This window comes from Vulpes lagopus, chromosome 5 (genome assembly GCF_018345385.1).
Source record: "Vulpes lagopus strain Blue_001 chromosome 5, ASM1834538v1, whole genome shotgun sequence".
NCBI classification, from domain to species: Eukaryota; Metazoa; Chordata; class Mammalia; order Carnivora; family Canidae; genus Vulpes; species Vulpes lagopus.
This window is the reverse complement of record NC_054828.1, coordinates 30,471,026-30,615,204: the sequence shown is the minus strand read 5'-3', so window position 1 is coordinate 30,615,204 and position 144,179 is coordinate 30,471,026. Positions and strand designations below refer to the sequence as shown.

The window sequence follows — 144,179 nt, the reverse complement described above, 5'->3', positions numbered from 1 at the left end:
TTCCCTTACAGCTTCTTAGCCTTTCTTATTTACTTCTAATAGCAAATCTATACCAGCCTTGCAAAAATGTCCAACCTTCAATTAAAGGCAGTAATGATTCATCCCAAAAGGAATCTCATCCTATTGAGACTAGTAAGTAAGGTTCCTGTTCACACACTCCACTACCTGGATGCCTGCAAGGGAACAGCTGGATTAGTCAAAAAATAATTAATGTATTGGCTGGCAGATATTGGGACAATTTATTACACTTCTTGAACATCTCCAGATAATCCATCACTGTCGCCACAAGGAGACTGGTGAAGTCCACGGCTGATAAACCAGCTGGATTGTGCTCACATTTATGAATTTCCAACTGAATACCCTTGAAAAGACTGTGTAGGCAAAGTGAAGCACAGAGACAGCACCAGCTTTGCCTCAAGTCAGAAGTGGAGTTGTGGGTAAGAGTGCACTCTGGGTTTGAATCCTGCTTTGTCACTCTCCAGGAGGGTAACTCACCTCCTTAAGCCTCAGCTTCCTGCTCTGTAAAATGGTCCTGCAATCTCCCAAATTAGACTTGGTGTGAGCATTAAATGAGATGACCCAGGTAAAGCACTCGGCACAAAGTAAATCAAGAAGTGTGTGAGGGCAGGTCAGGGGGAAGGCGCAGGTAGAGGTGTGTAAATGATCTTTGGTGATGGAGAAAAGAGCCCACCTCCACCAAAGAAGTTTAAAACTAACCCCTAGTTAGTAGCTGTGTCTATCACCCTTCACCACCCCCATCTTCCCAACCCCAATGAGATAAGGCTGCCCTGATTCTAGAACAGATCCCAAAGCAATTCATCTAAATTCTGGGAAACATCAAACATGTATAGTAAAAACAGCCTTAAAACTAAGGAGGCTACAGAAATATGTTTAACAAAAGGAATGCAAGACTTGTACACTGAAAATTACAAAACAACGTTGAAAGAAATGAAAGACCTAAACAAGTGGAAAGACACCCTGTGTTCCTGGAGCAGAAGACTTATTATCATTAAAGTGGCAATACTCCTCTCCAAACTGATGCCCAGATTCAATGCAATCTCTACTCAAATCTCAGGGGATCCCTAGGTGGCTCAGTGGTTTAGCTCTGCCTTTGGCCCAGGGCATGATCCTGGAGTCCCGGGATCAAGTGCCACATCAGGCTCCCTGCATGGAGCCTGCTTCTCCCTCTGCCTGTGTCTCTGCCTCTCTCTGTGTGTCTCTCATGAATAAATAAAATATTTTTTTAAAAAAGTCTCAGCAGCAGGCTTCTTTGCAGAACTTGACAAGCTGGTCCTAAATTCTTATGGAATGTATACTATCCAGTAACTCCACTCCTGGATATTTACCCAAAGAAAAGGAAAGCACTATCAAAAAGACACATGCACTCCTATGTTTACTGTAACATTATCTACAATAGCCAAGATAAGAAAGCAGCCCAAGTGCCCATCGAGAGATAAATTGATAAAGATGTGGTGCACACACACACACACACAAAGGACTATAACTCAACCATAAAAAAATTATGTGATCTTCTTTAAAAAAAAAAAAAAAAAAAGGAAGGTGCCTGAGTGGCTCAGTCAGTTAAGTGTCACCCTTCAGCTCTGGTCACGATCCCGGAATCCTAGGATGGAACCTCCCTTGAGGCTCTCTCCTCAGCAGGGAATCTGTTTCCCCCTCTCCCTTTGCCCCTCACCTGTGCTCCTGCTCTCTCTCTCTCTCTCTGTCTCAAATAAATAAACAAACAAATAAATAAATAAATAAAATCTTTAAAAAATTTTTAAAATGTGATTTGCCAATTGTATGCTTATAGATGGACCTAGAGGGTATCATGTTAAGTGAAATAGGTCAGACAGTGAAAGATAAACACCATTTGACTTCATTTATAATGTGGAATCTAAAAAGCAAAACAAACAAACAAAACAGACTTTTAAATATAGGAAATAAACTGGTGGTTACCAGAGAAGTAGGTGGGGAGATGAGCAAAATAAATCAAGGGGATGAAGGGTTACAAACTTTCAGTTACAAAACAAGTCATGGAGATGAAAAGTGCAGCACCAGGGATACAGTCAGTAATAGTCTAATAACACCTGAAGGGTGACAGATGGTGACTGCATTTATCATGGTGAGCACAGAGTTATTGTATAGAAATGTCAAATCACTATGTTGTACACTTGAAGCAAATATAACATTGTATGTCAAATATACTCCAATGAATAATAATAGCAGATCACCAAAAGAAAGAAAGAAAGAAATACAAGTACCCAAAATAGCCAAACAATCTTAAAGGAGAAGAATAAAGTCATAGGACTCACACTTCCCAATTTCAAAACTTCCTATAAAGCTACACTAATCCAGACACTGTGATATTAGCACAATAACAGACCTATAGCGCAATAGAGCAAAACTGAGTCTAGAAACAAATCCTGACATTTATGGCCAATTGATTTTTAAAAGGGTTCCAAAAAAAAAAAAATAAAATAAAATAAAATAAATAAATAAAAGGGTTCCAGGACAGTTCAATGGGGAAAGAATCTTTTTATTTTTTTAAAAAAGATTCATTCATTCATTCATTCATTCATTCATTCATTCATTTAGAGGTAGATAGAGAGGGAGGGGGGATGGAGAGGGAGGAGGAGCAGAGGGAGAGGGATAAGCAGAATCCCTGCTGAGCTCAGAGCTTGACCTCAATCCCATGACCCTGAGATCATGACCTGAGCCAAAACCAAGAGTTAACTCTCAACAGACTGCACCACCTAGGCAGCCCAAGAATAATCTTTTTAACACACACATTGCTAAGATAACTGGATAGCCACGAATTAAGTTAGACACCCCTCACACCATATATAAAGAGTAAGGGGAAAAAATGGGTCAGAAACCTAAAATATTAGAGTTACCACTATAAAATTCAGAGAAGAAAACATAGGAGTAAATCTTCATCACCTTGGGTTAGGCAATGGTTTTCAAATGATATGAGAAGCACAAACAACAAAGGAAAAAATAGATGAATTGGACAATTTAAAACTTGTGCTTCGAGGGATGCCATCAAGAAAGTAAAAAGACTGGAGCACCTGTGTAGCTCAGTTGGTTAAGCGTCTACTTTCAGCTCAGGTCATGATCCCGGGGTCCTGGCTCAGCAGAGCATTTGCTTCTTCTTCTGTGCCTCCCCCAACCCCTGCTCTCTCTCTCTCTCTCAAATAAATAAATAAAATCTTTCACTAAAAAACAAAAAATAAAAAAGCCAACCCACAGAATGGGAGAAAATTGCAAATCGTGTACCCAGAACATACAAAAAACTCACAACTGAGAATAAAAAAATAGATAACAAAATTTTAAACTGGGCAAAGGATTCAGACATTTCTCCAGCAAAGGTATAATAATAATCTATATAAGCACATGCAAAGATTCTCAACATCGCTGGCCATCAGGCAACTGCAAAAGCACAGTGAGATCCCACCCACACCGACTAGGGTGATAGTACTCAAAAATACAGACCATAGCAAGTGTTACTGAGAATATGGAGACATTGGAGCCCTCACACACTGCCAGTGGGAATAGAAAATGGTGCAACTGATTCGGAAAACAATTGGGCAGTTTCTCAAATTGTTAAATATAGATGATAAATATAGATACGTATCATTGACATATAGGTAGATATTGTATGATTTTGTTTCTAGGGAATGTCCGGAACAGATATAACCATGGAGACAGAAAGTAGATGAGCAGATGTCCGCGCGGGTGGGAAGTGGAGGGTGGGGGGGTGTGGAGGGTCATGGAGAGTGTCTGCTACTGGATATGGGGCTTCTTTTTGGGGCGAAGAAAATGTGAAATCAGGGTGGTCATTGCACAATCCTATGAAGATACTAAAACCACTGAATTATATACCTGAAAGGGGTGAATTTTAGGGTTATGTGAATTATACCTCAATAGAGATATTTTATTTTATTTTTTAATATTTTATTTATTTATTCATGAGAGACAGAGAGAGAGAGGCAGAGACACAGGCAGAGGGAGAAGCAGGCTCCCTGCAGGGAGCCCAATGCAGGACTCAATCCCAGGACCCCAGGATCACGCCTTGAGCCAAAGGCAGATGCTCGACCGCTGAGCCACCCAGGTGCCCTAGAGGTATTATTTTAAAACAAGAACAAACCTAAGGGCAGTGGGGGCCCTTAGTGACTCCGAGGTGGCAGCCTGCACCCTTGTCCTTTGGCTGGCATGGTGAGCTGTGGAAAAGGACCCAGGGCTCTCTGTTCTAGACAGGTCCCCTCCCCACTACCTACCTTAGAGCACTACCCCCGCTAACCTAAATTCCTGCCCACTGTTGCCATAGCAGCACAACCACCCAGCTAATGGTTATCATGAGTTCCGTGTAGGGTATTATTGGAACCACCACCAAACGGTGAGAGTGGACAGGAAATGTCCCATGAGGGGCCACAGAGGGATCTTCAGCAGCTCAGCATGTAGCCCCTGTGGGATTAGCCCCCACCCCACTTTTTGGATCTCAGCCTCTAACTATCCCTTCATGTCATTCTGGTGCACTGGTAGGCTTGCCAGATAAAATACAGGACACCGGCTGTATTCCTTCCTAATGAGTAACGTTTTAATAGAAGTAGGTCCCAAACGGCATACTATTCATTGTTTATCTGAAATTATTATTTTTTAAGATTTTATTTATTTACTCATGAGAGACAGAGAGAGAGGGAGAGAGAGAGAGGCAGAGACACAGGCAGAGGGAGAAGCAGGATCCATGCAGGGAGCCCGACGTGGGACTCGATCCCGGGACTCAGGATCACGCCCTGGGCTGAAGGCAGGCACTAAACTACTGAGTCACCCGGGGATCCCCTGTTTATCTGAAATTAAAATTTAATTGGTGTCTTGTATTTTTATTTGCCTTCACTGGCAACTGTACTCGCCCGCCTCCAGGCCATTCCTGAGACACATGACGCATCGCTCACCTCCAGATCTTTGCATTGGCTCTTCCTTCTGCCTGAAATTCTCTCCCCGCAAATATCCACAGGGCTCCCTTTCAAACTTCAGGTCTTTGTTCAAACAGGACCTCAACATAGGGATGTCTCCAAAAACCAACTTCTGCCTGGCACTCTGATGTCCCTTACCCTTAGGGACCACCTGACATGTATTTAGTTGTTAACTGTCTGCCTTCCCCTCAGTATACAGGAGACGCCTGGAGAGCAGGGCTTCTTTTATTCACTGCTCCATTCCCAGTGCTTAGAAGAGGACCTGGCGCAGAGCAGACAGTCAGTTAATATTTACTGAGCGACACAGAAGTGCTGTGCATGGGTTACATCCTCTAACCTTCCAAACAGCCCGTGAGACAAATAGTGCCATCGAGCATGTTTCATAGATGAGGGACCTACAGAAAAGCTAAATACCTCACCCAGGAGCCTACTGTTGGCAGCAGTGGGGCTGGGTCCAGACGCAGGTTCAGACCCTGGAGCCCACGCCCTGGCCCCCCTCTACATCAGCTCATTGTCACAGGCGGAGGGGCACCACAGAGCGAAGGTACCAGATAGCTCTGCCTCCTTCCCCTGTCGCTCATTCTGGGTGAGAGGGAGGAAGGACCCACCAATATGTCCGAGGGCCTCTATCTGTATCAGACTCCATAACCCCAGAGTTTAATTACATTACTTTGGTTTTGCCTGAACAGCTACGGTTCAACATCGAGTATATCAAGTAACCACTTAAACACCCATGCAATCGGAGAAGTCTGTGTGGGTATCCATACTCACTTTTATTTCTTTTTGAACATCAAGATTGTAGAAATTTAAGTCAGGCTGTTCTCTCAAAAACTGGTGAAAATAACACTGGTTTCGTACTTCGTCAAAGTGCCAGCTGGAGTTTCCGTACACACTTAACTAGCAAACAGAAAACAGCAAGTCAGCAAATCACTTACTTAGCATTCATACAATGGCACTGCCCACAAGGAAATGGTGATTGCCATCCCTGGCCTTGTGCAGGCTGAGTGCACAGATCCTCAGAATTTTCCTTCTAGGGAGAGCACTAGATAAGTTAATTCCTTAAAATGCTATCTGCTGGCCTAACGTCACACAAATGTGGCTGGGATATATTTGCAGAGTAGAAGCTGTTCATGACAACCACAACAGCAAACCAAGGCTCTCAAGGCCACGTTAAAGAGCGGACACTTCTAATATATTTTCTGGAACCTTCTATCCAGGCTCTGAACTCCTGCTTGTGAAGTAATGCAAATGACGGTCATTTGGGGGAGAAAGACACCTCCCATTGGTCTTGGAGTTTGAATCCACACAGAGTGAATATTTAAACTGTTATCCTCAGAAAAGTATTAGAATCATTCACTTAAACACCCTTCTAGCCCTCAGGAATAATAATAATAATAAAAATCTAACAACTTCAAGTGCTGGGATCAAGCAGCATTTGACGCAGGTACGGATTTCCTCGTTCTAGGAATGCTCACATCTGTGCAGAGCATCACCTTCCTGGTGGACTCTCCCACACCTCTCTCTCCTTCTCAGTCAACTTGCTTTCTTCATTTTTTTTTAATTTTTATTTATTTATGATAGTCATACACAAAGAGAGAGAGAGGCAGAGACACAGGCAGAGGGAGAAACAGGCTCCATGCACCGGGAGCCCGACGTGGGATTCGATCCCGGGTCTCCAGGATCACGCCCTGGGCCAAAGGCAGGTGCTAAACCGCTGCGCCACCCAGGGATCCCGGCTTGCTTTCTTCAATGTAACAGTTTTTCAGGGTTCTTGTTCATTCCATGCTAAAGAGAACATTTGGGCAACATTTAGAAACTAAGGGATTTTGCATACATCCTTTTCTTTTTAATTGGAAGACCCCCCATCATGGGGGGTTCACATCACCAGGGGAACAACTGGCAGAAGCTAAGGGGTAGCTGCTGCCTTTCAAGGAAACACACCCTTACCAGCACACCTCATGGTCCCACCTGACATGAACTGGGATATTCACAGTGTATATGACGGAGAAAAGATGGGTATCCAGAATACAAAAAGAACTCCACCAATCAATTTCAAAGGCACAAACAATCGAAAAGAAAACTGGACATAAACAGATGTTTCACAGAAATGGAAGCTCAAATGAATAAATGCATGGAGAAATGTCCAACATCATTAGTAATTAGATCAATCTTCACTAATAACTAGAGAAATGTAAACTTGAGACCTCAATGTGATACCAGTTTATGTTCACTTGGTAAAAATTACAAAGTGTGGCAGTACCAATAAATTAAGGAAAATATGTATTTTTTTACACTGCTGAAGGGGATATAAATCAGTACAATTACTTTGGTATTATCTTGCAGAGTGGAACATGCAGTATCATTCACCCAGCAATTTCACTCCTAGTTATTTACCTTCAAGAAGCTCTAATAGCTGAACCCCAAGAGAAATAGGTTAATGAGAATGTTTACCATGGCATCATTGGTAATAGTAATGAAATAAAATAAAATAAAATAAAATAAAATAAAATAAAACAAAACAAAATAAAATAAAACAAATAAACCACTGGAAACAGCCCAACTGCCCATCACTGGAAGAGTGGATAGGTAAATCATGGCACATGCACACAGCGGAATATAACAAAGAAAATGTATAAACCACATCTACCAGAAACTACATGAATACTAAAAACAGTGAAAAAGCTCTTTACAGGAGATTTACATGTAGCAGGATACATCATAGAGTCCAAAACAAGAGAAACTAAATGATAAATCTTTAGAAAATATGTAGCATATGTAGGAAAAACAAAAGCAAAAAAACCCCCCAAAAAACAAAAAACCCCAGAAAACGAAAAACACAAAAGCAAGGACTTGGAAAACCCCCAAATTCAAGGTGGTGATTACCCCTAAGAGGAGGCATAGGGAGAAGCAGGGAGGAGCACACAGGTGGTTTCAGCAGTGTTGGTAATGTTCATGTTCTTAATTTGGAGATGGGTTCATTGATGTTCACTGTTTTATTACCTCCCCTAACTTAGATATATTACACATATTTTCTAACAGTTTTATTCAGGTGAAGTTGAATACAATACACTGCACATGTGTCAAGTGTACAATTGGATAAGTTTTGACGTTCCTTTGTTTATGTTTGTGAAACTCTCATCATGATCAAATAGTGAACATATCCATCCTTTGTGGCCCCTGACCCTACTCTCCCACTCCGCCCCATCCCTAAACAACTATTCAGCTTCCTGTCACTACAGATGAATTTGCATTTTCTTTCTTTTTTTTAAGATTTTATTTATTTAATCATGAGAGGCACAGAGAGAGAGAAAGAGAGAGAGGCACAGAGACACAGGCAGAGAGAGAAGCAGGCTCCATGCAGGAAGCCCGACATGGGACTCGATCCTGGGTCTCCAGGATCATGTCCTGGGCTGAAGGTGACGCTAAACCACTGAGCCACCCAGGCTGCTCGAATGTGCATTTTCTGTAATTTCATGTAAGTGGAATAGTATGTGCTCTTCTGTCTGACTTCTTTCACTCTGCATAGTTACTTTGAGATTCGTCCAAGGCATTGCCCATTATCAATAGTTCATTCCTTTTATGGCTGAGTAGTATTCCATCGTATGGTTATACACAAGGTGTTTATACATCAATCATGTATTACACATATTTTTCGATGTATCAATTATTACACTAAAAAAGAAAAAGACCTACAATGTTGGCTACAGTGGAGAATAGATGGAAGGATGGAAAAACTGGATGCTGGGGCATGTGGGTAGCTCAGTGGTTGAGCATCTACCTTTGGCTCAGGGCGTGATCCCGGGGTCCTAGGATCAAGTCCCTCATTAGGCTCCTTTCAGGGAGTCCGATCGGCAAGAGATGATATGGTTTCAGGTATGGCTGGCAATTTTTTTTTTAAGACTTTATTTATTTATTTATTTATTTATTTGTTTGTTTGTTTGTTTACTTACTTACTTACTTATTTACTTATTTAAGAGAGAGAGAGAGAGAGAATGAGCCCAAGGAGGAGTAGAGGGAGAGAAACAAGTAGGCTCCTTGAGTGTGGAGCCCAACACAGAAATTGATCCCACGACCCTGAGGTCCCCACCCGAGCTGAAATCAAGAGTGTGACGCTCAACCAACTGAACCACCGGTGTTGTTTTTTTTTTTTTTTTAATAAGATCATTGGACTTTTTTTTTGTAAGATTTTTTTTTAATTTTTTATTTATTTATGATAGTCACACAGAGAGAGAGGCAGAGACACAGGCAGAGGGAGAAGCAGGCTCCATGCACCAGGAGCCTGACGTGGGATTCGATCCCGGGTCTCCAGGATCACGCCCTGGGCCAAAGGCAGGCGCCAAACCGCTGCGCCACCCAGGGATCCCAAGATTTATTTATTTATTCATTCATTCAGAGAGAGAGAGAGAGAGGCAGAGACACAGGCAGAGGGAAAACCAGGCTCCATGCAGGGAGCCCGACGTGGGACTCGATCCCGGGTGTCCAGGATCACACCCCGGGCTGCAGGCGGCACTAAACCACTGCACCACCAGTGATGCCCCCACCGGTGGTTTTTAAAAGCAGACTGTGCAGTTGGATTGTGTGGTGGGTCATTAGCCCTTTCATTTATGGGCTGTGTGACTGAGGGCACAGTGCTTAACCTTGCCCGCCCCCAAAACAAGAACTGAAACCTAACTCCTAGTATTGCTGGGTGGATTAAATGAATGAACAAATATAACACACTTAGCATGAACCTGGCACACAGTAAGCATTTTAGTAAACATTTGCTAGTATCATTATCATTTTAACAAGTGTGTGGACTGGGGCAAAGAAAAATTAAGGAGTTCAAACCACCAGGATTGCTAATGACCTGTTCACCAGGCTGCATACTAGTATATTCAATCAGCCTGGGGTTTAAGAGGTTGGTTGGGAGAAGATCATACAGCATTAACACGTGTCGATATTGAGTGCCCTTGGTTCATCTAAAAGTTGATGCCCAGGAGCCTGCCTCTTAAGTGTTTATGGAGAAGGTCAGGGAAGGAGGTGGAGGGCCTGGAGGGTGGAGGTCCAGAGGATCCAGGGTGAAAAAGGCTCTGCAGAAAGCAGGAGAGATAGGGACCACAGCAGGCAGAGGAACTGGCCTGCGAGGTGGGGCAGAGCGGCCAGAGAAAAACAAGACTTACAATTAAATCTGAATTTCAGGTTAACAACGCATAGATTTTTAGTATAAGTATGTCCCATGCAATACTTTATACTAAAAAATTATGCGTTGTTTATCTAAAATTCAGATTTCTTTGAGCTTCCTGGATTTTTATTTCTAAGTCTGGAAACCCCAGTCAAGACCGACTTGGCCTTTGCTGTAAGAGAAGTGAGTAGGAGGAGGGTGGGTACAGGAGAGGCAGGTTTGGGACACCTGGCTGGTGCAGTGGGTTGAGAATCTGACTCTTGGTTTCAGCTCAAGTTGTGACCTCAGGGTTGTGAGATAGAGACTGGCATTAGGCTCTACACTCGTTGCAGAGTCTGGGATTCCCTCTCCCTCTCCCTTTGGCCCTCTCCACTGTTTTCTCTCTCTCCCATTCTCTCTAAAATAAATCTTAAAAAGGAGAAAAAGTAGAGGCAGGTTTGATGACTTCTGCTCTCCCTTTGAAGTAGAGTTTGCTGCTGAGCATGATAAGATGGGGAGATGGCAGGTAGGGTGTTTGAGAATGAGGGAGGGCCCTGGATAGTAAAATCCTCAAGAAGACTGGATGGCTCCGTTCAGGTGGGGACTGTCTCCAAAGGCAGGAATACCAAAGTTCAGGCAAAGAGAAAGTGGATGGGCAGGTTTATTTACAGCTAGGGCTCTGTTGGAGGGGAGTCGCAAAATCAGAAAGGCAAAGGAATTTGGAGAATAGCAAAACGGTTACTAACCTAAAGGGACATGGAGTCGTGTGGACAGAGTGGAAAGTTGAGGGAAGGAGAGGCTAATAGAAATGATAGGTTTTGGGGCACCTGGGTGGCTTGGTCAGTTAAGCATCTGCCTTGGCTCAGGTCATGATCTTAGGGTCCTAGGATCAAGCCCCACGTTGGGCTCCCTCCCTGCTCATTGGGGAGTCTGCTTCTCCCTTTCCCTCTTCCCCTCCCCCAGCTCATGCTTTCTCTCTCTCTCTCTCAAATAAATTTTTTTTAAAGCAAATATATATTTTAATTTGCTAAAATAAGGACACCTGGGTGGCTCAGTGTTTGAATGTCTGTCTTTGGCTCAAGTCATGATCCAGGGGTCCAGGGATCGAGTCCCACATTGGACTCTGTCCCTCTGTCTGTGTCTCCCATGAATAAATAAATAAAATCTTAAAAATAATAATAATAATTTGCTAAAATATATCAGTTTGAGAATGATATAAAAAGTCCAAATCCAAATGGTTAGGAGGCTTGGGTAGCTTATTTCCATTTCTTTGGGAAACTTTCCTCCTCCTCAAAACTATATCCATTAATTTTTTCCTTAAAAGGACTTTATAAATAACCAGTTTAATCACTGAAGATCTGCCTATTTTCCCTTTGTAAATCAGACAAGTTGGTACTTACCCAGTTGTTGGGTGGTATGGTTGTGCCATTTTCATGGGTACAGTCATGCCATATGTAATAATCAGTATATTTCCCTGTCCGATTTCGACTCAGTTGAAACCAAGCATGTTTATCACTGGTGTGGTTTGGTATGAAATCGATTATTAATTTTAAACCTAATTGAGTGAAAGTATTTCAAATGTTAGGAAGAAATTACATTAGAATAATACGTGTCAGTTAAGGAAAAAATGCTTTAAGTAAGCATTTGGAGAATGCTTTTCTCAACCCCACCATCCCTCCCATCCCTCCGCCACTCAGTTTACCTTTATCGTGTATGGCTGCAAGCAGATTCTCAAAATCTTTCATTGTTCCAAAAATAGGATCAATGTCTCGGAAGTCTTCGATACCATATCGGAAATCTTTAAGGGATGATTTATAAAACGAAGTAATCCAAATGGTTTTTATATTTAAAGTTGTGATGTAGTCCAGTTTCTCTTGAATACCTAAAGAAAAAAGTCAAGGCCATGAAAAACAAAGGGTTTTTTGTTTTGTTTTGTTTTGTTTTTTTTTTTTAGTTGAAGGATTAAAAATAAAACCAATATGCCTAAAATTGAAATAGTTCTATTGAAACAGAAATATTTGGAATTTGGTTGAATTTGAGTGAAATTCAAATAGAAAGGTCTAGTTCTATAATAGCATCAAATGGTCATCTAGAAATAACCTCTAACCTTTACCATAAATGTATAACATTAAAAAAAGTCTATGGGGATGCCTGGGTGGCTCAGTGGTTGAGCGTCTGCCTTTGGCTCAGGGTGTGATCCCAGGATCCAGAATCAAGGCCCACATCAGGCTCCCTGCGGAGAGTCTGCTTTTCCCTCTGCCTATGTCTCTGCCTCTCTCTGTGTCTCTCATGAATAAATAAATAAAATCTTTTTTTTTAATCTGTGCATTTTTTATATTTTATATTTAAAACTAAGGCTGTAGGGGCACCTGGGTGGCTCAGTAGTTAACTCAAGAGTTAAGCATCAGACTCTTGACCTCAGCTCAGGTCTTGATCTTGGAGTCGTGAGTTCAAGCCCACTGCTAGGCTCCACACTCATGGAGCCTACTTTAAAAAAATAATAATAATAAAATAAAACCAAGGCCACAATATTAATTTATTCTACACATGGTTTTTGAGCACCTAATCTAGGCCAGGTGCTAGGCTAAGTGCCAAAGGACAAAGTAACACATGGTCTAAGCTGTACTATCCAGGACGACAGCCGCTTACCATCTGTGGCTGTTATTGGGCACTCGCAATGTGACCAGTGTGAATTGAGATGTACTATAAATACAAAACACTCATTGGATTCTGAAAAGTATAATGTAAAATATGCCATTCATATTTTTATGTTGATTATATGTTGAAATGATATGTTGGCTTAAACAAAATACTTAAAATGAATATGACTAAAAGAGATTTTAAATTAAAAATTTTTTTAAATTTAAGATTTTATTTATTTATTCATGAGAGACAGAGAGAGAGGCAGAGACAGAGGCAGAGACATAGGCAGAGGGAGAAGCAGGCTCCATGCAGGGAGCCTGATGTGGGATTTGATCCTAGGACTCCAGGGGGAGTCCCCTGAACTAAAGGCAGGCACTTAACTGCTGAGCCACCCAGTCATCCCAAAATTAAACATTTTTTAAAGATTTTGTTTTTAAGCAATCTCTAAACCCAACAATGGGCTTGAACTGGCAACCCCAAGATCAAGAATTGCATGCTCTACTGACTGAGCCAGCCAGACATGCTTAAAATTAAATGATTATTAAAATGAACTTCTCATCCTTTTTTTTTACTTGTTTTTTTAAAATTTATTTATTTATTCATTCATTCATGAGAGACACAGAGAGGGAGGCAGAGACACAGGCAGGGAGAGAAGCAGGCTCCATGCAAGGGAGCCCAATGCGGGACTTGATCCCAGGACTCAGGGTCATTCCCCAAGCTGAAGGCAGACTCTCAACTGCTGAGCCACCCAGGTGTCCCTCTTTTTTTTATTTGTCTTAATGTGGCTCCTAGAGAATATATAATTACCTATGTGGTTCACATTCTCTTTCCTTTGGACAATGCTGAAGCCAAGAATTTATACAGAAGAGAATTCTGGATTTGGCTGCTGTAGACACAGGAATGAAACTCTTTGTACTTGGAACCTTGTAGGATAATTTAGCAGATAGTGTGCTTTTTTGTGTGGTCTTGGTTCAGAGTCCTAAATGCAGATCAGAGACTTGAGTCTAGTATTCAATCCCCAGTAACTTTCTGGGGGACCCCCCTAAGTGGCTTCCTACAATCAGAGCCTGTCACAGGTCACACAGCAAGCTGGAGCCCACTGAGACCAAAGCACAAAGCCTCCTGACTCCCAAGACTGGGGCTCTTCCTCTGTGATAGGTCGCTTATTTTTGTCCTCTGTACCTCAGTTCCCCCATAGAGATGTGGATGGGACCTCCAGGAGTGTTCACGGCCAACAAGAGGATTTTGATTTAAATCAGAACAACAATACATCTTAAGAATAAGCTCAAAGGAACAGGATGTTAAAAACAAAGGGTCTGGACAGACACAAAGCAAACAAAGGATCCCAGGCCTCCACTCCAGGGGACAGAAAGCAATCACCCAAAACAAACTGAAACCGCAATGGTTCCTTCGAATAATAACAAGCAGATCCCCTCAACCTCAAGGACAAATATCTATTGATGACAGGAAACAGCTAGTCCCTCAAGGCAGTTACTGGAAATGGCACACAATGTAGGAGCTAATGAGATACTGCTCTGTGCATGAGAATCTGTGAATGAGAATTTGGGGTATATGGGGAAGGAGATTAGGAAGGGAGGGCTAGGGAGTGGGGAGTTTATCTTTGGGTTTAAGGGATTTAGCTCTATTCTATCAAAAACATCACTTTTGCTAAGCATTTACTACATCGAGGCAGCAGGTGCTGGGGCCACGCCGGGATGGCGGGTGTGCAAGGGAAAGTCACCCAGAGAGCTTACAAGGTTATCAGAGGGTGCCGTCAACAGTCCAAAGCCCAGCGGGAGCTCTGGGGACGGCAGGGCATGCTCTGATTGGGAGGCTGAGTAAAGATTGATGCAGAAAATGGGTTTCAATGGCACCCTGAAGGTCAGATGATCTATCAATTGGTGAAGATGCAGGAAGATACAAAAAAGGAGAAACTGATATGATCATGAAAAGGAGAAGCCTTTTTTTTTTTTTTTTTTAAGATTTTATTTATTTTAGAGAGAGAAAGAGCACACAAGCTGGGGAAGAGGAAGAGAGAGAGAGGGAGAGAGAGAATCTTAAGCAGGCTCCATGCCACACGGGGCTCGATCTCATAACCCTGGGATCACAACCTGAACCAAAATCAAGAGTCAGACACTTAACCAATTGAGCCACCCAGATGCCCTGAGAAGCCTTTTATTGGTTATTAAGGATGGTAGGAGATTTCAAATTCTATCTGTAACATTTTAAAGTTAGATTAAGCTCATCCCCAGGTCCCAAATCCTATTAAATGATTGTTTTATTTTTTTCAAACTAAGTATTATTATCAAAAATTACCTTGTTATTTTATTTCTTTTTTCTTTCATTTTATTTATTTATTCATGAGAGACACAGAGAGGCAGAGACATAGGCAGAAGCAGGATCCATGCAGTGAGCCCAAAGTGGGACTCGATCCTGGGACCCTGGGATCATGCCCTGAGCCAAAGGCAGACGTTAAACCACTGAGCCACCCAGGCGTCCCTGTTATTTTGTTTCTTATCATTACCCTCAACTATGGTGACCATATCAACCAAGTTGTCCAGGACAGTTTCAGTTTATGCTTACTGTCGTAAAATTTTACTTTTAAAAGTGTTCGGGCCTGGAGAGGTACCTGGGTCACTCAGTTGGTTAGGTGACCGACCCCTGATTTCAGCTCAGGTCATGATCTCAGGATTGTGATCAAGGTCCCTGTGGTGCGGAGCCTGCTTAAGATCCTCTCACCCCCTTTACCTCTGCCCCTCCCTGCCCTCTTTCTGTCTCACTCTAAAAATAACTGTGTCGTGGGGCTGCCTGGCTGGCTCATCAGAGGAACATGCTACTCTTGATCTCAAGGTCGTAGGTTCAAGTCCTACATTGGGTGTGGTGATTACTTAGTAAAGCCTTAAAAAAAAAAAAAATTCAAAGCGTCCTAGTTTGAGCAATAAAGTCTAAGGATATTCTACCCAGAACTCCTTTGGAAATTATTGGCATGACTTTTAAAAAGTTAATTTTTTTACTTTGTGTTTCATTTTACTTTTACTAATGGGGGTATTATGTTAAATCATCCTCAATTCAAGTAATGTCCAATGCACCCTGCTAATGCTTTTTTCCTTTCCTTCATCTCTCGAGATTTAAACTTTAAAGGCTCAGCCTCTACCTTTTAAAGATATGACTTAATATTTTTAAGTTTACTTAATACTTAATATTTTAAACATTATTTTTTTAAAGATCTTATTATTCATGAGAGACACACACAGAGAGAGAGAGAGAGAGGCAAAGACACAGGCAGAGGGAGAAGCAGGCTCCACGCAGGGAGCCCGATGTGGGACTTGATCCCAGGTCTCCAGGATCAGGCCCTGAGCCCAAGACAGACACTTAACCCCTGAGCCACCCAGGCGTCCTTATATTATCAATCCTTATAATCTTTAGCTTTAAAAGATTATATGAACTGCAACAGCCTTTTAAGTACCATAAAGGAGAGATAACTGATAACTGAAAAAATATTCATAGTATTATGGGCATGTATTTCTGAACTAATTTGGATTCAATTTATATTATTACTATTTCTAAAAGATTTTATTTATTCATGAGACCCACACAGAGAGAGGCAGAGAGAGACACAGGCAGAGGGCGACGCAGGCTCCACGCAGGGAGCCCGACGCGGGACTCGATCCCGGGGCTCCAGGGTCACGGCCTGGGCCCAAGGCGGGCGCTGAACCGCTGAGCCCCCCGGGGGTCCCTAAAACATTATTTATGCTTCTTTACTAATAAGAAGCTCCCGGCCAGGGGCGCCGGGGGCTCAGCGGCGGAACCTGAGCGCGCCCACCCCCCGCCCGCGCGCACCCACCTTTCAGGTCTCCGTTCCCGTCCGCGTCGCTGTCCCTGAAGGACCTCGGGTAGATCCGGTACACGGGCCCCGCCTGCCACCAGTCCAGGCACCTGGGCGACACGGCGATGATGGCGATGGTGGCGCCCGTGAGCGCGAGCACCGAAGCCACGGTGAGCCAGAAGAGGGCCTCCCGGGGCGCCCGGTAGCGGGCCCGGCGCGAGAACTGGAAGAGCACCTCCTTGGGCATGCCCGCGTACGGCCCCGCCGGCCCCGCCGGCCCCGGCCCCGCCGCCCCCGGCCCCCGCCCCGCCGGCCCCCGCCCCGGCCCCGCGCCCCCGCCCCCGCCCCCGCAGGGCGGCGAGCTGGCCGGGTCCCGCGCCCGCTCGGGCTCGCTGGCCGGGAGGCCCTCGTTCTGCACGAAGCCGTCGTTGGCCCGGCACGCCTGCAGCCGCAGCGCCCCCGAGCCCCTCCGCGCCGTCCCCTTGGCCATGTCGCGCAGCCTTGTGCCCTCGCGGTCCCTTCCTGCAAAAACAGCGCTGGACAGGCGGGCCGAAATGCCGGGCTTAAGGAGCTTTGGTGGTTTATAAATAAGCCTGGCTGGCCAAAGTCCAGGCGAGCGAGAAAGGGCAAAGGTAAAAGGGGTTAAAAAAAAAAAAAAAAAAAAAAACTTCTTGGGACACCTGCGCGGCTCAGAGGTTGAGCATCTGCCTTTGGCCCAGGGCGTGCCCATGGGGTCCTGGGATCCAATCCCACAGTGGGCTCCCCGCATGGAGCCTGCTTCTCCCTCCTCCTGTGTCTCTGCCTCTCTCTCTCTCTCTCTCTCTCATAAATAAATAAATCTTAAAAAAAAAAAAAAAAAACATTCTCTTTACATCAGCCCTTGAGGCTGTTGTGGCTCAAGTCCCAACACGGAGGGATTCAGACCTGGATGGGGACAGGGGCCCAGAGGGGAAGAAAGGGAAACGGGAGGCGGAGGTTCCACTGCGATTTCAGATGTGACTCGACTGGAGGACACCGGTGTTGGCAGCGGCACTATTCACAATAGTCAAAAGGTGTTAACAAGCCACGCGCCCCTCGACAGGTGAATGGACGAAATGTGATATATGCCAGCAATAGTGTTACTCAGCCGTGGAAAGGAAGGAAATCCTGTTGCAGGCCCTAACATGGATGAACCTGGAGGGCATTATGTTAAGTGAACAAAGCCGGTCACAAAGAGTGCACGATTCCACTTCTAGGGGACCCCTAGACTAGTTTATGCAGACAGAGAGTAGAAGGGTGGACAGCAGGGGTTAAGAGGAGGGGAGTAACGAGGAATCAATGTTTCCTGAGTACAGAGCTTCCAAATGGGAGGATGAAAAAGTTGCACAACAATGTAAAAGTGCTTAATGCCACTGAATTGTATACTTGAATAAAGTAGTAAATTTTATATCATGTATATTTTGCCACAGTAAAAAAAAAAAAGCTTAAAAATGTTCATTTTGGGGGCACCTGAGTGGCCCGGCCCAGTTGTTAAGCGTCGGCCTTCAGCACAGATCCTGATCCCAGGGTCCTGGGATGGAGCCCTGAGTCAGGCTCCCTGCTTCTTGCTCTTCTTCTGCCTGCTGCTTCCCCTGCTTGTGCTCTTCCTCTGTCAAATAAATAAATAAATAATCTTTTTTAAGTGTTCATTTTAGCTAGGTATGAGAAAAAGAAACTAAATTTTGCAAGGGGCAACAGGCTCTTCTTTATGTTTTGGCGTGAAGGTCTCTTCCTACAAATCCAAGAGGAAGAATGGGGACAAGGAACAACACGTTGTTATGGAAGCTAATCTCATCTCAGTTCAGGTCAACCATATAAATAACCATTTGTATACTCTGTTGGACACCAGATGCCTTCAGTCTTCTTTCCTGTTTTTTATCTTCCATTCTTGGAATCACTTTCTGAAGATGGAGGAGGAGAGGATAAAGAGAAAGGATTCCATGACTTGCATGTTCAAGTGCTTAACTATAGGTAAATATAAATGCACCTAATACCTGCACTTAAGAGTTATTTCATCAGCAGCCAACTCTTGATTTTGGCTCAGAACGTGATCTCAGGGTCGCAGTCAAGCTCCATGCAGTCTGCTTGAGAGTCTCTCTCTGCCCCTCCATTTGTGCTTACTCACTCTCTGTAAATAAAATCTTTTTTCTTTAAGGATTTTATTTATTTATTCATGAGACACACAGAGAGAGAGAGAGAGAGAGGCAGAGACACAGGCAGAGGGAGAAGCAGGCTCCACGCAGGGAGCCTGACATGGGACTCGATCCTGGGTCTCCAGGATCATGCCCTGGGCTGAAGGCGGCGCTAAACCGCTGGGCCACCCGGGCTGCCCCAAATAAATAAAATCTTAAAAAAATAAAAGAGTTATTTAATCATTGACACGTGTAAACTACAACATTTGTGACCTTGAGGAAACTGCATTAAAGTTAGGTATGCTTTCCTAAAGATTCTGCAAGCCTTCCAAGAATATAAGATGACTCATGGTTCCCATTTAATCAGTGGCATTTTAACAACCCTATGACTCATTTGATCAGATAACAAGAATTTTTCTTCTTTAAAAAAGCCATATGAGGGACTTGTGGGTAACTCAGTGGTTGAGCCTCTGCCTTTGACTCAGGGCATGATCCTGGTGTTCTGGGATCATGCCCTGATCCAGGACACCAGGATCTCATTGAGTTCTGCATTGGGCTCCCTGCGGGGAGCCTGCTTCTCCCTCTGCCTATGTCTCTGGCTCTCTCTCCGTGACCCTTAAGAATAAATAAACCTTAAAAAACAAAAAAAAGCTGTATGAATTCTTATGGGTGCTGAGTTTTTGTTCTTTTGTAGAATGATTTAGAAGCAGTGTATGGTACAGAGGAATAAACCATTTGATTTTGTCCAGGTTATTTTTTTAAATGAGTAAATCCCAATACCTAGTTCATTGAATGCATCCAATAACTGGCATCTCTCATTATTAATTATGCACCTTGTGAATGTTTTAAAAATCAAAAGAATTTAAACATTGTGTCTTAAAATTGCTTTCTCTCAAAAACATAATGGTAATTTTCACACAGGATCTAATTCTTGAAATTCAGTTACTGTTTGGGAAAAAAACAATGTGCAAAAATACTCATAGTTTTAAAATTATTCTAAATCATAAAAATAACTATAAATCCTCAAATCCTAAATGTGCAATCATATAAATGTAGAGAAAACTCTACGCCACAGCAATATGACTTCGTGACAAAAATGTTCCATTTTGGGATGCCTGGGTGGCTCAGCAGTTTAGTGTCTGCCTTCGGCTCAGAGCGTGATCCTGGAGCCCAAGGATCGAGTCCTGCATTGGGCTCCCTGCACGGAGTCTGCTTCTCCCTCTGCCTGTGTCTCTGTCTCTCATGAATAAATAAATAAAATCATAACTAAATACATAAATAAATAAATTTTTTAAAAATGTTTCATTTCAACTTTTCTACACTGACATGGGGCTCACTCTAATAACCCCAAGATCAAGAGTCACATGCTCTATGGACTTGAGCCAGTCACGTGCCCCATTCTACTTCTCTATATTTTATTTCAGATAATAACTTCCTGGGGCCCCTGGGTGGCTCAGTCGGCTGAATGTCTGCCTTCAGCTCGGGTCCTGATCATGCAGTCCTGGGATCAAGTCCTACATCGGGCTCCCTGCTCAGCGAGGATCTGCTTCTCTCTCTGCCTCTGCCTGCTGCTTCCCCCTACTTCTGCTGTGTCAAATAAGTAAAATCTTTAAAAATAAATAAAATAATAACTTCCCTACATTTAAAATAGCAATACTTTGAGTTTCCAGAATATGCAAACTAGGAGCTTTTAAAAACAATTAAATAAAGGGTGCTTGGCTGGCTCGGTTGGAAGCGCATGCAACTCTTGTTCTCAGGGTCATGAGTTTGAGCCCCACAATTATGTGTAGAGACTAATTAAAAAAATTTTTTTAATCTTTTAAAAAAATAAAGAATAAAAACAACTGAATGATTCTCTGGTCTTTAGTGAGAGGATTTTTTTTTAATTTTTTATTTATTTATGATAGTCACACAGGGAGAGAGAGAGAGGCAGAGACAGACAGAGGGAGAAGCAGGTTCCATGCACCAGGAGCCCGATGTGCGATTCGATCCTGGGTCTCCAGGATCGTGCCCCGGGCCAAAGGCAGGCGCCAAACCGCTGCGCCACCCAGGGATCCCGAGGATTTTTTTTTAAACAACAAAATCAATCAGAAAAGAAGATTGCTGGACTAGATTGAACAAAATTTTTGGATATATAATATAACAAAGTATACTGATTAAAGAGTATATATGAAGTTGAGAAATATGTTGGTAATAAATATGCCAAAGCACTTTTGTCTTTAACATCAAAGGTACATATATATTGTTAGGCTTTAATATGTATATATGAAATTTCATGATTTCAGTTAAAAAGTATAAATGCCAGTAGAAAACTTGGGAAAAATATAAAGACATTTCACACAAATCAACTCATTAATATCAGAGAAACAAATGAGCACTTTCAATCACACCGGCAAGGAATTTCTAAAAGATAATAGTGCTGACAAGTGTCTGGTGTAAATTAACACAATAATTCTAGAAAGTAATTTGGCAATGTGTATCGTGAGTTTTAACATTTTCACAGTAATAAATGAGGCCAGTTCCATTAAATTTAAAAATAAAAACTCCAGCAAAATAAGGAGTTGGTACAAAAGAAGGGATAGGTCAAATGATCAATTGAACAGATCAGAGTCATCAAAAATAGACACTTATTTAGAAGAGAATTTAGAACATGAAAAGGCAACATTTCCAATCAGAAAAAGAGATTATTTAGTAAGTAATGTTGGACACTAGCTAGCTATTTGAAAGAGAAAACAAAACTATATCGCTTTCCTTATTCCTTACATCAAAATAAGTTCTAGGGGCACCTGGTGGCTTAGTTGAGTGTCTGCCTTTGGCTCTGGTCATGATCTCAGAGTCCCAAGATCAAGCCCCACACTGGGCTTCCTGCTTGGTGGGGAATCTGCTTCGCCCTTTCCTTCTGTCCCTTCCCCTATTCTCATTCTCTCTCTTTCTCTCTCTCTCTCTCTCAAATAAATAAATAAACCTTGAAAAAAAGTAAAAATAAAAACAGAACAATCCACAAAGATAAAAGCCAAATGGTAAAGCCATATGACAAGCTGATTTCCATAATACAGAAATTGATTGTACAAATTAACACCACAATACAGAAAATGGACAAAGGATATAAGCAGTTAGCAGGAAAGAAAAATACAAGTGTTTAATAAACAAAACAAAAAGTAAATTTCACCCAAAATTCAAGATACAGGAACAAAAATTCAAAAGACATACACTATTTTTAAACTAACATTTTGGCAAAAATGAAATACTTCGGGATCCCTGGGTGGCGCAGCGGTTTGGCGCCTGCCTTTGGCCCAGGGCGCGATCCTGGAGACCCGGGATCGAATCCCACGTCAGGCTCCCGGTGCATGGAGCCTGCTTCTCCCTCTGCCTGTGTCTCTGCCTCTCTCTTTCTCTCTGTGACTATCATAAATAAATAAAAATTTAAAAATAAAAAAAAAATGAAATACTTCGATAATCTAGCATTTGAAAATATACGGGAACTGGCACTCATACATTCATGCATAAAGTAGAGCAAACTTTATGTAGAACGATTTGGGAATATATGTCAAAATTAGAAATTGCATAAACTTTGGGCACCTGGGTAGCCCAGTTGGTTAAGTGTCTGCCTTCGGCTCAAGTCATGATCTCAGGGTCTTGGAATTGAGCCCCGAGTCAGGCTCCCTGCCCAGCGGGAAGTCTGCATCTCCCTCTCCTCCTGCCCCCCACCCCCCAGATCTCTCTCCTCTCAAATAAATAAAATCTTGAAAAAAAGAACAAGAATTTGCATATAATGAGGCTTATAAATTACAGTGCTATTTATAATAGCAAACACTGGAAATAACCTAAATGTTCAGTGACGTAAGACTAGCTAAAAAATTATTATTGTATATCCATGTGATAGAATATTAGTCATTCAGCATATTTTCCAAATAGGGTGACTTCCCCTAGCAACAGCCATCCAAAATTCATAAACACCCCATACCCATATCTAAGGGAAAGAGAAAAAAAGCAAACTTTAAGAAGACAGAAAAGAACTTCAATGAACCAATACTGAAACACCAGACAGAAGAGGCAGCTGGCAGTCATCTAGACAAGATACCCATAAAGCTAAGAATTCCAAGCACAAAGGATCAGTATAACTTACTTTCAAGGATATTTTTTTTTTTTTTTTTTTTTTTTTTTTTTTTACTTTCAAGGATATTTTTAAAAGCATATATCCATTGCAGAAAGCCAAACACACTGCTGCTAAAATTTTTAAATGTGAATAAGGAACAAAATGACTAAGGAAGCTTTAAGAGGCACCAGGGATAATCAGGACAAAGAATCAGAGATAATGAAGATAAGTCTGCTCTGTAAATTCAAACCCCAAGTGACTTACACAATCATGCTAATAAAGCAAAGAAGAGAAAAATATCTAAAAAACAGGAGATAGAATATTAGGGAATACCACAAGATCCAGAAACACTCTGTGAGTAAACAAACATACCGAAGTAGTCATCAGTGGGGGAGGGGGGGGAATATATGTATATAAGGCATTTTAAAGTCATCATATCATAAAGACGTCCATTCAGCAGCAAACCACCAAAGTGTTATGCAACATATAACCTGTCAGGTTTGCGATTATTTGAGAGAGAAGAATGATTTCCCGTGTTGCATTCACCTGTTTAGCCGAGGGCAGGACCTACCGCAAAGTTATCTCTAAGTTCCCAGCCTCCTGCTCTGTGCTTGGTACATTATTAAATGAATAAAAGAATAGTCACGTAAAGGGGCACCTGCGTGCTTAGTCCGTTGAAAGTCTGCCTTTGGCTCATGTCATGATCTCAGGGTCCTGGAATCCAGTCCCACATCAGGCTCCCTGCTCAGCCCCTTTCTCCCTCTCTCTCTTTGCTCCTCCCCCTGCCTGTGCTGGTTCTCTCTGTCAAATGGATGAATAAAATCTTAAAAAAAAAAAAAAAAGAATTATCACTTAAAGACTGATAGACCAAAATTTATGCAGAAGGAAGAGGAGGACGAGGAAGAAGAGGAAAAGTAGAAAGTACATTCTGCACAAAAATGTAGATTTTTATCACCTAGCTAAATGTTCCTGCCTTGGTACAGTTTAATGAAGGAGACTTGAAGTCAGAGGAAGTGAGATGCCAGTGTGCCTCTACCATGTGCTCTCTGATCTTGGATACCCTGCCAGTTTCCCTTTTTTTTCCTTTTAAAAAATATTTTTTTTATTTATTTGGGGGAGAGAGAACATGAGTGGGGGATGGGCAGAGGCAGAGAGAGAAGCAGACTCCCTGCTGAGCAGGGAGCCTGATGCAGGGCTTGATCCCAGGACCCTGGGATCATGACCTGAGCCAAAGACAGATGTTCAACCAATTGAGCCACCCAGGGGCCCCACCTCAACCATAACATTTAACTTGGTTCTGAGCTGACTGTTTTATATATGGTCCAGAGTAAAATGTTTTTTAAAAACCAGTTCTAGGGCAGCCCCAGTGGCTCAGCGGTTTAGTGCTGCCTTCAGCCTAGGGTGTGATCCTGGAGACCCCGGGATCGAGTCCCACATCGGGCTCCCTGCATGGAGCCTGCTTGTCCCTCTGCCTGTGTCTCTGCCTCGATCTCTCTCTCTCTGTGTTTCTCTCATGAATAAATAAATAAAATCTTTAAAAAAAAACAGTTCTAATAAGAAGGAAACAAAAAATAGATTTATGCCTGTTAGAGAGGGAAGTTAAACTTACATCATCACTCAAATCTGAGGAGAATATTTAAACATGTTTCTGCTGGAAGTTAGACTACTTTAAAACATTTTTATGATCAAATATAACCCAAAAAATGGCAAAAGAAACGTGAACGGAATGAGTGTGACAAATGTCACAACAAAACCTTTCAAAAAAAAAAAACCTTACTACGTTTCATACACAAAGAATTAATGCAAAGAAATCAGTAGCTGAATTTTGTTCAGTAAGAGATTAAAAGCAATTGCAAATTATATATAAGAAATTAACATATGTAAAAGTCATTGCATAAAAGTACTTTCTTGATGGAATTAAAGAAATAAGCATAAATTAAAACATTGTTAAGGTACATGATGTATTAATTGCACTTATTGCATCCCTGTATGCATGCCTTTTGCGCCTTTTGTCTTAGACCCTTAACCCTCTGAGCCTGGACTTGGACGTGTGGCTTGCTTTGGCCAATGGGACACCACCACAAAAAGCAGTTCTAAAAATCGTTTGTGCATTCTTGCTCCTCTTTCACTTCTCCCATCACCAGGAGATCATGCCCAGGCTGGCCTGTGGAAAGACGAAGGAGGGATGTGGGAGATGTGGGAAGGAGCGTGGAATCTGCCCATGTAGGGTCTTCTTGACCAGCCGGTCCCCAGGCAGCTGCCCAATGGACCGCAGACGCTTGAGCAAGCCCAGCTGGCATCAGTGGAGGCCACCTACTCCAGGTCAACCAAACTGCCCATCAACTGTTGTGTCATGAAAATTAACAGTTGGGTTACTATTTGATTCTGACCTTTGAAAAATGGCTTTACCAAAAGAAAACTGACATATGATAAACCAAACTTATTTAAAGTGTATAATTTGAGGGACACCTGGGTGGCTCAGTGGTTGAGCGTCTGCCTTTTGCTCAGGTTATGATCCCAGGGTCCTGGGATCGAGTTCCACATTGGGCTCCCTACAGGGAGCCTGTATCTCCCTCTGTATCTCTCAGTAATATATAAATAAAATCTAAAAAAAAAAAAGTATATAATTTGGTAAGTTTTAACATGTGTATACACCCATGAAACTATCACCACAATCAAAATAATGAACATGTCCATTACCTGCATGACCGCTACACTGTCTTCCAAAGTGGCCGTACCATTTTACATTCCCACCAGCAATGAATAAGAGTAAGTCTTACTCACTTCTTTACCAACATTTAGTCTTGTTACTGTTTCAGATGTCAGCCATTTTTTTTTTAATTTTTATTTATGATAGTCAGAGAGAGAGAGAGAGAGAGAGAGAGGCAGAGACACAGGCAGAGGGAGAAGCAGGCTCCATGCACCGGGAACCCGATGTGGGACTCGATCCTGGGTCTCCAGGATCACGCCCTGGGCCAAAGGCAGGCGCCAAACCACTGCGCCACCCAGGGATCCCTTTTTTAAAGATTTTATCTATTCATGAGGATCAGGACCTGAGCCAAAGGCAGATGCTCAATCACTGAGCCACCCAGGTGCCCAGATGTCAGCCATTCTGATAGGAGGGTAGTGGTATCTCATAGTTGCTGAGTACATTCCTTCTTACTTCTGAGTAGAATTCCATTGTATGAACATATCATTATTGGGGGGGGGGGGTTCCAGTTTTTTACTATGATAAAACTGCTATGAACAATCATATCTCTGTAAGAATATGACTTTCTTTTCTTTCAGGTACATACCTAGGAGTGGAAGCCTGGATCATTTGGGAGGCATGTGTTTTGCCTTTTAAGGAACTACCAAACTGTCTTGGAAAGTGGCTGCACCATTTGGTATTACCTTTAGCAGCATAGGAGTGTCCCAGTACTTGCACATCCTTGCCACACTTGCTATGTTCACTAGATTTAAGTTTAGTGATTCTAGTAGGTACAGAGTGGTATTTTGTTGTGATTTTGATTTGTACATCCCTAATTACTAATGACATTGAGTATCTCTTCAGGGCTTACTTACCATACATCTATCTTTTTGGTGAGGGTGATTGGCCATCAGCCATGGGGTCCCAGTTCTCTCCACATGGACCTTTTTAGGTAGTCTTTCCATAGGGGCTTACTTCAGGTTTCCTCATAGCATTTTGGTCCCCCTATGTGAGTGTCCCAACCGCAGAAAGAAAACAAAGCACAATTATTTCCTTTTTGTGACCAGCCTCAGAAGGCCCCTACCCCCGTTTGAATTGTACTGTATGGACCAAGCCCAGAGTCCATGTATGAAGTTCTGGGGCAAAGGACCTGGATACAGGGAAACCATTACCTGGGATATTGATGCAATTAATCTATCACGTGCTTAACATTTTTTTCAATGGTGATGAAAAAACACATAAGATATACTGTCTTAACATTTTTTTTAAGATTTTATTTATTTATTCATGAGAGACACAGAGAGACAGAGAGGCAGAGACACAGGCAGAGGGAGAAGTAGGCTCCATGCAGGGAGCCCGATGTGGGACTTGATCCCGGGACTCCAGGATTACGCCCTGGGCCGAAGGCAGCACTAACCCGCTGAGCCACCCAGGGATCCCTGTCTTAACATTTTTAAGTGTACGGTTCACTAGTGTTAAGTATATTCACATTGTTACATTGTTGTGAAACCGATCTCTAGAAATTATTTCATCTTGCAAATCTGAAACTTTACACACTCATTGAACAACTTTCGCCCCTCCCTTCAACCCTTAGTAACCACCATCCTACTTTCAGTCTCCAGGCATTTAACATCTTTAGCTACCTTCTATAAGTGGAATCATACAGTATTTGTCTTTCCATGACTGGCCTATTCTACTTGGGATATTGTCCTTGAGGTCCGTTCATGTTGCTGTAGCTGGTGTCAGCATCTCCTTCCCTTTTTAAAACTGAATAATATTCCATTGCATATAACACCACATTTTGTTTATGTCTTCCAAGAGCCTACTTTTAGAGGTACCTGGGTGGCTCAGTCGTTTGGGCATCTGCCTTCAGCTCATGATCCTGGGGCCCTGGGATTGAGTCCGCATCAGGCTTCCTGCTCAATGGGGAGCTTGCTTCTCCCTCTTCCCCTCATCTGGCTTGTGCTGGTTCTCTCTCTCTCTCTCTCTCTCTCTCTCTCTCTCTCTCTCTCATAAATGAATGAATGAATGAATCCTTTAAAAAAAGAGCCTACTTTTAATTTCTGTGGATATGTATCCAGATGTGGGATTGTTAAATCATATGGGAATTCAGTTTTAACTTTTTTTAAAAAAAGATTTATTCATTCATGAGACACAGAGAGAGAGGCAGAGATACAGACACAGGGAGAAGCAGGCTCCATGCAGGGAGCCCAGCATGGGACTTGATCCCAGGTCCCCAGGATCACACCCTGGGCTGAAGGCGGCGCCAAACTGCTGAGCCAACCCGGGCTGCCCACAGTTTTAGCTTTATGAGGAAACTCCATAATGCTTTCCATAGCGGTTGTGCTGTTAAACAATCTCACCAATACAGCACAAGGGTTCTGGTTCCTCCATATCCTCGCTGGCACTGCCAATTTTCTGTTTTGGTTTGTTTTTATAGTAGCCATCCTGATGGATGTGGATGTGATGTTTTATTGTGGTTTTGATTTATATTTTTCTGATGATTACTGCTCATCTTTCCCATTCTTGCCAGCATTTGCATATCATCTTTGGAGAAATGTCTGTCCAAGTCCTTTGCCCCTTATCTAATTAGGTTATTCAATTTTTTGTTGTTGAGCTGCATCAATGTTTAATTTGTATTCCCAACAGCCACTTATGCACCAGGTGCAGCCTGGAGCTAGTACTTCGGCCTGATGAATGGCACACATCTCTATGTAACTCAGGCCCAAATTTGTGACAATCATAGTTGAGGGATTTCCGTGGCCATTGTCAATCCAGAGCAACTGCTATTAATAGTAACACTTCACCACTGTGCCTTCCTGGTGGCCTATCCTCCAGACATTAAAAAACAAAACAACATACACACAAACAAAAAAAGCATAATCATGTCCTTATGTGACATCATTGGCCAACCATGTAATTGGATCCACAGTGTAATGGGCTGATTTATAAAGTGTTTGAACCTGAGGGTGTCTCAATTCTTTACTGCTTAAAGACTGTTCTCAAAAAAAAAAAAAAAAGTCCAGAATCACAAAAGAAATAATGACACATAATATCTGGTCTTTAACAAAGTTCTGTTGAAAAAGGTCACCCAACAGTTAAACACCAAAGTTACCTACCCTGTGACAAATACTTCAAATTCAGACACACAGAGCTGCTCCAGAAAACTTGTAATTATCAACACTGGTAGACACTGTACTGCCACAAATGGTCTTGCTCCAAAATCAAAGAGCACGAATCAACAGCTACAGTCATCTGAGAACACTGTGTATTAGAACTTCACTAGGACACAAACGCCATTCTCTGCAATTTAAAGCTGGGGAAATGTGGTTGTTGGATATTGAGTGATCCCTCAACTCCCAGGCCAAACCCAGTATTCTGGGGATGGGTGGAGCTCTATGGGTTCCTGACCTTTAATGGACAGTCTTAGCAAGGTCTGACTTAAAGCCAGGAAACATTCAGCTGGATCAGGGTCTCTGGGAACATATATCAGGGGACAGAGTGTCAGTATAGGTAGAAAAGACACAAAATATGTCATACTTTAAGGAAATGGCTTTACCCAAAGGTAGCCATATAGATAAACCCATTGGGAATATGTCCCTATAAAGTAAAGCCCACTGACCCTAACAATCTGTCAGGTCACTGATCTTCTCAATAACACTTATATTGAGCCTCTGTAGCCTTCAGTGGCTTCTCACGATAAAGAAGACAAAGTCCACATATCTTGGCTTAGAAGTCTAAGCTTCAGTCCATGCCCACACTATGTTCTAATCTTATTTCTCCCTGAATATCTCCAAATCAGGCTCTCTGCTCAAGTCAACCAGTGATGTTTACTGTTTCACCACCGAAGTCTATGAACACCTTGTTCTGGACACTTGTTCCCACCTCTCCTGAGGCCCTGCTCCATCTGCCATCCCCCACCAATATAACTCCAGTGGACACTCAACTAGCCCTCCCAGAACTCCTTACTCATTTGTATATTCATCCTCATAATTACGGCTATTTTAATATGTGATTTTATTTGGCCTTTCCATTCTGATGGCTGAGCGCTGTACCTGTCACCACAGTGAGCAGGCCAGGGCTTTGCCAATGATCAACGTTCAGAATCTTGCTGGGATCATCTTGGGTAAGGCTGGGCAGACTTTAATCTGCATACAAATCTTCTGTAGATCTTGTTAAAATGCAGTTCTGATTTAGTGCTGCATTTCTAAGCACCTCCTAGGTGAGGCCAGTGCAGTGGTACCTGGACCACACTGCAAAAGGTTTCAAAGGCCAAAGCCTGCCAGACTGAAATGACACACATGGATGACCGGGTAACAGCAGGGTGGTGGCAGATGAGAAGGCTCCTCCCCAGACTACAGGGGGAGTGGACACTCAGCTACAGCAACAATGAAGAACTGAGATTGACAGATCTAATTTCCAAAGAAGCTGAAAATCTGCATTAATATGTAGAATCTCCCAAATTTTATATGAGGGTAATTAATTCAAATCCAGGTTTGAGAGGATCTGCACAACATATCCCTAATCTCTTTAAAGGGCCTTTTGTATGACCTAATGAATACTCCTCTAGTCTTTGCTCTGTCTGAAGTATTAGCTTTCTTTCTATAACAGGCTTTACATATAGCAGATTTTTCTTTTTTCTTTTTAAAAATATTTTATTTATTTATTCATGAGAGACACATAGAGAGAGGCAGAGACATAGACAGAGGGAGAAGCAGGCTCCCTGAAGGGAGCCCGATGGTGGGACTTGATCCCAAGACACCGAGATCACGACCTGAGCCAAAGGCAGAAGCTCAACCACTGAACCACCCAGGTGCCCCTAGACCAGAATTTTCAAACTGAAAAAAAAAGTTTTAATGAAAAAAAAATCTGTAGCCCTAATAAAATCCTAACAACAAATATTCACCCTGCTAGTTTGTGTATAATTAGAACAATGATTTCCAAACTTTGGGATTTTATGGGCAAAAAAAATCCGCCCCCCTAAGATGGGGAGAACCAAAAATACAACACCAACATTTCACTTTGTTCAATAAGGATATTAAAAAATAGTCTACTCCCAGTATCTTATTATATGAAGGACACTGTAATGCCAAAACATGTAAAAACACAAATCTTAGATGACAGGAAAATTCTTTAAGTAGGTAAATTGTAGCTTCAAGGGAGAACTATACTGTCCTTGTTTTTCTAATTTTGTGATGGACAAGTAGAAACTTGGATTCAAGTTCTGGTTTGGGGGAACCATTGATTATCAATCTCTTCTGTTTATAGGAGATGAAACAAAAATGCCCAACAACCATATGACTTGCTCACCACCACCTGCTTTAGTGGCACAGCCCAGTGCCCTTCACTGTTCTTGCTGGTGGGGTTACAATTTCATGTAATTCACCTCCATTTGGCATGGTGACATGGCAAAATCTTGGGACCAGTTTAAATTCCAGATCAGCAACTTATAAACTTCCATCCATGGTCCTGGGTCAATTATTCAACCTCCTTGGCTGGACCTCAGCTCTTTCACCTGTTACACTTACTTCAGGGTTGTCATGAAGATTAAGCAAAATACATTTAAATTTTAAAATTTATTTTAGATAAATTTAAATAAAACTCAATTAAACATTTAATTAAATAGCATATACAAGCTACCTACCAATGTTAAGAGGCTCCTCTTGTAAAGATTGGTCAGCTCCCTCCTCAATAAAGAGCCGAACATGGTGAGGCCTATGTCACTGATACAAGTTACTGTTAACGTTATAATAATTGCTAGTAAGCATGAAGTACCAGAACAATAGAGTCTACTCACTACATTTATAGAACTAAAGGGAATGGTTCAAGTTATTCTTCACAAAACAAGAATGATCTGATTGGGAATAATTTTATATCTTCAATTATTCCAAGTAAGAAATATTAATTTTTCGTTTTTTTTAAATGTAAAAAACTCATAATCCCAAGATCAAGAGTTGGGAGGAGGAGGGGGACAAGCAGACTCTCCAGGGAACAGGGAGCCCAACGTGGGGCTCTATCCTAGGACTCTGAGATCATGACCTGAGCTAAAGGCAGATGCTTGACTGACTGAGCCACCCCAGGTGCCCCTCATGAGAGGGTCCTACTTTACTTTTTTAGAATCTCTATACCCAACATGGGGCTTAACTTACCATCCCAAGATCAAGAGCTGCATACCCAACCAACTGAGCCAGGTGGGCATCTTGTCACAGAGGGGTTTTATGAGCTGCTTCAGAGGAGGGTCAGAAAGTCCTTCCTGAACATGTTATTTCTCAAATTCTTCCAGCTTGGAATATGCAATATGCCCAGCTGCCATATTTTGGAGTAGCATTTCCTAAACCTCACTGTTATCATATCAATATTAGTTTTCTTTATAGAAGTACCTGGGTTACCTGACTCTACAAACTCTTCGTCACAGCAGGTAGCAGATTTGTTTTGGGGTGTATTTATCATCTATAGCCAGGGTCAGCGAACTTTGTCCCAGATCAAATTCAGCCCAATACATGTCTGTAAATAAAATTTTATAATGAATGAAATGCTTTCATTTGTGTGTTATCTGTGGCGGCTTGCCATAGCAGAGGAGCTGAGAGACAGAGACGATGTGGCTCTCAAAGCCTAAAATATTTACTCTCTGGCCCTTTACAAAATTTGTCAACCCTAGACCTATCGAATAAAGACAAACAACTAAATAAGTTAAGAGGTCATTACAAAAAAAGTTATCACTCCAAAAGCTTCAATGAATGCTAACACCTTTGTATCTGTAAGGCAATGGTCTTTGCTTAAAAGGTAGATTTCCACTCTCCTAAGCATGAAGAGACATCAAAAATGAAAGTCGTAATTACAGTGGAGGCACTCTACTTTTTATAAGTAGTAAATGAAAGGGGTTTTGGTTTTGGCAATGAAGGGACTGCTTTAAAATGTTACAAAGCCATGGCTCTTGAAGAGAGAAAAATCAACCATGGGCATCTTCTATAGCTGGATTTCAATACAATTTTAATTACTTTTATAATATTTTATTTTATGTTATTATTTTTTAGTGCAAACCCTATGCCCAACATGGGGCTTGAACTCATGACCCAGAGATCAAGACCAAAATGTCCCACTGACTGAGCCAGCCAGGTGCCTCTATAACATTTTAAAGCTATGTTCTACAAATAAGTTTTCCTGGTTGCTGGGGGAGCCAGCAGATAGGATTATGTAACAAAATGGCCTTGACCAATTCCTATTTTTTGATATCACATAATTCAGCCCATATGAATGGATTACTTAGCAAAGCTTCCTCCTCACTCCAACCTTACCCTCATCCCCATAGCAGCTTAAGAGAACCACTAAGTAATAATCAGATAGTAAGTACATTCTTATATACATATAGCTACTATATAAATAAATAAATAGTAAGTTCCTGTTGCTACTTACCCTAAGCAGGTCACAAAGAGGGGCCCCTGTGAAAAAGAACTCAGGCCATAAAATTTGGAGTATTCTTCTCTGGTGATTTTTATCTCAAGTTCATATCTTTTGAAATATGTTAAAATGGAAATTATGAAACATAAATCAGATTTGAAAAAATTTTACAGTGAATACCCACAAACCCAAATCTACATTAACACATTTTTCTTGTAGTCAGATTAACGGGGTATTGAATACATACTTACCACTTTCAGATGTATAATTTGATGAAATCTGACAAATGTATAGCTATGTGATGACCACCACACTCATGAGAGTGAAGCATTCCATCATTCCAGAAAGCTCTCTACACCCCTCTGCTGTCAATCCCCAGACCTGGCAACAACTGATATGTTGTCACTAGAATTCTGCCTTTCTTGAACATCAGATGGATGGGATCGTATCAGATGTATCTTTTGTGTCTTCTTTCATTCCGCATAAGGCCATATTGTTGCGTGAATTAGTAGTTTATCCCTTTTTACTGTGAAACAGCATTCATTAGTATGGATATAGTTTATCTTTTACACCAGTTGAAGGAATTTGGGGGTGTTTCTAATTTTGGACTATTATAAATGAAGCTCCTACAAACATTTCTGTACAGATTTTCATGTGGACATATGTTTTCACTTTTCTTGGGTAAATATTGAGGAATTGCTGGTCATAAGGTTAGTATAGTATTAAAGCTTATAAGGGAGGTGGGTTTGTTGGAATGTTTGAACCAGGGGATCCCTGGGTGGCGCAGCGGTTTGGCGCCTGCCTTTGGCCCAGGGCGCGATCCTGGAGACCCGGGATCGAATCCCACATCAGGCTCCCGGTGCATGGAGCCTGCTTCTCCCTCCGCCTGTGTCTCTGCCTCTCTCTCTCTCTGTGTGACTATCATAAATAAAAAAAATAAAAAAAAAAAAAATTAAAAAAAAAAAAAAAAAAAAAAAAAAAAAAAAGGAATGTTTGAACCAGAACAGTCAGAGCAACTCTGATAAAGGAGGATTATACTGGAAGATTCCTACTACCTGATTGCGAGAATTACTATGAAGCTATACTAATACTAACTAAAATAATGTGCCAGGGGTGCCTGGGTGATTGAGTAGGTTACATGTCTGCCTTTGGCTCAGGTCATGATCCCGGGGGTCCTGGGATAGAGCCCCGCATTGGGCTCCCTGCTCAAAGGGGAGCTTGCTTCTCCTTCTCCCTCTGCTGCTCCCCCTGCTTGAGCTCTCTAAAAAAAAAAAAAAAAAAAAAAAAAAAATCTTAAAAAAAAAAAAGATAACATGCCAAATTGTTTTCTAAAGTGGTTGGACCTTTTTCCCTTCCCATGGGCAATGTGTGAGCATTCTCTCGGTTCCACATTATTGAGGACAATTGGCGATGCTGGTCTTTGTAACTTTATCCTAGTGAGTTGTACTGGTATTACAATGTTCATTTCCTTAGTGACTAATAACTTCGTGCATTCGTGCTTACTAGTCAGTCATTTGTTCTATCTTCCTTGGTATAATGCTCAGGTTTTCAATATCCTCCCTGTTTAAAAAATTTGTCTATTATAAACATGAGTCTTTTATCAGTTATGTTTTGCCCCAGGCTTGCCTTTTCTTAACAGTGTCTCCTGAAGAGTTTGTTTTTAAGTAAGCTCTATGCCCAATGTGGGGTTTGAACTCACAAATCCAAGATCAAGAGCCCCATGTTCCATTAACTGAGTCAGTCAGGCGCCTCTCATGGTTTTTTGATGCTATTGTAAATTTTTTTTCATTTCAATTTTTTTTGTTTTAATTTTTTTATTTCAATTTTTAATTGCTTGTTCCAGTATATAAAAACAGATATTCTAGTACATTGACCCTGTATCCTGTGACCTTGCTAAGCTTATTAGTTGTTTTATAGATTCCTTATCATTTTCTACTTACACAATCATCCCGTATTCAAATGGATAGTTTTATGTGTCTTTCTTTACAATTTTGTTTTTCAATTTCCCAATCTGTATGCTTTTAATTTCCTTTCTGTCTTGTTGCCCTGGCTTAAACCTCCAGGCACCTGGAACACCAGACATTCTTGCCTTGTTCAGCATATCAGAGGGAAAGTATCAGTCTTTTACTATTAAAGATTTTAGGTTTAGGTGTTACTTAGTTACCGTTTGTCAGATTGAGCAACTTCCCTATTTGTGCTTTGCTGAGAATTCCAACCATAAATAGGTTCTGTATTTTGTCAAACGTTTTTTCTGAATGTAATAAGATAATGGTTTTCTTTTTCATACCCCCTCCCAGTGTTGAATTACAATGGTTTTCAAATGTTTCCTAAGTTGTTGATTTCATAGGGATAAATTTTTTTCCAATATTCCTTTTTATAAAAGTCTGTAGGATCTGTGGTAAGGTGTTCTGTTCATTTCTCATACTGACAATTTGTTTTCTGATTAGAAGTTATCACTTTTATTGATATTTTCAAGAGTAGCTTTTAATTTGATTTTGCTATTTTTTGATTTCTATTTCATCACTTTCAGTTCTTACCCTACCCTTCCTTCCTTCCTCACACTTGTACTCACTGCTTAGGTTGAAAATTTAATTAGAGACCTTACATTCTTTCTCATATAAGGGATTAAAGCTATGCATTTCCCACTAAATATTGCCTTAGCTGCAGCCCCCAAATTTTGGTATGCTGTGATTTTCATTTTCGATCTGCTCAAGATATTTTCTAGTTTTTCTTATTAACTTCTTCTTTGGCACATGGATTATTTAGAAGTGTGTTGCTCTTTTGTTACTGACTTCTAGGTTGATTCCACTGTGGTCAGAGAATATGTCTTCTATGATTTCAATTCCTCAAATGTAGTGAGACTTTTAAGAAGTAGGGGAACCTTTTCCTTGCTCACTTTCCCCTTCTCATTGGATACAGATGACAACAAGGCCCTGGGGGATGATGTAGCCACAAGATGGAAACAGTCTCAGACTTCAATCACCACGTGGGAGAGAGCAGCACACTTATCTGGAACACCCACTCTGGTAAACACACAAGTAAGAAATGAACTTCTAGTGTTTGAAACATTACAGGTTTGGTTCTGTTTATTGCAGCAGTTTTGCTTACCCTGATTAAAACGCCGCTTATCTTTTTAAGGCTCCCCTTTCTCCCCACTGCCCTGAAAGTGAGTTTTTCATAAAATGTACTTTAGTTCATACTATCCAAAGCATAATCTGACCCATCTACTCAACTATTTTTGTGTTCCATTAAAAGACAAAAACTTCCTATGAATACAAATATATATAAAGTTTATTGTATCAGCCAAGGTTCCCTTTTTTTAAAAACAAATATTTTTATTGAAGTATAGTATACATACATAAATGCACACAAATACACTATCAACAGTATATATGGTAAGTATAGCTGCAGAGATTTACAAAGCTGTCTACATGTGGGTCATTCTCCTCCTTCCCATCAGTTTATTTTTGCAGCCCTGGTCATGGAGGAAGTCAAGAAAAGAGATAAAAGGCACTTGCTACAGAGTGTGCCCCAGAAGGGATCTTCCAGGAGGGCTGAACTAAAGCCTAGTGAGTCACAGCTAGTCCTTTACAATCACCTGCATGGAGCTGAGTTCCTCTGTTATACTCCAGCTGTTGTTTTGTTGTTGTTGTTGTTTTTGTTTTTTGGGGGGAAAGAGGATATAATACAGGTAGGGAAGAATGTAAAGAAGAAAGCTATGCTGTTCTCCTTTCCCAAAGCGAATGTAACATTCCAGCCAGGGCTGCTGCTGGACAGTCACTTTACTTCCACCTGTCAGATATTGGTTGCAATTTAACTGTACTAATTTTATATACTGAGAACACTTTCCTGCATCTTGTCCCCATGGCTTGAAATGTGAATTGCATCCCTTTGGACACTGCACTGTTTGGCTCCATCCCATCTTCCAGCTACATGCTGCACCTGACCTCACTCAGGCTCTCAGCCTCGTTAAGAGTTTTGTTTTTTGTTTTTTTAAAAACATATCGGGGTTATTTTTGAAAATACTTTTTAAGAATCACACACATACAGGATGAAAAGGGAGATGTACCTAAAAACAGTAAGATTACCAAATAAACAAAAACAGGAAACCAGCAGTTTTCACAGGAAGAAATGTAACAAGTCCAAAATTCCAAAAATGTGTAAGTGATGCAAGAAACACCTTAAGCAAAACCACCACCAGAAATCTGCAGGTATGTATAGGAATGGGGTCAAGGTAAAGATGTAAATTAGCCAAGTTATACACAAGGGATAAGGCCAATATGAACTTCATTTCCTCTTCTATGCTGACAGAAAATAAAATGATACTGAAAATCTAAGAATATTTCTGAGCAGCCCACTGTTTACATTTGAGACAAGTGTGGACTAGGGAGGGACCAGCCACAACATCAAAAAGAGAAAAGGTCATTCCAATTTTGAGGACAGGCACAAAATGATGGCAACTTGATACTGATATCAGGGAAGACCCCAGAATAGATCCTTCTAGCGTTTTCTAATTCTTTAGGAGAGACCATCACTCACTCTGAATCAACAGGTGTGACTCCAAACTTTTAGGGGCAGTTATTTGACTAACATTTGGGAAATGCAGGACTTCTGCAAGGAATGTAAACTCCAACAATATCCTCTGTAACCTTGGAGAGATATGGACTGCAGCAAATCACTACATCCTTACTAACGGGTGTTGATTGATCCCTCGGCCAACCTGTATCTGACTGCAAAGTTTTGGAGGCCTATGATAGATCATTATCCTCAGACTTGTTTCATTCAATGTACAAGGTTTACATATGAAATTTTGGAGTGATCAGAAAAAGATAGCAAATTGATCTTACATGAATCCAAAAACATCTAAAAAGGTTAATGAATCAAACAAAAGAAAACTTAATAAATGTAGGTCCTGCAATGTAGGCTAATAAACAAAACACCAACTACACAAGTGTGGGATGAGGGGAAATTGCTTAACAGCAGTAAAAATCATTAACCTTTGAAGACTCACACAGTATCATGTGAGTGTCAGAAAAGCTAGTCCATCATTTGGGTGCTAAATAGATGAAGAGTATTTACAACAAAGGAATGACAGCTCTGCTACTTTTAAATGTTAGCTCTGGGTTGAGCACTTTCAGAAAAGACACAGAAAACTAGAGCATTTGCACAAAAGGGTCTTGAATGGTAAAGACAACAGAAGCCATGACATATGATGAGTGAACTGGTGATAGAAAAGAGTAAAGGCTGGGAGTCATCACAGTAGCTGCTGTTAAATGTTTGGTCTTGAGCTAATACGACAAACGAAGGGAGGAAACCACCAACTGGGGACCAGGAGAGCTGCCCAAAATGAAAGTAGATTTTGGTTCCTGGAGGGTCAGATGAGAAGCTGCTAAATGTTTTTTTCCAACTTTGAAATTCCATAAATATATAAAGATCTGACCAGCTACAAAATTTATTACTCTGTTTTTCAAGAGCACACAAATGACAATTCTTCAGAGCTACTATGTTAAAACTTTTGAGGACATAAACTACAAATCATTCAGAATTTGCTTTTTTTGGCCACTTTTATCTCTCAAATGGACAAACATTCATGTGTGTTCCTCTAGTTTTACTGAGATACAACTGAAATGTGTGTGCTGTTTTTTGATGTGAAATCAGTCTAGAAAATGTAATCTATTTTGCCTCCCTCCCATTCACCCCTAGAGTTAAAGCAATTAGCATCATATAAATTTTTCATGGTCTACTTCTCTAGTCTAGCCTAGTACAGTATAATGCTGTAATGGGGAATATTCCATCTTACCTGCTATATTCATGCATGTTCCACCCTGAAAATGCAAAAATCCCTAAAAAAATCATACATACAATACAAACGTGGGTTATTAGAAGGGAATTCCTTCCTTTTCAAAGACAATTTTACATGGCCAATCTTCCAGGTACATTTAACTTACAGTTTTATTGATATAATTTAGGTTACCCCTAACGATCTGGAAATGTGTGGTATGGTATAAACCTAATTCTAACCAATTCCAATTTTGTCTTAAAGGCAGGTCTTAGTACATTACATGCAAGCTCTAGAAATACCTACTACATAGCTGAGATTGCCATAAGCCTTATTTCAATATTCACTCTCAGAGATCATGCAAAACATGAATAAATCCATGGAATACACTCAAGATATCCGTGACTCCACATACTACATCACAGAATTATCCAGAGACCAAAACATCAAACTTTTCCATGGTCTCCCTAAAAGAAATAATCTGCTGTCTTTCAAAATTTTGCTTTATTATTTCCTAGAATATTTATAGCAGTTCTTTGGAAAAGCAAGAATTAAATTTGGCAGCCTTTGTGCTCAAGGACCGAACATGGGTTATTTATCATTCTTTTTTGCAGCTTTCGGTCTGGGAGTGGACAATCTCTCAGAGAGGGAATGTACATAGTTACTGTATAGTTCCAGTCATTTACTACTGTTATATAAAAGTTAACAAATGGAATTATAAGAAAAGGCACAAGAGGGGAGTTTGCTTAGGTGATATGTCATTCAAAAGTACAGTTTTTTGGCCACTGCGAAAGTATTTTCCAGAAAATACCTGAGCTGGTGTCTTGTGTGACCAAGATATCCACTACCTTCTATATTCTTAAACACAAGTCTCTGAGGTGATTTAAACTAGTTTAAAAAGTGTCTAATCTAAGGGAGTTATTAAAATTTGTATTCATGTAGAACAAGCTGGTTACAAACTTACTTTCCTTTCTGTTGACTATAAACACTGACCCTCATTTCAGAAGAGATCTGGACATCACAAATACCAGAATCAAAGAAAGATGTTCTTACATGAACATTTAGGAACCTAGTAACTTCTCATTTAAATGGTGCTTTTAGGAGAAGGGAAACAATCATGACAGATTAAAGTCTGCCTCTAACCATGAGAATCCCTGGAATAAAATCAAAATATTTCCCCAAAGACACAGGTGTTTATCACAGGGACAGAGAATATGCAATTTTGAAAAGTGCAGTGAAAGTTTTTCTCTGCCTCTGCTAACGGACTTTAAGATTACAGGTTAATAGCAGTATAAATAACACAATTAGATAATGTTGGGTTCATTTTTCTTTCAGGTTAAAAAAAAACCAAAAACCTTCATGTCCTTGTACTTTTAGGGGCTTGGAAGGTCTGCAGCCACTGCCCTTCTTGTCACCAGAGCCCTCGGCGGCTTTACAAATGGACATGCCCGAGACTGCCATCTGGTGGAAATGATAGAAATTGAAATGATTTTGTTGTAAGTAATTAAGTCCTTCCCTACAAAGAATGTATGAATTAAAAATATATTGGGGGAGAATGGTTTATTCATAACAGCAATAAGAAATATAAAATAATAAGGACTTAACTGAAGAAATGCATCATGCATATAGAGAAAACTATAAAACTTTACTGGGGGGCATAAAAACACTCATATAAATAGTAAGATACAGCATTTTCCTGGTTTGGAGCTCTTATCTGTTAAAGATACCAATGACCCCTCCCTCCAATTAATCTAAGCATAAAACAATTCAACACTAACAAGATTTTTATTTGGCAGGGAAATCTTGGCCAAAATATTCAAAAGTTCATTTGGAGGAATAAGCATTAGATTTTTCTAAGAGTAATAAGGGAGCATTTTCCCTACCAGATAATAAAACATATAATAAAACTATGATACTAAGGATGACACAGTGATACATAATACAAAGCAATGAAATAGAATGCCCATAAAAACACAAGCGAATACTAGAACATATAGTAAAAGGGCATTTTCAAATAAATAAGAAAAGACTGGCTTATGTATTAGCTGGTATATGGGGATAATGGAAAATATACTAGATTTTCACCATGGTGTAATACCCCAAAGTAAGTTTGACTAGTATTACATATTTATAATAAAAAAACCAAAGTCATAAATAAAAATATATGTAAATATTTACTTACTCAGAATGTGAAAAGATTGTCTAAGTATACAACTGAAGGTTCAAACTGTTAAAGAAAATAATAAAAGTCTAAAACTTTTGAAGTTTACTTATTTATTTTAATCTCTACAGCCAACGTGGGGCCCAAACTCACAGCCCTGAGATCAAGAGCCACATGCTCTTCTGACTGAGCCAGCCAGGTGTCCCAAATTCTAATGCTATTGAATATAAATAACCAAGCCAACACTTCTTAAAACTCATCAAATTAAACATCTAAGGTCTTTGCAGTTTACTGTATGTAAATTTTACTTCTTCAAAAAAGTAAAATGAAAAATAAATCCCACTATATATTTCAAATGGCGTATGGAGGATAAAAGCATTATTTAATATTTTTGAACAAAGAGAGCTATCTAATACTCTTCAGAGCATTTTAGCTCTCACCTGTGCCTCTCCAATCATAGCAGAAAAACTTTATTCTTACTGTAAAAAACTGGCACCAAAACAAAGTTACTGTGTAAGAAAAAACACAAATAAAGTATCGTGGCATACGATTTTTTGGGGGGGGAAAATAAACCCATGTTATTGAGTTTGTAGTTTTTCAGGAATTAGGTCATCTCCATATTGTTAGATGTGCTTTGTTCTTAGTCCTATCCCCAATATCCTTATTTAAAAAGACAAATAAAAAATAAAATAAAATAAAAAGACAAATAATAAAATAGTAAGTCATGGTGTATTTGAAAGAATAGTTAATTTCCTGAATATATAAAGAGCTCTCACAAATCAATAAATGATAACTGTATTAGTAGATAATAAGCAACATATCAAACAGGCTTTAATAAAAGATGATTAAAAAACTAGCCAAAATAGGAGAAAAACTGTTCAATGTCATTAGGAATCAAATAATTTGAGAATTAAATAAAAAAATCATAAATTACAATATTTTACCTACCAGATTGGTAATGTACAACACTTGAGAGAAAGCAAAAGATACAGACATTTTGTATGTTAGGATTATAAATTGGTATCCCTTCCCAATGTATTTTATTTTTTAATTCAAAACTTTATAAAAAATTAAAACATATAGAAAATTACAGAAAAGAATATAAGATACCCTTACCTATCACCCAGATTTAACCCATGTTAACATTTTTGTTTTTTGAGGGTTGGAGGGTGGAAATAAATATCTCACACTTTGCAGTGTTTCTGAATAAACTGCCCTAAATTAATATTATCATTCCCATGCATGTTTTTTATAATTATTTACCTATAAATTATATATCATGTTCCCTCATCCCTCAACTCTTAAGATTCCATTATTTTTGGTACCACTTTTAATGTATACTTAAGAAAAAAATGAAACTATAAAATGATGCTTTAATATCACTCATGATATTTTATACTTATTATAATACAATTGGTTTTGTTTTTGAAGTAGGCTCTACCCCAATGTAGGGTTAAACTCAGGACCTTAAGGTCAAGAGTCATATGCTCCACTGACTGAGCCAGCCAGGTGCCCTGTAACAGGTTTTTAAGACAGACTTTTTACAAGTCCTGTCATTTCTGTTTTGCTTACACTATAACTTTGCTTCTATGTTAAATCGTATGTAATCATTTTAAAGACATTTAAAACGGCATTAGACTTAACACATGTAGCCCCAACCATATGCAAAGCTCAATCATGGAACTGAAATATGAATCACTATTACCAAGCAGGTGCAGCTGTGCCTAGCCAATGAAATTGTAGATGCCACTGACCTAAGATGCTTCTCAATTGCAAAGAAATTAAAATATGAAAAAGTACATTTTGGAATATATTTTGGAGATCAAAGCTGTTAAATGATATCCTTGCAGAACTTGCTGATTCTCTCAACATTATGTTTTTAGAGTATTAAGAGGGCTGACTGCCTAAGGAAGAAAAGCCAATAGCACCTAGCTGCTGCTGGAGCAGAGGATCCTCAGCCCAGCTTCTCCAGCGTTTTCAGTAACCACCCAAGGAAAAACTGTTTTGTGCTAAAGGGTACTAACTAGTAGGCTAAGTTATTCCTCCTTGCCAACATCTGCCTCAAATCAGGAACGTGGTCTCAAGACAGTCACTTCAACGGCCCAGAAATTCAGTTATCAGGGGAGCATAAGGTGCCATGAATGATACAATTGCCTTAGGGCCAAAAAATTCAGTAACCTAGAAAAATATACAATGCAAGATTTAAAAGAAACTAATGCGAAAACCATGAGGAACCATATCAGATTTTAAATAAAGATAGAATCACTATCACAGACTTTTTCATTTGCCTTGGAATCCAACATTAGCAGGCAGGGCTCTGTTACCGGTTCAGCCAGACTTACAGGGGAAGGCAGGGGGTTTAGAGCAATCACTTCGCGCACACTAGCTTCACATGTAAATGTGCAACAGAAACAAAGTAATTTTCACAGGTAGGGTGAAGAATTTTCAATACAAGCTGCCAAAATGAATGCAGGCTGCTAAGAAGCAGAGAGTGGGGGTTATTAATTGCATTTTTATTAAAAGGAACAAAGGTTATGAAAGATGAAGGTATTAGATGATTACCTGTCAGGTATTAGCATTTACGAGGCCACAGTTAATTAAAATGGTGGGATATTTTACAGGATTAGACAAAAGGCAATAGAAGAGTCTGGAGAAATGAGAAATGGATCACATATGTAAGGAATTGGTATGTGACAGGGCTGGCATTGCGCTGGCACAATTAGCTAGCGGAATGCAAAAAATTGGATCTCTGCCTCTATACCGTAAAAACCAGTAAACTCAAGATGGATTAAAATCCTAAATATATGTGCTTGGGAGGAAGGATGAATACTTTATTTTTTTTAAAAATATTTATTTATGAGAGAGAGAGAGAGAGACAGGCAGAGGGAGAAGCAGGATCCATGCTGGGAGCCCGACGTGGGACTCAATCCCAGGTCTCCAGGATCACGCCCTGGGCCGAAGGCAGCGCCAAACCGCTGAGCCACTGGGCTGCCCAGGATGAATACTTTGAGAGAATATATGAACTTGAGATGGCAAGGATTCCTTGAACAAGAAAGACAATAGTACAAACTGCAGAAGACTGATTTATGAATAACGAAAGACCCCATATACAAAGCATAAAAAAAGGCTAGGTTTTGCAACACATATAAACAAAGGATCAGCATCAAGACTATTTAGAAAAAAACTACAAATAAATGAAAAAGTGGCAAACCAAAAAGAAAAATGAGCAAAGGATACGAGCAATCATTTCAGAGGAAATTCAAATAGTCATAGAGAGAGAAAATGAGGTTTGCCTCATAGGTAACCAAATATGCAAATTAAGACATACTATTTCATGTTCACCTAACCAACAAGTGTAAAATCTAACAGTATCAGCATTAAGTTATGGAAAATGGACAGAGAAATAGGAATTTCTGTACATTTCTCATGGAAGTGGAGACTAAGAGACCTTTAGTATAATGCATTTGCAATATTATCTTGAAGGTATGCATACCTAATAACGTAGTAATTTTATTTCTAGGCAAAGCACTGGTACATGTACTCAAAGGACACATGCCAGGGTGCCCACCGCCATCAGTTTTTTTAAGTTGCATATCATCTAAATATCCCTCAGTGGGGAAAGGGATACATTGTGGTGCAGTCATACGAAGGATTATACCAGTTTATTTTTTAACCATTAGCTTGTTTTATAGAAGAGGGGATGTAGAGGTAATAACGTGAGCAGATAAATTCAAACCTGAGACCTGAGAATAACACCCTTTCCTTCCCATAATACCACCCCCTAACGCCCCACAAAAATCAAAACTGACCAAACATGGTGGGTGGACATGTGGGGCAAGGGGTAATGAGGTGGCTGACCCCTGGTGGTGGTTGATCCTGACCCTTGGTGCAACTCCATTCCCCTTTCCCACCTTCTAAATAGGTGAATCTTAATATTTGGGGGTAACAAACCAAAACCTGTAAACATCATTCATAGTGCAACCAACACTCTTCTGAGTTTCCTGCCTTGTAAAGGTATGTGCTGTTTAGTTTCATTCACCAAGTCGTATATATACTCTGAAGCTAGTGGTCTTTAAACTTTTTTTTTTTAATAAATTTTTATTTATTTATGGTAGTCACACACACACACACACACAGAGAGAGAGAGAGAGAGAGAGAGGCAGAGACACAGGCAGAGGGAGAAGCAGGCTCCATGCACTGGGAGCCCGAGTGGGATTCGATCCCAGGTCTTCAGGATCACGCCCTGGGCCAAAGGCAGGCGCCAAACCACTGCGCCACCCAGGGATCCCAGTCTTTAAGCTTTTCAAAATCATTAAGCCTTAAATCAAATCTTAGATGGAATCTCAAGTAACACAGAAAAAAGCAGAATTGCTCTGGAGGTTGAAAAAATGGTACCCTTGTAATTATAACACTTTAGTGAATTTGAACTACATGAAAATTCTTAAGACTATTAGTTTATTTTGGGGTCATATATAATTTTAAAATGCGAACTCTTCATAAAATGCTTTTCAGTTCCTAAAGAACCTGCAATTCCAGAATAAAATCCAGTTACTCTCAATGTAGGAGTGCACTCCAACAGCATCAAAGTTCTGTAATGATCGCCAGTCCTACCTAAGACCAATTTCAATACCAAGTATTAAATATGAGTATTTAAAAAAACAAAAAATAAATAAAAATAAATATATACGAGTATTTAAAATAAACTTTATACTATATCCATTGACTTAGAAGATGCTTACTCTTAGGCAAAATCTATGAAAATAAACTCCACGATCCTCTTGAATCATGTCACTGTGGAGTTTTGAAAAAATAAATAGCACCTCGTCTTTAAGATTTAAGGAAACAGAAACTCCTTCTCATAGTAGATGCACAAATGAAAATAAAATGACCCAGAAGAGGGCAAGAAGGTTATCAGACCCTTTTATTAGAATAATTCTTGGATTGTACTGGTCCTCTTCACTTCAAATACATGCCCAAGTATTTTCATTAGAGGTAGATATGAGGTAGTATGTAAAATATTAGATGAGAAAGAAAATGAGAAATGTAAAAATGCATTTGTTGTACAGATTAAATTACTCAAGAAATCACTCTTGCCATTATAGGCTAGGGTTATTAGTCAAGGGGGAAGAAAAATCCCAACACTTTGATTCCACCCATATTTGAAAGGTATGGGGCTTTGCTACACCAGAGTTGTGAATATGAGGATAACCTCATAATACCGAGATCGTGTACCCCTCATTCCTCAACTAGAAGAGCATAGCTACCACTTAAGTTTGAACAGGAAATGATGTATTTAAGTTAATAGAAGTGTGTGTCAGGTAGAATTAAACTAAAACAGGATAAGGGGTGGAGGAGAAGAGAACACAGCCAGGAAAACCAGCAAGAAGAGAGAACCAGAAGTAATGCAGTCGCAGCCTGAAAAGAAACTGTAGCAGTAGCTACACTGGTTTACTTCTAGACCACAAGGTTAACATATATAAACCAAAACAATGGGCAAAAATAAACACTTGCTTAGCACTTTCATTAAAGCTTACAGAAAAACTCCCAAAATTGAATAGAAAAAAAATCTTAAAGCAATGGAACATAGAAAACGCAAATCAAATCATTATAATGCCCACTAAGAATCAATTTACAAGAGCAATTGACTCTGCAAATTGCTCTGAAATAACTTAAATTCTCGTCATAATGGTTATTACGTTAGTATTTGGCTATCTTACAAATTTAATGGATTGTCTGCATTGTGCATTGTTAACGTGAAAAAAAAATCACAGTATACGATTCTTTACTACATCAGCCACCCAAAACAAAATGTATTCTAAAACCTTTTATCAAATGCTTCCCTCTATTAGTTAAACCAGATTATCTTCAGAACACAAATCAAGGCAAATTTAAAGAGGAAATGTGAATTTGAGAAGTCACTGAAAAATGGGATCTAAATTCAAGACAAGAAAGTATGATTTGGCTAGCAAAAGAAAATTCAATAGACAAGTTCCGGTTAATTTCTGTGACTGAAGCTGAATAAAAACCCAGTTTAACTCCAGCAACTCTGGTTTGATTGCCTACTTTCCCACATCCAGAAAGCATACACATTTGTTTTCTGATGACCAATTTGTTGTCTGAAAACAAAAATGCTGTTCATAACATCAAAATACTTATTTACGCATGGTCTCATTCCATCAAGTATTTCAGGTAGTTTAGTTTGGAATATAAGCCAAATGTCTAATTTCTGGCTCAAAATGTTGGGCTAACAATATAGAAACACCTCTCCCCAGCTGATACCATTTGACTGGTCATTAAAAGATATTTTGAAGCCTGACGACGTGGGGGATAGGGGGGAGACCTCAGAGAGCATGGTGGCACCATCTCTTTTCACGTAGAAGATTGATCCATTATACGCAAACCTCATCTTAGTTTTAAATTTTGCTGGTTTCAAAAACAATAAATAAATAAATTTTGCTAGTTTCTTATGAAGACCAAGTGTCTAGTAGGTGACCGGAGAGCCTGCCAAGCACTATGAAAAGATATCAAAACCCAAATGAATCCCCCACATCTGAAAACAAAATTGACGTAAGGACTTAAGAATTCAGAGCTGCAGTTGCTTTTAACACATTTAAAACAAAAAGCTCAAGTAGTAAGTGTTTTAATTACCAAGGCTTCTAATTGGGCAAGAAACATGGGACAGAAATCATGAGTTTATTTTTTTAAAAACACCTCCATGGCAACGTTACTCAAATCTCGGATGTTCAGCAAATTGAAAAATCTAACAGAAAAACCTCAGCATCAAAGCCTGATATGTTTAATGGTCATTAAAAAAAGAAAGTCCTATCTTTATCTGGCCAACGCAATGTGACATCTCAATTGTGGCAAAACGATTTTATTGGAAATGACACAAATCTAGAGTCACTGAAGACATTTTGAAAGCCTAAAGTGATCTGAATATATGCAATATGAGAACCAAACTCTCCTCTTAAGTATGACCTCAAAATAGGAATTTCCCAAGTTGAAACCTATCACAGGAGTTTCCTGCCAAAATACCAAATTAAAGATTCCACCTTATCTTGTTAAATAGCACAGTGGCCACAGTCACCATCTCCTCGGAGCCCCCCCAAAGTAATTTTTATGTGAGATTAACACGTCGTTAAGGTTCACTTACTGTGAACACTGTGATGTTTGGAATAAATGAACACATGATGCCACCGCCCCAGTGGACAGGGCAACAATTGTGAAAGTCGCAGAGTGCCAGGGAGCCTTGCAAGGAGGTCTATTAAGTCAGAACTATTAACTATTTCCTAATAATTATTCTTTTCGACATACTGACACTTACATGTGCAAAAGAAATAAGTGGTAAAACTGCAGGTACCTGGTTGTGAATCAAGACAAACTAATTAGCTGCTCCTGTAACTTCACGCCACGCTCAAAGGGGAGAAAGGCCAGTTTCAGTGAACAGTGTTCCTGATTAAGCAGTAAAAGTTTTTATTACACCTGTCCTTGAATACACATCTTTTTAATATCCTAGATGACGACACGGGCAGTACTGTTTCTACAGCATGCAGAAGTGGGATGGCTGTCACTTGTGCTAGCAAGCTGTGTGCTCAACTAGCCACTTTCATGGAGACCACTTCTACTCAAAAGAATGATTGACAGACTACAGTTATTCAGCAGACATTTTCTTGGAAATAAATGAAGTAAGCCTGTCACTCAAAGAAAACAACTGACAATATTTGTTGCCAGTGACAAAATCTCACCTTTCAAATGAAAATTAGAATTTCGAAAAATCTGTATCCATTGCTGTGAGCTTGACAGCGTCCCAACACTCAAAAAGATTTTTTTCTGATGAGACTGGATATATTAACAAAAAAATTTTAAACACTGCATAATCATGTGTCAATATTCTAAAGAACCGCATAATTCAATGAACCAGTATTTTTCCAAAGATACAATGCATGATGTTACCAAATCATACCAAAATAGGGCATCCATTCAAAACTCCAACAAGATAGATCAAATGCGTTTTAATGTGAGAGTACAAAGTTGACTGATAAAGTTTTGAATTTCACATTGCACCTAACCTTCCAGAAACTACCAGATCGAAAGTTTTAATCATGTATCAAATAGAATATCCACAATAACCCGAAGCTATTAAAATCCCCATTACCAAATAATGTATTTCTGTGAGGCCAGAATTCTTTATATACTTCCAACAAAAAGCCACACTGCAACAAAATGAATGCAAGGGTATAAAAGTTCAGTCCAACATGAGGGTTTACAAAAACAAAAATGAGTGCTACCTGTCACACTAAATTTAAATTTGGAAAATATTTTTCATAAAACAATGCTATTTATGTTAATAGACAATGGTTTCATTTTTTAATGAATTAAAATAGTATGTAAAATTTCTTGGCTTTCATTTCTAATGCGATATATAAAATAACAAAACCCATAAAAGCAAAGTTCTCGGAGATCTTTAATCTTTAGAAATATAAATGGAAAGAAGAACACAAGTAGGTCCTAAGACTAAAATTTTTGAAAAGAGCTGGACTAGAAAATTCAGATTAGTCAAGACTAGTTCAGGTTTTTCTTTTGCTAATTCACACATTATTTGTATTTCAAGGGCCACTAACCACCACCTGAAAAAGATTTTTCGGAAATGGCATAAAGAATAGTTTCAGAGCAAAGAAGCGGTTAAATTAGCAATGTCCTACACAGTTTGGTTAATTCCTCTACATGTTCTGTATGAAAAGTTTCACATAAAATATTCCAATTATGTAAAATGTTTAAAAGTAACATTCAAAACTGGACTTTTAAAAATCATACCAAATAGTAATATGTCACACTGTTTTTATCAATTCTTTATTTAGGTAACAAGTTGGTTATGTTCACTGCATTGTATGAAACATCACAATACCATACTGGAAAGGTACTATCAGTACAGGGTTGGATCAGAGTGGACAGTTTGAACAATAAACCATTTTGCATTCTTCATTCCCTATCTTTTTACAACCCCCCAAACCCAGTAAAGGGACAGATAGCTTTTAAACATCATCATGTAAAGCACTTTAACTTACAAGGCTAAAATCTAAAGAATAAATAAAATATATTGTGGCAGTAATTCCTTTTAGACCAAAAAATCAGGTGCACAATAAATCAAATGATCAGGAAAGCTGTCTGTATTCAAACGTGTGGCTCTCCAGAAACAGCTTCAGGAAAATGTTACAGAAAATATCATGAATTCCATTTCACACAGGACCAGGTGATGACTCATTTTAACTACACACAAGGGCAATTACATCCTGCTGAAACACAATTTAAACATATAGGAAAATGTTTACAGAGCATCCACAACATGTAAACCATGTACAAATGGATACATTCATTGCTTCTCCTACCCCAATAGCTTCTTTTCGATAAATATTTTACTCTTCATGTTCGGCATTAATTGGATTTACTACATGCAAAACTCAAGAGAATTCAAGGTTATTGTAAAAATAGAATTAAAATAATAATCTTCAAGTACCTTATGTGACAGCCACTCTGTACCGTGCCCAATGTTATAAAATGAAAGGTTACTGAACCCATGAAAATATCTCTGTAATATTTCCTTAGATCTAAAATAGATAATTTTAAATGTATTTATAGTCATTTCAATGTGATATTCTGAGCTTTTAAAAGAACGTAAACAATTAAAAATTATACCAAATTACACACAAAACTTTATCTTAAAAGCTGAAAAATTAAAACTATAGAAACCCACATGTAAAACAAAAATCACAATTTACATTATAAAGGCAAATCTCATCATTTAAAAAAATTTGCAGCAGTGAGATGTCAAAGCAAATTATAAATAGCCATAAATTAATCCATTTGGTTTCAAAAGATTTTCTAGTGAGAGTTGAAGGATGTAGTAGATACATGCATAAAATTTGTAAGGGTTTATAATATTATTGCCAAATACACTTTATCTTGAAAAGCAGGCAACGTTACAATTTGGACATTATTGGAAAACCCAGTTCGGTAATACAGGTAAAATTAGAAAAAAAATTAAATAACAATTAATAATAAATATATATCCTATAGTAAATTGCTCAAAGGAAATTTCAAGCCACAGAGCTGCAAAAGGCTTCCAACTTGGTGAACTGAGAAAGGAACATCCCATACAATTCTTTACTCTTACATGCTTATATGTTGTGTGTCTTGTCTAAAAAAAACAAAAAACAAAAACAAAACAAAACAAAACAAAAACGTAATGTGTCTTCAGAGTACAGCTAACTATATTCCCATGCACCTCAGACAGAGTTTGTTATTTGTGGTGAAATAACTCCGTTGGTTCCTACGGCCCAAAGTTCAATACAGATGTAACCAGTATGCCTGAGGTTGGCAAAAAATACTGTAGTACAGGCAATGCTACAAGTGGCAATTATCAGAAAACACAAATATGAACAAATGATGGGAAATGCTAATGATTTTCTGCTCATATCATAAAACGTTGGGAATCCACAAGAATATTTTTCCCTTGTATTGAAGAAAACTGTGATTAAAAGTTTTTTCCCCCAATTTTCAGAATCAAAAGCATTTTAGAAGGTTTATAAGGCTACCATGGGTCTTCTAGATCTCCAGCACCCTACAGGAAGAGAAAAGGAAGAATATTATTATTATTTACCTACACCACTTCCAGGTTGGATTGAATTTCAAAAGAAAACAAAATTAGATGAACAAATTACCTTCCTTTCTTTGTTTGAAAAGGCACTTTTACAGAGAGGTGTGTGTGGTGTATACTGTGTGTAAACACATGGATCTATCTAATACAGATAGATAACTGGTTGGGTTTTTTTTCTCCCCTCTCCACCAAATGCCTTCCTCTTTCTCAAACCACTTAAAAATATTCTGGCATTGGAAAAATAGATCAAAACATCAGCTACATCCGAAGATCCAAAGTTTCAACTTAGGGCACCGTAAGCAACTTTAGATATGTGATAAATATAAACATGAAGAAGAAAAGTTAATGTTCTACATTCACAAAATATTTGTTGTAAGAAATATTTTCCCATGTGACTACTAGCTACTTGTATCTTAAAAACCTATTTTAATTAAAACAAAATTCATATCTACCACTATTTAGAATATCCTGTAATTCTTGCATTTCTTAATATCTGATGAATACTTATAGCAAAGATGACGGGTCTTGCAATCTTTAAAGTGCTCGTTATGGAAAGTCTCTGACATGACTATGTGTGTCTATACTGGCCACAGATGAATATTTTGTATTACAAAAAGGGGATAAGAAACAATGGATTTGAGAAAGCAAGACTTCTCAAAATGTTTTCTTTTGTTAAAGACAAAAGCCAAGTCAAAAGTTTTCTACATTTTCTATCAATATAAATGAATTTCTAATGGGTATTTTTCCAATATACCAAACCTGGTTGTTTAAAATTTTTTTTAATTTCAAAATAAGTACAACATGCATAGATTATTCCACATCACATGCTTTATTTGGACTTGAACACTTATAATTTCATTCTAAACATGTGGTTGACATACATTTTGATGTATGTAGTTAGGCTATACAGAATGTACAAACCAAAGCTGTATCAATAATACATAGGTTTTTCAAAAATTAGGTTTCAATAAAGAATACAGAGAAAGGAAAATAACCACACATCCAACAACTCAGAACTTCTAAAAATAAAACTACAGAGATGTAAAGTATAAACAAGTCAAAGAACACACAAATTATCATCCTTGGAAAGAAAAAAAAAATTACAGGCCAGCATCTGCCATTCGTTGAAAAACTAAAGTTACTAAAGAAAACACAAATTTATTACAAAGCTGACTATGAGTGTACTAATATGTAAAATAATATGAAGCAGAATTCTACATTTACAAGTTTTTCCACAATATAATGTCATCTTGCTTATCAGTAATCTCTAATCTTATCTAATATGAAGTTAACTACTGATTCGAATAACTAGTAGCCTCATTTCTGGCATACAATATGAAATGACATAGAATTTTATTAAATTCAAAGTACTATAAATAGTCAATTTTAAACTATCTGATAAAGGTGTATGCAAAGGCCTTCTTAAAAAAACAAGGCTATCTGAAGGTAATAAAACTAGTTTACCAAGATTCAAATAACAAAACGGTTATATAAATGCATACATTATACTTCCTAAGTAAAAACCATCAAATCAAAGATCACAAAAATATTACCACGAAGTCAAGTCATATTTGTTTACCACTCATCTTTGTCCCTGCATCTTCATTATAGCTGTCTAATTCAGCAAGATCACTTTTTGATTCAGTATGGCTTTCCTGCATTGTCACTGGGTTTCCAGCATCACTGTTCGAAGAATTGGCTGTGGCAGCTGGTTCAGCAGGGCTTTCTTCTCCCTCTACTTTAGCTAGCCTGTAACTAGTCAGCATCTCCTCCAGAAGTTGTCGGTAGTTTCCCCTATGATTAATTCTCATTTGCCTGAGAGCTTCCACCAATTTTCCCTGTGATCCACTTTCCTCTGCTTCCTCGGAGGCCTTTTTTTGAGATTCAAGACCCCAGTGTCAGTAGACAAACTAGGATATCACATGTATTTCATAACATAGCACAGCAAAACACTCATTTCTCTATCACGAGTAATATAGTCTAAGCATGAGAACATTTCATTAAATAAGTATCAAGTCTTACTTGTGTCAATAAAAGTTTCCACTTGAAATACCAAGTTAATTTTAGCAAATTACCATTAACTAGTTTACATCTTATTTCACACTGGCATTTGAAGCTTCCTCTGAAATTTACTCCACTATTAGAATTCAACAGCAACACAAGCATTTCCTAAAACTGACTTGCTTAACAGAAAAAACAAAAAACAGTAATTGGCTAGAATGATTTAGTACAAAAGGAAATTAGTGTTTAAAGCAATAGGAAAGGACAGAAAAGCAGGCCATTAGAACATTAGTTTCTTCACCCCTGCTGCTAAATGATAGGTAAGGAGAAGAGACACAAAATGTAGAACTATATAAATTTAAACTGGATTTTTGGGAAATTTTAATGCTTTTGTGGGTAAAAATTTTATTTACTTTTTGTTCTTACATATCTTAATAAAAACATTTCTAGATCAAATTATTTAAAACATGATAATAAGACATGAACAAGAAACTACCTAATCTTTTTATATTTTGTTAAATTTTGGAAAACTTAGAGGTTTCTACAACAGCAGCTACTTAATCTTGTTAGCAGAACAAGCTCTAACATCGAAGCTGATCACAGTTAAGCTGACAGTCTAAAAGCAAGATTCTTGCCAAAAATGTTTAATTTAAATCTAATAAAGCAAATTCCCAATTTATAGGAAAATAGGGAACAGAGGATGGTATTAAAGGACACAAGAAAACAAATCCTACGATCCAGGATGTAGGACATCATATGCAAAGCTGGCTCAGACTCTTCTTTTTCAATGGCAAGGGGAAGAAAAAATGACCTGATTACAAACTTCATTAATATGCTAGATAACAGCCTGACCAGACCATCGTTCAAAATAACTACTATCACAGTCATTCTAGAGACAACTGGGAAAATCTGCACTTGGTACTAGATGATACTCTTAATTTTCATTGGCATGATAACAGTATTATATTACGGTTATGTAGAAAGATGTTCTCATTTTTTTTTTCCCAAGGAAGCTCTACGCCCAATGTGGGACTTAAACTCATGACCCCAAGATCAGGAGTTGCATGCTTTACCAACCAAGCCAGCCAGACGCCTCAAAATGTCCACATTTTTAAGAGTGGCATGCCAAAATATGCCAAAATGTCTGCAGTTTGCTATCAAAAGGTTCAGTGAAAAAAAAAAAAAAAGAGTAGCATATATATTCACACACACACATAAAGAGAGATAAAGCAAATATGGTATGGTATAATGTTAACAATTGTTGAATCTAGGCAGAAGGTGTATAGGTGCGCCCTACAATCATTTCAACTTTTCTAGATATTTGGAAGTCTTCATCATAAAATGTTGGGAAAATAACTCAAAAAAGGTTACTGATATAGATGACCTGACACAAACTCTTTAACGATTTCTGTAGACTGTTATCCTACAACTCAGCAACAAAGAAACAAAAGGAACACAAATATAACCACATTTATTCATGAGACAGACAGAGAGAGGCAAATATAGCCAGAGAGAGAAGCAGGCTCCCTATGAGGTGCCTGATGCTGGACTCAATCCCAGACCCCGGGATCACGACCTGAGCCAAAGGCAGACGCTCAACCACTGAGTCACCCAGGCAGGCGCCCCTGCTTTATTTTCTTTGAGTTCTCCAATTTTCTACCTAATGTAGATTAACTGTAACTTTTAATTTTTAAATTTAAAAAAATTTTAAATTTATTTGAGTACTCTCTACACCCAAAGTGGGGCTCGAACTCACGACCCTGAGATCAAGAGTCTATGCTATTTGGACTGAGCCAGCCAAGTGTCCCAAATAACTTTTTTTTTTTTTAGTTTGCAAAATTTATCATGTGGAGAGAACAATAAAAAGTGCTCTTCTGTTAAGATTTTTCTGACTTTTTCTCCCTTACCTTTCCTTCTGTGCTAAATAAATAAACCCACATCCCCAAATCAAGTTTCTCATTTGACTCTATTCAGGAAAGGTTAATAAGATGGAGCAATGAGGTAAAAGCTTGCTCATCATAAACCTTACTGGTCTTTAATCAGGTTTTCCACAAGGACAATTTCTACTTGATGGTATATCACAAAGAACTTTTAATAGACGGCATAAACACTCTTCCACCTCACTTCCTGCCCTCTCCAACTCAAACCAACAACTCCCCTTTTTATCAAAAAAACAAAAACAAAAACAAAAACCTTCAATGACAATGAAATAAATTCTGAAGTATTTATCAACCCTGGTTTCATACCAGGATTGCTTACGGAGCTTTTAAGATTAAATAGAAATACGTGGGGGCACCTGGGTGGCTCAGTCTGTGTGAGCGTCTGAATCTTGATTTCAGCTCAGGTCAGATCTCTGGGTGCTAAGCAGGGAATCTGCTTGTCCCTCTCTCTGTTCCTCCTCCTGCTTGCACTCTCTCTAAAATAAATAAATGAATAAAATCTTTAAAAATAATTATATAGATACTAAACTTCTATCAAATGATACTCAGATTCACTGCACTGGGATAAGTTTTTAAAGCCTATCACTTGATTCTGATAGAACCTCCAATATAGACTCGACTTACTTGAACTTACTGATTAAAGGTTGTTATATTGGTTGTATTTCAATTTTGGTGGGTTCAAAAGATAAAGCACCTCTCACTTTTCATCTGACACCTATTATTACAGTAAGTATCTATGTTTCTGTGAATTCTGTAGTAGTGGTGGTTGGGGAGGAATAGTTGCTTTTTACAAAAAACACATTAAAATCAGGCCTATAAATCAAGTTGGGATGAACTTACTATGGCTGGCATCACAGAGCTACTGAACTGAAAAGAACTTGACCTAATAACCACATTTAAAAGTCATTTTATCTCAAAGCAAATTACATTTTCCTACTGTGCTGATAAAAGATGGCTGGGTGAGTCTTCTTCCAGCCATTTCATTTGACTCTTAAAAATACTGTTAAGCTATACTTTTTTTTTAACCTGAATCCGTATATACACATCATGTTTACACATCTATTATAGCAATTAATTCTACCTTGCAACTGATCATAAGCCTTTTAAATTAGACTGTAAACTCTTTCAGGTAAATAGAATTTCACATTCCTTTCTGTTTCCTCCCTACCACCTAAGAAAGGAAAATTAATGTTTGTGCTTAGAACTTTATGCACATGACCTTATTGTTAATCCTTATAGGTAGCCTACATAATAGGTACCACAACCCTAATTTTTATAAGTAAAGAAATTTATAGACTGAGACTTAAGTTGGCAGGGTGACAACGCTAGTATAAAGGACACAAGACAGTAAGTCTACTAAGTAAGGACACTTAGTAGTAAGTGACATAGCTCAGGTTTCTATACAGGTGTAATTAACATCAATGTCCCTCCGATGTTCTTTTGAATATGTTATGGTAAGTAACATAGTAAGTTAAGTACCCCATAGTAATAGATACTTACTAAAGAAATAGTGCTTAAAACTACTGAAATGGACCACAATTTATTTCATATTCAAATCTACAATATATTTCCTTGATATAGGAAGACTAATGAAATTATAGGACAAAAAAATCCTATTAGATGGGATGGTTAATTCTGGAAAATAAACTGAAGGCAATTATGGAGATGAGAATATAGAACTTTTCCCTCTGTTTCAATTTTCAAGGTTTCACTGTTATCTATACACAGTTTAAAAGAAATCTCTCATGAAAATATGGCCTTATCCCAAATAAGATATAGGAATATAGATAAATCAGGCAGCAAACAGAAGGGGAAATAAATTAAGCACATTTTAAAAGATAAAATTTAACTAGCTGGTATTTATTTGCAGCATTTTTTTTAAAAAAGATTTTATTTATTTATTCATGAGAGACACAGAAAGGGGCAGAGACATAGGCAGAGGGAGAAGCAGGCTCCATGCAGGGAGCCCGACATGGTACTCGATCCTGGGACCCCAGGATCACGCCTTGGGCCAAAGGCAGGCACCAAACCGCTGAGCCACCCAGGCGCCCCAATTTGCAGCATTTTTTAATGCAGTTGCCACAAGCAAAATGCTTCAAATGATTAGCTGAAACAATCAATTATGGAGAAAATAGTGAAGAATGCTAATATAAATATTTACAGTGCTTTTGGTGGAGTTCTATCCTCTGCTTGTCAGCTAAGAATAATTTGTAGAGCTGAAAAATCCTCAAATATGAGTTCATGAGATAAAATTAAAGTGACTTAGGAAGAATTTATCTGTTACTTGCTAGAATCATATAAAATTTAATGAATTTGAAATAATTTTGAAGAGTTAAGTGGTTACGACCACATAGCTAAGATAAGCGGTATGTCCTACCATGCTTTTTTTTTTTTTTAATTTATTTATGATAGTCACACAGAGAGAGAGAGAGAGAGAGAGGCAGAGACACAGGCAGAGAGAGAAGCAGGCTCCATGCACCGGGAGCCCGACGTGGGACTTGATCCCGGGTCTCCAGGATCGCGCCCTGGGCCAAAGGCAGGCGCCAAACCGCTGCGCCACCCAGGGATCCCTGTCCTACCATCCTTAAAAATAGTCTAAAGTCTAGTGCTATTTTCAAACAGTATAGATCTTCTCCATAAAAATGCTTTGACAAGTAAAAAGAAACAATTTACAAAAAGTCATATTCACATAGTCCTGAAATTGTGATTATAAAAATGTAAAAGCAGCTGTGTTTATAACTGATCTATCTGAAATTATCAAAATAAAAAGACCGTATATAAAACTTAATGTGAAAACAAATTATGGAGATAGGCTATTGTCCTGTCTTTCCTCCCTTACTTACTTATTTATTTTCCTCCCTTCTTAAAAATCTGAATGCATTAAAAAGATTTTGGATTCAGATAAATAAAACTATATATTTTAATGAAAAACAACTGATAAATTGGACTTGACTTAGTTTCAAAAACTGTATGAAATATTCCTCATCAAAACCAGAATATCTTAAGACTATAAAAGAGATTTGCAAAAGAATAGTAAACTATTTTTTGTAGGTAGGAAAGAGGTGGAGTATGGATATATATGTAATCTAAGTAACTCAGGCAACACAGAAAGGTATAGAGAATAGTTTTCGAAGTTACCCTGACAAGATTCAAATTCTGGCTGTATGACTTGTTTTAGCTCTGCAACTAGGCCAGCTACTTCCTCTCACTGACTCTTAGTCGTATCTGTAAAAAGAAGGGTGTTGAGGACAACACCTATGATTTTACATATATATAATATTGTGTGTACACACACACACATACACAATAGCTAGATGACTACAAGTCCTTACCTTTGCAAAATCATCAACATATATGGCTACTTGATTAGTGGTATATTTTAAAGATCAGAGTCTAAATCAATGAAATAGCTTTTATTTTCTTTTTGTAATCTCTACATCCAACATGAGGCTTGAATTCTGAACATATTCCAAAAGATTGAACTAAAAAACAAATTTAGTTAACAACTTTAGAAGATTCCCCTAAATAGTGAGTTTTCTGAATATATCTTAAATGTTTTACTTTTTGACTTATAGGGGTACCTAGTGGCTCAGCTGGTTAAGCATCTTGATTTCAGCTCCAGTCATGATCTCAGGGTCATGGGATTCAGTCCTGTGTCGGGTCCTGTGTGTGGAACCTGCTTGGGATTCTCTCTTTCCCTCTCCCTTTGCCCCTCTCCACCCTGCATGTGCTCTCGCTCACTTACTCTCAATCTAAAATTAAAAAAACAAACAAAAAGGATTATAAAAAATAAAATTTGGCATATATTCCACTTGGCTTTTTGAAATGTTATCCAAAAGATTTTTTTAATGTAAGAAAACTAAATGAATCCCTATTTCTAAAGGTATTACCTATAGGCATTCACAGCAGGTTAAGTCTATCTCTGATATAAAGCAGACATTTTAGGAATCTAAATACATCTCAGATTAACTCTGACTAGCATTCTCTTTTTTTTTTTAATATCTGTACAAAAATTTTTATTTTAGGGATCCCTGGGTGGCACAGCGGTTTGGCGCCTGCCTTTGGCCCAGGGCGCGATCCTGGAGACCCGGGATCGAATCCCACATCAGGCTCCCGGTGCATGGAGCCTGCTTCTCCCTCTGCCTGTGTCTCTGCCTCTCTCTCTCTCACTGTGTTCCTATCATAAATTAAAATAAATAAATAAATAAATAAATAAATAAATAAATAAATAAAATTTTTTTTATTTTAAAAAACCCAACTATTGGCTCCTGCCACTGTACTTCCTGGCCACAGATGTAAGCTGAGAAGCATTTATGGAACACATCTGTGTCTAACTCACTGCTACGGTAGCTTAAGAGCTAAGAATTTAATTAAATACCTATAATCACTTCATTTTTTCCTGCTTTTTTTTTTTTTTTTCCTTTTAAGAGGACATTTCTGCTAATGTACATTTAGTATATTTCTGCTTCTGCTATGGTTCAACATTTTTCAAAGATCATGATTATTCTGAAAGGGTTAATTATTATTTCCCAAAACAGGATTCTGGGTTGCAAAAGTTAGTTTTCATAGTAAATAGGGAAGTTTCTCCAATCTATGTATCTGTCGAGTAATGAGTTTACACATTATCATCTGATCTCTGCAATTACTTCACTACTTGACTGCCAACATCTCTTTATTCTAACACTGCACATGTTTCTAACAGATTAAAATACCACCAATATTCCTATGAGTCTACCATTCTGCTGCTCCAAACATATGGTGGCTCCTCACTGTAAAGTTCAAAAGGCCTCTTCAGTCTCTCCAAAAATACTTCTGGCATCCTAAATTCTTATTTTTCACCAGCAGTTCTCTGCTCTAGTCAAAATGAGGTCCTTTCAAGACAGCTCAAAATTTGCTATTGCCTCTCCCATCCACTTGAACTATCATCCTCCTCATTTCATTTCTGTCATTCTAATCATTCTTCTTATCTCCTCTTTTCTCTGCAAAAATCTGACTTTTCCAGCAATCAAGTGTACAACTGACAGGGCAATTAATCACATTCTATATTTCATCATTTCTTTCTATCCTTTACTACATGACATAAACCATTTTACTCCTTAACTCGTGTATCTCTACATGGCTCGCAGCACTGACGGCGGGGATGGGACCATGCCTGATGTTTTGTAGAGTCTCCTCCCTCCATCAATTCCCCACATGGTGGTCTGTCCATGTTTGATCTGCTGAAGTTACTAGAAAGCTTATACAGAGAGGTAATTAAGTATGCATCTCCTTAACTTACATAGTCATGTAATAATTGTATTCGAGGCCGGTTTTTTACCTTGAGCCTGTCTTCAGTTTCATGGCTCTGCTGTTTATTCACTGTTTATAGAGCTACTGTATGTAAGAAGTATTTTCTGTTTTTTAAAAAAGTTTAAAACATTAACTTAATGTTAATGGGGGGGGGTTTGAAATGTTTCTTAAAATTGTATCTGGAGTAAAAGCTAATTTTCTCAAGGGACCTTGAAGAAATTCAGCAAGGTATAATGAGATAATTTTTTAAGATTATATAATAGGAGTACATTTTCAAGCACATGAAGAAACAGGAGCACTTACTTATATGGTTAGTAATGAAACAATAACTACCTTTTGAGGGCTTATTTCCTCTAATGATGCTAGATGCTGTGTGGTACCTGTGATCTAAGGGATTAGCCTCTCTCCACTCCACCACCCAGTTACCATGGGCTTTTTTCAGTTGTGTCAACATTCTGTCCTTGTTTGTCTGACCTGGGTTCTTTCTAAATCTATCACATGATGTATCTTTATTTTTAAATGAATTTTCACAACTTTAGATATAATTCTTAATACTTTGAGGTACTGGATACAAAAGAAAGACTCAGAACCACTGCTCTAGACCAAGATATATATATATATCCCATTATTAGCAATATACAGACCACTTTCATCCAACTCACTAAAATGTATTAATTTAAACTTTTTTCTTTTTGTAAGGATACTTTTATTGTTAAGAAAAAAAAAAGAAGTGATAGGATATTGCTGTGTAATAGTGAATCCTACAAAAACGGTACAACTGAGAGGACACATAATTTCTACCAGTGGCTGATGTCTCTCTCAAGACCTGCCACAAGGAGCTGGAGACTCAAAGGGTGTCTATTTCTTCTCAACAAGTTAACCTTAGCTCCCCCAAATCTTTCAAGTGTGTATGTTAAAAATTAAGTTACTTGTTTACAGATGTCGGAAAACTTCAAAAACTTTATGAGAAAATACTTATTCGAATTACTGACTGAAATGTAGCGGGATTAAAAAAAAAAAGAAGAAGAAGAAGGAGTAGGCATTGTTTTGTCCCTACTACTAGTACTAAGATTAAAACACTACAGAGGCACAGCTGACAGCTCATCGCTATTTCTCAGGAAGGTAAAGGAAGAGTTTTGCTCTGATAAAGCACAGCAGGATACAACAGAATGGTTATCTCAGTTCAACACAAAATATCTACAGTGGCAACGTTAAAGGTTAGGAAAGAAATTATCCTTAGGTATTTAACTGGGCAGACAGGGGCATGGAAAGTCAGGTCTTTAAAACAATAGCTCATTTCTCTATCACTAAGTCTAGTGATGATAGCAGCCTGCTGAAGGAGAAACAGATATTTAAAAGCATGTTCTTCACCTCAAAATTAAGATTTAAGGGAGAAGGAGAAGGAAAGGCAGACATACAGGGAAGAAATAAGTACAGTCCAACAAAAAGGTACTCGATGCCCATCAAGTGACAACAAACTTATCTATAAAACAGAACTGTATCTCTACCTCTATTTCTAGACATTTCCTTAAACTGACTCCTTAACATGAAAGGTACTAATAAATTATAGATTTCATAATGTGAATGTATTATCTCTAGTATTTACATTATAAAATTATTTTAAATGCTTAAGAAATAAAAGGAAACTTACCCCATCATTTTCTCTATGTGGATTCAGCCTACTATAAACAGCTTCAATAACATTGCGCCTAAAAAAAATTATGCTTTAGTTTTATTAAGTTACACACAATTACTAAGCTTCTGAATATTTAAAATAATACTTCATCTTGACTATCCTCAAAAATGAACTGTCACACTAAATGCTTAGCAAGAACACAGTTTCTACATTTCACTTAGAATTTGATTCAGCATAAGCCATTGATTCTCATTTACAAAGGAAAAGAAGACTTTCACCTTCAAAGCTTGTGATAAATAATTCCCTTTAAAAAAACCCTTTCGATGAAATTTTCCTTCTCTAATATAAGAACCATCATGCCATCTTATCTTTAGATAATTGATATACTTCTTCCTCAAAATTACTTAATTACTAATTATAAATGAACTCAAAATTAGTTCTTTTTGTTCTACTTACTTGCCAGCAAGGCCTCCCCCAGGAGGTAAATTTGGGATATTTTCTGCAGACAAGATGCGCATGACATGGGCAAGATCAGGCATTCCTTCCTCACCAGACTTCTCCATAATTTCTGCAAGTTTTTAAAAAGAATTCCTAAATTAATGTGTTAACTCAGAGTTCAGAGAGTGAAACAAGGGGAAGTATTTGGTAGTATAAATTTTATTTATTTTCTTTTTTAAAATTTAAATTCAAGTTAGTTAACATATACTGTATTAGTTTTTGTAGTATCAATTTTAAAATGTAAAAACAAAGCAAACATTGTCTATCACACAAGAATAAAAGAAATATAAAAAGTTATTTGCATACATAAAAGTAAAAACTGGAAGAAGTGAAATGTTCACAATACAGGGACAGTTAAGAAAATTTTGGTATAGCCACTGAGTGAAATGGTGTATATCACTAAAAATGATCCCTCTGAACATAGTACAGCTATATGGAAAAACACTCTGATCTAATTTTATGTAAGAATAATATATGATGAGCTAATGTTGGCAAAGTGAATTTTAAAAATGTTTTAAAAAATAAAAAAAATAAGACAAAAGTTACTAACACTATAATTACAAAAAAGTGGTAGATGAATAAGGATTGTAAAGAGAAGGAGAAAAATAAGTAATTGTTTTATAAGGTTATTTTAAATTGAAGACAGCTAACATACTAGTTTCAGACGTACAACACCGTGATTCAACAATTTTAAATATTACAAAATACTGGCTGTAGTAAGTGTAGTCACCATACAATGTTAATACAATATAATATCACTGACTGTATTCCCTATGCTGGAATAGAGGTCAGCCCTGTGACCTCTATGGTAACTGGAAGTTTGTACCTCTTACTCCCCAATTCACCTAGTCCCCTATCCTTCCTCTGAACACACCTATGAGTCTGTTTCTGCTTTTTTAGGTTCCACATAAAGTGAAAACACGGTCTTACTTTACTTAGCATAATACCTTCTAGGTCCATCCATGCTGTTTTATAAGACTTTCGATCCTAAAGTAGTTATGTTCCACAACAATTTAAAATAAAAAAAGGAAAATAAATCACAGAACTTGCTAAAGCTTAGAACAAAATAAAACATTTACACATTCCATTTATATTTACAATTTATGGAAAATACATCTTTAGAGCATGATTATTTGGCCAGTATTAAGACATAAAGTCCTCAAAAATCAGATGAGGCCAATTTACTTTAAGACAACAAATAGCAGTGTCCTTAGCAGCTGCTGTGCCTCATGAGCCCCTTGCCATGACCTTAACTTTCACCACTCCCATTCAACTCTGCCCCTGACTCCCCTATCTCCAAAGGCAGAGAAGCCTTCTCCTACTTCTAGATCTTCATACATACTTTCCCTTTGATTTGAAACACTTTTTATGCCATTCCAACCAATCCATTTTGTATAGGTCAGTCATGTACATTCTTCAGGTTTCAACTTCATATGTCACTTTTTCAAATTCTTCTCCAACCCGAGCCAGAAGTAGGTGCACTGCTACATGCTTCCATGTATATGATGTTTACTGTATCACAGACTGTAAGCTTCTTAAAGGCAGGACAGTAACTTTTGTACCTTATACTTGTATAAAGATTTCTCCTTATACTAGTACAGGATTTCTCAGCCTTGGCATTATTTACCTTTTAGACCAAATTTTTATCATACAGGCGGTCTTGTGTACTGCAAAATATTAAGCCATATCCCTGGCCTCTAGTTACTACAGGTTTGTGACACCCTCTTAGTTATGACACCAAATATTTCTCCAGAGATTGCCACAATGAAAAAGAGAGACAGAGACAAACATGGGGGGAGGGAGGGGGAGGAAAGAATGAGCATGTTACAGAAAGTAGAGAAGTCAATTATAATGTAAACAAATGAGGAATCTAGGTAAAAGGTACTACACATTGTCCATGGGAGCTCTCTATATTTTTTCAACTTTTCTGTAAGTTTAAAATTATTGCAAAAAAAAAAAAAAAAAAAAACTATCGCAAAATAAAAAGTTAAAAGAAGTACAGTTGATACTTGAATGACTTAGGTTTCAACTGTGTCAGTCCACTTATACGTGGATATTTTTCGATACAGTAAGGTACTGTAAATATATTTTCTCTTTATAATTTTTTTAAAAGATTTTATTTATATATGCATGAGAGACAGAGAGAGAGAGGGAGGCAGAGACACAGGCAGAGGGAGAAGCAGGTTCCATACAGGGAGCCTGACATGGGACTCGATCCCGGGTCTTCAGGATCCCATCCTGGGCTGAAGGCAGCGCTAAACCACTGAGTCACCGGGGCTGCCCTCTTTATGATTTTCTTACCATTTTCTTCTCTCTAGCTTACTTTATTGGAAAAATAGAGCATATAACACATAGAACATACAAAATATGTGTTAACCAACTATTTATCAGTAAGGCTTCCAGTCAACAATAGACTATTGCTTTGGGGGAGTCAAAACTTATATGCACATTTTTTTTTTAATGTTTTAGTTATTTATTTGAGAGCAAGCAAGCACAAGCAGAGGGAAAGGCAGAGAAAGAGGGTGAAACAGCCTCCCCACTGAGCAGGGAGCTGGATAAGGGGCTCTATCCCAGGAAGATGCTGGGATCATGACCAGAGCCAAAGGCAGCCGCTCAAGACTAAGCCACTCAGGCACCCCTTATATGAACATTTTCAACTGAGGGGGAGAGTGGAAGGGGAAAGTGGGGATGGGTGGGTGTGTCTGCACCCACAACTCCCATGCTGGTCAAGGGTCAACTGTAAATCAATAATCTTTCACAACATCAATGCTGACTCTTATCAGTAAGATAAAAACATATGGTATCATGAATTTCTAGATTAACTTGGGAGGGGAGAATTACTATTGGTGGAATAACAGCATCTGATATTCATGATAAGCCCCCAGACAAATTTCACTGGACTCTTTACTAAGAGTATAATCAGGGAAGGGGGAAATAAAATAGCAAGCTTTTATAGACTATTTTCAAATGTTTCTTTCTCTTTAGTGGTATAATAGACATATTTGTCTTCTCCCTGCCAATAAATTCCCACACACTGGTCCAAGATGTGATAGTAAATCTCAGCAGACAGATGCATGTTTATTTTAAGGCCTTGTTTTGAAATACTTAATTGTTTTTTTTTCCTAATTCTAAAAGAACTATTTGATAAACAAGAGAGAATACTTTTCCTTTCCTTCTAAATGAAAAAAAAAAAAAAAAAAGGCACCTTTCTTACCTTCAACCCGTGATTCCAAGTGCTTATCCAGCTCTGAATCTTTTCTCACTGCTTCATCTGAGACCTTGGGAGCATTTGAAAAGCAAACTAGAACAATACTCATGTTATCTCGACTTCCCTGTATATTAAAGAAAGAAAAAGAAAGAATTCTATTTCCACAGTCCAGCAACTTTCTATTATTTAACTCAAAAGTTAATTACATTAAGCAATTATAGTTTATTTAAATCATCAGAATGTACACATTCAACACATTCATTTCCATTCCAAAGAACTATTTGAAGCATTCCCTGAAGAAACAAGATCTCTAGATATGAGTAGATCTGTAATTATTTTATGACTTTTAATTCTGTGTACCTATTCTTACCCACCAGCACTCTACAACCTAAGAAATGAAGATATCTTCATATATATTACATCTTCTAAACTGTTTGCCACTCAAGACTGCATATTCCCAAAGTGGCTTACACCCAAACACACATTCCCAAACAAGTGTGCAATTTTCACCTAGCTAATTAACCTGCATCAGAGCAATGTTAGCAAAACTCTATTGCATTTAACATAGCTGAAAATTACTCATCATTAGGATGCCCAAGACACTATACTGAACAATTACAAGCAGAGTAGAAAACAGACTGTAAACTCTTCTGAGAATCAAGCAGCAAACAATGGAATGTAACTGGATGGCTGAGATACTATATAGTCAGATATAATAACTTTTGAAGAAGAGACCTCAGATTGTTATACAGAATCATAAATAGTAACAGAGTCTGCAGAGGGAAGCTAAAACTGCTAACTTAGGGACAAATTTTACTGCTGCCTTGGTAATTGCACTTCCACAGACAAATGATCTACATTTTAAAAAGTAGCACTAGGGATCCCTGGGTGGTGCAGCGGTTTGGCGCCTGCCTTTGGCCCAGGGCGCGATCCTGGAGACCCGGGATCGAATCCCACGTCGGGCTCCCGGTGCATGGAGCCTGCTTCTCCCTCTGCCTATGTCTCTGCCTCTCTCTCTCTCTCTCTGTGACTATCATAAATAAATAAAAAAATTAAAAAAAATATTTAAAAAGTAGCACCATTACCATGAGCTTATGAGAAATAAATTTAAAATTTTCTCATAACTTTTCCTATAGGTATATTACTTTAACTGAGTCTCTTACACCAGTGACTTGGAATAGTGACTTTTTCAACCCACCCCCTCCTTACTTTTTTTTTTTTTACCACTCTAAAAAAAAACAAAGTCAATGTAGGTGGTAGGCACTCTGTCTGATGGTGCAGTTTGCCAACCCAAGTGAAAAAAGCCAAGGCCATACCCATTCTTGTCTTGTCAGTCATTATGGCCAGGATTAGGCAGAGATTGTTTGGTTCAGACTTGCCACCTTTTAGAAACCCATATAACACAGCCAAAAAATACACAAAGGACTTGAAAAACTTTTGCCACCACCTCCTAAACTCAATGTAGTAAAGCTTGAAGACGATGGAGTTTAGGCCTTAAGGCAGCTTCAAAAAAGAATAACTCTTTCCACAGACTCCCATGCTTTAGTAGGAAAAAAATATCCTGAGTATATAACCAGATTCTCCATATCTGAAAAAAAAAATCAGGATTTCCAAAAAATCAGGAGAGGCCCAAACTAATTTCATTCTCTAACGAAATACACCAAGACCTTCAAATTAGAAATAATGTATTGGCTGTATGTGTATATACATATCTGCACAAACACACTATGGTTCCAAATAGCACCCTTCCTCCCTCCACCCCTAAAAGAGCCAATACATTCATTCTATAGGAATCAGGGTTGACCACATAAATTCAAGTCAGACAAAAGCCTTATACCATAGATATTAAAGATACACACACACACACGTACACAATTTCCACTAGTTTTTTATGTTATAAAATTATATCTTATCAATTAAGAAATTAACTGAAATACAGTTTCAGGAAGTTTAAATATCAAAAGCTAAAGGAAATAATTTTTTAAAAAGGAAATAATTTACATTTACACCTCAGCTATGTGTGATTTCAATGATGCTTCTTCTATTTCTACATAAAGATGACTTTCAGGGGGGCCTGGGTGGCCAGTCAGTTGAGCAATGACTGGGTTTCAGCTCAGGTTGTAATCTTGAGGTCATGGGATTGAATCACCCCCAACCCCCAGGCTCCACATTCAGTTTAGAGCCTGCTTAAGGTTCTCTCTTCCTCTCCCTCTCTGGCTCTAAAACAAATAAATTAATCTTAAAAAAAAAAAAAAGGCACAGGGTACTATGATATACTGAGATATTAAAAATGAGGGGAAAGAGAGGGATACTTCACATCTGTGGACACCCTTTAAACTAGCGTGAAGCAGTTCAGTTCAACAACTGGTAACACTATATTCCTCTCAATGATGTGCTATCTTTTCAAAGCCAGGGTTGTGAGAGTAGCTAAGATTAAAAAGCAAGTCCCAAAGAAAATCAATGTGATGGGGATCCCTGGCTGGCTCAGCAGTTTGGCACCTGCCTTTGGCTCAGGGCATGATCCTGGAGTCCTGGGATTGAGTCCCGCTTTGGGCTCCCTGCATGGAGCCTGCTTCTCCCTCAGCCTGTGTTTCTGCCTCTCTCTCATGAATAAATAAGTAATAAGAAAGAAAAAAAAAAAAAAAAGAAAAGAAAAGAAAAAAAAGAAAAGAAAAGGAAGGAAGGAAAAGAGGAAGGAAGGGAGGAAGGAAGGGATCCCTGGATGGCTCAGCGGTTTAGCGCCTGCCTTCGGCCCAGGGCATGATCCTGGAGTCCTGGGATTGAGTCCCGCGTCGGGCTCCTGGCATGGAGCCTGCTTCTCCCTCCTCTTGTGTGTCTCTGCCTCTCTCTCTCTCCCTCTCTCTCTCTCAATCTCTATCATAAATAAATAAATCTTAAAAAAAAATTATAAAAGAAAGAAAGAAAGAAAAGAAAATCAATGTGATACATGAAATGAGGGTAGCTTTGGGCAATGATTCCAAGATTTGAGAAACTATGCAGTGACCAACAGGTATACATATCTCATTAGTATGTAACTGTTGGCTCTAACTATATATAATATTTGTATCTGCTAACTATTTTTTTTAAGATTTATTTATTTATTTATTTATTCAGAGAGAGCGAGAGAGAGGCAGCGCTAAACCGCTGCGCCACCATCGCTGCCCTCTACTAACTATTTATATGGCTAAGTAGCATTGCAAAAAAACTCTGAGATACTCAAGCACCATGTGACCAAGAAAATTTGCAAATTGCTACACTATAGACTATATTTTTATACTCATTCTCTTCTATACTCCAAAATACCCAACCACACCCCAAATACTATCTATGTCTCCTTTTGCGGTATTTAGAATTTTATTTTCTGAAACCTGTAACAGAAAAACTCCTGAGTTTAGAGCTAAACAATTTTGGGGGAGTGTACAGGTACATTTCCCATGTTGTATTACTAATCTGGAATGGTGCTGCCTTTGGAAAATAAGTTGTTATTTTCCCTCAATTTTATCCAACTATCAGGTACAATCTCATGTTTTAAAATAAATAAGCTTCTGATAAGTGGTATATAAAGTGAATTTAGGAAAATCAAGTATTTATTTATTTATTTATTTATTTAAGATTTTATTTATTCATTAGAGACACAGAGAAAAAGAGGCAAAGACACAGGCAGGCTCCATGCAGGAAGCTCAATGTGGGACTCGATCCCGGGACTCCAGGATCATGCCAAGCCGAAGGCAGATGCTTCACTGAGCCACGCAGGTGTCCCTCAAATAGTATTTTAAAAGAAAAAAAAAATTAAAGAACAATTTAAAGGGACACTGACTTTTACAATTTAGGAAAAACAAAGCAGGCGGCAAAGTAACATGCATAATATGATCCATTTCTGTAAAAAACAAACAAACAAAAAAACGAGGGAAGAAAACCGTATCTTTATACTTCTGTATGTTTGTATAAATAAACACAGAATTATTTGTTAGAATATATGTGGCTACTTAAGGGAGATGAGATTTTTAAAAAGGACATAAATACAAACATCTGTGGATATGTTCACAAAGTTCTCAGGGCACCTGGGCAGCTCAGTGGTGAGCATCTGCCTTCAGCTCAGGTCGTGATCCTAGGGTCCCAGGATCGAGTCCCACATCAGGCTCCCCATAGGGAGCCTGCTTCTCCTTCTGCCTGTGTCTCTGCCTCTCTCTGTGTCTCATGAATAAATCAATAAAAATTTTTTAAAAAAATGTTCTTATTAATCTTGTTAATTAGTGAAAAAAGAAAAAGAAACTCTTAGTATTTCCCTTTGGGAAAAATTTTTCATCAAACCCTCGGTGAAACATTGGCAATGGACACACAAACTTGAATCAGGAAATGTGCATTCTAGTCTTGGCTTCAACACTCATCAAAATATGACCTTACAGCTATCTTTTAATGTCAAACCTCTATTTCCTTATTGCAAATTGGAAACATTTTTATTTCGTTCATCTCAGAGGGTTACTAGGAAGATAAATGGGTGTTATTTATAAGTTATGAAAGGCTATGCAAACAGAAGTTACATAAGTCTATGCAACCTGAAATTAGCTACTAGCATTGGCAATAAAATGGAAAAGCTCCTTTGTTAGGGACTATTCTCTCCTATAGTTAAGTATCTTAGAGAGTAATGCCCGACTGGAGTCATCCAACACTTTCAGCTTCATATTGCTAGGTGGAAATCCTGAAAAAAGATTATCATTAGCAATAATGCTAACTACCTTTTATAGTTGTTGTGAAAATTAAATGCATTAAAATATGTGTAAAGTGCTTAGAATAACATTTGGCTCACAGAAAGCAATAATTTACTGAGCTATTGTGATTATGACAATGATCACAATCTCCCAGGATTTCATGAGTTAATATATAAAAGTGCTTGTAAACAATTAGGGCATGCTAAGTGTTAGAAGTGTTAGAAAATATTAACACATCATTTTAAATCTATTATCAGGATAACTTCCACTTAAAAACTGGATCTGCTGTCCCTCCCTCCCTCCCTCTCTCTCTCTTTCTCTTCTTGAAGAAGCTAGCACCTACTGAGCAATCACTAAGTGCCAAGCACTGAGCTAAGTGCTTTCCATGGATTTTAAAATTTTGTATTCAATCTTTCAGACTAAGTTCAAAGCAATCATATTCTATTTTAATCATACGGTTTTATAATATTGTTAACCCTTGGTTTTTTTTTTAACCCTTGGTTTTACACTACAAACAAGTGGAATGAGAAAATTATGGAGTTAGAAAAACAGAAATGGATAAGAGGTTTAATATTTAAATCCATTAAGTAACAGGTAAAGGTTCAAAATATTCGTAGGTCTGTATGTTTCAACACCAAAGTTAACTAAGCTTCTCAAAATGGAATTCAATTTGGGGCACCTAGGTGGCTCAGTCAGTTAAGCATCTGACTCCTGATTTCAGCTTAGATCATGATCTCAGGTATCTCAGATAGAGCCCTGTCTCAGCCCTGCGTTCAGTGGGGAGTATGCTTGAGATTCTCTCTCTCCCCTCCCTCTGCCCCTTCACCTTCCAGGGCATGGGCACTCTAATTAAAAAAGACAAACAAGGGCAGCCCCAGTGGCACAGCGGTTTAGTGCTGCCTGCAGCCTGGGGTGTGATCCTGGAGACCCAGGATCGAGTCCCACATCGGGCTTCCTGCATGGAGCCTGCTTCTCCCTCTGCCTGTGTCTCTGCCTCTCTCTTCGCTCTCTCTGAATGAATAAATAAATAAATCTTTAAAAAAAAAAAAAAAAGACAAACAAAAAATCTGATTTCAATTTGAATGCAGCTTCATTCAAAGGAACCACAGTGGTCAACTTCCCCTAAAATTGAATGAATCATTATGTTCCAACCTCTTGTCCCTATTACTATCATTTATCATTTCTGAGATTCTAGAAATCTGGGATATTTAATACCATCAACAGGAATATTTAATCACTGAAAAAAGCTGTCAAGCAAAGATACACCACCAGAATCATTTCAACCCCATTCAGAAGGGTGGGGTCAAAATTCCTGAAAAGTAACATCTTTTCACTGGAAAGAAAAGTGCAGTTTATCCACAATACAAACTTCTTTTTTACTACAAAATTACAGACCTAATAGATTTTGGCTATTCCTTCAAAACTACATGCCATTTTTTCCACAAAATACAATGCAACCATGACAAATGATTTAGACTGATACCTATAGATATGGAGATCTCTCTACAACAACCTGTTGAACAAAAAAGTATACTGTCGAGTAACAAGTATAATTTTTACATAAATACACATACTCACAGGCAGGCAAAAATGACTGGAAAGATATATGCCACACAGTGAATGTAGCCAACTTACGTTAGTGGCAAAATTTTTGAATGTTTTTTTATATGTTCTGGATTACCTGGAATTTTTTTCAATAACAAGTATATACTTGTCTTAGAATCAGGGAAAACGCTGTTTTGTCTGCTAGTCAAGCAAAAAAAATATCTTGCTTTTGTCTCAAAAAGTTGCAGGTCAGAATCTCTCCATTTAGATTCCAAGGAGAAAACATTTTTAGAGCCTATTCAATCACCACAACTATTGATACTTTCATACTTAACCTATCCAGATAAGTAAAAAAAGTATACAGTATGCTTAAAGGAAAAAAAAAATCGAAAAGCTAATAAAGGAGCCATCATTTAATATTCTTTCAGAAAAAAGCTGCCAACTGGAAATACCAGCCCTTAAATTTTCTCTATTTGAAGTTGTCTCCTCCCATTCTATGGAAAAAAAAGTTGACTCTGCCAAAACCTGGGTATTTCCACAGACTCAGACATCCTTGTTCAGAAACTTTCTGGCGGGGATCCCTGGGTGGCGCAGCGGTTTGGCGCCTGCCTTTGGCCCAGGGCGCGATCCTGGAGACCCGGGATCGAGTCCCACGTCGGGCTCCCGGTGCATGGAGCCTGCTTCTCCCTCTGCCTGTGTCTCTGCCTCTCTCTCTCTCTCTGTGACTGTCATAAATAAATAAAAATTAAAAAAAAAAAAAAAAAGAAACTTTCTGGCTATGCTGTACCTTCCAAGGCAACTTATGTGGTTGGGAGACAGAACAGTTCTAATCTAGACAGAATAAATAAGTCAAAACCTTTATTTCATATAACCAAAGGTTAGATTTGCCTTGATATCTTTTCAATCAGTCTTGTATGCTCACATATTCTAGGCACTGGCCAGATAATTCAAATTTTAACTGAGCATTACATAGGCACTGTCAAAAACCCACTTGAAACTAATACTTTAAACACATTCAAGGGAATTGCCAAATATGTCTTAGTTTGGATTTGCTTTCCCTATTATTGTATCCAGTTAAGATTCACAGAACATTACAAAACTCAATTAAATGTTCTTTGATCCACAGGAATCCTTCACAGCATTTTTTTTTATTTTAGTCTTTGGTTTTTAATCATTAGTGATGAAAAAAACATCCATATGAAAAGAATCCTAATATCTTCTACAGAAGTTTAGATATTTTCTACCAAAAGTTAAGATATTTTCTATTTTCTAAGATATTTTCTACCAGTTACATAGAGCCATATGTAAATGTCTTTTTGATTCTGTTGCTAAGAAACAGTTTCTTTTACTAAATGATAAGAAATATAAAAGTCATACTTTACTTTGTTTTTTTCATCTTAAGCTGCTAGGAGGCTCAGATCTAAATTACAAAACTTGACTTAGCCTAGGTCTCTGGGTACCCTCCCATATGACACATGGCTTTTGATCTTTTGTATATCTAGTACAGAAATATACCATATACATAGTTCATCAAATTGCTTCAAAATTAGGCATAAGACTGCTATTGCCAATACTGAGAATTTAAATTGAAAGGCACACTTCTATACAGATGCCTTTGCCACAACAAAAGCCATAAAGTACTTAAATGACAACAAATGCCACAAATTTATTCAACTTAATTTTTGAATTAGAAGGGTGAGGCAAACAAAGATGGAAAAAAAATTATTTCTGGTGAAAAAAATAATTTAAAGACATACAGTTTTTCCCTAATGAAAAGTTTTTAAAATTTAAGTTTGGTTACTTTTACTTACCATGCCTTTTCAAAATTAATGGTATTTTAATTATAACAAAAAGACTTACATACCTTATGTAAACAAGTGTCCACTACCCAATTGCACACATTTTCCAGGTCATCAGATACCTCAAGCCTAGATTTAACAAATTCACAGAGCTCCTCATTACTCATAACATCCCAGATCCCATCACAAGCCAAGATGATAAATTCATCCTCTTCTGCTCTTAAAATTTCATAAACCTCAGGCTCTGGAGAAACAAGTTGTTCTGTTGGGCCCTTGCCGTCAACACACTTGTAATCATAGTCCCCCAAAGCACGAGACACTGCTAATGAACCATTAACACGTTGTATCATTACACTGCCTCCTGCATTTTGGATTCGCTCCTTCTCCCTTGGATTGCAAGGTTTGTGATCCTGGGTAGAAAAGCAGACTTGTCCATTCCTATACAGAACAGCACGTGAATCACCACAGTTGATAAAGTAGACATGCTTAGGTGAAATCAGGACCCCTACTGCAGTCGAACCACTTCTGTCCATTCCATTTCTGAGGTCTGAAAAGTTACGCATGTATTCATCAATTTTCAAAAAGCCAGTTCTGATGCCATTCTTGACATTTTCCACGGAGGGCTCAAGAGCAGATCCTGATTTTCCAGCTGCCCTAAAGTCTTCATTATTAGTGATGTGTTCTAATAAATGTGTTGAGCAGTAATTTGCTACTCGAGATCCAGCATGACCATCATAAACTGCAAAAAATGACCAGTCTTCCAAGCCATGAGGAATACCTACAACAGCCGTGTGTGCATCTTCCATTTCTACTCTCCATCCTTGCATGCTGCTCAGGCCATAACGTAAACCATTCCCAGCACCATGAGCATTATGTTTCTCAGTTTTGGGTTTATCCAAAAATGCACCCATGTTTAATAATGTATCTGAAAGAAAACAAAAATGGTCAAGGATTAACTCCTATCTGAAGTATATTTTTCAGTATTATCTGAATTTACTGGAATAACAAAAAAGAAACCAAGAAAATTTCCCCATACATCCTTATTCTAGAACAGTGGTTTCTCAGTCCTAGCACATTAGAATCATCAGACCAATTAAATCAGAATCTCTAGGGTTGGGACCCAGATATCGTTTTTTTTTTTTTTTTTTTTTTTTTTTAAGCCTCTCTGGTAACTTAGATGTGCAGTAAGTTGAGAACCACAGTTCCAGGAAAGGAAAACTAACAGACACTACCAGTTAAGTTTTCTTAAATATTCAATTTATAAGATAACTCTGGGGTTCAATACAGAAGACTGTCTCATGAGAATATTCAGAATGGTGTGGCATCTTTTCTATTATATTAAGGTACTTTGGTATAGTTCAGAAATACTTCCAAATGCCTGTATTGTAAGATACTGTAAGATAGTGATTAAGACAACAACTGTAAAATTCAATTAAAACAAAATCTCAGGACACCTGGGTGGCTCAGTAGTTGGGCACCTGCCTTTGGCTCAGGTCATGATCCGGGACTGAGTCCTGCATCAGGCTCCCTATAAGGAGCCTGCTTCTCCCTCTGTCTGTGTCTCTGCCTTTCTTAGTCTGTGTCTCTCATGAATAAATAAATAAATCTTTAAAACAAAACAAAACAAAATCTCAGGGCTCCTGAGTGGCTCAGTCAGCTAAGCATCTGCCTTCGGCTCAGGTCATGGTCCCAGATTGAGCCCCACATAAGGGCTCAGTGGACAGCCTGCTTCTCCCTCTCCCTCTGCCTGCCACTCCCCCCTGCTTGTTCTGTATCAAATAAACAAAATATTTTTTTTAAAAAAAACAAAACATAAGATCTTCATTCTATAAACATTTGATTTTATCAAAGTTTTAGTGTTTATCAAATTACAAACTTTACTTGGATTGACTGAAATCTATTACTTGGATTCTGTTAAAAACAATTCAACTTTAATGATGTGCTTACAGAACATAGTTAAGATTGCTGAGTTTTATAATCCATGAAAAAACATCAGGACGATTTTTACTCGGTACTGACAGAGACTTACAAACTACAGACAGGACTATAAAGTACCACTATGCATCCCTCTTTCTCCAGACTTTACTGTTAGTTTAGAATAAAGCTTTTGCGATTTCAGATGACTTGGACTGAAGCAGTTGTTCTCCGAATAAGCACGCAGATGCCCTGGTAGTCTCCCACCTACAATCCTGGCCCTAATACTCACTAGCTGTGTGACCTTGACTAAGTTTCTTAGTCACGTGTACCTCAAATTCCTTCTGTGAATTAGTCATTTGTACCTTCTCTTCCCCTCTGTCAAATGGGAGTAACAATAGTACCTACATTTCATAGGGTTGCAGTGAAGAACAAGTTGATGTAGTATACTCAGAACAGTACTTGAAACAGTAAAACTATAAAGTGTTTGCTTTTGCTCAAAATGTAGATTCCACAGCACATCCACCACACACCCAAAGATTTGTTTTTCAGTATTCTAACATAGAGACCTTGAGAACATGCTGACAACTAAGAATCACATTTTGAGAGGCACTAGTCTAAATTAACTGACTTTCATTTGGATCTAGGTATCTGTTTAAGTTACTTTTTCCAGGTATGACCATTATCCTAACTTTACAATAAAATTTATGTATCTCGGGCAGCCCTGGTGGCGCAGCGGTTTAGCGCCGCCTGCAGTCTGGGGTGTGATCCTGGAGATCTGGGATTGAGTCCCACGTCAGGCTTCCTGTATGGAGCCTGCTTCTCCCTCTGCCCCACGGCACCCCTCTGTATCTCTATGAATAAACAAAATCTTTAAAAATAAATGAATGAATGAATGAATAAAATTTATGTATCTCTATTTGTAAAATCCTGACGAACCATCATGTATATATTTATAAACTATAGCAATTCTATAATTTTTCATGAGTTATAGAATACTATACTAATTACATATACAAATATTTATAAAAGAATTCTGAAATATTTAAAATATACATAAAATTACTTTTCACCTAAGTATAATACAAAATTATATTCTGTATTGATAGCAATATAAGGACACATTTATTTTTTAAGTTTTATTTATTTATTTTTAAAAAGATTTTATTTATTTATTCATGAGCGGCAGAGAGAGAGGGCTTTTTTAACAGTTTTAATACTGTGCCACCAGGGCTGCCCTTTTTTAACAGTTTTAATACTGTGATACAATTTGAAAGCCTAGTTCTAAGTACATTTTAGTTTAGATTCCTGTTTTTAATTGCTATTTCAGCTAAGAAAGACAATTTGCCTAAATGCAAATGAACTGAATTATCAAACCACTTTTCTTTTTTTTTAATTTTATTTTTAATATTTTTAAAGTTTTTAAATATATTTATATTTTTTGTAGTCTCTACACCTAATGGAGGGCTTGAATTCACCACCTACAAGATGAAGAACTGCACTCTTCCAACAAAGCCAGCCAGGTCACTTTTCAATCCCATCTATCAGTTATGAAAAAAAAATGTGTTGTCATCTCGGTTTTTCATTTTGACAAGAGGTTCAAAATTCACAAGAACTCCTCCTTTCAAAGATTAAAACAATAGTTTAGAAATTTCTATTTCTAAATTTGTTTTTTAAGTTAGGAATAAAGAAAGGAGAAAAGGAAGAAGGGGTCTTCAATAGAAAGAAGAAAAAAGGAGCCTAGAAAGCCAGCTTAGAAAACCATCAAATGAGTACCCCACACTCCAGTACTAAACAAAGGAGCCAAACACTGTGAAAGTTACACCAAGAATGGCCTTGCTTGCCCACAGCTGCTCTCACTGCTATGATTCCTACCTGCTGTTTCCCTCTGAAAGTCACATGCTCAGCTCAGTCCAAGAAACGAGTATCTGACTGAGCATAGGTCACCTATTGGCTTTATCAGGGACTGCATCCCTTCACAAATTTAAGATTTTATTTTATTTATTTATTTAAGTAGGCTCCACAACCAATGTGAAACCCAAAGTGGGGTTTGAACTCATGACCCTGAGATCAAGACCTGAGCTGAAGAGTTGGATGCTTAATTGACTGAGCCACCCAGGTGCCCCTAAAGACTTTATTTTTTTCTTTTTTTAAAGATTTTATTTATTCATTCATGATAGAGAGAGAGAGAGAGGCAGAGACACAGGCAGAGGGAGAAGCAGGCTCCACGCAGGAAGCCCGATGTGGGACTCGATCCCGGGACTCCAGGATCATGCCCTGGGCCAAAGGCAGGCGCTTAAACCGCTGAGCCACCCAGGCTGCCCTAAAGACTTTATTTTTAAATAACCTCTGCACTCAGAGTGAGGTTCGAATTTACCACTCTGAGATCAAGAGTTGTGTGCTGTACTGAATGAGTCAGCCAGGTGCCCATCAAATTGGTCATTTTTATGTTTTAAATAGGTATTTTAAAGTTGGGGTTGTCCCTTAATGATTTATTTTTAGTTTTTTAAGTTTTATTTATTTTTAAAAAGATTTTATTTATTTATTCATGAGAGACACAGAGAGAGAGAGACATAGACACAGGGCAGACAGAGGGAGAAGCAGGCTCCATGCAGGAAGCCAGATGTGGGATTTGATCCCAGGACCCTGGGATCACGCCCCGAGCCGAAGGAAGACGCTCGACCGCTGAGCCACCCAGGCATCTCTACTTATTTTTAAGTAGTCTCTTACACCCAGTGTGGGGTTAAAACTCACAACCCCAACATTAAGAGTCAACACTCTTCTGACTAAGCCAGCGAGGCGTCCCTAATTTTTTAAACATGAAATATCATACATGAGTTTACATAATGTATACATATATCTAAAGAGTAATAAAATGAACACCTATGTGCCCACCATACAATTTAAGAAAGAACATTATCAAGACCACAGAAGCTTCCTATTATCCTGAATTTTATCATTAGTAACCACTGAGGTTTAACCATTTGAGGTATAATTGTTTAGTTTTAAATGTTTGACAATATACATTGATGTGAAGTACATGTTATTCTAGTATATTTGGCTCACCACTATATTTCTGAGATTGATGCACAATGATGCAGAGCCATAACTCAAGATATGCCACTTGTGTACAATTTTTATCCATTGTCCTATCGATGAATATTTGAGTTGCTTCTCATTTTTGAAAATTATAAAACAGTGCTATTGTGAACCATCCCCAGTGGTAGGGTTTTCTGTCTTTTACTGCTTAACAAGAAACCTCAAAGGGCCTTATAAACATTTATAACCTCACAAACCTCACAAAGGTTCTTTATACTCAGAACGCCTAATTTTTAAATGTCTTACTAACTTGTTATGGTTTCATGCTATCATTTAGCTACATATAAGCAACAGTGGAAACTCAGGCAAGTACAGTTTCAATAATACAGATTCATATTTTAAACAATCTTCTTCGACAATTGCAGATATTTTTGCATTTGATATTTCAGATCTGATTATATCATAGTTTTTACCCCAGAATGAGATGAGAGCTTATACTGGAATTAGGAGTTCTAACATTTTTTATATGTATGCCTCTGTGCTTTATTATTACAATCAATCTAATTTTTTGATAAATCTAATTTCACTTGCTCACGTTCTGAAGACAGCCTCATTAAAACCTGATCATATGGAAATCAACATGATCACATGTAAACGTAAATGAGATACCACAACAAATACAAGTGAGAAAGTGAAAATGCTTTAGATCTCTCATCAGCACATCTGACCTACTAACAGTGTGGGAAGCCAGTGTTGATCACTGTGCTAAATGCAATTTGCCTTTTCCAAGATGAAAGACAATAAATGGAAGTTCTAATTTTTAAAAACTTAATACTAATGGCTTGTTCCTCATACCAATATTTAGAGATCAGTGATGTATACAACTCTATGGGCCACAGACTTTTGACAAGACTAAGAATGTAGGCATAGGAAGCATTATCTAAAGACTGAATACATTTGTCTTTTTCTGTTGCCTTCTTTGAAGAAAACACATTAGTGAAACTACAGCAGCATATTACTTACTTTTTCAATCAATATATAATAATTGTACCATAAAGGTAAGAATCTGACAAATGATATTTTAAAATAGGTTCTCATACATGGAAGATTGAGGACTCCTCATCTTTTTATTTACTCTAAGTAATTTGCTTAAATCACTTTAAGCAATCACATTTTAATTTTTTTTTATTTTTACTATGATTTTTTTTTAGGTAAACTCCAAGCAACGTGTGAGGCTCAAACTCACAAACTGGATATCACGAGTCACACGCTCTACCGACTAAGTCAGCCAGGTGCCCCAGGTAGTCACATTTTTAAAATCACTTACAAGGTTTCACATGTTTATATATTATATGACATTCAATTCTGGGATAACCCTACAATTTCTCATTTATAATTAGTACATAAAATACAGCAATAAATTATACATACTTTTAACGTATCTGTCAAACAAATACGTTAGCTTTGTTCAATTGATTTTAAAATGACAAATGACAATACAATATTTCCTCATTCAAATATTTTCTTTCTCCTCCCCGTTTATTTTTTAAGTAAACTACCACCAACGTGAGGTTTAAAATAATGACCCCAAGATCAAGAATTAATGCCCTATCAAATGAACCAGTCAGGCATGCCTGAATCAAGTATTTCCTGAGTACCTACTACATGCCGGGCACTGTATTAAGTACTAGGAATACATTGTCCCCTTCACTAAAGAACTTCTAGTCTGGTGGAAGATAAAGTCCAGTGCACAGATAACGAAGGCAGACTGTGATATATGGTACAATGGGATAAATACAGGTATGCCAACAGGAGGTGTCAAAGATAGCCTTGTTTATTTAAAAAATTTTTCCAGGGACCCCTGGCTGGCTCAGTTGGTGGAGCACATTAACTCTTGATCTCAGGTCTGCAAATTTGAGCCCTGTGTTGGGTGTACTGATTACTAAAAAGTAAAATCCTTAAAACAAGACAGCTTTTTCTTCTAAAGGAAGAAGCCTAAGCTGAGACTTACATGATGGAGAAGGAATAAGCCAGCATATGCAAAGACCAAAAGAACATAAAAGCACAATTAATTTGGTATAGCTGGTGTGTGTGTGTGTTTGTGTGTGAGTATATACATGAGCATTTCAAAGGGCAAAGCACAAGCACTAAAATCCTAAGAATAACATTACTTCCCACTGAAATGTCCACTATCTACTTATCTTAGAATCATGGATTTAATAACTCAAAACTGTGTCATCCCCTTCTTGCCTGACAAGGTAGTAAACCTATCTGAGAACAAATCTGGGAAAAAGTTCTAAAGGTCCTAAAATTCAGATGAATATCTATAGTTTACATTCTTCTGTAGAATAAGCCTCTACATAAAAAATTCTGAGGTCTTTCAGTTAGCTTACAAACTAGCTCTGAAAGGGAGTAAAAGTGGGAGGTGGGCAACTTTTACATATAACAAGTCAAACTTCAGTGAAGAGAGACTTGAAAAGCTGTTTAAATTACTCACATTGAAATATTACCACAATGTTCAAAATAAGGTCAAATACATGCAAATACACATAGTTAAAAAGGTACACTACTCATCACCAGATAATTAAAACAGTCAATAACTGATTTTCAGGTTCCCTTTTTTTCCTAAAATCCTCTTCAGCTCATTCATAATCATCTCTACTCCTTAGGTCCAGCGAATCCACAGGACAGAAGCTTTTTTTCTCCCTTTCTCCCTACACGTGTTTATGGACTAGAACATCGTCTAAAGAACTGGATTCGTAGCTGCTGGAGAAGAAAGGCTAGTCTCCCAAAATGCCCAAGAGTCAATGGATTAAACGTACTACTATTCCTGAAAGTATTAAATATGGTGCACTCAGTTAACAGTTATTGTGATGATAAACTCTCTGACAAGAAAAATTATCTGAAGCCTTGTTCTTTAAAAATTCCTTTGAATTTAAAATTCTAGGTCCTTTGCCTCTGCTGACAGACTGGCTGATTTGTTCCCATCAATATTATTCCAAGGGGGACACACTTCAAAGCTGCCTTCAGTTTACAATCAAGCTCAAATACATTTCATGTTTATAATCAAAACTGACAGCACACAAAAAAAATGACAGCACAGTAGGAAACACAATAAGTCATCAAAAAATATAGCTTCATTTTTTCAAATAACAACTTATAAAAGTGAAGGAAAAAACATGTATTGCACCAAACATTTGTAATAACAGATTCTAATACACCCTCAATTCAAAAGCAGGACTATTTTGTCTACCAAAACTCGGCCACTAAATTATTTTAAAATTGCGCTTAACTCTCCTTAACTATCCTCATTCATATAAAGTTACATCCTTCCAGAAATGTCAGATTTGGGTCTTATCTTTTCCAGAAATCCTTTCTCCATGGTACTCCATTAAACTTCATTAATAGCTACTTCTTTCCCATTCACTGAGTACATGCTACTTTGCATAATTAATGGTCCCTCTGTGTATACCTCCTACTTTCCAAAATAGTATGTTTATTTCCCTGCCAAAACAAGTACTGACAATGTTAGAGGATTATTTTTACAAATTAGCGGGAGAGAAGTGGTTTAACAAAGCAACACTTCCATTCCCAATAAGTGATAAATAATACCTTTACCATAAGGCCATATCCTCCCTACAACTAAGGTAGATTCCATGAAGGATATAGGTATGCACTATATGACACTGAAAAGAGAAAGCCCTCAGGCAAAAAAACCAACAAACCCTAAACTCATCACTCCAATGTCAAAGAGCCTTGTTCTGTCAGAGAAAGACTTCCACGGAGGCCAGCATCCAGGTGTGGGATCTGGGGTAATGAGTGGATGCTAAAATGGTATCCACCACATTAAGGCAATCCAGGGTTTATACAATATGAGTGACACTGTGCATTCCAGAAGATTAATCATCAACTAAATTATGTATTTGGTTATCGTACTATAGGTTTTTTATTTCCCTTTGGATTTCCTCTATCTTTAATATACCTTACAAGTTCTTATCTCGATTACCTTATGTCACATTAAGGGGGGAAAGTCTTAGGCCCATGTTCTAGAGAAGGCTTTGAAAGTTACACTGATGCTCTCTGACCCCCTTAAGTCAGTAATAATAAGAAGCAGTAGTAATAAGGGATAGTCTCCCAAAGGGGAGAAATACTTTAGTTTAAGCAAAAGAGCTGAGAACGAAAGTTCTGGCCATGGAACCAGATCTATAAGGTTTGGCCATGGAAATTTTCTCACATGAATTATAAAAACATCTATTAGAGCTGATTATTATGACCAAGTGCCATATTTTATTCAAATAATCTGGGAAAGCTTCATCCAGCAGAAAATCCAGAAAACTAAATACGTGTTTGAGTATATACATATCTAAACCTCAAAAGACTAAATGAAATGGTCCCAAAAGAATCAAGATTATCTGCAGTGGGCTACAAGAATTAGTATTTTCTGATAATAAATAAAAGCATATTAAATTTGCACTCAAAATACAAACACACGTAATAAACAAAATCTTAAGACAATGAACTGAAGGAAACAAGAACAGAATAGAATGCCTAAATACTAGGTTTGATTCCTGGCTCTACCAAATATCTGCTTTCCTAGGGGGAAAAAAAAAAGAAAAGCTGTACAAAACAATACTGAGCATCTCTTCCTGTCCTGAAATTCTATGTGGTCAGAGTCTGACTAGTAAGTAAACTACCAACTACTGCCAACAAATATAAAATTATATGACATCGTAAGATCAAAATACAGCTCACAACAGATAGTTTAGTACCATTGGGCAAGTTTGTGTTTCATTTGCAATATCGGATAAATATAAGTAAAATAAAGCAAATGAATTAAGGATTTTAACCAGATTTTTCACTTTCTGAATCTTATGTACTGACACTGGAGAACTTTCGTAGGCTTATTGCCCAAGTCTCCCCAAAATGATCACAATCATATCCTCTTCCCCAATTTGGGGAAAAAAAAACAAAACCTCAATCAAATCAACCATGTTCTCTCCAATGAAATCTTATAAACTACTCCAACCAAAAGTTATTTATCACCTTTCTGAATTCCTGGAAGGAGCGTCACACACAAGGCAATCAACTCTATACTGCAAGCCTGATATCAAATGGTAACACTGACATCATCCCAAGTGTATTTGCCTATGTCATACAGTACCAAGTTTCCATTTCAACCTTTTACTCAAACCAAAGCAGTCTTCTTAACTGAAATTTGCCATTAAGCAGAACTAAACTTGCTTGTTATTATATCTTCATTATTCACCCAATTTGTGAGGTTTACTTTTTTTTTTTTAAGGAAGGAGTCACTAATTTGGCACAGTTGTCTTTTTGAGAAGTTTAGTTTTACACTCTGGGTAAAGAAAGTCTATGCTTCTCCATGTTGCTGGGTACTGTCTGCCTTGAAGAACGACTGTTGATTTAACAGAAGGGAGTTAACGTTTCGGTAGAGAACACCTCTCTGAAATCCCATAAGACTATGAGGAGGGACTTTTAAATCATAGAAGATACAGTTAGTGAGAGCGGAGACAACAATGAACATGCTGTGAAGCCTGGGAAGTGGTGGAACCAAGACTCTGACTTAGTTAAACACGAAGCTAATTTTGAGGAAACAAACAGCATTCTACCTTAAAGTACTGCTGGAGGTATTGCTGAGTGGAGGCGAAACTGGGGCCAATGACAAGAGGACTGAATATAAGGTGGACTTCCCAGAATTCCCACTCTCTAGGTCAGCAGAGCTGAATGAAGGAATACTACTCCCTCACTCCAGAAGGAGATGAAAGTTTATTTCTGAAAAAGGTAAAAACAGAGAACTGAAGAATACCAGGCAGAGATTAAGGCTGGAAACTAGCCTTAAAACATAAAATTCAGTAAAAGTTTACATACTTATTGTTTGATATACTAGCCCTTTTCAGACATTCAGCACCCCGAATGCTGGCAATCAAATATATACCCTCTAAATAAAAGATGAGAAGAGGCTTACTTATATTCTTTAGAATCTCATTAATTCTACAGGAAAGATCTTATGTACTGACACTGGAAATTATTAAAAAAAAAAAAAAAGTCGAATCACCCCACAGTGAATTCCACAGCCAACAAACCCCACAGACAGGCACGAGGCTTCCAATCAGCTACTCAATGTCCACTTAAAATATAAGCAGACAGGGATCCCTGGGTGGCACAGAGGTTTGGCGCCTGCAATTGGCCCAGGGCGCGATCCTGGAGACCCGGGATTGAATCCCACGTCGGACTCCCGGTGCATGGAGCCTGCTTCTCCCTCTGCCTCTCTCTCTCTCTCTCTGTGACTAACATAAATAAATTTAAAAAAATATAAGCAAAAAAATAAAAAAAATAAAAAATAAAAAAAAATAAAAATAAAAAAAAAAATAAAAATAAAAAAATATAAGCAGACAGTCCATGGCCAAACATAGAAGAATTTCCCTAATATAAGAGAGAGGGGCCAAAACAAGCACAAAAGGGTAGCTTGGAAAAGAAAAACCTAGAAAGGCTGGGCAAAAAAAAAGTTACTCACAAGAAGAGGAGGAAGCACTCAAGCAAACTCCTTTCAAAAAGGTAAGAGAGGGGATCCCTGGGTGGCGCAGCGGTTTGGCGCCTGCCTTTGGCCCAGGGCGCGATCCTGGAGACCCGGGATCGAATCCCACGTCGGGCTCCCGGTGCATGGAGCCTGCTTCTCCCTCTGCCTGTCTCTGCCTCTCTCTCTCTCTGTGTGTGACTATCATGAATAAATAAATAAAATCTTTAAAAAAAAAAAAAAAAAAACAAAAAGGTAAGAGAGTTTTTGAATCCATGAAATAACAGGATGTTATTAATAGGAAAAAATAAAACATTCAGAGGACGAGAAGATTTCCTGTAAAGTAAAAACATAATTGTAGAAGAGAAAGCTGGGAAGATGAAAGTTGAGGAAAATGCTCAGAAATTACAGCACAAGATGGCGAGATCAACCCAGGAGGTTCAAGAGCCAATAAATGGGAGTAAGAGAATACAGAAAAATGAAGAGAAGAAATGCAGGCACAACTCGGAGATATTAAAGGTTTGGTCCAGACCACTGCAATAAAGCAAGTGTCGTAATAAGGGGAGTCAAATTAATTTTCTGGTTTCCCAGTGCATATAAAAATCATGTTTCTACTACACTCAAGTCTATTAAGTATGCTATTACAATGTCTTAAAAAAAACAATGTGTATATCTTAATTTAAAAATATTTTATTGGGATCCCTGGGTGGCGCAGCGGTTTGGCGCCTGCCTTTGGCCCAGGGCGCGATCCTGGAGACCTGGGATCGAATCCCACGTCAGGCTCCCGGTGCATGGAGCCTGCTTCTCCCTCTGCCTGTGTCTCTGCCTCTCTCTCTCACTGTGTGCCTATCATAAAAAAAAAAAAAAAAAAAAAAAAAAAAAAAGAATAGAAAGAGGAGTATTTCTACATTTAAAAAATAAATAAATAAATAAAAATAAAAATATTTTATTGGGATCCCTGGGTGGCACAGCGGTTTGGCGCCTGCATCTGGCCCAGGGCGTGATCCTGGAGACCCGGGATCGAATCCCAATCGGGCTCCCGGTGCATGGAGCCTGCTTCTCCCTCTGCCTATGTCTCTGCCTCTCTCTCTCTCTCTGTGTGTGACTATCATAAATTAAAAAATTAAAAATTAAAAAAAAATACTTTATTGCTGGGGCACCTGGGTGGCTCAGTGGGTTTAGAACCTGCCTTCAGCTCAGGTCATGATGCCAGAGTCCTGGGACAGAGCCCAGCATCCAGCTCCCTACTTAGCAGGGAATCTGCTTGTCTCCCTCTCCCTCTGCTCCTCCTTCGCCCTCCCCACTCATGCTCACTCTTAAATAAGTAAAAATACTTTATTGCTAAAAAATGCTAACCATTATCTGAGATCTCAATGAGTCACAATCACTGATCACAGATCACTGTTAACAATTATAATGGGAAAGTCTGAGATACCCCAAGAATTACCAAATATAACAGAGACACAAAGTGAACAAATGCTGTCAAAAAAAAAAATGGTGCTGAGAGTTCAGCTTAATGTAGGGTTGCACAAACCCTCAATTTGTAAAGATCAATATCTGTGAAGCTCAATAAAATGAAGTGTCTCTATAGTTTATATAAGAAAAATTTTAAACAGAAGGGTGGGGATGGATTTCAAAATTGAAAGAGGCCATCCTACAATAAGCACAATGGATGGAAACAGGCATTTACAAAAGTACATAGTCAAAAATTTCAAAAACCGAAGATAGGTATAAAAGCCTATAAACTATCAGATATAAAAAGGTTTAATTCAAAAAATGAAGAATCAAAATGCCATTTGTCTCAACTAGAGGTTGAGTTAGTGATCAGACCATCAAACACTGAACAAAACATATTAATCCCAAGAAAACAAGAAATTGCAGGAGTAAAAAATGATCCCTTTTTGAAAAAATGTTGAAATATGGGGGAGTATGTCTATATGTATGGTTGGGATAACCAAATCAAAGAGCTAGATGTCATCTTCAGTAAAGGGATAGAGGATTCCTAGAATTGGTTAAAAAAAAAAAAAAGCAATCAGAGGTGCCTGGGTGGCTCAATCCGTTAAGTGTCTGACTCTTGGTTTTGACTCAGGTCATGAGCTCATGGATCGTGAGATCAAGCCCTACATCAGGCTCTGTGCTGGGCATGGAGCCTACTTAGGATTCTCTCTCTGCCTCTGCCCCTAACCCCCTGCACTTTCTCTCTCAAATAAGTAAATCAATCAATCAATAAATAAATAAATCTTTTTAAAAAATCAAAAAGCACACATTAGAGATTAAAAAGATAAACTCCAAAAAATTAAAATAAAATAAAATAAAATAAAATAAAATAAAATAAAATAAAATAAAATATAAGTTCCAAAGGAATCAGCTATAAGAGTTTGAAATGGTTGGTTCTGGGGAATCTTATCCAAAAACAAGAGCACACAAAACTGTCTGGTTCTTTAAACTATGTAAATATTTAAGAAAACTAAATTAAAGAAGCAAAAAATAAAACAATAGCATTTATGAAACAAGAAACTGCATTTCATATCATGAGCTAATTTTCCTAATATATAAAAATGTCTCTTTAGGGATTAATATCAAAATATATAGAGAATCTCTACAACTCAACACCAAAAAAATTTCAATTAAAAAATGGACTGAAGGGGTATCCCTTGGTGGCTCAGTGGCTTAGCACCTGCCTTTAGCCCAGGGTGTGATCATGGAGTCCTGCGTCAGGCTTCCTGCATGGAGCCGGCTTCTCCCTTCTCCCTCTGCCTGTGTCTCTGCCTCTCTCTGTGTCTCTCATGAATAAATAAAATCTTTAAAAAAAAATATAGGACTGAAGACCTGAACAGACATTTTTCCAGACATACGGCCAAAGATGGCCAACAGACACTGAAAAGATGCTCCAAACCACTCATCAGGGAAATGCCAATCAAAAATCACAGTATCACCTCACACCACTTAAAATGACTAATATCAAAAAGGTAAGAAAGGCACCTGGCTGACTCAGTTGGAAAAACATGTGACTCTTGATCATGAGTTTGAGTCCCATGTTGGGGATAAAAAATTCCTTATTTTTTATTTTTTATTTTTAAGGATTTATTTACTTATTCATGAGAGACACAGAGAGAGAGAGGCAGAGACAAAGGCAGAGGGAGAAGCAGGCTCCCCACAGGGAGCCCAATGCAGGACTCGATCCTGGATCCCAGGATCACGCCCTGAGCCAAAGGCTGAGGCTCAACCGTTGAGCCACCCAAGTGTCCCAAGAATTCCTTAAAATAATTAATACACTATGATACTGCAGGTTTTCTTTAAAAAAAAAAAAAGACAAGTGTTGGTGAGGATGTGGAAAAAAGGAAAGCCTTGTGCACTGTTTGTGGGAATATAAATTAGTACAGTCACTGGGGGAAACAGTATGAATATTGCTCAAAAAAATCAAATAGAAATATGATATGATCCAGTAATTCTATTACTGGGTACATACCCAAAGAAAATGAATCACTAATTTGAAAAGGTATGTGTACTCCTGTATTTATTGCAGCTTTATTTACAAAAGCCAAGATACAGAAGCAGCCCAGTGTCCATCAATAAATGAATGGATAAAGAAGATGGGTATGTTTATATATGTCCACACACCCCACACACAAAAGAGGAATATTACTTAGCCTTAAAAAAAGAATGAGATCTGGGACACCTAGGTGGCTCAGTGGTTGAGCATCTCCCTTTGGCTCAGAGTGTGATCCCAGAGTCCTGGGATCGAGTCTCACAGCAGGCTCCCTATGGGGATCCTCTGTCTATGTCTCTTTCTTTCTGTATCTCTCATGAATAAATAAATAAATAAAATCTTAAAAAAAAAAAAAAAGGATGAGATCTTATCATTTGCAAAGACATGGATAGACCTAGAGGCACTAAATAAAATAAATCTGAGAAAGACAAACACCACATTATTTCATTTATACAAAACAGCAGACTTAAATACAGAGAAGAAAATGGTGGTTGTCAGAGGGGCGGTGGGTGGGAGGATGGGCAAAACCCATAAAGAGGATTATAGGTACAAACTTCCAGTTATAAAATAAATAAGGCATGGACTTTAAAGTACAGCATATGGAATACAATAATATTGTAATATTATGGTGTATGGTCACAGACAGTGACTATACTTATTGTGGTGAGCATTGAGTAATAGAACTGTTGAATTAATCAACTGTTGAATTCAGGTGTTAGGCACCTGAAACTAATAACACTGTATGTCAATTTAACTTTTAAAAGTCCCGGGGATCCCTGGGTGGCGCAGCGGTTTGGCGCCTGCCTTTGGCCCAGGGCGCGATCCTGGAGACCCGGGATCGAATCCCACATCAGGCTCCCAGTGCATGGAGCCTGCTTCTCCCTCTGCCTGTGTCTCTGCCTCTCTCTCTCTCTCTGTGACTATCATAAATAAATTAAAAAAAAAATAACTTTTAAAAGTCCCATAAATCACTAAGAAAATGACCAACACTGATTGAAAAATGGAACAAAACCACTCCACAAATGGATCTTAAAGTAAGCGCAACCTCACATTCATAAGGGAAACTAAAATAAGACTATACTGAGATAATGTTTTTCATGTATCAGATTGTCAAAGACCAAAGATTTGATCATCATCATTCTCCTGACAAGATTGTGCAGAAACATATTTACATTGCTGGTACCGATAAATTGCTACAACCTCAGTGGATGGCAATTTTAAAAAATTGATCAGAAATTACAGTTGCACATACTCTTCAACCAAATTCTAAAAATTTACCTACAAGTTTATTCCTACATGTACAAAATTGACTATTCACCGTAGCACTGGAAGCAAAAGTAAAATACTTGAAACAATCTTAGTATCATTCATTTGGAAATCGATTATAGGATGAATCATGATACACACTGAATGATAAAGTATGTTGAAAAAAATGTCCTTCAATTCTTTTAAAAGAAATATACACACATGCACATGTGTGTATTCATTCATTTCCTGAAAGTGTACACAGAACTGGAAACCATGCGGAAGAGAAATCAAGCAGTCGGAAGACAGGAGTGAAAGAGACACTGTTATATATCATGTTGTACCCTTTCCATTTTAAAATATATCAATGTAATAAAATTAAATGACATGAATTTAATGCCATTAAATAGATGTTATTTCAACAAGGAAAATTTCTTTACAGCGAATCTTTTTTAGCAATCAAAAGCTCTAATTCATAATAATCTAAACCATTAGAAATATCAATATATTGATACCCAAAGGTTTTTTTTCTCTGCAAACAAATCAGAAACAATCACCTACACTGACAGAGTGAGCCATTAAGACCCAGCAGATATATCCTGTTCATTATATCATTTCCTTGGAGAAGTAAACTCATTGGTGAGTCCTACTATTAAAAAGAACATAAATAAAAAAGCATAAATTCTATACTCAATGCATGATGAAAACTGAGGTGTAACAGTGTCTAGAAGATAACATCAAGCTACGGTAAAGTATATCATAAATTCATAGAGAAATGCATATACCATGGTAACTAAGGGAAAAATCCTTTTCTTGAAAGACTTTAGAACAAGAGTAAATATTTAGTGCCGCTACTTGTAAGTACAAGTATCAAACTCTACCTAAACGAACTGCGCTTCTGTAAGAGACCAGATGAAAACAAAATTCTCATAGAACATTTTATAATTTTATAGATATAAAATTAACATATACTTCATCAGACACCATGAATATAAAAGCTATACTGGGGATCCCTGGGTGGCTCAGCGGTTTAGTGCCTGTCTTTGGCCCAGGGCATGATCCTGGAGTCCCGGGATCAAGTCCCACATCAGGCTTCCTGCATGGAGCCTGCTTCTCCCTCTGCCTCTATTTCTGCCCCGCCCCCATCTCTCATAAATAAATAAATAAAATCTTCAAAAAAAAAAAAAAAAGCTATACTATGAGGAATCTTAGCAAAAATCCAGTATTTCTGGTAACTCTTTGAAGACATTTCTTTGGTCTAAGACTGCAGTATAAGCATATCCTAAAAGCATTTGAAACAAATGCATTATTAATGTAGATTTTAGCTTGCAACATAGGGCTACAGGAAAACACAAAACAGTTTTTCCAGGGCAGCCCAGGTGGTGCAGCAGTTTAGCACTGCCTTAGGCCCAGGGTGTGTGTGACCCTGGAGACCTGGGATCAAGTCGCAGGTCAGGTTCTCAGCATGGAGCCTGCTTCTCCCTCTGCCTGTGTCTCTGCCTCTCTCTCTCTCTCTCTGTGCCTCTCATGAATAAATAAATAAATCTTAAAAAAAAATTTAAAAAATAATAATTTTTTCCAAATTTTCACAATGGCAGAAAGCAAGAAATTTACAGATGATACCCTTGAGGGAAAACAAAAAATACAAAGATACAATTAAAGAGTAGAAATGGATCCTTTATAGGGATTAGTGTATACACTTAGCATATGGCTAACGTTATGTACTCTTAAAAATACCCTTGCAAAACCGCTAAAATAATAAAAGCTCATTTTATATAGGCTGTATAACATGACCAGGTACTGAGCTTTATATTAACTTCATCTATATCATTCAATTCATTTATTCTCTGCAACAACCTTATGAGGTAGACATTACAGTCCTTATTTTATAGAGGAGGGCACTGAGTCACAGAATGGCTGAGTAATATGTCCAAGGTAAGGAACCCAGGTTGTCCAAATTACATCCCAGGCTGTCTGTCCAGAGTCCATGCTCTTAATCACCACCAACATACAACACAGGCGGCAATATTAAAAGTACACCAGGTTTGTCCTGAGTTGAAATAAACCTGTTTCTTCACAGGAACAAAAATATCTATAGGTCAGAGCCTTGATTCTGCTTTCTCTCCCACACACTATTTTGAATCATTAACAAATCCTATCAACTCTATCTCCAAATATAGCCCAAATTAGTCCATATCTCCCCATCTGTAGTTCTACCAGCCGAGCTGAAGTCATCATCATCCTTTGCCTGGACTTCTACGATAACCTCTTAACTAGTGGTTCCACTTTTGCCCCCCTATAATTCACTCTCCAGGGTGATCTTTCTTAAATGTAATGAAATCATGTCACTCCTGACTCCCACGAACTTAGAAGAATAACCCAACCTCTACGATCTGACCCCTGTTTAGTTCTTTGGCCTTATTTCCTGTAACTCTTCCATCATCACTTACTGCTCACTAGCCACAGTGGCCTTTTCTATACCCTCACTACATCACACTTGTTCCCCATCTCTGGACTTTTGTTTTTACTGTTTTCTCTTCTTGGAATCACCCTTAACTCTACACCCCCAGCTGCATGGCAAACTCCTTTTTGACATTTAGATCTAAGCCCATATGTCCACTCAGAGAGACCTTCCCTGACCACACAATCTAAAGTATTCTCCAAACACCATCATGGCTCATTTTACTGTTTTACTTTACTCATAGTTGCTGAAATTGTTTTTTATTAAATTCTTTATTATTTTATCCCAAAAAGAATGTAAGTTCCAGGAGTGGAGAAATGTTCTTATTCACTGTCACAATGACTAAAAGCACCCCATCAAATATTTGTGGAATGAATGAATGGGCAAGTGAGCACCAAATGAAGCAGTGCTGGAGGATGCTCAGTTACGGGAGGTGTCCTGCAACTGAAAATGGCTAAGCCACAGTTCACAACTCAAGCTCATTAAACCTAGGAAATATGAACACAACTGTAGATTAACATAAGGTTCAATACTGATTTGCCAAATACATAAAGCACTGCATTCACTAAGAGCCATGTTTTAAGAGGGACCCTGACAAAATACAAGTATGTCCTAAGCAAAGCAGAAAAATGAGAATAGCTCAAAAGACAGTTGAAGAACATATGAAGAACATTTGAAGTAGCTGATACTGCTTAGACTAGAGAGTAGGTACTAAGTACTAACAGGGCTGGTGATGAATCTTTGCAAAAGAGGAAAAGACTTACCACTTGGTTCCAGAGGGCAGATCTAGAATTAATGGATGGAAGAAAAGTGTGTAGTTAACATTAAGACATTTTTTAAAAGATTGTGTTAATTATTAGATACTAAAAGAAAGGATGTCATCAAGTTAAAAAAACTGGAAACTTCAGTTTACATGCACTCCCACCCACCCCTACACACACGAGGGATTTTTTAAAAAGGCACCTCTATATTTGAAGGTGTCAACTATTTATAAATATATGGAAACCAAGATGAATCATCATCTTGGTGTAAACTGCAACATAAAAATGTCAGTGCCCTTTCCAAGCTAAAATCAGAATAGACTATGGAAAGAGAAAATACAGAAGGTGAGAGAATTGAGGAACATAAAATAGAAATTATGATTCCCCACTAAGATAATTATCATTGAGACTACTTACAAAAAATAAAATAAACAGAAAAGTAAAAGTATTTGTTCTCTTGTTTAATAATGTAAAATCTGTACATATAACATAAACAAAACTTAAAATGGTTGCTACTGGGGCACCTGGGTGGCTCTGTCTGTTAAGTGTCTGACTCTTGATTTTGTCTCCCGTCTTGAACTCTGGGTTGTGAGATTGGGTCCCACATCAGGTTCCATCCTCAGCACTCACTCAATCTGCTTGAGGATTCTCCTTCTCCCTCTGCCCCTCCCACTCCTGCTCTCTTCTCCCTCTCTAAGTAAATCTTTAAAAAAAAGGTTGCTATTAGATTGGATAATATTATGAGGGATCACCACAACTTTTTAAAAAAGATTTTATTTATTTATTCATGAGACACAGAGACACAGGCAGAGGGAGAAACAGGCTCCTTGCAGGGAGCCCGATGCCGAACTTGATCCTAGAACTGGGGTCAGGACATGAGCCTAAGGCAGACACTCAACCGCTGAGCCACCCAGATGTCCCAAGTGATCACCACAATTTAAAAATACTCTCTTGGGTGTACATGGTGGCTCTGTCAGTTAAGTGTCTGCCTTTGGCTTGGGTCATGATCCCAGGGTCCTGGGATCGAGTTCTGCATCGGGCTCCCTGCTCAGCAGGGAGTCTGCTTCTCCTTCTACCCTTCCCCCTTGTTTGTGCTTGCTCTCTCTCTCACACAATCTCTTAAATAAATCCTTAAAAAAAAAAAAAAAAACTCTCGGGGAATCCCTGGGCAGCTCAGCAGTTTAGCGCCTGCCTTTGGCCCAGGGCGCAATCCTGGAATCCAGTCCAACGTCGGACTCCCGGCATGGAGCCTACTTCTCCCTCCTCCCCTGTCTCTGCCTCTCTCTCTGTGTGTGTGTCTACCATGAATAAATGAATAAATAAATCTTCAAAAAAAAAAAAAAAACCTCTCTTAATGTCAATACTATTCAAGTAGAGAGGTACATGAGGGCTCAATATATATTATTTCTATTTTTATGTATGTCTGAAATTTTCCATAACCAAATTTTTAAAAACTAATTTAATGCCGTCTAAGTTCTCCCAAAATTAAGATCACTTCACTTCTTCATCAATAGCCATACTCAAAAAAAAAAAAAAAATAGCCATACTCAGATACTGGTGATTGTATGAAATTTAAATTGCAGGGCATGTAGAGAAAACCCTGCCAAAACAATTTCATTCTTCCTTTATTCCCTCATAATTACAAATGCCAGAAACTATTCACACTTCTATCAGCCCTAGGCCAAAGGTAGGGAGCTTTAGCTGTCTCAACAGCCCGAGGGGGCAGACTGCAAAGAGGTTTGGTCAGAAACCAGGCCCCTTCAGGGACAAACAGGTGACTAATCTGAGCAGGTTAATGGTCCTCTCACCTCTTAGTATTTCAATTAATTTTTGCTCCAGAGACTCATTACAACAAGTAATCATAAAATGCTTTTATCGTATTTTAGGCACTAAGGAATAAGCAAATACTTCCACGGTGCTCATTCTGTCGCAGGCCCTGTTTTAAATGCTTCACAAACATTCTACCCTTTAGAAAAACAAGTATCTGAAAAGCAACAATTCTCAAAGAGACCTTCAACCAAAAATCTTTAGACACAGTTGAAATTATAAAATTTCAACCACAGATATTCAGACACTGCAAAATTCCCCCTCTCCTTCCTACAGCTGGCATACTATTTCATAGAAAGGGTACATGGACATTGGCAAGTCTTCCATAGGAGCAGCACAATCTGTCAATCCCATCTGCTTCCTATCAAAAGGATAAAGTGGTGTCAGGGATGCCTCAGGCCCATGGACACAATTTTTCCCAAGGATTTCTGAAGACTAGCATGTTGGTTCTTTTGACTAAAAGTAATGTAAACAGCAATAATAACAAACTTACTATTTTTTGTGAGGTCTATATCCCAGACTTTATATGAAGAGATGGATATGCACTGTGTCATTTAATCAAACAATTTAGTAAAGATGATGTTATTAATGTTCTTTTTGTTGTTGTTGTTATTAATGTTCTTATTTTACAATTGAAAAAACTGAGATGGGATGCCTGTGTGGCCCAGCGGTTGAACAACTGCCTTTGGCTCAGGGGGTGATCCCAGGGTTCTGGGATCAAGTCCTACATCGGGCTCCCTGCATGGAGCCTGCTTCTCCCTCTGCCTATGTCTCTTTCATGAATAAAAAAATAAAATCTTGAAAAGAAAAAAAAAGAAAAGAAAAGAAAAGAAAAGAAAAGAAAAGAAAAGAAAAGAAAAGAAAAGAAAAGAAAAAAGAAAAGAGCCGAGATGCCTCGGGTAACCAGACAATGAAACTTAAAGGGCAAGGCTGAATTCACACCACAGCAGAATGGCTTAGAGTCTGCATCCTTAAACTCAAGGCTCCAGTGGTTAACGCATGTAAAACTTGTCTTCTTTTTAAAAAATAAAAAATAAGCATACATAAATGTTTGAGGACTCAAAAGGCAATGGTATTTAATATAATGTGGTACTCAAAAGGGTTCCTGGCACAGAAAAAGAGAATTGCTTGAAAAACTGGCGAAACTCAAATAAAGTCTGGAATATAGCAAACAGAACACCAACATTTTGTTTCCTAATTTAGACAAATACACCATAGTTAGAGAAAAAAATTAACATTAAAGAAAAGTGATCAAGGGGTATGCAGGAATTCTCTGTACTATCTTTGTTATTTTTCTGTAAATCTAAAATTATTTCAAAATTAAAAGTTTATTTAAAAAATTAATAGAAAAAAATAATAAATAAAAAAATTAATAGGTAAGCCTCAGTTAAGTAGAACACCTCACACCAACCAAAGTGCTGGATAAAACAAGGATATATAAACTGGCTCTGGAAAATCTCTCCACCTGTGACTTTGCCAATCATGATAGAGTGGCTTAGAAATGTATCCTAAAAATATCAAGATTGTGTAATAACTGAAAAATCTGACAGTAATTCCATTTCTGAGAAGTTATCTTTAAAAAACACAAATTGCACATAAATATATTACTATTTTAAAAGATTAAAAATATTAATAGAATCTATTGGCGTATCAAAAATACGTCCCCTATAACAAAACAGGAATAGAAAAATGGTTACGAGGTGTCTGGCTGACTCAGTGTGCAGCATGTGATTTGATCTCAGGGTTGGGAGTTTGAGCCCCACTCTGTAGAGCTTACTTAAAAATAAAATCTTAAAAAAAAAAATTGTTCTAGGGATCCCTGGGTGGCTCAGTGGTTGGGCACCTGACTTCGGCCCAGGGCATGATCCTGGAGACCCGGGGTCGAGTCCCGCGTCAGGCTCCCTGTATGGAGCCTGCTTCTCCCTCTGCCTCTCTCTCTCTCTGTCTCTCATGAATAAATAAATAAAATCTTTTAAAAAATTGTTCTATAAAAAAAAAAAAAAATTGTTCTATATTTGAAAATCAGTAATTCACCATAACAACATCAAAAGAGAAAATCTTTGTGCATAATGATGTTCGTTACAGTGTTATTTAAAAATAAGAATAACCTACATTTCTTAACAATATAGGAATGGGCCAAATCTCTAAGCAGTTGTTCTCAACCAAGGAAGATTTTGGCTCCCAGAACATTTGGTAAATCTAGAGACATTTTTGATTGTCACAAGTGGCATGGCGGGGGGGGGGGGGGGGGGGGGGGATACTGATACTGGCATCTTGTTAGTAGAGGCCAAGCAGCCGTAAAACATCCTACAATGCACACAACACCCTGGAAGCAAAGAATTAATGGTTCAAATGTCAACAGTACTGAGGCTAATAAACCCTCATCTAGAGGATGAAATACTATATGTACTAAGGACTTGGGGCAACATATTTACAGTTTAGCTTGGGGTTTAGCACAGTATGTTCAAGCCATTCAATTTTAAAGGCAATAGAGAATCCCATGGGAATTCAATCCTTCAGTCCCCCACTCACTCTTAAATAAAGCCACTTAAAGCAGGAGAGTAGACAAAAAATCAGGCTGTTCGCAGTCTTCAAAGCACAATGCAGAAGGAACTGAAACAATGGTAAAGGCTTCAAGGAAGCAAAGCACGATGCAAGCGTTTTATCTCTGACTACACTTACTCTTTCAAACATGTAAAGGGATGTAAATTATATCACAGTAGCATAAAAATTATTTTTGCACTGAAGACATTTGAAAATCAACAGATGCTTTGAAAGGCTTTATCTCAAATCCACACCCCTTCTCTGCCTAAAAAGCAGAGTCCTCCAAAAGCACTGATCAGGACCAAAAATCCCCCTTCAAAGGCGGCTTCCAATAATGAGAGATTTACTCCTATCACCTGCAAAAGGGAGTTGGCACTGGAATGAGAAATCAAACATTGTCATACCTCTCATCGATTCTCCTAAAGACCTAATTTGTCTTTCCTAAATGTCCTGTTTTTCCATGAGAGCCCTTTCTCTCCTTCCTCTTCTCTTTCTCAGAACTCTAAATTCTGAACTCTAAATTCTAACCATTTGTTTAAACCTCCCAAGTATATAAACTTTGTCTTTTCTCTTGTTACTCTATATAGTATCATTTTAATTCACAAACTCCCAACCCATGAATATAAAGGGCAGAGGAAAAGTTTCCCTCAATTTCATTCTTCTCCAAGGCCCTTTCTTGTAAAAAAAAAATATTGAAAGCTAAATAAGAAATGACTACAGGATAATTAGTGACATACATTAATCATAATGAAGTATAAATAATAACAGGCTGGAAGGTACTGGAAAAAAGTGAAGGTAAAAGGTAGTGCATATGTGTGAATTTCTTCTTTCATGGGAAAGATGGTCACATTTGTTTAGAGCTATTAAATGACAGATATATACACTAAAGAGAAGTAAAGAATCAAAATCAAGTGTCAAGAGGATAAAGTACTAAATATTAGGAGTAAACTAATTTCCACATCTTCGAGATATCATTAAGATAGAATTGCATATTATACAATTATACACAAACCATCAGAGAGATTATAAAATATCTAAGTCATAGAAAGAAAAAACATACCCAAAAGAAACACAGTAAAATATTTTTAAATTTTCAAACATTTACTTTTAATTCTTTTTAAAGATTTTATTTATTTGAGAGAGACAGAGATAATTAGAGATAGCTAGAGAGAGCACAGCAGAGAGAAGACATAAAAGCAGACTCCTCGCTGAGCAGGGAGCCTGATGTAGGGCTTGACCCCAAGATCATGACCTGAGACAAAAGCAGACGCTTAACCAACTGAGCCACCCAGGCCCCCAAATTTTCAACCATTTAAAAGAGAAAGCAAATAAGACAATTCAGAACAAAGACATGTCATATTAATAAATGTAAACTCACCTATTTAAAAAATAATTCTCAAACTGGAACACAAAACAAACTCCTTCTCTACCTATATACACTTTAAAAAATCCACTCACAACAAAGAGACCTACATGGTTGAAGATAAAAAAGATCAAACGACAAGGGCAACAAATGCAAAAACATGTGTTAATTAATAGTAAACTAAGTCAAATTCAAGGGGAAAAAAATCCAGTTTAAAAGACAACAAATATGGCAAATTGAACTCCAATAATAAAAAAAAATTTTTAAAATAAAAAAATAAAAGACAACAAATAGGGACACCTGGGTGGCTCAGTGGTTGAGCATCTGTCTTCAGCTCAGGGAATGATCCAGGGGTCCTGGGATCAAGTCCCGCATCAGGCTCCCCAAAGGGAGCCTGCTTCTCCCTCTGCCTATGTCTCTGCCTCTCTTTGTCTCTCTCACGAATAAATAAAATCTTAAAAAATAAAAATATACAAAAAAAAATAAAAATGAAAATAAAAGACAAGACAACAAATAGGGCACCTGGGTGGCTCAGCTGGTTAAGCCTCTGCCTTCAGCTTAGGTTGTGATCCTGGGATTGAGCCCCTATGTCTCACTCTCTGCTCTGTGAAGAGTCTGCTTATCCCTATGTTCCTCACCCTGCTCCTGCTCTCTCGCTTGCTCTCCCTCTCAAATAATTAAAATCGTAAAAAAAAAAAAAAAAAAGACAACAAATGTAATCCACAAAGAAAATTTAACTGTAGTGATAAACCAAATAATGCAAACCAAAATATTTAAATAAAAACTACAGGTAAAACAAGGGAAATGAAGCGGAAACAATAGAATTAATTTGCTACTCTTGGGCTATGGTAGATCAAACAATTACTTTTTTTAATAGGCAAAGCTGGAATAATCAGAGCAACAAAATAAAGTAGTACTGGATTATAACCCAAAGTATAAAATAAAAACTTCATGAGTCCATATTGATAAAAATGAAAGACAGAAATATTGGGAGAGAACAAACAAATCATCAGTGTGGAAGAATTCCAAATAATTTATGCAGATACCTCACACTCAAATAGATGAATCACCACTTTCCACCCCTTTCAGTGTGGTCTGGGCATAATGACTTCCTTTTCAAAGAGCACAAAATGAAAAGGGGGCAAAAAGTAACTTTACAGCAGAGAGATGTGACACATGCTATCTCTGGCAGGTCATCAAGGTCAAATAATCATAATCATGTTCCCAATATGTTCTCTTTATACGACATGATGAAAATAGCATTTATCTCTGTGGTCTCTACCCAAACCCCATAACCCAGTCTAATCATTAGAAAAGCATTAAACGGGATCCCTGGGTGGCGCAGGGGTTTGGCGCCTGCCTTTGGCCCAGGGCGCGATCCTGGAGACCCGGGATCGAATCCCACGTCGGGCTCCCGGTGCATGGAGCCTGCTTCTCCCTCTGCCTGTGTCTCTGCCTCTCTCTCTCTCACTGTGTGCCTATCATAAATAAATAAAAAAAAGAAAAAGTTTAAAAAAAAAAAAAAAGAAAAGCATTAAATCCGAATAGAGATATTGTGCAAAACATCTGACCAGTACTCAAGAGTGACAAGGTGACTAAAAAGAAAAAAAAAAAAAAAAGAGGAAATTCTGAGCAGCTCCCACAGCCAAGAGCAGCCTCAAGAGACATGATCATAAAGCAATACAGTATATCCTAAAGGTATCCTGGGACAGAAAAAAGACATTAGGTAAACACTATGGAAACCTTCAAAATATAAAAGAGATGAAAAGTACCAGCATAGGGAATTGATAATATTGTAATAACACTGTATGGTGAAAGTAACCACACTTATCATGGTGTTTTGTAATGTATATAAATGTTGAATCACTATGTTATACACCTGAAACTAATAATATGTCAACTATATTTCAATTTTTTAAAAATCTGAGGAAGGCACCTGGGTGTCTCCGTCGGTTAAGCATCTGCTTTCGGCTCAGGTCACAATCCAAGGTCTTGGGATCAAGTCCAGAGTCAGGCTCCCTGCTCAGCTGGTAGCCTGCCACTCCCCTCACTGTGTGTTCTCCTTCTCTCTCTCTCAAATAAGTAAGTAAATAAATAAATAAATAATCAATCAACCAATCTGAGGAAGTCAGAGTAAATAAGTATGGGTTTTGATTAGTAAGAATGTATCAGTATTGGCTCGTTAATCACAAGGGCTTAAATGAGAAGTTCCTACATGGGGTTTTTCACATCACTGCAGAGATATTGGCTAGGGAGATGGTCACCTAAAATGAAAATTCATTTTTTTTTTAAATTCATTTAATGGTTGACAGTTGATGGTTGCTGCTGGTAAGAATTCAGCTGGAACTGCCCCAGGAGCACCTGTATGTGGTCTATCCAGTTTGACTATCTCTGGGCAGTCAGACTTCTTACATGGGACCTGGCCTTCCCCAGAGGGAATGTCCCACAGGAAATGAGGAGAAGCTCTATGTCCTTTCATGAGTGTCACAAGGGCTGCATTCTGATGGTTACAAGCAAACCACTAAGGCCCGTTCAGACTCAAAGGGAGGGGATACAGACACCACTTCTTACAGCAGAGACTCCATCTTTCAAAAAGGGAGATTTTTTTAAAAAGAATTTACAGGGGTGTCTGGATGGCTTAGCTGGTAAAGCATCTGCCTTCAGCTCAGATCATGATCTCACGGTCCTGGAATCAAGCCCTGTGTCGGGCTCCCTGCTCAATGGGGAATCTGCTTCTACCTCTGTCCCTTCCCCTCTCTCTCTCTCTCTCTCTCTCTCTCTCTCTGTCTCATAAATAAAATCTTAAAAAAGACTTTACAGACATATATTAAAACTACTACACTGGAGGTTTACTTTGAAAAAAATGAACTACGAAGACTCTGAATTTAGAGACAGCATATTCAGCTGAGAGCCAGGGCAAGAAACCTTACTGAAACCAGAGATTTAAGCTATGAATCCTGAAACCTTCAGCCTTCTTTCCAAATTTAATTTCCAGAAATATGTTTACATCTCAGGCAGGTTAACAGTTCTACTGCTCTCTGAAGAAATTCAATAGTCCCAGAGAAAGTACTTACAGATTACTTATACACAGGAATACTCAACAAAATGGTCAGGTCATCCTATGGGCAGGCCTGCCAAATGATAGTCCCTGACCAATTCACACAAGGTTTCCAAAGCTAAACATGAATAGAAACCTGGAGATTACCAGACATGAAAAACAGAATAAATCACAAGGACAAACCAAAAAGTAATCAGAAAGAATAAAGCTGGAAAAATAAAATCAATGGAACACCTGGGTAACTCACTCAATTAAGTGTCTGCGTTTGGCTCATGTTATGATTCCAGGGTCCTGGGAAAGAGCCCCTGTTCTGCTTCTCCCTCTGTCGCTCACCTCCCCCCACCACTTGTGCATACCTCCCTTTCAAATAAACAAAATCTTTTTTATTTTTAAAGACTTTATTTATTTATTCATGAGAGACACAGAGAGAAAGGCAGAGACACAGGCAGAGAGAGAAGAAGCAGGCTCCATGCAGGGAGCCCGATGTGGGACTTGATCCCAGGTCTCCAGGATCATGCCATGAGCCAAAGGCAGATGCTCAACCACTGAGCCACCCAGGTGTCCCAACAAAATCTTTTTTTAAAGAAAAAAATTGTCAAGAGAAAGAAGAGTATTATACTAATGAAACAAGAACAAGATGCTATTTTTTTTTAAAATCTAGATGGCTCACAGGAACATACAACTTTTGATTTCAAGGTTGTGAGTTCGAGTTCCACAGAGTAGAGAGATTACTTAAATAAATACTTTTTAAAGATAAATATATAAAGCCACTAGCATATATGTAAAAAAAAAAAAAAATCAGGGATAAAAGTGCTCTTAGGACCTAAAATGAGGACAGCAATTTTTTAATAAAAGATTACAAAAATTTAGAAAAATGACCCTGAAATATGATTCTCTGTGCCTCTTTCATCCCAAAATACACACACACACATACACACATACACACACACACACACACACTCAAAATAGGAGAGAATAAAACTAAGAAAGTTTTAGGAGCAGTACTGGGTATAGCATCCAACTAATAGATATTCCAGAAAGAAAAGAAAAGAAAATTTATCAAAAAAAGTTTCAGAAAAGTTCCCCAGCACTAAACAAAAGTGTCAAGACTGAAAGTGCCTGGCCAAACTGATGAAAACAGAACCACAACAACAACAACAACAAAAAAGGGTAACTGAAATTTCAAAACACTGATAAGACAAAAACCCTGAAAATTCCCAAAGGGGAAAAAAAAAAAAAAACAGGTCACACATAGAGAATCAGGAACCACAATGGCATCAGAAATCTCAGAATAATATCTGGCAAAGTAAAGATGCTCATAACTTCCTGTGGAATTGTTGGGTTATAAGAGTCTCCACCCTAGAGAAATTCTATACACAAGAAAAGCACATGAGGACACTGATGCAATGTAATACCCTACAGAAGTTAAAAATATGGGTTACATCTACATGTATCGCCATGAATAAATCTCAAAAACAACGCTAGCTGGGAAAAGAAACGGTGTGATGCTATTTATGTAAAGTTATACAAAACAATAAATAGATTAGTTTAGATGAGTGAATGTCCAGAAAAAGTATTAAAAACATGCCTCACTAGTATAAAAACTAAAACTACTGAACTACTAAAACCAAATGCATAATAGTTACTTCCAGGGGGAAGGAGTCAGAAGAGATGGAATGATAATATTTAGATAAATTTGGTAATATTTTCTTTCTTTCTGCGAGCACTTTAAAGCAAACACATCAAGATGTTAATGTCCATTAAATCCTGAGATAGGCACATGGATCCTCTTGTCAAGAATCAAATTCTTAGGCAAAAATACATTCCATGCTGCTCAAGAAGCTGCATACACTGACATGAAAATTCATGTCTCAGTACAATTTCATTTCAACACAATAATTCCACACCAATTTCTTTTACTATGAAATGGTCATTAATACCCATTTCCTTGACAAATATTACAGTAAAATTTAGTCAACCCAAAAATATGAGTACTTGTTCTGTTCAATTTATGGAGTGTGAAAATGCTATGTAAACACATATGTAGAACAGAAACTGTTTAGCCAAAATAAATGTCACTTCTGTTTTAACAGACGCCTGGTCTAACACTTATAAATAAAAGATCAACTCATTTAAATTTATCTGCCTACTAAATTTTGAGAGTTCTTTAAAATTACTTTCACAAGAAAAGAAAGCTTTAAAATATGGGAACAAGAGGAGAAAAGTTTCAAAGTGCTGAAAAATAAGACATAAGACTTACAGAGTCAATATATTCCCCAAATCCAATATACTTAAATTTCCCTAGACTATTATCAAGAAACTATCTGTACACAAACAAAAGCCCTAGGGTAGAATAATCTTCAGTGAAATTTTTTTTGTGTTTAAAAATAAATTCTGCCCAACATAGGGTCAAACTCACAACCCCCAGATCAAGTGCTGTATGCTCTATCGACTGAGCCAGCCAGGTGCTAGTGAAATGTTTTTATAATGAAAAATCATCATTCATATTGATATATTAACCCATGTGATAAAGGATCTTCTCATTCCAGACAGAAGGAACACAGCCCGTTTATCTCTAACCCATCCCAAAACACCATCAAAATGTTAGTAAAGATATTTAACTATGAAACAAACAATGAAAACCTAGGAGGGAGAAGAGGGACGTAAGAGGCATGCCATCAATGGGTAGAGATATCAAAAATCTTTGGAAGGTGTAAAGCAGATGGTAGCATGGTGATTGAATAATGAAACAGAATGGAAGAATCAGCAGTTCAGAATATGCAAGTAGCAAATTAGAAGTGGGAAGAAGACAGCTAGCCAGGTTCAGAACTCAAACATAGCATGGTGCTTGGACCCAGCAAAATGGGAGAGAACATGAAAATGAAAATGGGGGGAGCTACTGAAAGTTAGAGAGAAACATTAATCCCACCTCCCCTTCTAGTCCACATCCAGAAAAGTTTCTGCCAGACTTTTTACCCCAAACAAAAAAAAGTGTTCATTTCTCAAGAAATTTAAAATGAATGTAAAATTTTAAATGCATATTTACAAAGCAGCATGAACAGATAGGTCAAGGACAATCAACCATGTCAGGAAACCCAGCAGCATGAAAGGCAAAGAGCTGCGATGATACCACTGTTATGGGAATTACAACAATGAAGATAATTTTTTTAAATGAGAAATCAGAATCAGAGATTCAAAAAGATACTGTAGAGGCGCCTGGATGGCGCAGTCGGTTGAGCATCTGAGTGTCTGACTCTTGATTTGGTTCAAGTCGTCATCTCAGTGTTGTGAGATCACACTGGGCATGGAGCCTGCTTAAGATTCTCTCTCTCCCTCTCCTTCTGCCTCTCTGTCCTTCCCCCACTCATTTTCTCTCTCTCTCTCTACCCACCCCCCAAAATACTGCATCTTGCTTCCACAAAATAGGAACAGGGTGCTATGAAAATGGAACAAGGGGGCAGCCTGGAGCGGGGCGGGGCTCAGCGGTTTAGATCCACCTTCAGCCCAGGGCCTGATCCTGGAGTCCCGGGATCGAGTCCCACATCGGGTTCCCTGCATGGAGCCTGCTTCTCCCTCTCCCTCTGTCTCTGCCTCTCTCTGTCTCTCATGAATAAATAAATAAAATCTTAAAAAAAAAAAAAAAAAGAAAGAAAGAAAATGGAACAAGGATGAAAAATTGCCCTTTGGATTTAAATAAATATATGACTGTTCTCACCACTCCCCCGTCAATAAAAATAAAAAACAAAAACACACACCTTGCTCAATGGTTTTTCCGCTCAATGCTTTATATGTGTTAACAAATACAAAAGAAGAAAAAAAGGTGAACAACACACAGGTTCAATCCAGGCAGTGCCACAACAGACCAAATACCTATTTCAGAACAGAGAACAAGAGAATAAATTATCAAACTAATAAAGAAGAAAAACAATTTCTCACAGCTGAGGGAAGATAGAGGAAATCAGATTCAAAGTCCACTGCTTGGGGGAGAAGTGGGGTGAGGGGAGGGACACATGTTCAGACAGATCACTGTGAACTTTCATAGGACCAAAAATTAAAATCTCTTAAAAGCTTTCTGTGACAATGTGGTAGTTCCCCAGAAAGTAAAAATAAAACCAAATGATCTACAATCCCACTTCTGGGCACATATTCAAAAGAATTAAAGCAAAGTCTCAGAGATATTTGCACACCAAGTCCACAGTAACATTTCGCAACAGCTCAGAGGATGAAGCAACCCAAATGCCCAATGACAGATGAACGGATACACAAAATGTGGCATATACACATATAACTTATTATTATTCAGCCTTAAAAAGGAAATCTTTTGAGTCACTATATTGTACACCTGAAACTAACATAACACTATATTAACTATAGTAAGTAGAATTAAAATAGAAAAAAAGGGAGTGGGTAGGGAGGGAGGAAATTCTGACACAGGCTACAACATGGATGAACCCTGAGGACATCATGGTAAGTGAAATAAGCCAGTCACAAGAAAGACAAATACTGTATGATTCCACTTATATGAGGTATGTAAAACTAGTCAAATTCATAGAAACAAAAAGTAGAATTGTGGTTACCAAGGACTGAGAGGATATAGAGGAGTTGTTGTTTAGTGGGTATAGAATTTGTTTTGCAAGACTCCTGGGTGGCTCAGCGGTTGAGCGTCTACCTTTGGCTCAGGGCGTAATCCTGGAGTTCCAGGATCCAGTTCCACATCAGGCTACCTATATGGAGCCTGCTTCTCCCTCTCTCTCTCTCATGAATAAATAAATAAAATCTTTTAGAAAAAAACTTAAGATGGTAAATTTTATGTGTTTTTTAAGCATAATTTTAATTAACCGTTCAAGCTTTTAGAGATAAGAATGAAGCTAGAAGGTCATCTGAATCCAGGGGTGCCTTGGTGGCTCAGTGGGTTAAGCGTCGGCCTTCAGCTCAGGTCATGATCCCAGGATCCTGGGATCAACTCCACATCAAGCTCCCAGTTCAGCAGAGTCTGCTGCTTCTGCTTCTCCCTTTCCCTCTCCCCCTGCTCATGCTCTGTCTCAAATAAATTAAAAAAAAAAAAAAAAAAAAAATCTTTAAAAAAAAAAAAAGAATCCAAATGACATGGGACTTCTCATCAGCAAAACTAGATGACAGAAAATTCATTTGTACTTCCAAAGCAGAAAATCAAATGATAATGTCTAACTTAAAACAAAGAAACCACTGGGGCACCTGGCTGGCTCAGTCAGTAGAGCTTGTACCCCTTATCTCAGGGTCATGTTCAAGCCCCATGTTGGATGTAGAGCTTGCCTAAAATAATAATAAATAAAAGTTTTATTTACTTTTTTAAAAAGATTTTATTTATTTATTTGAGACTACAAAGCGGGGAAGAGAGGAGAGAGTAGGCTCTCATATAAGCAGGGGGGGAGGCAGGCAGGCAGAGAGAAAGAGAGAAGCCAACTCCCCACTGAGCAAGAAGCCTGACACAGGGCTTGATCCCAGGACCCCAGGATCATGACCCCAGCTGAAGGCAGATACTCAACTGACAGAGCTACCCAGGCACCCCATAAATAAAAATTTTTTTTAATTCATTAAATAGTTGTATAAACATTTTAAAGATAATGGAAGTAATTACCAGAAAAGCCCATAGATATTATCAAAAACTTTCTGGAGATACTTATTTTCCTCACTATAAGCCTTCTATACAAAATTTTTTTTAACTTTAAACAGAGCACATATTACCTTTTTTTCATTGCTATGTATATAAAAGTATTTTTACTGACTGCTCACTTAATAGATCACTGAAAGTTAACCTTATTTTCATACTGCATTCCATTATAAAATATGAAGCATATTTTTCTGAATTAAAAAAAAAAGTCAACTATTGGGGTGCCAGGGTGGCTCAGTCAATTAAGCATCCTACTCTAGATCTCAGTTCAGGTCTTGATCTCAGAGTTGTGAGTTCAAGCCCCCAGTTAGACTCCATACTGTGCAGAGTCTACTAAAAAAAAAAGAAAGAAAGAAAAAAAAAATCAATTGCACAAAATGAGCATGGAGCCTACTTTTTAAAAATTTTTTTTTTTTTTTTTAAAGAAAAAAAGGGGGCATCTGGCTGGCTCAGTAGGTAGAACCTGCAACTCTTGATCCTTGGGGTCATGAGTTCAAGCCCCATGTCAGGCATGGAGCCTACTTAAAAAAACTTTTTAAAAACTCAATTGTAAAGGTAATAAAATGACATTTAGAAATGAAGACATCTAAGGCAAAACAAATTTACAGGAAATATTCTTGCTGATAAGTAATAATTATAGCATTCATAACAGTAGTACTTGTATGTTACATTCAAACTAGCCAGAATAAAAAACAAAACAAAACAAAACAAAAAACTAGCCGGAATTACTAAAACTCTGTAATTCAATAGCAGGAAAAATAAAAAAGAGCAGAAACAGCATACAATCTGATTAATTTTATGTTGTGGATTGTAGGTCTTGACCCCTGGCTAAGTACCTTAGACTTTTAAAGGCTTTGAGGTTAATTAAGTATAGCTTACCTTTCTGAGTCAGATGATCCAGGTTTCACAAGTCTGTAAAATTCTCAGCTATTATCTCTTAATATAATGTGTTTCCTCAGTGCACTCTCTTCTATGTATTTGCAGTTAAAAGCAAGGACTCTAGAGCCAAATTGCCTTGACTTGCATTTATCTCAACATGCTAGGTGACCTTGGTCAAGTTAGTTAACCTTTCCTGTGCCTCAGTTTCTATCAAACATGGGGAATAAAATGTACCCTCAGAGAGTTGTGAGAGAATTTAAAAAGCTAATACAGATGAAATGCTTAGTTAGAATGGTGCCTCTTTCTATTTTCACATTTTAACTGAGGCCACATATTCTCCTAAGGGTTATCAAGAAATGTTTCTACAATGCAGCCAAGTACTCTTCACTACCAGCCTGTTGCTAGACACAATGGCAAGATTAACAACTTTTACTTGTATATTATGCTGCTAAAAGTGATAGCATGGGCCACATGGCTGGATCAGGCTACAGAACACACAACTCTTGACCTCAGCATTCTAAGTTCGAGCCCCACACTGGGTATAGAGATTAAAAATAAAATATTAAAAAAATAAATAAACAGGAATGCCTGGATGGCTCGGATGGGCGACTGATTCCTAATTTCGGTTGAGGTAATGGGATCCAGCCCAGTGTAGGGCTCTGCACTCCCTGGGAGCCTGCTTAAGGTTCTCTCCCTCTCCCTTTGCCCCTCCCTCTGCTTGTGGGCACATACCCTCATTCTCTAAAATAAGTCAATCTTAAAAATAAATGATAGCAGTAATAAAATCCATAATTAGAGCCCATGCTCTAAATGATGCTTGAAAAGTCACACGGCACAATACCAATCCAGAGCCTAAAAGAGCAGGTGTTTTTTTTTTTCAGAAATACCTGCCTCAAATCCTAAATACTAGTCTCCACTTGAATAAGAAGCAAAGAATACTTTTTACTTCACTAAACTCACAGAAACAGAACATCTGGCTCTCATCCTCCCTTTCAATTCTTAAGTTCTCTCTTCTTCCAAATCAATTCTGTTGAACTGTAGTATTAGTGGCATTTGCTTAAGATTTCTGAAATAATAACAGATATGGAAAGTTCACAAGGGTTTGCATAATTGTTAAATTGATACTTTTAATATTTTTTTATTATAATAGTTGGCTAACTAGGCACTGACCACACCCAGTTCCAGTAATAAAGAAATGTAACTATTGGGAATACCAATTAATCCAGCTGCAAAGCTAGCAAACGTTTGATTTGGATCGTTCATGCATGGTTCCTCCATGTCTTCCCAACTAATTCTAATATCTGCTTCCTTTCCAAAACAAAACAAACAAAAACACGAAGAATCTCCCAAAGGCTGCAAACTATAGCTCTAGATTATGAAAACAAATCAAGTCAGTCACAGATTTTGTAATTTTTAATTTTAAGTAAGATCTACCAGGTCTGACAAGAATTCAGATCTTATTCTAATTCAAAAGCACAGCTAAAAATTTCAAGTTTGGGGCAAGGATACCAATTGTTAATCGCTCCCCAAGCCTTTCAATAAGGAAAAGATAAGTCATGAAGTGGAAATAATTTTTTGTTGTAGCTATTTTATTTTTTTTTTATTTTTTTTATTTTTTTATTTTTTTCTTTATCTATGATAGTTACAGAGAGAGAGAGAGAGAGAGAGAGAGAGAGAGGCAGAGACACAGGCAGAGGGAGAAGCAGGCTCCATGCACCGGGAGCCCGACGTGGGATTCGATCCCGGGTCTCCAGGATCGCGCCCTGGGCCAAAGACAGGCGCCAAACCGCTGCGCCACCCAGGGATCCCTGTTGTAGCTATTTTAATGAGAAAAAAATTATCACTCTCTGGATATGTATAGCATGGACTAAAAATTATACTACATCCATATTTGAACTATGAATAATATGCATTCAGGTTATATTACATTGTCAACTTTGACAGCGATGTTCTAAGTTGAAAACAATGATATTTAAGATATGCAAAAAAACATCTGCCACAGATTTTACATCCAACAAAACTTGATTTCAAGTATAAAAGAGTGTAAACAAGCTCATATGAACCTGTGAGAACTCAGGAAACATTGTTCCAATGAATGCTTCCATATGAACCTGACTTTGAGATAATGATAGAAAGATACTGGTGTTAAGGAGGAAGACAAGAAATAAGAGGAAGGTCTCCGAAAGGCCAAGAGCTAGACTGTTGGAATGAATGACCTTGGGAATGGCAGAAACCTCATTCCCAATGGCCATCATCACCATTAGCTCAGATCCATGAGGCACTGCCTGCCATTGTGGGCTGTCAAAAGCTAGAAATGCCAGACTCTTTGGAACCCAGAATCTATTTATTATGGGTCATGGAATCTGCAGAAAGCCAAGTCATGCCCTCTTCTTTTAAATCACCATTCTTCCCTTCAAGACTTCTTTCTTAAGATTAAAAAAAAAAAAGTATGAGCTTTAGCACAAAATAGACTTGAATCAAATGCCAGCTCAACCACTTACTATGTGATGACCCTGACCTAATTATTTAATTTCTAAAGCTGTGATATACCCATCTAAAAGACAAGAGTAATAAAAGCACCTACATTACAGAGTTGTCGTAGTAAATGAATGAGAGTACAGGTTAACTCTGTAGGTCAGTGCTGGACATAAAGTAAGTGCTTTAAAAGTACTAGCTATCATTACCATTATAATCCATAAATCAAACCTTAGTCTATCATAACCAACTCAATGCATAAGTAAAATCAGATGTAGTCCAATAACAAAGTTATAATTTACATCCTAGATCTACTATCCACATATAAGTTGACAGAGGAGAAAATATCCGACGTTTAGAGGATGATTATCCTATGGATAACATTTTGATCTCTCAAATTTTTCCAACTAGGCTCAACTATATTTCAGTATTTCTTAAAGGCTTTTTCATTACTGAAATCCTTTCAGTGACTTCTGAAACCAGCAAACCAGAAAAAAATTATTTAACTGGATATTACCAGAATGTTTCAGTTGATTACATATATTTACTTATATTTCAAATGCAGTAAAATCGCTATGTTAATCTCAGTTACATTCTCTTTCATATAAACTCCCTCTCAGACACATCAAGGGGTACCACCAATGTTAAAGGTCTTTACTGTCAAAAGAAGGTCAATTCACTCGAAGAACCTCAGATTGTAGTCCAATCCATAAAATTCCATTCTGCCATCCAACTTGTTCCGGTTGAAGACCTCTGGCTATTGTTTTTACATATAACAAAATGCACCCATTCTTTGTGCATAGTTTGATGAGTTAAGTGTAGATACTTGTGTAACCACAATTGCAATATAGATACAGAACATTTCTGTCACTTCAAAAAGTTCCCTTCATGTCCCTTTGAAACCAATCTCCCCTGAACACGACTTAGACAACCATTCATGTGCTATCCATTGCGCAGTTTTGCCTTTTCTAGAATGTCACATAAATGTATAGTATGTACCCCTTTCTGTCTTCTTTCTGCAAAATCTATCTCCATGCTGTGTTTATCATTAGTTTGTTCCTCTTCACTGCTTCCATGGCTTTTAAAAATTTGGAGGTCTTAATAGATTTGAAAGACGATGGAGAGACAAAGGCTAAGGAAAGTATTTTAGGCCTATATAAAGACTTATCACCAGCTACCTGCATGTCTCTGTTAAAAGCTTAATTTTTAAAGAATTACTTATTGATTGATTCATGAGAGACACAGGCAGAGAGACAGGCAGAGGGAGAAGCAGGCTTCATGCAGGGAGCCTGACATTGGACTCGATCCCAGGTCTCCAGGATCAGGCCCTGGGCTGAAGGTGGCGCTAAACCGCTGAGCCACCCAGGCTGCCCAAAAGCTTAATATTTTAAGGTAAAAGAATTATTTCCCCTTGACCATAATATTAAATTAGTATTAAATTATTATTATAATATTAAATTTTTTAGCTACTGTTGCTGAAATCAGAGGGAATTCATGTCCTATCTTTATTTGACTATGTGGATGATGAAATAAGAGCTAAATGTACCTTGAACTTTGTCATGATCTTCTGCTTGATTGTTTTACTACAAGATTGATTTCAAACATATTGACAGCACCTTTTTAACTTCAGCAAAGCAGCCAAGAACTCACTCTTCCTAATCCCAACAGTTTTTCAATTGGCAATGACAATAAAACTGCAGAGCTACAGGATTTACTTCTAGTTGTTCTCTGTCCTCATCTCCCTCACTAATAAATGGTTCCAGATTACAAAAAGCAACTTAAGAAAAAAAAGAATCAGACAGCATAAAGTTTCAGGAGGCTTTCAGAGTCAATTTTATTGATAGGTTTGAATATCTTTAGTGCCATGTTTATAAGTAGTTAGTGAAGTGATACAGAACATAGCTCTAATGCATCATCGTAGTCCTAACACCCACAAAAGTGAATTTACTTTTCCCGGAAGCAACTTCATAATATGGTATGACCAACATATCTAGAATATTTCATATAGGGAATGTTTTTTATGATATAATACATAACTATTCCATAACAAAAATCACCAGAACAACTGAAACACTGATGTCTTTTTGGTAGAATCAGCTCCTTATTCTTTAGTCTGGCTCTAAAAAGGAGGCCTGTCAAGATAAGGTACTTGGTTACACTTCACACTACAGATTAATGTTCCTGAAACTCTTTCCACTTCTGCTGACTTTCCAAACACAAAACTAACAATCATTCATGCCCATTCTTTTTCCTTCGGCCTCCAAAAATTCAGGAGGGAAGCTGGTTCCCCAAAACAGTAATTAGCCTTCAACCCAAAACAGTATCTGCCCTTTGATCCAATCTCATTGCTTCAGATATCACTTTTAAAAAAATATTTAAGTAATCTCTACACTCAACATGGGGCTCGAACTTACATCCCCAAGATCAGGAGTCACATGTCCTACCAACTAAGCCAGTCATGACAGTGCCTCCCTCTTATAGCTGTCACTTCTATACTGACTTCTCAGATTTTTAATCATTAAGCTTGGCTGTTCTACATATCTCTTCAAGTGAAACATACCCAAAATCTTCACCTCTGCACCCAAACCACCTTCATATTCCAATCTATTTGTAGTCACTATCTATTAATCTTTCTATCCCTAATCCTTCTTCTAGTAACTAAGGCTAGAAACCATAAATCATTTATATAAATCCAATCACTACAAACCAAATCACTATGTTCCACCAAATCTCCCTTTTAAGCATCTCTTTTATCCTCCATGCTAATCCTGAGCATCACTACCTGTTGTCTGGATTACCTAACTGCCTCCTAGTTGGTCTTGCTGACTTCAATCCACCCTGCAGATTTAATACCAGTTTCTTTTCCCTAAAACATACCTTAAGCATCCTAAAAAGATGTAGTAGCCATCCATTCCCCAAGTGACACTGAGTACAAAATATCTAGTCTGGAACCCTCCTCTATAACCTGTCCTGCCTAGGCCTTACATAGGTCAAGTACATTATTCACACCTTAATCAACTTGTCCTACCTTCTTTTAGTGAACTGAAAATCATTCAAGGTGCCCAAATCATTCAAGGCGTCTAAGAAATAATACCTCCTCTTTGTCGCCATCAGCCTCTCAGCATTCCTATATATAGACCCATCCATATTCCTTGACATTTTTGCCTTCCTTATCCTTCCTAACTAGTGACTCTGACACCTAGCACCTACTAAGTAAAATACACATTAAAAGATACTTCTTTAGGAAAGGATAGCCTAGTCAACCATTACAAAGTTCACAAAAATATTAAATTGCAGAGACTCAATGTTCTATTGGAACACTGATTAACCTGTCATCTAGTGTAACATATTAAGTACAAGCAGTTCTTATTTCCAACAATTTTTTTAAATGTTTAATTTTATTAATTATTTTTGTGATTCCTAGCTTTTATTGCTTTTACTTTCCAAATCAACCAACATTTCTAAGCATGGCCAATTCCACCATGGTGACGTAAGTTTCTCCTCAAGGACTTTGCTCATATATGGGAGCTTAGGTTTGTACTTTGCATGTTACTTCTACTGATATACTTGGCCACACCATTAGGAAATCTCTTATCACTGCCACCACAACACACCAGAACCTCCACACACTCATGTACTGCTTCCTCAGGAATCTGTCCATCTTAGACGTGAGCTGTATTTCTGTCACTATCTCCAATGCCTGTGTAAACTCTGTCTGACAACGGGGCCATTTCAGTGGTGATTTTCCATCAATTCTACTTTTGGTATTTCACATTTTTTTAAAGATTTTATTTATTTATTCATGAGAGACACACAGAGAGAGAAGCAGAGATATAGGCAGAGGGAGAAGCAGGCTCCCTGTGGGGAGCCCGATGCGGACTCAATCCCAGGACCCCAGGATCATGACCTGAGCCAAAGGCAGACACTCAAAACCACTGAGCCACCCAGGTGCCCTGGTGTTTCACATTTAAAACACAGAGTCAATCACACCCATTTACTGCAGACAGAAGGCACACTAACGAATTTATCACTTGGTCTGTTTCCAAATGTTCTACATTAAGCACCACTAATTCCCACCTCAGTCTACCCCTGTAAGCCCTGTTTGAGGACATCTTTGGTTCTAGACCAGAATCTATTCAGCTTAGCTCTTCCTAGGAGGTCTTTGGGCTTAAGAGCTTAAAAAAAAAAAAAAAAAAAAAGAATTAAGGAAAGGAACAAGACTGAACTGAGCAAAAGTAGGAATGTATAGAGGAAAAGAAATACACACAAAGGATTGTTAACCTTAAGTATAGAGCAATCACCTTTTCCTCCATCCCCCACATTACCATTCAAGTACTTCCAAGCATTTACTTCAATACAAATTATTATTGGAGTTATTTTAAAACTACCTTTAGAAAAAAAACAAACTACGTGTAGGTTAAAAATGAGGTGGGCTTGGGCCTCCTGGGCAGCTCAGTTGAGTCTGCCTTCGGCTCAGGGCATGATCCCGGCGTTCTGGAATGGAGTCCCGTATTGGGCTCCTTGCAGGAAGCATGCTTCTCCCTCTGCCTGTGTCTCTGCCTCTCTCTGTGTGTCTCTCATGAATACATAAATAAAATCTTAAAAATTTTGGGCTTTTTGTTTTTTTAAAGACTTTTTTTAAGTTATCTCCATACCTGACATGGGGCTCCAACTCACAACCCTGAGATCAAGAAGAGTCACATGTTCCACCAACTGAGCCAATCAGGTGCCCTTAAAATGTCTGAGTCAGGGGCAGCTTGGGTGGCTCAGCGGTTTAGCGCCACCTTCAGCCCAGGGCCTGATCCTGGAGACCCAGGATCGAGTCCCACATCGGGCTCCCTGCATGGAGCCTGCTTCTCCCTCTACCTGTGTGTGTTTCTGCCTCTCTCTCTCTGTCTCTCTCTCTATGTCTCTCATGAATAAATAAAATCTTAAAAAAAAAAAAAAGTCTGAGTCATTTTATAGACACACCATCTAATTAATCCCTAAAAACTCTTTTTTTTTAATTTTTTATTTATTATTTATGATAGTCACACAGAGAGAGAGAGAGGCAGAGACACAGGCAGAGGGAGAAGCAGGCTCCAGGCACCAGGAGCCCGACGTGGGATTCGATCCCGGGTCTCCAGGATCGCGCCCTGGGCCAAAGGCAGGTGCCAAACCGCTGCGCCACCCAGGGATCCCCCTAAAAACTCTTAAAAACAAAACAGAAACACCAGCATTCTAATGGCTAAGATAATCTGCATTTATGCAAAATCTGCATTCTAATGGCTAAGATTTTGTCATTAAGGAAAACAAATAAATAAAAATGAGGCACCTGGCTGGGTCAGTCAGTGGAGCTTGCAATTCAATCTGGGGCTTGTAAACTCCAGTCTCACATAGAGGGTAGAGATTACTTAAAAATAAAATCTTAGGGATCCCTGGGTGGCGCAGTGGTTTGGCGCTTGCCTTTGGCCCAGGGCGCGATCCTGGAGACCCGGGATCGAATCCCACATCAGGCTCCCGGTGCATGGAGCCTGCTTCTCCCTCTGCCTATGTCTCTGCCTCTCTTTCTCTCTCTCTGTGACTATCATAAATAAATAAAAATTAAAAAAAAAAAAAAAAAAAGAAAGCTTCTTATCTAAAAAAAATAAAAATAAAAAAAAATAAAATCTTAAAAAAAAAGAAAAAAAACAGGAAAACAGTAAGACCAAATTATAACAGCAAATACACACAAAGAGAAATTCAAATGACCAGTAAACATATGATAATGTTCACCCTCATTAGTAATAGGAAAATGCAAATTTCCTAATAGGGAAAATGCAAAATTAAAGTCACAGTGAAACAGTGCTTCTCTCATTAGAGTGAAGAAAAAAAAATTCTCAATACCGAATGTAGACAAGGACATAGAGCTGTGCTGTCTGATATAATAGATAGTAGCCATATGTGGCTAGTAAGAATCTGAAACGTGGCCAATCCAAACTGAGACACGCTGTTAAATATAAAATACATACCCTATTTCAAAGATTTAATAAGAAAAAAATGCAAAAAACTCATTAATTTTTATTGTCTACATACTGAAATGGTATATTTAATAAACTAGATAAAGTATTTTATTAAAATTACCTTCACCTACTCCTTTTTGTTAAAGCGGCTACTAGAAAATTTTAAGTTACATGTATGACCAATGTTATATTTATATAGGACAGTACTGATATGGATAAAGAGCAACATAAACTTTTGTATACCACTGGTGGGAGCATAAATTGCTATACCCACTTTGGAGAGCATTTTGGAAACACCTTGGTAGGTTGTACAATGAGAAAAGCCTCCAATTCAGCAATTATACCCCTAAGTATGTGCTCTAGAAAAACTCTTTCACAACTGAAAGACAGGTCAATTGCATTTTAGCGCCATTGTTTACAATAAAAAAATAATCCAAATATTCATTCAGAGAGACTAGATTAAATGCGTTATAATCATACAATGGAATACAATACATATGCAATACTATTAGAAAGAGGGGAATAGGGCAACAAGGAAGAACTTCGCAAAAATGTTAAGTGAAAAAAGCGAATTGGATGAAAAAGTATTCCACATAAAAACTATAAAATCTCTTAAAAGAGATATGCTATTTAGACACATACACAGAGATCATCTATGTGAGGGCAGGCACAAGATTCAGGATGGTGGGAAAGAAAGGATGTAATCTGTGAAGGTAACAGGATTGCAAGTATGCTGGAAATGTCTTCTATCCTAAACTAAACTCGATAGTGGGTACTTTGGTGTTCCTTATTCTCTATAACCTTTTTTTTTTTTTTTTTTTTACATCTGAAGGATATCTGTTTTTTTAACATATGATTTTATGGACCATGTACAGAACCATACTTTATGGTTTTGGAGATATAAAGAAAAGCTTCACAATTTTCACCACATTAAAAGCAGTCAGACCTTGAACATCAGGTTGCAGAAGCTACATATAAACACCAATTATGTGAACACCAAATATATAAACACCAATTTTATACCTCTACTAGCACTACAATGAGAAAAATGGGACTATATATATATATTAAATCAGGGCTCAGCAAAACTTTTCTTTAAGGAACTGTAAATGTTTGGGGCTCTGCAGGGCCATATGGTTTCTGTTACAACTACTCAACTTGCCATAGCAGTGGGAAAGCAGCCATAGACAATATGAAAACAAATGAGCATAGCTGTTCCAATAAAGATTTATTTACAAGAACAGGCAGGAGACAAAATTTGGCCAATGAGCCATAGATGGGTGACCCCTGTCTATATCCATCTTCAAAAAAAGAAATCATGAGGTGCCCGGATAGCTCAGTTGGTAGAGCATCTTACTTTTGATCTTAGGGCTGTGGGTTCAAGCCCCACACTGGGTGGAGAAATTACTTAAAAAATAAAATCTTAGAGACTCCTGGGTGGTTCAGTGGTTGAGTGTCTGCCTTCGGTCACAAGAGTGATGTCCTATGTCTCTGCCTCTCTCTGTCTCTGCCTGTATCTCTGCCTCTCCTGTCTCTCATGAATAAATAAATAAAATCTTTAAAAAAAAATCAAATCTTAAAACAAATAAAGAAAAAACAAACCACTAAATCTATTAAGTAAAATTCTGAAGGAGAAATAGATTTGCATGGTAACAAAATATGCCACAATTTACCTGACAGTCACAAAGGAGAAAATATTCCTTGTCCATGGGGACACCTAACAATCACCAACTTCACCCGTGACCAAATTTAGACCCACTAAATCTTGTGACAATCGGGCATTTTGTGCATCCTGGTGTGATATAATATGAAATAGCATCAACTATTGCATCCTGACCAAAATACTTAACCTGAACTTAACTCAGTCTTTAATCCTAATTTAACAACTTACAGAGAAGAAATAAGTCTTTTAAAAACACCTCAAAAAAAAAAAAATCAGACAAATTTTGAATACAGGACATTTTACAAGATAATACACCTCTTCAAAAAGAGGGTCACTTTTTAAGTAGCTGTTTCAATTTAAAAGAGAACTGAGACACAACAGCAAATGCAGTACAATAGTGCATGATCTTCAGTGGAACTTAGTGTGGAAGGGAAAAGTTATGTTAAGTCATTTTTTACCCAAATGGGGAAATCTGCATATGGATTGGGGATTAGAGGACTCCAGGCATTAGATAATAGTGTATGTATGATGACAGTATTGTAGATAGGAAGAAAATGTCATTTTAGGGGAGATTCATATTTAATAATTTAGAAGTGAAGTAACACAATGTCTATATTTTTAAATGGTTCAGCAAAGGGCAGCCCGGGTGGCTCAGCGGTTTAGCGCCACCTTCGGCCAAGGGGTGATCCTGGAGACCCAGGATGGAGTCCTGCTTCCGGCTTCCTGCATGGAGCCTGCTTCTCCCTCTGCCTGTGTCTCTGCCTCTCTCTGTTTCTCGAATAAATAAATAAAAATCTTAAAAAAAAAAAGGTTCAGCAAAGATTATATAAAGCAAATATGGTAAAAATACACTGTTGAATTTCAGTAGTGGGTATGTAGGTACTCCATAAACTGTTACAATGTTCTGTAGGATTAAAATTTTTCACACACTAAAAAATTTTTCATAAATATAGCATTATGTCAACATGCTTCTACAAAAGAATTTTTCATAAAAAGGCAAAATGCATTACAAGATTATTTGTTAGCTTATTAAATTTTATTCATCACTCTCCTCAAAATACTAGTTTTAAGTCTCCCCCAAAGTTCTCAAGGTATATCAAATTTGACCCAAAATAAATTCTTCTCAAGTTCAGTGATCTGAATTTTTTTAAAAGATATTATTTATTTGACAGAGATAGAGAGCACAAGCAGGGGGAGTGGGAGAGAGAGAAGCTGGCTTCCCACTGACCAGGGAGACCCATGAAGGACTCCAGGATCATGAACTGAGCCAAAGGCAGACACTCAACCGCTGAGCCACCAGGTGCCCCAAGCGTCTAGTTCAAGAGAAGAAATGTAAACCTCTCTCCCCTCCTCCTTCTCCCTAGTCTCCTCCCATTAAAAATACTGTTTCTGGGCACTGGACTGGCTCAGTCAGTAAAACAAGTGACTCTAGATCCTGGGGGCATGAAATGAAGCCCCAGGTTGGGTGTACAGATAACTTAAAAATCTTTTTAAAAAAATTAAAAAATTAAGTTTTTAAAAATTTACATATTATCATTCACTTTACAAATGAGAAAACTGAGATTTAGAGACATTAGATAACTTGCTTTAAGTTACCCATCTGTGGAATGATGGAACAATGAATTCAAATCCAAGTAGTCTAACTTTAGTGTCAACACTCCCAATCATCCTCCTCCTTTTGAAGCTTTTTCCAGAAACATAACCCACTCCAAGTATACAGCCTTCTTACATTTAATATATACTTAACAAACATACACAAGTAAGTGGTGCTAAGCATCCTACACTATTACCTAAATGCATAAAGTAGCAAAAATTCAGAAATATATATCTAAGTGTTGACAAGAAGCCTCCCTCATGCATGTTTCTGAACAAGTAATTCTCACCTAGGTCTATAGGCATAGAATGGTTTTCATTCACATGTGACTAAGAAGGATTTTATTATTATCAAAGCATTACTCTGAAATAATAAAGTCCTAAAACCATATTCTCCTAATGTCATGTCCATTTGCCAATTCTTCTGACCATTTTTCAGCTGGTATACCCCTGAAACTACTGCTATATACCATCTCCCAAACTTTGCTAGCAAAAATATCTGACAATCAATTAAATATCATACTTACCTTTGTTAGATTGTTTTCAGTCCTCCTAAAAACATAGTTATTCCAGCTCTCTAAAATTAATGATGCATCTCCTCTCCTTTCTATTCAAAATATACTTTATATTTGACTCCATAATTTACCCACACAATCTATGCCTGAACAAAAACGAAAGACCCACCTACATGAACTCTAGTCTGCAGGTGATCAGAAAGTTCAAAAACAGAGGTATTATTTTAACATTCTGTACTGCAACATCAATAAACCACTTACTGTATGCATCTGCGCTTCTATATATGCTGGCCACCCTGTACTTAAATAAAAATCAAGAAATCAGACAGAGGCAGAAAAAGCAAGATAAACCAAAAGCACAAGAGTAAATAACCTGATCTAAAAAATAAACCTATCACTGAGAAAGAGACTCATGATGTAGACTAAAAGCAACAATGCTATCTAAATTATCACTAATCCTTCCAAACTTCTACTTCCCTTACAAACTAGAGTTAGACTGAATAAAACAAAAACAAAGGAAAAGTATAACTGAAAACTAATGATATACTAAGGTAAAACTTATCATTTCACTTTTACATTTTGCTTCAAAACACTCCAGAACAGAGGGATACAAGATATTAAACTCCGTTCCCTTACATTTAGGACTTCAACCACAAAAGCTTTAATAAAATTCTGTACTATATAAATGAAACCAGTTACAAGAAGTAATTTAAGATATTAGGAAAGGCTTTGTTTTTTAATCTAAAATGTTGAACAGCTTAGTGAACCTGGTCTGAATTACAGCACTTAATTTAATATATTAAAAAAATTCAAATTCTGGGGCACCTGGGTGGCTCAGTCAGTGGAGCATAGGACTCCTGGTTTTGGCTCAGGTCATGATCTTAGGGTCGTGGGATCGAGCCCCATGATACGCTCGGGTTCTGCAAGGAGTCTGCTTGAGATTCTTTCCCTCCTCCTCTCTCTACCCCTCCCCCACTCACACTCTCTAAAATAAAATCTTTTTTAAAAAGTTCAAATTCTTCCGTACATCAGCACTTTGATACAAGTGATAAATATAGTCACAAAAATATATTAAAAGTGAAACTAGTAATTTGAAGGCTGAATTTGGGTGCTATAAATGAAGTCTCTCAGGTCATGAATGGAACCAGTGTTCATTTTTATATTGAGGCACTGAAATAAACACAAGTTGATTTGCTTTAAAATAAAAAAAAATCTCAATTCACTGTAGCAAGCAAGATCACGAGAGTCTGACTCAATGCCTCACAAATGAAAGCAAAAGACTATTATGTATTAAGATAAAAACAAAGATCAAAGATCTCTCATGCTTATCTGAAGTGTGCAATGTTTGTGCAAACTCAGGAAGAGACATTTTTACCAAACTGGATCATCACTAGAAAAGGTACATAACAGAAAGTAGAAAAATAAGCACCTGCTTCATATCATGCAATAAGACATCCTCATGCAGAAATTTATAATGCAGGAAAAACAAAGGCACAACTTCAAGTTCTACACCACAGCTCTAGAAGTAAGGGAAGCTGTAACAAATATATAGACCAATTTTAGCACAGTAAACTAAGAGACAGATTGGCTCCATCAGCTCTCTTCAACAGAACTGTCAAATAACCAGAAAACACAAGTAGCAGTCACAAATCAGCAACAGTATTTCCAGACACTAATGGCCAATCACCAACCTTTAGCTGTACTCACAAAAGAGGACAAACAGCAACAGAGTTTTTTCTAAACACTAATGACAACATATATTTTATAGGTGCATCCCACGTTACTTAAACCAGTCCTGTTATAAAGTCCTGTTTACCCTACTCCCATTATCCTACCTTCTTCCATTTTCCTCTATAGGAACTCAATTTATCCAAGTTTGGGCAGTAAATGATAACACCTGAAGGCCTCAGCTTCCCTCATGTCTAAATATACGGATCTCTTTTCTATATTTGGCTCACCTTTTAATCTTAGGTACAACAATATTTCCCCCTTCCTACTCCCTCTTTCCATGTATCAGTTTTTGTCTAGTTACAGAAAAACTCTTCGTCCCTCTTTTTCCTTCTCTACTATTTTGTTAAAAATGGTAAAAGCTCTGTGCACCTGGGTGATTCAGTAGTTAAGTGTCTGACTCTTGAAGTCAGGGTCCTGAGAGCCCTGCACTGGGTGTGGAGAGCCTAATTACAAACAAATAAATAAATAAAGCTCTAGGGGCTCCTGACTGACTCAGTCAGTGGAGCACATAACTGCTTATCTCAGGGTGGTGAATTCAAGCCCCACCTTGCTTGTAGAGCTTACTTAAAAAAAAAAAAAAAAAAAAAAAAAAAAAAAAACACCACGAAAGCTCTAATCACAACTTCTAAGAGTAATATGGAAAACACCATACACATCCCAAATTTTCCACTCCTAATTTCAGTCATCCACAAAGGGAGTACAGTTGTAATGTAAATTAAGGAAGTGTGTTTGCTATCAGAATGTAAAAATCTAGGAGGGCAGGGATTTTTGTCTGTTTTTATTCAGTCTCCAGCCAGAGGATGGTGCCTTGCATATTATAAGGCACTCAGAGAATGCCAGAATAATGGCTGGGAAAGGGGTGGCTACAGACTGAATATTATTAACTACATAAAATTCTTTACTTCTCAGTGGGATGTTAACCTATAGTAAGTAAAAGGAAGCCGCCTATATCTGAACTTGATCTCCCACACATTCTATCATTTAGAGTTGCTTTGAGTTCATTATTTCCTTTCTGCAAAGGACTCAGAAGGAGGGCCACCTGTATTTAATAGGTAACACCAGTTCATTAACTCAGAGTTGAATGCTTTAATGAGAAGAGGGGAAAAGAAACATTCTTTCCCAGGATAGGTTAAGTACCCGTGAGCAATATGGACACCCCTAGATTCTCCTACTTGTAAGAACATCTATTAACTGCCCTTTTTCAGTGTTAAGAGTGCACTTTTACATACCTACAACAAGAAAATAAAATGCTATTAGACTTAAGAACCAGTGATATTACTCTCAACTTTAAAGTGTTTTGAAATCCTTCAGAACGTCAAAAATCACTCTATATATCCTTTATCAAGCCTGCTTCTTGGGTTTGTATTATCTATCCAACAGAATCTATTCAATTTAGTTTTTTCATATATTACACATTTGACCATACCTAGTAATAACCACATTTAAAAAATAGTTTCCCACGAAGGAAAAGATTTTTCAGATTTTTCAAGTTTCTATCATAAAAATGCACTTATCATACACAACACATTTTGAAGTGGGGGGGGGGGGGTGGGGGGCATTCTATGTAGACAAAAAGCCCAGCAATACTAGACACAGGGCTTATCCTGTCTACACCACCACCAATAACTGGTCCCATCTCTCCAGTGAGACAAGTTCCTTAATATTCAATAGAAGTCTTCCAATAGGAAGTCTTCCAATGTTCATCTCTCTCTCTCAATATCAAACCATCTACTTAATAGTCTTCTATTTAGTAAATGAAAAAAAGCTTTAAATTGGTGAGCTGTGCTTTTACTGTCATAAACCATGGTAAATTTGTTCTAATATATGAACAAGTTAAAATACCACAATTGACTGTTACACTATTGAGTTCTTGAACTTAAATAAGTTATTAGAAAGGGTATCATTATAAAAGGTATATGTCATGCCAAGAAACAATAAAGATATTGTAGATATGGTCACAAGTTAGCTGTAGTTAAAAAAGAAAATATTTACTTGAGAACTCCTGCGTGTCATGACTTAATTCAGAGCAAAATGTTTACATCTGTTATTAACATTAAATTGAAAGGGAGAAATAACACACCGTGAAATTTGAATGAAAATTAAAAAAAAATAATGAGTTACCTTAGGGTATTTGTTTCCTAGGTTACTAGATGATGCTATAAAAAAATCTCATGATCTTTATGAAATCTGAGATATTAAACTACAATATATAGACTACGTTTTTGAAAACTTCATTCTATCAAGAATTTAGTAAAGACTTATTTTTGTCAATTAATATTGATTCATCTACCTGATCAAATCACTCAAGTTAGTCTAAATGGTGGGTTTTTTTGTGGGGCCAGAGAGGATATAGCTTAAACATCGAGAAGTGTAACTCAAGTCCAGTCTATGCAAAGGTTAAACCACATTAGAAATGTTTCATTTTAAAAAAGATTCCAAAATGGCAAATCAGATATATTAGCATACTTAAATCACTCTAGAAGATCAACTGATTTTAAATCAATGTTTTAGTATAACAAGTATTATCAACAAAAACAATAAAACAAAGATTATGAAGAACCTTTTCACCTCTACATGTTAAATCAGATGCTAGAAGATGATGATAGGCCCCATCCTTTCATGAATTTTATGACAGTCAAGCAAAAACTACAAAAACCAAAATTCCCCAAATCTACCCCATTTCCCTTCACTGTTTAGTTTGAGCATGGATAGTGGGATGGAAAGAAGACAGATTACATTTCCAGAATGTACCTAGTATCTGAGAATTTTACCTCATATCCCCAATTGATCAATCCCCTAAATCCACAATTCTACTGATGTGATATATAAAATATATTCTACAGTAAAACTTTAAAATTCCTAACACATTATTTAGTTCCAACTCAGATTCTGAAATTATTCACTAAGAAAACAAAAGAATCAAGTACAATATGGAGGAAAAAAGCAAAATAATGGCTATCCAGAAATAACCATATTCCCCCAAATTCGCTTACCGCTAACCATAATTTCATATTTTATGCTAAGTATTACTTGAATAAATTTTACTATTCAAATTCTGGAATTTTTTTTTAACTATTCTAACACTGACACTGTCAGTTGTTTCCCAACTAATTTTGCTTAACATCAGTGAACTGTGAAAGGTATATTTCACAGAAAAAGTAAAATACCACGTTGTATTTTAATAATTTTATTAACTTTACCATATGAAAGACCACTACAGAATGAGCATTTTATGAGAGACCACTATGGAGTTAGAATTATACTATTTCACTTCTTTCTATCCTAGGCAATGTCATAATAATACTTTAAAATAGTTACAAGTAGGGACCCTGGGTGGCTCAGCAGTTGAGTGCCTGCCTTCGGCCCAGGGCATGATCCTGGAGACCGGGGATCGAGCCCCACGTTGGGCTCCCCGCATGGAGCCTGCATCTCCCTCTGCCTGTATCTCTGCTTCTCTCTCTTTCTGTCTCATGAATAAATAAATAAAATCTTTAAAAAAAATTTTTTTTAAGTTACAAGCAACATGCAAGTTTTCATACAATGTGGTTAATATGTGTAACTAACAATAAAAGGAGGGGGGCATTCACTGTCAGTATCATGTGCAATAAAAGAAATGTTTACCAACCCATTGACAAGGGCATGTTTAAAAACTGAGGCAATGGTAAAACCATTGTAATGAATCTCCACAAACACTGAGCTACATTATGGCAAATTCTACTCTTCCAAGAGTCTATCAGCACCAAATTTTAATTCAAAAGTCTTCATAAAAAATGTACACTATAGGAAAATAAATTTTCAACAAGAACCACTTTTTCTGACCTTTACAATTTGTAAATGAGATATTCTTAGAAGCACATACCATTCCTTCAGATGATGTAATCTTAAGGGAGTTGGTAATTATAATATGTTAATTACTAACATAAAATAATGTTTATTGCCATGACTATCAGACAAACTTTAAAGCTTTCACCTATTGCTGGAGTCTTTACAGAAAGCAGAAACCTGGTATGAGAAAACAGGTATTGAAAGCTCTCCTGGTCACTTCTAAGAGAACAACTAGACCATGAACAAATTCAAAGGATGATGTACAAAAACTGAGAAAAACTTAGTAAATGGGTATGAAAGATTACATAAAAATACTATTCCACGCTGATAAAGCAATATAAAAAGCCACTGCAGAAACTGTGATAAGACTTTTATGAGAGCAAAACTAAATGAAAGGGGAAAAAACAAGCACCATTAAAAGAAAAAAATAAGACATTGAGAGAAAAAAAAAATTAAAACGGGATTATCCCTAAAAAAAAAAAAAAAACGTTGACTTAAAAAAACAAAAACCTGTTCTAAATACTAAATTTTAAAAGTTCAACAACACAGTGCTCTTTCAGGAGGCCTACAAAAATATTTCTTCAAAAAATTACCATTTTAATAGTATAACTTCAACCATACTTTTAAAAAGCCTGTACACTTGGAAAAGACTATTATAATAATTACAATAACTTGTCCCTCTTTAGAAATGCTCTATTTAAAAGTAGGCCAACAATAGGAACTTTGCTATTGCACAACAGAGAAAGTAAATGAAATAATGTCCATTAACATTCAGCGTGGATGGCATGTTTCTGCACCTCCTAGAACATACGGACTTACACTATCTGCCCTGAACAATCTATCACTTTTACATCCGTGCAGTAGCTCAAATAAAATGAGTTCCTGTGTTAATCCCACAGTAAACCTCAGTAATTCTCACATCACAGTTGTAAACGTTTGTTAACAGAAAAAGAATGTTTTTCCCAAAATAGCTACATATCACTAAGACTACTCAAATTCCTAAATAATCCTTTTACAAGACTCCTGCCAACTTTATTTTGATACATTAAACATGTGGAGCCTATTTTAAAAGGTCTTTAACTATGACTTCTCGAAAACCGCTTCCTAGTTAGTCGTTCATATAATTTCTTCTTAAAGTTTTCACGTCCTTTTTAAGCCGACTTGAATACTGATGAATCTGGGCCGACTCTTCCAAACGCTTAAGAAGCAGTTTTGCCAAGTAAGACGGGCAAAGGTTCTGGATCTGCTAAACTCCACATTAGAGGTCAGGCAACTTAAGAAAAAAATGAAATAACTATTCTCAACGTTCACTGAATTTTTCGTTTTTAAAATTACCTCGGTGTTACTTTCACATTTAACGTTTAAGAATACAACCTTTGAAAAAAAAAAAAAAAAAGAATACAACCTTTGGTGGTGGTGGTTGTTTTTTAAAGGATATTAGGCCCAGTTAAATTAAAAATAAAATAAAATAAATAAAAAACTGAACTGTCACTATAAAGCTGATTAGTCTACTCTTAAAGGGTCTCTGGAAGATATGGGGTACCGGCTGTAGAGACTTCCCTGTTAAAAAGAATGACATGCGAAAAGGGTCGCTTGGGAAGGGAAGGGAAGGGAAGGGAAGGGGAAGGGGAAGGGAAGGGGAAGGGAAGGGGAAGGGAAGGGAAGGGGAAGGGAAGGGGAAGGGAAGGGGAAGGGAAGGGGAAGGGAAGGGGAAGGGGAAGGGAAGGGGAAGGGAAGGGGAAGGGAGGGGAAGGGAAGGGAAGGGAAGGGAAGGGAAGGGAAGGGAGGCAAAGGGAAGGGAAGGGAAGGGAAGCGAAGGAAAGGGATGGGAAGGGAAGGGAAGCCCGGAGTCGGCTGAGAAGAAAAGGGGCGATTTAAAGCCACTTAGAAGGAAGGGGGTGGTGAGACGCACAGCCAGAGGAGCGAGAAAGAAGATTTAACAAGGAAGTGAAGTGGAGCGCAGAGTGGGGCAGAAGCTCGGAGGAAACAGCCGGGAAAGGTAGGGTCTCCCAACAGGCGCGATCCAGGAAGGGAGGGGTTAAGGCCTGGGGTAGCCCCAGCGTGGCGGCGTGAAGGAGATGCTCGCCGACTCGGAGGGCCGGGCACGGCAGCTTACTCGCAGGCGCTGGAGCAAAGTAAAATTCCCTGCCCCGAGCCTCTCCCGGCCTCGGCCGAGCGCGGAGGCGGCGGCTGGGGAAGGGGCCTAGCCCGGAGCCAGGCCCGGCGTCCTGCTCGCCCAGGCTCCCCGGCGCCCGAGCCAGGAGGCCAGGACCAGGCAGGCAGGGCCCACGCCCGCAGCCGGCGGCGCCCCGAAAACCGTCCGGGGCCTCGGCGGTGCCCGCGAGCCGTTTCCCCTGCGGCGGGGCGCTGGGCGGCCTTACCTGGGGCGAGGGAGGGAAGCGAGGTCGAGGGCGTCCGCAGAGACCCCCTGCTGCACTCCGCCCGGGCCTCCGACCGAGGCGCGACCCTGCCTCAGCCGCCGCTGCCCCGTCGGGCTCTCGGCCGCCGCCTCCGCCGCCTCCGGGGCTGTTTACACCGTCGGGCCCCGCACGCCGCCGCCGCCGCCGCTGCCGCCTTCTCTCCACCCTAGCGCCGTTGCCGATTCGGCCGCCGCCACCTCCTCCGCCGCAGCCTCGTCTCTCTGGAGCATCTTCCAGCCACCGAACCCTGAGAAACAGAGACTCCAGCCGCGCCGGCAGGAAACTCCCCCGCAACTGCTAGGGGGACCAGGCGGTCAGAGCACCGGCGGCTTTTCCGCCATTGAGCAGCAGCCGCTCCGCTCCTTCTGCAACCCCCTCCCCGCACCCTGTCCTCCCCGCCCCTCGGCGGGCCCCGCCCCCAGCTCCCGCCCATCGGGACGGTGCAGCCCTCGTGTCGCACCTGGTTGGCCACGCGGCCCGTCAATCATCACCCTCCCTCCCACTTCGGCGGCTCTTTACCGCCGTACTTGGTTTTCCCCGCCCATAATGCCCCGCCTCCCGGTTCCTGATTTCCTATTGGGCCTCAGTGACCACCTTCAATTGGCAAGGTCAACTATCCATCAAACACCGCCCACTGAGCGAGACCCAACCCTTCATTACCATTTACTTTACCCAGCCCCGCCCCTGGGCGTCAGGGACTAACCCACGCTGCCAGCCATAAGTAGAGGTGGCCATCAATCAAATAACGCCCACCTGCACTCCGCCTCGCAAAGGCCGAGCCCTAGCGATTCCCTTTTCTTATTGGCCCAAAGGGCGACTTGAACCCTCGACCATTGGCTTCCAGTGCGTGTCCGTCACGGAACCAATTTCCAAGTCCGTCACACTGGCTTTTTTTAAATGAACGCGCAAAAGGCGGGGAAGTATCCGAAAAGCGATTGGCCAGTCCTCGAAAACGGTCAAATCCAGAAAGTGTGTGCGGATCCTTCCCGTCCTACGAGAACCATGCCCCTCTCTTTTCTGATCCCTAAGCCTTGCGTAAGACAAGCGCCATCGAGGAGCCAACGCGCCGTGCAGTTATAGGTGTGGAAGCCTAGTCCCACCCGCAATCGCAGGGGGCTGGCTGCTGATTGGCTAGCAAAGTCCTGTTAGGCGCTCATTGGAGGATACAAACGCCTCTCTGGGGCTCGGAGACGGGAAGGGAAGGCGCAGGCGAGGCTGAGAAGCGGTCCGGGGAGAGGCAGTTGTTTTGCTCCAGCCCACGGGTGGGGCGAACGCGGGAGAGGGAAGCTCGCCGCGCAGGGCTGGGGGGAGGGAGGGTGCGCGGAGGCGAAAAGCCCGGATGTTTCCTAACAATGAAATCATCGCCGACCAATCAGAGCTGCGGAGCTGGGATACCTGCCTGACCTGTCCTGAGTGGGAAGGGAATGAGTTAGTGAGCGGGAAATTGGGGTGTCGGAAGAATGTTGCAAAGCCAAGTGGAAAAATGGAACAGGTGATGCCTTCAAGAGGACTCTGCTGTGATGGGGTTATTTTTATTCTTTCTAGGCCTGCAACGCCTGGCATTCAGCCCTTGACATTTCCGTGTTTTGTTTCTCAGTCAACATTGATTTTTACAACTCTCGGGCCTAGTCTTTGACATCCATTCGTTTGTTCCGCAATTATTAAGCGCCTGCTATTTGGCAGGCACTGTTCCTAGAACTGGAGATACAGAACTAAATTAGGCAGTCCCAGGACAAGATGATAGGTGCTACCTTTGACACATGCAAGGGATAGTGGTGAATAAGGGATGGTCCCTGTGGATAGGTTTATGGAAGAAGGCTTCACGAAGAACAGGGTGAGTCTAGAAGGAATGATTCTATAGGGAGAAGAGGGACGTGGACAGGAATCGTTCAGCAATGGAATTAGACTAACAGGTATTGTTAGGTTAATTCCCCGCAAAGAAAACTAAAGTGTAATGGAAGCATCTTTTTTTTTTTTTTTTTTAAGATTTTGTTTATTTATTCATGAGAGATACAGAGAGAGAGGAAGACATAGGCAGAGGGAGAAGCAGGCTCCCTGCGGGGAGCCCAATGGGGAACTCAACCCCAGAACCCCAGTATCATGACCTGAGCTAAAGGCAGATGCTCAACCACTGAACCACCGAGGTGCCCCTAATGAAAGCATTCTAACGCCTTAGGATACTTTTTTTTTTTTTTTTTTTAAGTATCTTGCTTAAAGATTTAAACCTCCATCAGTTTTGCATACACTGGTTTGGACAGACAAGCCAAGATTCAGCAGAGTGCTATTAAGCTTAGGGGCTGTGGATGTTTTAGGAATAAGGGCAAATTTAGGAATAGGACCATTGCCCAGGCTATGGTGAAGATGGTAGAAATAGAGACTTGATTACAGTTCAGATTTTTTCATCTATGCCCCAAGTTTGTGGAACAATAGCATTTTATATAGTATGGTGGCTGGACCACCTGCATCATAATCACCTGGGGTGCAGATATCTGGGTCCACTCACACCTGTAGTATCGGGGACTCCAGAAACAAGATTTAGAAAGGTGAAGTTTAGGGACGTCTAGGTGGCTCAGCGGTTGGGCGCCTGCCTTCGACTCAGGTCATGGATCTGGCATCAAGTCCCACATCGGGCTCCCTGCGAGGAGCCTGCTTCTCCCTCTGCCTATGTCTCTGCCTCTCTCTTCTCTCTCTGTGTGTCTCTCATGAATAAATAAACAAAATCTTAAAAAAAAAAAAAAAAAAGGAAAGGTGAAGTTTCAAATTCCCCAGGTGGGTTTTATGAACACCCATGACTAAAATCCTCTAATATAGGTAAGGGAGATACCATAGACTAAAATTTCATTCCCCCACTTCTTCATGTTGGGAGGAAAAATAGTGAAGAAAAACAAGTAGGCCCATTTAGACTTTGCCTTTTCTTGTCCCATTTATTATCAGTATCAGATCTTAGGAAATGTTTCTTAATTTATAGAATACATTCCCTTAAACCACACTCCTTTACCTGACACACTTTATATAAGGGGAAAGGAGTCTAGGATCCCAGCTTCCAAAATAGAAACCTAAAGATCATAAAAGTGGAGACATCTTAGGACCCTGGTCTTTAAAATCCAGGCAATCTCACAAGGACATCAGAGAAGTTTCTTGATCTGCTTGATTTCCTTCTCACTTTCCCTTAGTTGACCCTAAAACTAATACAAAAGCACAATCATTTAGGTGGGCTGATGATTGCACATCATAAACAAGATTTAAAGGTAAATTGGTGTGTACTATCATGAACATATCATAAACGTTGAGTACCATGATAGTGGGCTCTGTTATTAACTCTGTGAATGCAGCTAATCTGGCTCTATGCAGCTAATCTGGCTGAGTCTTGTTTTGTGTTGTGTATATAGGAATCACAAAATCTTATGAAGCCAAATGAAGAGCTTTAGATGCTATTAGTAATGCAAAGCACTCTCCAAAAGATAGTGGAAGCATACTAAATGTAATGTAGAAAATGTTCTGATTTTTCCAATGTTGGCTTTAGTACTCCGGCATTCCTTTTAAATTTCTTTTTAGATCTTATTTATTTATTTAATTATTTATGAGAGAGAGAGAGAGAGAGAGAGAGCACTATCACAAGTGGGAGAAGGGGCAGAGAGCAAAAGAGAATCACAGAGCCTGAAATTAATTAACTGTAATATTGTGATACAATAGAAATATATATTGAATCTTCATCCTGGTTCCTGGCATAGAGCTCCTAAAACCCTTATCATTTTTTGAGTGATAGGGGTAAGGAGAGCATTTTTGTTATTCATAAGAAGCCTTTTTTTTTTTTTTTTCTTTTAAATAAGCTCTAGGCCCCACCTGGGGATTGAACTCAAGACCTTGAGATCAAGAGTCACATGCTCTACCACTGAGCCAGCCAGGTGCCCCTTTTTGAACACATGGATTTATGCTAATGAGGTAACTTCATGGAGGATAGCTGGTTGCCAGAGGAAGCAAGTATGTAATGAAAAAGTCAGAACTTTCAGCCCAACTCCCTACCTCTAGAGAGGGCAAAGGAGCTGGAAATGGACTTAATCACCAATGGCCAATGATTTAATCAATCATGCTTATGTAATGAAGCCCCCATAATAAAACCTAAATGACTGGGTTTGGAGAACTCCTGAGTTGGCATATACATTGAGGCACTAAGAAGGTTTGCGATCCAGGTAAAGCCATGGAAGCTCTTTCCTGAGTCTGTGAACAGTTCTAGAAATTCATCAAACCTGAAGAATGCATTGTGGAAATCCCCCATTTATAGCTGGGCGGTCAGGACAGATCACAACCTGGGACTTGGGATGGGCCTCTAAAAGTGGGGACAGTCTTATGGGACTGAGTCTTTAACCTGTGGGAACTGCCCTAACTCCAGATAGTTAGTGTCAAAATTGCTTTAGGTAAGGAAAACACCCACACACGTGGGTCAGAAGTGTAAGAGTGGGAAACAGCTTTTCCTTTTTACTGACCACTACTATTTTCTTAGAAAGCCTCAACTCTGATTTTAATGAAACCACAACATAGTTTCTCTTAAAAATGTGTCTCAAACAGTTCCAGAGAGCGCCTTAGAATGAAGGCCCTTTTATCCCAAAGTATCTAGGATTCAGCAAGAATTAAGCCACACATGCTAAAAATTGTCTTAAAAATCTGTAAAAGAGGCACCTGGGTGGCTCAGTGATTGAGCGTCTGGCTTTGGCTCAGGGCATGATCCCGGGGTCCTGGGATTGAGTCCCACATCAGGCTCCCCGTGGGAAGCCTGTTTCTCCCTCTGCCTATGTGTCTGCCTCTCTCTGTGTGACTCTCATGAATGAATAAATATTTTTTAAAAATCCATAAGAATGTTGCCCTCTGTTCCATATTTAATACTTATTTCAACACTAAAATGTTTAAAGTTTTTATCATCATGAAGGGACAAGATTTGTTATAAACCATGTCAGAAAGTCATAAATATGTTTGTTTAACAGAAAATCTAAGCAGTGGCTTAAATTCTGGGAGGGTGTGGGTGGCTTTTTTCCCCCCCCACATAACAAGAATTCTGGAGGTGAGCAGTGATGTCAAGATCAGTGCTTCTACAATTATCTTGTTGCCCCAAGATTGCAGGGTGGTTACTGCAGCTTCAGATAAGATGCCCAAGTGGAAGGCAGTAGGGTGTGAAGGAATCACATGACCATCCCTAGCTGTAAGGGAAGCCTGCAATTTAGGGAACTGGAATGTCATGAGTTTCTGAGGGTAAAGTTTCTCAAACTTTACCAAGCATCAGGATCCTCTAGAAGGCTTCTGAAAACAAAGATTGTTAGGACCTACCCTCAAAGTTTCTGATTCAGTAGGATTCAGGTAAGACTTGAGAATTTGCATTTTTTAAAAAACATTTTATTTATTTATTTGAGGGAGAAAGCATGATTGGGGGTGAAGGTCCAGAGGGAGAGGGACAAGCAGACTTCCCACTGAGCTGGGAGCCTGCCTAGGACCCCAAGATCATGGCCTGAGCCTAAGGCAAATGCTTAACAGACTGAACCACCCAGGCACTATGAGAATTGCATTTCTAACAAGTTCCTTGGTAACGCTGCTGGCAGTCTAGGGACCACACTTTGAGAACCACCAACTTAGGCTAATCATGATCCATTGCCTGGCATTGGTACAGTGTGGTCCAGACACATGGCCACATTAGCATTTATAAATATTTTTGCAGCTATATTTCCGTTTTACCTTTGCACAGATGAAAATAAAATCAAGTAGGGGCGCCTGGTTGGTCGGTTGGTACTGTATGTGAGTCTCCATCTCGGAATTGTGGGTTCAAGCCCCCTGCTGGGTGGAGGGTTTACTTTAAAAATAAATAGGGAAGCTTGGGTGGCTCAGAGGTTGAGTGCCTGCCTTCGGCTCAGGGTGTGATCCTGGAGTCCTGGGATCGAGTCCCACATTAGGTTCCCTGAGTGGAGCCTGCTTCTCTCTCTACCTGTGTCTCTGCCTCTCTCTCTGTGTGTACCTCATGAATAAATAAATAAATAAAATCTTTAAAATAAATAAAATCAAGAAAGAGAGAGAAAAGAAAGAAAAGGAGGAAGGATGCAAAGAAAGAAAGAAAGAAAGAAGGAAAGGAAATAAGATCAAGCGGAGGCAAAATAAAAAGTCTTTGCTCACACAAGTCGGTCTTCAATGCACCCAACTCTCTCTTTCCCACGCCATTAAAGATCTTAGGCTCTGAGACACCAGAACATTACAGCCTCCTAACTTCCATTAAAATCAAGTGGATACAATGGCATGGGCAATACTTTAACTGAAGTTAGCCTTCAGGTCCTCTCAGCTTGCATTAGTCAGAGTTCGGCAAGAAATGGATGATACACTCAAGTTAGGAATTTTGAGGAGGGTGTAATAAAGGGACTGTTTCCAAAAGTGCAGGCAGGATAGAGATAAATCATACAGTCCAATCACCTTGGGCCAGTAATGGGGAGGCACATTATGACACCTATGCCTGAAGGGATGTGGGTAGGAAGGGCTCACAGGAAGAGTATGTAGGGTAGTGTGCAGAGTCCTGTGTCAAGAACTCTGCCCCCACCCCCCAGTGAAGGACAGAGTGAACCCTTTTCAACCTGGGAATAAATACCCCAACATCACTCTCCTCTCTCCCTTTGATCCCCTGCCAGTGCTACCCCTTGATCAAATCCAACTGGAGTCTATTGATATTGTCCATTTAGGTCACAGAACAGAATGAGAAAGGTGGAGGGACACCTGGACATCTGGAAGGAGAACAAGCACTATCCAAGACAGACATATTTGAATTTTTTTTTAATTTTACTTTTTTTTTTTAAATTTTTATTTATGATAGGCACACAGTGAGAGAGAGAGAGAGAGAGAGAGAGAGAGAGGCAGAGACACAGGCAGAGGGAGAAGCAGGCTCCATGCACCGGAAGCCCAACGTGGGATTTGATCCCGGGTCTCCAGGATCGAGCCCTGGGCCAAAGGCAGGCGCTAAACCACTGCGCCACCCAGGGATCCCGACATATTTGAATTTTATACCATTTATTTCAAATTATAGAATCAGTCTTTTCCTATAGTTAAGGAAAATGCAAATTATAAAACAAAGAGAAGAAATTAGAAGAAATCCCTAAATCAAGAGTTCTTGGAGTATGATCTGAGGACCCCTCCACAAGGTCAAAACTATTTTTGCAATAATAGTAAGACATTATTTGTCTAGTTCACTCTCATTCTTTGAGAAGACAAAGCTTTCCAGAGGCTATAAAACATGGACTATTGCAACATACTGCAATAGTAGATACAGAGGCCAACTGTCTTCCATTAAGTCAGAGATGAAAGAGATTCAAAAACACAGAAGACAGTGTCTCCTTCCTTACTAATATTTTTGTTTTAGAAAATACAATTGTTTCATACACATACAAAAATTCTACTTATGTGAACACATAATGGGCTAACTTTTTTATGAATTAAAAAACATTTTTAAATTTCTCAATTTTAATTTCTAGCACAATAAGTGTTTATAGACATAGCTCACACAAACAAAAGCTCTTTGAGTACTTAACAATTTGTAAGAGTGCAAAGGAATCCTGAGAACAAACTCAAAACTGCTCTAACTCATACTCCACATAAGGCTAGCTCCAAAGGTAGTCCAGCCTTAGCCAGTTTAATGAGCTGGGAATGAGGAGGAAGGGAAGAAAAGCATGACTCAGAAGATAAAATGCTTGCCTCTCTTATCTCTACTCTCTTTTCTTCCTCTTTACCTCTTTCTGAGGGTACCTGGCCCAGGGACCACACTTTGAAACCACTGACTTAGGCTAACGATGATCTATTGCCTGGCATTGGCACACTGCTGCCCAGAAACATGGCCACATTAACATTTTTAAATACTCTTACGGCTATATTTCTGTTTTATCTCTGCACAATGAAAATAAGCAGAGGCAAAATCGAGAAGTCTTGGCATACACCAGTGGGTCTTCAGTACGCCCAGCCCTCTCTTTCCCACGCCATTACCTTTGCTGATTTCCTGTCTCTGCTGAATCCCTAGAGTGCTTTGTGGATCCTATCCTAGAACACTTACCCTTTTCTACCTCATACTATGATTATTTAGGTAATTTATTGTTCCAACATGCTACCCTCTCTGAAGCACATGTGTGCACACACAAGCACACACATGCACAGGATGAGAAAAAAATTTTAAAAGATTTTATTTATTTATTCATGAGAGACACAGAGAGAGAGGCAGAAACAGGCAGAGGAAGAAGCAGGCCCCCTATGGGGAGCCCAAAGCGGGACTCTGTCCCAAGACCCCAGGATCACAACCTGAGCCAAAGGCAGATGCTCAATCACTGAGCCACCCAGGTGCCCCAAGATGAGAAATTCTTGACCTGCAGTCTACAAAGGCTAAAGGGATTGAATTCACAAGTTTATGAACTTGGACAGCAAGAAAATTAAACATTTATTTTTACTAACCTCTAACTGAAGTTAGCATTGCTTTCTTATAAATGTAGGCAGCAACACAGTAGCACTAGCAGTACTTGTGATTTTATCACCAACAGAAATTATTGATATTTTTACATTGCATTAAAGTTGTTGCAGGTCTCTCACAGTACATTTACACTCAACACTATTTGAAATCACAGGAATTATTAGACTCACCACTAATAACTCACCGCTTGTTATTTAAAGCATTCATAAAGAAGCAGATGCATTAGGGGCTGGCTGGCTCAGTAGTAGACCGTGCACCTCTTGATCTCTGGGTTGTGAGTTCAAACGCCAGGTTGGGTGTAGAGCTTTTTGGGGGGAAGAAAAGGAAGCTTACGCATTATTGTATCACAGATTTGCTAGTTTGATGACTGTTTCAATACAATTGGTTTCCTTTGAAACTTTGTGAATTTTGTATACGTATTTTTAAAGGTTTTATTTACTTATTCATGAGAGACTCAGAGGCAGAAACACAGGCAGAGGGAGAAGCACTCTCCCTGCAAGGAGCCCAGGTGGGACTCCATCCCAGACTATGAGATCACACCCTGAGCCGAAAGGAGATGCTCAACAGCTGAGCCATCCAGGCATCCCGAACTTTATGTATTTAAAACCATTACTGGGACATTTTTACTTTGGGAGGAAAAAAAAGGAGTAATAACCCCTGAGGAGGCAGTAATCTTCAGGGAGGACATTATTCCTTTTGTTGTGTACTGTACACAGTAAATGCCCAATGAGTATTTACTGAATTGTTTTTGGGGAATTTCAAGTAGTTCTGGATGTTTTCCCTTTCCTGAGTGTCACCCCGCCAAGGCTGGGCCGGCCCCCACCCCACTTCCTCCAGAGAGAGGAAGTTGATCAAGCTATCGCCATCCTGCATGCAATCCCCTCAGCCTTGGAGGCCAAAGCCAGCTGCCTCAGAGTCAGATGCTCCTTTGTGTTTTAAAGTGAGTGTCAGGCACAGGAGATGATAGAGATTAGGGTTACAACACAGTGGGTGGTATCAGAAACACTTTTCACTTGGAGCCCAAGCATATTGATGCTGCAAAATGACAAAATGTTTAAATGTGCTTGGCTGTAGAAAGCTCTATGATCAGCCATTTATGTAAGCACTTTAGCATTTATGCCCAAATTCATTTACATTATTCGTTCGCTTTGTTATGTTTTGTTTTCTTTTTACAATAAACTATACATTTCTGCCAACTCTTCATCTTTTGCTTCTTAGCAGTATTGCCATTTGCTTATGCAATATGGTGGTTTGTGCATGCTTCAAAAACCCAAAGGAAACCTTGTGCTACTTTTTCCTTATTTTTCTTCCACATCTGCAACAACTCCTTTCCTGTTTATTTGTCTGAAAGTTCTTCTTTTTCCTGCTGTTAAAGCTGGGCATGAGCGCTGATCTTAAGAATCTATGCAACCTTTCTGATGAAGCAGATATCAAGGAGAAGAACACAAGAGTAAAGCCACAGGTTGATGATTCTGTACACAAGTGTGGAGAGAGATAGAAAACTCTCAATGAAAAGGTCATGGTGGGCACCTGAGTTGCTCTGTAGTTGAGTGGCTCCCTTTGGCTCAGGTGTGATCCCAGGGTCCTGGGATTGTGTTCTGCTTCAGGTTCCTTGCAGGGAGCCTGCTTCTCCCTCTGCCTAGGTCTCTGCCTCTGTGTGTGTGTCTCTCATGAATAAACAAGTAAAATCGTTAAAAGAAAAAAAAAGTCATGGTGAAAGGGACACACAGGATCTGAGTGCTATTAGTTTAAAAGGCTTCATGATAAGACCTACATGAAATGTCCTTTAGATAAAGGCCTTATGTTTCTGGCAAATAGCAGAGACCCTGGCAGTCAGACACCTGGTCTAGAGGCAGGTATCTTACCAAGACCTGGTCACAGGGACGCCTGGGTGGCTCAGCAGTTGGGTTGCTGCCTTCGGCTCAGATCGTGATCCCAGGATCCAGGATTGAGTCCCGCATGGGGCTCCTGCGAAGAGCCTACTTCTCCTTCTGCCTGTGTCTCAGCCTCTGTGTGTGTGTGTGTGTGTCTTATGAATAAATAAATAAGTCTTTTAAAAAAAGCAAAAAACCAAAAACCTGGCCACAGAAAGAGTGAAGATCAGGCTCTAACAGCAAGTAGAAATGGTGATAGGGGAGGAAGCCAGAGAATCCCAGCAGAACAGCCAGAGCCACAGCAGCAGCAGAAATGGCTGGATGTGAAACCTGTAAGAGGCCAAATGAAGCTGTTTATATTCTTCCTGCCGGTGACTAGAATTTATCCCAACGTATGGGATTTGCAAACAAAAGCAGCCTGATTGATACATATACTCCAAATCAGATTTCCTTTTTTTTAAGATTTTATTTTTGGGCACCTGGGTGGCTCAGTCAATAAAGCAATAAAGTATCTGCCTTTGCTCAGGTCATGATCTCAGAGTCCTAGGATCAAGCCCTGCATTGGGCTCCTTGCTGAGCGGGGAGCTGTTTCTCCCTCTTGGTCTGCTACTCCTCCTGCTTGTGCTCCCTCGCTCTCTTTCAAATAAATAAATAAAATCTTTAAAAATATATATCTTATTTCTAAATCATCTCTACACCCAATATGAGGATTAAACTCACAACCCCAAGATCAAGAGTCACACACTCTACCAACTGAGCCAGCCAGGCACCCCCCAACTCAGATTTCTTTTTTCCTAAGCTTGCTCAAGTTCATTGCCTCTGTCAAGGCATCAACATTTCCCCATTCAGTGTTCTTTATAATTCCCCATATCTAGCCAATTTTGTCATTGTTTCCTGCCAACTTTTTCTTTCTCTCCATTCGCAGAGTTACTATTAGTGGCAAAACAAAACATAGTGCAACTAATGCCCTGAACTAGCCCTCATGAAAAGTGAGGGGCTCATAGAAAGTGATAATATTGGTCATAGCCAACTTTGTCTTGTTCAAAGCATGTAGCATGTAGTAGGCATTCAGTATATATTTGTTGAATGAATGGATGGAGGGATAGATAGATGAGGCATTTTCCAAGAGAAGAATTTCCAGAGAATATTTTTTCAGAGCAAGAAATCTTCCTCAGAGACACCTGGCTGGCTCAGTCAGTATAGCATGTGACTCAATCTCAGGGTCATGAGTTCAAGGCCTATGTTCAGTGTAGAGTTTATTTAAAAAAAAAAGAAAGAAAGAAAGAAAGAAAGAAACTTCCTCTGCCAAATAAGTTTGTTTATTTGATTAACCATTAAACAGAATTTCTTCAGGACTTCTCAGAGCCTTCAATATGCTTCTATGCATTAAGAGAGGGACTCTACTATTCAGTGCCACCCCAGCTTAATTGGCCAGAGAGGCAATTATTCTTGAGTCACCATTTTTTTAAAGATTTTATTTATTTATTTATGAGACACACACACACACACACACACACACACACACACACACACAGAGAGAGAGGCAGAGACACAGGTAGAGGGGAAGCAGTCTCCATCCAGGGAGCCTGATGTGGGACTCGATTCCAGGTCTCCAAGATCACACCCTGTACTGAAGGCGGCGCTAAACTGCTGAGCCACCGGGGCTGCCAGAGTCACCATTTTCTAGAGTTCCACAGAACATAGCTAGAGTAGTTGGTCTCAAGCTATTTTTGCCAATTATGGCTTCAGGGAAGAGAGAAAACTCTAGAACTACCCATATCCTATATTGCCTTCCTACCTACTCATTCTCATTTTCCACTGGAAAAATAGGTGGGCATAATACGGAAGTGTCATTCTGTGGGAAAATTGGGGGATATTATGCATGCATCTATTTTTGCAATTCTAGTATGGCTTATTGATTTTTGAAACAATGTGTACAAAAAAAAAAAAGAAACAATGTGTACATATCCTAAAGTCTAAATATTGTAAAATTCCACACTAAAACAACTACTGACACAAATATATACTATACTGTATATAGTAAATTAAAACCCCAGAGCAAACGGATAATGATAAGGCTTCACTGGGCATGAAATGTAAGAACAGCAACTCTTTAAAGCCATAGCTAAACTAAAACCATTCAGGTGAAGTACTGATAATAAAAGCGTTTGTCCTAAAAATTATGGGAATTTCTACCAGCCATACAGGCCCACTATAGCAGCTATACATGTATGCAGTCTCCCCAGAACACTGAATTAGGCCTCATTAAACTCTAACAAATCATAATTTTAGTTTATGAATACCAGAACTCCATAAACCTCAATAACTCAGTAGGTTTCAAGTAAGTCTTAGTTTTATGTGAAAAGGAATGTCATTGGAATCGGCTGAGATAATACTTATAAGAACCAGAGACCATACTTCTGAGAACGACTACAGTGGGGCCTGCCTAGATTAGTACAATGTGCAAAGAGCTCATCCGTTTATCTCCCTTGAATGTCCCTCCCCTGACAGAGGGCCCAGATTAGCTTTCACATCAGCCTATTTTATTAGCTGCCACTAGTTACTGCTACCAGATTAATCAGAGTCATCACCTTTTCACACTTAAAAGATCTAATACCTACCAGCAATAAAAGTTACCAACTCCTAAAGGGCTCTCTGCCTCTAATTGTGCTCAAAAGTTACCTAGGGAAGGGCACCTGGTTGGCTCAGTCTGGGGAGCACTGGCGCTTGGTCTTGGGGTCATGAGTTCGAGCCCCACATTGGGTATGAAGGTTACTAAAAAAATAGATAAGTCTTGAAAAAGAAAATGTTATTAAATGAATCTGAGAACGGTTTTCAATATTTAAAAAAAAACTAAAGGAAATCATGCATTTATTTGTCATATAGGTACACTGGCCACATTTTGTGCTTCTGAGTCTAGAATTATACCAACTCAGTGAAGAAATACCAATTATCTCCTAGTGATTTGAAGTTCAGAATGACATTTTATATCTTTGGTTTATAAAACATGCTAAAGGGGACACCCGGGTGGCTCAGCGGATTAGCGCCGCCTTCATCCCAGGGTGTGATCCTGGAGACCCGGGATCAAGTCCCACATCGGGCTTCCTGCGTGGAGCCTGCTTCTCCCTCTGCATATGTCTCTGGCTCTCTCTCAGTCTCTCTCTGTGTCTCATGAATAAATGAATTAAAAAATCTTAAAAAAATATAAATAAATAAATAAATAAATAAATAAATAAATAAATAAAACATGCTAAAGGATGCCTGGGTGGCTCAGTCAGTTAAGCGTCTGCCTTCGGCTCAGGTCATGATCCTAGAGTCCTGGGATCGAGCATCATCGGGCTCCCTGCCAGCCGAGGAGTTTGCTTCTCTTTCTCCCTCTGCCTCTCCTCCATGCTTGTGCTCTCTCTCTACTCTCTCTTTCTCTCAGATAAATAAAATCTTTGAAAAAAAAAAAAAAGATCAAAATACTATTTAAAAGAAAAACATGCTGGGCAGCCCGGGTGGCTCAGCGTTTAGCGCCACCTTCGGACCAGGGCGTCATCCTGGAGACCTGGGATGGAGTCCCACATCGGGCTCCCTACACGGAGCCTGCTTCTCCCTCTGCCTGTGTCTCTGCCTCTCTCTCTCTCTCTGTGTCTCTATGAATAAACTAAAAAGAAAAAAAAAATCTAAAGTCATCCTTATTTCATGTCTTTGCTAATCAAATTCTCCCCATTTCTAAAGTTTAGGCACAAGATCCCATAGGTCCCCAGAGATCTCCCATTACTCTTAAATTCTCCAGCACTGGTTGATAATTTTACCATCCTAATTTCTTTTTTTAAGATTTTATTTATTTATGAGAAACACAGAAAGAGAGAGAGAGGCAGAGTCACAGGCAGAGGGAGAAACAGGCCCCATGCAGGGAGCCTGATGTGGGACTTGATCCTGGGTCTCTAGGATCAGGCCCTGGGCTGAAGGCCACGCTGAGCCACCCAGGCTGCCCACTATCCTAATTTCTTAACAAGTGCTAATTCTACTCCTAAACACTAGATCCTTATCTTTTTTTAAGTTTTTTTTTTTTTTTTTATGATTTTACTTATCTTAGAGCATAAGCACAGCAGTAGGGAAGGGGCAAAGGAAGAATCAGACTCCCCACTGAGCATGGAGCTGAAGCAGGGCTGGATCCCAGTACCCTGGGATCATGACCTCAGCCAAAGGAAGATGCCTAACCTACTGAGCCACCCAAGGGCTCCTAGATCCTTGTCTTTGACATCATTTCTGAATCAGCATTGCACACATAGAATCGTCTCGACTAGGTGGATCCTCAGCAAATGAAAGAAACTCACTTTTCTTTCCTTTTCTTCTCTTTTCTTTAGAGAGAGAGACTGTGTAAGCAAGGGGAAATGGAGGGGCATAGGGAGAAGGAAGGAAAGAATCTTAACCAGGGACACCTGGGTGGCTCAGCAGTTGAGGGTCTGCCTTTGGCTCAGGTTGTGATCCTGGGGTCCTGGGATCGAGTCTTGCATCAGGCTCCCTGCAGGGAGCCTGCTTCTCCCTCTGTCTGTGTCTCTGCCTCTCTCTGTGTCTCTCACGAGTAAATGAATAAAACTCTTAAAAGAAAAGAAAAAAGAATCTTAACCAAGGCTCCCAGCTGAGCCAGAAGCCCAATTCAGGGCTAGATCTCATAACCCGTGTGATCATGACCTGAGCTGAATTAATAGTCAGAAACTCAACCAACTAAGCTACCCAGGTG

At 38.6% G+C, this 144,179-nt stretch overlaps 2 protein-coding genes across 4 annotated transcripts in view; both read right to left on the bottom strand.

Moving 5' to 3' along the window:
• Positions 1-17,157, bottom strand: part of SLC3A1 (solute carrier family 3 member 1) — a 36,218-nt gene extending 19,061 nt beyond the window's left edge. Inside the window, exons 1-4 of the mRNA XM_041754879.1 lie at positions 16,601-17,157; positions 11,816-11,995; positions 11,514-11,668; positions 5,745-5,870 (exon numbers count right to left, since the gene is read on the bottom strand). Of these exons, the coding sequence (XP_041610813.1) occupies positions 5,745-5,870; positions 11,514-11,668; positions 11,816-11,995; positions 16,601-17,072 (933 nt within the window). The 5' untranslated portion in view covers positions 17,073-17,157. The remainder of the gene's footprint in view (positions 1-5,744; positions 5,871-11,513; positions 11,669-11,815; positions 11,996-16,600) is intronic.
• A 19,031-nt stretch (positions 17,158-36,188) lies between these two features.
• Positions 36,189-129,494, bottom strand: PPM1B (protein phosphatase, Mg2+/Mn2+ dependent 1B). 3 transcript variants are annotated; one of them, XM_041754608.1, is made up of 7 exons: positions 129,062-129,493; positions 74,200-75,059; positions 66,088-66,205; positions 62,832-62,943; positions 62,391-62,448; positions 40,877-40,921; positions 36,189-40,155 (listed from the first exon to the last, which is right to left on the bottom strand). In XM_041754608.1, exons 2-6 carry the CDS (start codon positions 75,043-75,045, stop codon positions 40,877-40,879), a joined length of 1,179 nt encoding a protein of 392 aa, XP_041610542.1. In that variant the 5' UTR covers positions 75,046-75,059; positions 129,062-129,493; the 3' UTR covers positions 36,189-40,155. The 3 variants fall into 3 exon arrangements, with proteins under 3 accessions (XP_041610542.1, XP_041610544.1, XP_041610541.1); XM_041754610.1 differs by lacking the exons at positions 36,189-40,155; positions 40,877-40,921 and adding an exon at positions 49,690-51,473 and having other exon boundaries at positions 129,062-129,492; XM_041754607.1 differs by lacking the exons at positions 36,189-40,155; positions 40,877-40,921 and adding an exon at positions 52,316-53,380 and having other exon boundaries at positions 129,062-129,494.
• Between the last annotated feature and the right edge of the window lie 14,685 nt (positions 129,495-144,179).

Bases quoted from the DNA above. Each gene is read 5' to 3' on its own strand.
- PPM1B (XM_041754607.1), bottom strand. From the start codon at position 75,045: ATGGGTGCATTTTTGGATAAACCCAAAACTGAGAAACATAATGCTCAT. The intron at 62,944-66,087 runs GTAAGAAAGGTG...AAAAACTTGCAG, and splicing joins CTTGGAATCACGGGTTGAAG to AAATTATGGAGAAGTCTGGT. The intron at 53,381-62,390 runs GTAAGTTTCCTT...TCTCAAAAAAAG, and splicing joins CACATAGAGAAAATGATGGG to GCCTCCGAGGAAGCAGAGGA.